General features: G+C 39.6%; 10 protein-coding genes across 17 annotated transcripts; 4 read left to right on the top strand and 6 right to left on the bottom strand.

Moving 5' to 3' along the window:
* Positions 1-15,840: 15,840 nt before the first annotated feature.
* LOC137183285 (potassium voltage-gated channel subfamily A member 1-like) lies at positions 15,841-20,493 on the bottom strand. The gene has a single exon (XM_067590221.1). The coding sequence runs from the start codon at positions 17,768-17,770 to the stop codon at positions 16,295-16,297; it is 1,476 nt and encodes a 491-aa protein (XP_067446322.1). The 5' UTR covers positions 17,771-20,493; the 3' UTR covers positions 15,841-16,294.
* A 122-nt stretch (positions 20,494-20,615) lies between these two features.
* On the bottom strand, positions 20,616-27,770 carry LOC137183286 (shaker-related potassium channel tsha2-like). The gene is made up of 2 exons (XM_067590222.1): positions 22,624-27,770; positions 20,616-21,180 (listed from the first exon to the last, which is right to left on the bottom strand). The coding sequence occupies exon 1, from the start codon at positions 24,091-24,093 to the stop codon at positions 22,657-22,659; it is 1,437 nt and encodes a 478-aa protein (XP_067446323.1). The 5' UTR covers positions 24,094-27,770; the 3' UTR covers positions 20,616-21,180; positions 22,624-22,656.
* Positions 27,771-44,046: 16,276 nt separating this feature from the next.
* ldhbb (lactate dehydrogenase Bb) lies at positions 44,047-108,669 on the top strand. Of its 3 annotated transcripts, none has more exons than XM_067590215.1 (8): positions 44,047-44,133; positions 104,310-104,446; positions 105,130-105,247; positions 105,512-105,685; positions 105,772-105,945; positions 106,046-106,163; positions 106,925-107,048; positions 108,170-108,669. In XM_067590215.1, the coding sequence occupies exons 1-8, from the start codon at positions 44,067-44,069 to the stop codon at positions 108,335-108,337; spliced, it is 1,080 nt and encodes a 359-aa protein (XP_067446316.1). In that variant the 5' UTR covers positions 44,047-44,066; the 3' UTR covers positions 108,338-108,669. The 3 variants fall into 3 exon arrangements, with proteins under 3 accessions (XP_067446316.1, XP_067446318.1, XP_067446317.1); XM_067590217.1 differs by lacking the exon at positions 44,047-44,133 and adding an exon at positions 101,791-102,215; XM_067590216.1 differs by lacking the exon at positions 44,047-44,133 and adding an exon at positions 102,235-103,932.
* Positions 44,783-54,050, bottom strand: LOC137183283 (galanin receptor 2b). The gene has a single exon (XM_067590218.1). The coding sequence runs from the start codon at positions 51,760-51,762 to the stop codon at positions 50,839-50,841; it is 924 nt and encodes a 307-aa protein (XP_067446319.1). The 5' UTR covers positions 51,763-54,050; the 3' UTR covers positions 44,783-50,838.
* LOC137183284 (parathyroid hormone-related protein-like) lies at positions 54,192-58,095 on the bottom strand. The gene is made up of 3 exons (XM_067590220.1): positions 56,594-58,095; positions 56,266-56,384; positions 54,192-55,622 (listed from the first exon to the last, which is right to left on the bottom strand). The coding sequence occupies exons 2-3, from the start codon at positions 56,367-56,369 to the stop codon at positions 55,211-55,213; spliced, it is 516 nt and encodes a 171-aa protein (XP_067446321.1). The 5' UTR covers positions 56,370-56,384; positions 56,594-58,095; the 3' UTR covers positions 54,192-55,210.
* On the top strand, positions 94,822-100,065 carry tmpob (thymopoietin b). The gene is made up of 6 exons (XM_067590214.1): positions 94,822-95,428; positions 96,164-96,281; positions 96,996-97,151; positions 97,302-97,411; positions 97,508-97,608; positions 98,050-100,065. Exons 1-6 carry the CDS (start codon positions 95,195-95,197, stop codon positions 98,432-98,434), a joined length of 1,104 nt encoding a protein of 367 aa, XP_067446315.1. The 5' UTR covers positions 94,822-95,194; the 3' UTR covers positions 98,435-100,065.
* Positions 108,670-109,709: 1,040 nt separating the features above from the next.
* Positions 109,710-115,365, bottom strand: LOC137183280 (spexin prohormone 1-like). Of its 4 annotated transcripts, none has more exons than XM_067590212.1 (8): positions 115,033-115,365; positions 113,016-113,706; positions 112,860-112,930; positions 111,531-111,605; positions 111,391-111,436; positions 111,238-111,297; positions 110,050-110,136; positions 109,710-109,944 (listed from the first exon to the last, which is right to left on the bottom strand). In XM_067590212.1, exons 4-8 carry the CDS (start codon positions 111,591-111,593, stop codon positions 109,886-109,888), a joined length of 315 nt encoding a protein of 104 aa, XP_067446313.1. In that variant the 5' UTR covers positions 111,594-111,605; positions 112,860-112,930; positions 113,016-113,706; positions 115,033-115,365; the 3' UTR covers positions 109,710-109,885. The 4 variants fall into 4 exon arrangements, with proteins under 4 accessions (XP_067446313.1, XP_067446310.1, XP_067446314.1 ...); XM_067590209.1 differs by having other exon boundaries at positions 113,016-113,161; XM_067590213.1 differs by having other exon boundaries at positions 112,860-112,927; positions 113,016-113,161.
* Positions 115,366-116,883: 1,518 nt separating this feature from the next.
* On the bottom strand, positions 116,884-121,277 carry golt1bb (golgi transport 1Bb). The gene is made up of 5 exons (XM_067590208.1): positions 121,121-121,277; positions 119,781-119,872; positions 119,486-119,664; positions 119,295-119,376; positions 116,884-117,052 (listed from the first exon to the last, which is right to left on the bottom strand). Exons 1-5 carry the CDS (start codon positions 121,143-121,145, stop codon positions 117,014-117,016), a joined length of 417 nt encoding a protein of 138 aa, XP_067446309.1. The 5' UTR covers positions 121,146-121,277; the 3' UTR covers positions 116,884-117,013.
* Positions 121,278-122,401: 1,124 nt separating this feature from the next.
* On the top strand, positions 122,402-127,942 carry slc35b4 (solute carrier family 35 member B4). Of its 2 annotated transcripts, XM_067590206.1 has the most exons (10): positions 122,402-122,703; positions 123,229-123,342; positions 123,435-123,537; positions 123,627-123,676; positions 123,765-123,846; positions 123,967-124,027; positions 124,390-124,499; positions 124,675-124,750; positions 125,204-125,279; positions 126,799-127,942. In XM_067590206.1, the coding sequence occupies exons 1-10, from the start codon at positions 122,627-122,629 to the stop codon at positions 127,046-127,048; spliced, it is 999 nt and encodes a 332-aa protein (XP_067446307.1). In that variant the 5' UTR covers positions 122,402-122,626; the 3' UTR covers positions 127,049-127,942. The 2 variants fall into 2 exon arrangements, with proteins under 2 accessions (XP_067446307.1, XP_067446308.1); XM_067590207.1 differs by lacking the exon at positions 122,402-122,703 and having other exon boundaries at positions 123,233-123,337.
* Positions 127,943-128,190: 248 nt separating this feature from the next.
* On the top strand, positions 128,191-135,875 carry LOC137183277 (uncharacterized). Of its 2 annotated transcripts, XM_067590204.1 has the most exons (9): positions 128,192-128,408; positions 130,194-131,700; positions 131,790-131,904; positions 133,031-133,211; positions 133,334-133,348; positions 133,575-133,658; positions 134,739-134,809; positions 134,968-135,103; positions 135,236-135,875. In XM_067590204.1, the coding sequence occupies exons 1-9, from the start codon at positions 128,331-128,333 to the stop codon at positions 135,257-135,259; spliced, it is 2,211 nt and encodes a 736-aa protein (XP_067446305.1). In that variant the 5' UTR covers positions 128,192-128,330; the 3' UTR covers positions 135,260-135,875. The 2 variants fall into 2 exon arrangements, with proteins under 2 accessions (XP_067446306.1, XP_067446305.1); XM_067590205.1 differs by lacking the exon at positions 133,334-133,348 and having other exon boundaries at positions 128,191-128,408.
* The last annotated feature ends 7,873 nt before the right edge of the window (positions 135,876-143,748 follow it).

The following is a 143,748-nucleotide window of genomic DNA, read 5'->3' as shown; positions in this document are numbered from 1 at the left end:
GAAGAGCGACTGTGTGACTCCTGGCCAAACCTTCCTGCCACAGCAGATCCACACCGACAACGATCTGTACAGATTTATACAAAATAATACAGCACACTTTTAAAATATTACAGGAAACCATCAAGGAAAGCTTGAGATGGAGATTATATTTTCTTAAAACAGACCTTTTCTGCTGTCAGACTGCTTAAAAATCACTTAAATTGCTTTACTGTTATTTTAATGAAATGTTACTGTAGCCTCACAGTGGATTTGGTTGGAGGCTACTCAATATTAAAAGAAACTATGTTAATGTTAGCACGCTGACATGCTGATGCTAATGTTTAGCATCTTAGTTAGCACATTAGCATACTAACATTTGCTAATTAGCAATAAACACAAAGTACAACAGAGGCTGATGAGGATGTCATTAGTTTTCTGTATGTTATTTCCCCACTAGAGCACTGCGCTCCGAAAAAGCAGGCTTACTGGTGGTTCCTACAGTCGCCAAAAGTAGAATGGGAAGCAGAGCCTTCAGCTATCAGGCTCCTCTCTTGTGGAACCATCCTCCAGGTTCGGTCTGGGGGGCAGACCCCCTCTCTACGTTTCAGAATAGGCTTAAAATGACTCACCTTGGACCAGCCCTTAGTTATGCTGTTATAGGCCTAGACTGCCAGGGGACTTCCATTCTTTTACCATTAATACATGTTACTAACTTAACTTGACTTCTTCCCCGGAGCTCTTTGCGCTCTCTCATCCGCAGGAAACCCCATGGACCATGCTGACGTGTTGGCGTCCTTCTTCTGTCCTTCTCCAGCTGTTGCTGTTTGTTGCTGCTAGTCATGTATCTATTGTTGTTGTTGCTGTTGCTGTAAAATTGAATTGAATTGAATTGTTATGTCATCAAGTATTGAACAAATTTGAATTTGGACCTGATGGTGGCGTTAAGGGATCACCAGAATTACTGCAGTTCATCCTGAGGGGAACATGAATGTTTGTACAAAAGTCAAGTAGATGCAGAAATAATTCACAGAATAACATCACATCGCTACTTAAACCAGAGCTCTGTAACAGTCAGTCCACACAGAGGCTCTGTTGGGGCCCCTGACCCCCCCTCCCGGCACCCAGCACCTGTACCTGCTCAGCAATCCATCTATGCTGAGAGGACTGACATCATCTCTACAGCCAATGTAATTTATCTTACCTAAACAGAAAAGTTTTTAAGTCATATCAGAAACCCAGCAGTTTAACTTCAAGCCTACATGTTTCAGTAAGGACGACAACCTGAACTTACATTTTGAGGTTATGTGGTTTTCATATGACAACGTTATGATGGTTGATGATACACACACACACACACACACACACACACACATATATATAGATATATAGTTTCCTGGCCCTGGTCTGGCTGCCTGCATGGGAAACCTGCAGGGACCGCTCTCAGCAGAAAGCACTCTCTCCATTTGTCAGCCTTTGACAGGCTCTCTCACCAGTGGAGACGCTGGCCCTGCCTGCAGCGCTGCATCCACTGCAAAAAATTACCATTTAAGAAGTTATTCAGTCTTATATTAAGCTATTAAAACGAGAACTAAACGATCAGTTATTTAGTTAATTAGTCAGCTGACGTAAAATTTATGTAAAACTACTTTGGTTGTCGTTAAAGTCGTTTTTGAAGAAAAAATGAAATCATTCTGTTTCCAGCTTCTACAATGTGAGAATTTGCCACCTTTCACTATTTTATGTTGTTAAATGTTTTGGGGGTTTGCACTGTTGGTTTGACCAAGCAAGACATTTGAAGACATCACCTTGAACTCTGGGAGATAACAAGAGGCTTTTTAAAGTTTTCTGATGTTTTCTGATTAATCAAAAAAAAAATCAGCACTCTAATCAATAATGAAAATATGTTAGTTAAGTTAGTTCCAGTCCTAGTCAAAGCGATGAAAACCATGATTGTAAAATGCCAATAGGACTCGATAATTCCACCTTTCTCCTGAGCTTTTACATTTTCTTGAGACAATTTTGGCAATTTTATGATGTAAGAAAAAAAGAAAAAAACACAACACTTAATTTACATGAACTTATTTCACCTTATTGGCACATATTACTTTTCCTTGCTCTCAAGATATTAATATTTAAAAGAGACTCAATACTAGATTGGATATTTTTTGCAGTGTGTACAACTCTCAACTGACCCACACGAGCCTTTACTGTAAATTCCACCAGCAGTCCAGTTAATGTGTCCTGGCCAGGAAAACTGACATGCTCCTCCATCATCGTACAATATGTAATGGCTCTGCTGTGTGAGCTTGATATGTAGAGCAACATGGACACATTTATGTCCAACACAGTGTCTCTGTCCTCTCCTCTAACCTCGGAGAAAATACATCAAATTCATGTTTTATTACATTTTTCTATTTCTGGCTGTTTGTCGAGGAGACCTGACTGCTCTCAATAGTTATCAATATTTAACCTGAACATCAAAGTGAAAGTGAGATCGAAACACTGCGTGCAACGTGACATGATAGCTTGAGATCTCTTTCCAAAAGCACCCTGATGCTGAGGTTTGTCAACAAATAAATAATAAATAAATATAAATGATGTCCTGATAAACAAATGAGACTGAACTATAAAGATGGCGGTAGACGGGTCTTTGTCGCTGGATTATAATTTGCAAAACTTTTGCAAAATACACATTCTTACACTTGAGAGAGTTGGAGGAAAAGATTGATACCACTCTATGTGCACACATATGCACGTTTCCTGGTCTATATTTACATTCTGGGCCCAGCATGGAGCCCCTCAGTTCAGCCTGGGCTTTTGATTTGCAGGGACCATTTTACATACACATTAACCTCAACTTTGACTATGTTTAGCATAGATATCTGACAGTATGTAAATAACAGAAAATCATAAAAAGCCTAATATGTCTCTTTAAATATGAAGCTGTGGGTTAGCTTAGCATGACAACCATAAACGAGGGAAAATAGTTTGTCTGCTCTGTCTGAAGGTAACAAAATCCATCTACCAACATTTCTAAAGTTTGCTAATTAACAAGTTATATCTTGTTTGTTTAATTCATATAAAAACAGAAATGTAAAAATGTAAATTTGTGGTTTTACCAGAATTTTGTGCGGGACTATTTCTTAGCTTTGGGGGTTGCTGTGATTTCCTGGAGTCACTGTGAGGTTGCAGACAACCAGAAGAGACTCCAGAAAGTCACTGCTCTTGGCACATAAACCCCCAGTAGTGAACTTTGGAGGTGCTGGTAGGCAGAATTTGTTACCATTGGACAGAGCCAGGCTAGCTGTTTCCCCCTGTTTCCAGTCTTTATGCTAAACTAAACCAACTGGCTGCTTGAAGTATAACGGACAGACATGAGTGTGATGTTGATCGCCCCTATCAGCAGGACTGATTGAAATGATTGAAAAACAAAGGTTGAGGTGTTGTTAGGGTTAGGAGAACATTGTGGTTTGGGTTAAAAATACTACTTTGTTAAGGTTTGGAGACCATCATCGTCATGGATACAATAATACAACTTGGTTACGGTTAGTGGATAATTGCTGTCATGGTTAACAAAAACAGAAGTTGACTGTCGGTAAGAAATGTGAAACGAACAACAGCCAAGTTTCATCATTTTTACGGGCTTGGGAGGACAGTCTCTGCTTTCCCACCAGTGAACCTGAAGGAACTAAACACCCTTTCCGTCATTAGCATGACCTTTGATGGTGGGTCAGACTCCAGCCAGCCTTTCACAAACAACGTTCTTCTGTTCATGTGTATCTCAGCAGCCCCCCCGGTGCACCAGGTGATATGCTTTTGTGGTTCTGTATTTTCTAGACTCCTCGATCACCGTGCTGTGATGTAATTGAAGCGGGAAGGTCACAGCGCCGGTTTCGTTGATGTTTTGAATTTTCTCCCCAGACAAGCACGCTGACACTGCACACCGGCCAGGAGGAGCTTGTAAACTGAGATCCACATTGCCTGATACCACAAGGACATATGCAGACTACGGCACTGATACAGATCCTTACCTTGTGGGTGAACAGATAGAAAGGAAAGGTTTAAGTAATCTCAAAATGCAGTCTTAAAATAAGTGAAACATCCCCTCCAGACATGTTTTAAGACATACAAATACTCTGCTGTGAATTATCATTTGTGTCTGATGTCTTTTTTCCATAAAAAAATCAATTAATTAGTTAGAAATCATTGAAATGACTCCTTCTGACTCGTTAAAAATCCAGAATCTATAAATGTATAAATGCAAATATTGTTCATTTCAAAAGTTTAACTGCTGGACTCAAGATGTCTCCTACTTCACTGTCAAGTCTATTCTCAGTGTTTGTGCACTGGACGCTTCAAGTTTCCAAATCACACTTGTGTAAGTTGAATACTGGACCAGGATTGGCTTCCAAACTAGTTGTGATGTCACAAGTCATGCTTGTAGATCCACGTCTTAAACTCGATATTTAAAGGTGAGCACAGAGAAACTTTCCTCCTCCAACAGACAAATGTGAAAATAGTCTTCTGGTGTCAAACTGCATTAACATCACTGTGCACAGTGACGCTCAACTTTCAAGTGAAGTAACAATAAACGAAATACAGTTTTTAGTGGAGGGAGACTTTAAAAATATCTGCCAACAGAGGGAGATCATGGATAAGTGGACGTATGGATGGATTGATCAGTTTACAGATGACGGTGGTGGAAGAAGTACTAATGTAAAAATACTCTGTTTATATGTATTCATTCAAAATTCTGCTTAAGTGAAGTACAGAAGTATTATCAGCAAAAAGTACTTCAAGTAGTCATAATGCAGAATGGCTTTTTCAGAGTGTTAAATATGTTTGATTAGTGGATTTTTATCACTGACATGTTCAAATGTAAGCAGCATTTTAACAGAGTTGATTGAGGTGAAGATCATTTTAACTACTGTATGAACAGTTGGGTAATTTAAAGACCCTGCACACTCACAGTATATATAGGCGTGCACAAAGTCAGCTTGATTGATATCTTTCTCACTTTACTGTTAGTTTTGTTGCGGGACAAATAAAAACTCTATCATTTGTATTAGTACATACTAAGCAGAGGTCTAATCAGTGTCTGTGTTGGTGCGCAGGGCCTTTAATCTATAATGATGCATCATTTTTTATAAGTTGATCGTATGTTTTGTATGTAAAATCAAAGTAACCAGCAACTAGTCTAAAATGTAGTGGAGCAGAAGTATAAAGTAGCATAAATAGTCTTGTATTTTACTCAAGTATTCCCATTTTATGCTCTTTTATACTTCTACTTATCTATATTTCAGAGGGTAATATTGTAGTTTTTACTCCACTACATTTATTTGACCACTACAGTTTCTGCTTATTTTGAAGATTGAGGTTTTATATACAGAATAAGTGATCATCTTATAAAATATAATGCTTTATATTAGATTTAACTACCCAATAATATATAATCCACTATAAATTGGCTTTACTTTACAGCCACAACATAAAATGCTGCACACACAGTAATACATCTGTAATAATAATCCAATAATATAATATCACACTGAATGACACTCTGCAGTCCTTCTACTTCTACTTTTGATACTTAAAATTCATTTTGCTAATACTTCTGATTTTGAACGCAGGACCTTCTTACAGTGGAGTAATATGCTTCATATTTTTCCACCAACTGTAAAGAGTAAATGTACTTCATTACTTTCTACCACTGACAAACAGACATATTGGAGCGTGTCTATACAGTCCGTGTACACCATCATACGTTATTCTTAGCACACTGTGATGGCAGATACTACACTACATGATGAGCAAACGTGTCTACGTCGATAGAAATTGGATAAACTAATACATAAAAAGATCAGTGGGTGATTCACGATGAACCGATTCCCTCTAATCCTGAACGCCACTTCCTTCTTTGGATTGTATCGTGTCAGCTGTATCACTACAGTGATGTAGGGCTGTCAGTGGCCCGAGGTAAAGAGGTACATTTAACTGGCCTGAGTTTCACAGAGACCATTTGTGGACTTCCACAAGGATGAGGAAATTATGGACGTGCCCTTAATTATTAAACAAGTGTGTCAGCAGCCCGGCCTGATGGAGGTAATGCAAAGAGGAAGTGGGCCAGAGAGAGGGCCTCGGGGATTGGGGGGGTTAAGAGAGGCTGGTGGGCTTGGACCTGGGGGGCGGGGTGGTGTGAGGCCCAAGGGCTTTGGCTCAATCATGGAAGATCCAATAATGCTGTCAAAGCTATTTTGCACATTGTTAACATTCAGAACCTACGTGAGGCCGTTAGAGGTGGACTACTGCGCAGGCATCTCACTGATTTGGTTTTACACAGCGGTAAAAACCGACACCAGAGGACACTTGTGATTTGATATAGAGCATATCATACGATACTGTGCATGCACAGCTGATTGAGCCACAATGAAAAGGCCCTTGAGAAACTTTTTGGATGACGTCAACAGGAATGGCATGGAGTTTTTGTACAAGGGATATGGGATGAGTGTCTGTCTTTAAAGAAATCAATCAGGGGAATATCAAGTGAGCCAGAGGCCTGACTCAGGCAAATCAACCATCCTTTGAGCGTGTGTGAGAAACAAATTGAAAGACAGAGAGGGAAGCGCACGCAGCCACAGTACATTTGTACGCAGACATGGCCACAAGCGCTGAACTGCCTGATAAAAACACATTTGCTGCCGGACAACTCCTCATTCAAAGAGATGTATGCAGGCAGTTGTAAGATAGACAGAAGAGCGAGGCGTTAAGCTCGATGGAGGCCTCCTGCACTGCTGACCGACAGCACCTCAATTAGTCCAACACACTGATCAGGGATTACCAGGGCAGTGGCTTAAACCACAGTTTCAATTACATGTTTCTCGTTTGCATGTGGAGTCTGTCACCTGGGTGCGAGCGTTGACCTGAGCGTTCAAGTAAACATCAATTACTGGAATTATGACTGGAAAGGAACGATACAGGGAAATTCAAACCATGAGGCCAATTACATTTAAGTTAAGAGGAAACTTAGATTTGCATGAAAGAAGATGGAAAAAGTAGTTTCATTATGAAAAACCTGAACTAATAACTCCATATATTACATTAGAAATTAATGTGTTTTGGAGTTTTGGCATCACCAAAAGTTTGTTGTTATTATCTATTCATTATTATTGTTATTTTTTGTATGTTGCTGTATTGGACTGTTTATATACTGTATATATATTGGACATATTATGTGTTTTGATTCTTTTTTCTTATCTAAATACTTGTGTTTGTCATAACACTCTTCTTCATATTGACAAAGATTGTTTTTTTTCCAGTTTGTTTTTTTCAAGATAACATTAAAAAGATAAGTATTCAAAAATCATTAATTAGTGAGAGTGAGTCAACCTCTTAAAGAATTAGTCTGGTAATATTCTTTATTTTTCTTATTTTCAACAAATCCCATGAAACACCAACAATGAACTGATGCTACTAACAAGAATTATCTGTGTAGCCAAAGCTTGATCCTTTGTGAGCTCCATTGTTGCCCAAAAACCATTAAAAACACATCAGTGAGCTGCACTCTTGTTTGGGAGACATGTGCCTTCATATCAAGGAACATGGCACTGTAGTTTATTTTTAGTCAATCCCGCACGCACCGTCCCGCTGCTGTAAACTCTCACTAGCAGAGCAAATCCGCAGCTGAAAATAGTCCCCAACAAATGCATTATTTACTCCTGTTTGAGTGACGTTTGCCAAAAAACTACAGTGCCCAGCTGCTTCTTTTTTTTTAAGATAATATATATTCAGGATGGAGGAAGGAAGATTTATGTCTTCAGTAGGACTGAATGGGCTTGGTGCTGAGTGAAACACATGGTGGGGAAGTTAGAAAGTATTGAGAGATGGAACACATTGTTCAATCTGGTGTTTTCATGGGATTTGTTGACATTATCAAAGACACAGAATATTGCCAGCCTCATCCTTTAAACCTCACTGAGCAGCCGGTCATGATAAACACTTCCTGTGCAGTCTAACATTGTTCAAACCCTCAGAGCTTTAATTTAAAGTTTAGTGGAGATCCCAAAGTTTCACAAGAGATGTAGGATATTTTTATTTGAAGGAAGTGTGTATCAATAACAAATTGTAGTCTTCGGTTTGGATATTTCACTCGGTGTAAACATCATAGCTTCAATGAAGAGTTGCAACAAGCCAGTACAGAACAATGTTTCCATCATATGAAAAACACACTCTGCCAATCCTTCTCCGTCTCTACGACGCAACGCAGAGCGAGCTGAAGAACTGCAGCTTGACGGATAACAGGCCTAAATAATGATAAATCCAATGTCAGCTGAGTAATAGCACCCAATACTTGAAAAAGCTGTGGTTTGGTAAGAAACAGTCTTGGACGGTTGACAGCACAACCACCTCTTCAGTGTCCGTGACCATCAGCTGTTAATGTGAGTCTTCTGAAGAAACACCTGCACTGCCGTTCTGTTTGAAACAAAGCAAACGCTGACATACACAAGCACTGCTCCTTGGGATGGATCTGAGGATTTGGAACAAACTGAATTGTCACGATTCCTTTGTCTCCTTACCTGTTGCCACCTCCCCAGTGGTTCTCTCTCTCTCTCCCTCCCTGTGTGTGTGTGATTGTGTGAGAGGAGACAGATGTGCAGAGCAGAGCACCACCAGCTGCAACCCGTTCCATGATCAAGACCTCTATTTATCCTCTGCCCTGCCAGACCCACACTGCCAGATCGTAGCCTCTGCTCAGTCAGTCTACGCTTTGAGACATTTCTCCTGCATTTATAAGTGCTGTTTTCCCTAGCATGACCCTGTTCCCTGTAGTCCTGTCCGTTCTGTCTCCAGTTCCTGTCTCCTGTCCTTCGTCTTGTCAGCCCTGCTCCCACAGATCCCGCTTCAGACTTGCGTGCCTCTGTCCCAAGCTCCCCTTACCTCAGCCTCAGCCCCATGTTCTCTGCTACCAACCTGAGCCTCCCCAGGCCTGCATCTCATCTTCCCCCCTCCCTTACCTTCTCCTACCGTGTCCCTGTCTCCTCGCCTCTGTGTGTCTGCACTTGGGTTCATCTGGTCCATCCCCACATAACATGAACTGTATTTATGATCATCTGCCATTGTCAATATCAGTCAAAATACACTTGTTTTGTTGTTTTTAGCAGACAGTTTAAGGTGAGACAGGGAGGAAACAAGGGGAGAAAAAGAAAATGGGGTATGACGATTTGGTGTTGCATCTAGTAGAATATTTAACACTAAGTCTTGCAGTTATGCCAGCTACTAACAGGCCACCAGTTTGCGCCATTGGTTGCCGACACATAAGCAAGCCTTACCTGAACCACGTTGAGTTCAAATTGTCTCCTGCAGTGTCGCCTCCCATGCAACAATGAGTCCTGGCCTGGGACATGGCAGTTATATATTCAGCTAACAGGATGCCCCAAAATATACTTGGGTTGGACACCCAAGTGTTCCTTTGTGAGGGAAAAGAAGATAATTTTTCTGACCTTAAAGCCTCTTAAGGGGACATAAAAGGATGAAAATGGATGTTAAGGGATTAAAAATACATGCTCACTCCGAATGCTAATGGAGGACGAGGAGAAAGTAAACACAAGCATGTAAACCGCTACCTGAGTCATGATTGGATCTATGAATAGCTCTGTGTGTGTGTGCATGTAGGTGTATAAGAGACATGAAACAACAAAAGAGAGAGAAAACTAATAGAAGCAGGTGTGATATCCCTCTCCTCCTCCTCCCCCTCCTCCTCCTCCTCCTCCTCCTCCTCCTCCTCCTCCTCTTCTTCTGTACGATGCCGTGTGCTATTACGGTCCAGTGGAGCTTCACAGCACTCAGGAGAGAGAGAGAGAGCGAGAGACAAAAACAGCAGACAGACACAGAGCGAGAGAGAGTGTATGAGAGTGTGTGTGTGTGTGTGTGTGCGAGAGGAGTGGGACCGGCGCCAGCTCACCCCACCCTTACTGTTGCCTGCAGAGTGAGGAGTGCTGCATTTCCTGAGGGCAATGCAGAGGACAAGGAAGAGGAGGCTCACTTCTGTTAAGGTCACCCAACACAGCAAACACAGAGCAGGACTGCAGACACTCAGAGCCTGCGGCGGACAGACTTGAGGGGGGACAGAGACACCGAGAGAGAGAGACCAGATGGACAGATAGACTCACCAGGATGCCTCTGCTGTCCAATGTTCTCTCCACGAATATTCAGCTTCACGCCATCACAGGACAGAAGTAGCAATGAATCATTTTCACACCCCAAAAACTGCGCCTACTTGTTCTGATTTCATAGCTGGATTATCCTTTTGACTTTTCCACGATTGGATGCGTTTGTTTGTTGGCTGTTTTAGGGTTTTTGCCCTCAACAGCTATTTAATTAAAAAAAGACCTTTTTCATTATGAGATTTCACTTGACACATCAAAATCATACTCTTGCAAACATGATGTGCTCCAGTAGGTTGAAACAGGATACAATTTAGGTAAATAGATGGCAAAATGTCAAACTTACTCTGACTCCTACATCTGAAACGATCTGTCGATTAGTCGAGCAACAGAAAATGAATAACCATTTATTCATTTTACTAATTTTACAAGCAATAAAAAACAAATTCCAGCCTCTCCAGTGTCAGGATTTGAAGCTTTTCTTTGTCTTATGTGACAGCAAACTGAATATCTTTGACCGTTTGAGGACAAAACAAGTTATTTGTTAAATGGGGCTTTAGGAAACTGTGATCAAGCCATTCATGATTAATCAAGCCAATAGTCGATACTTAAAATAATCATTAGCTGCAGACTTTACAACTTCATAATTGTCCAATGAATAAAGGCAGAGCACCTTAGTGTCACATGTTTTATGCATGTGTGCGTGTGTGAAAACAGGAGGAAGCAGAAAGTGACGGGAAGCTACTCAGGCCTCCGAGGTGTGTAACAACTCGCAGGGAATGACAGAGGTGAGCGTGTCTCTCCTGGGACCGGAGGATTAGTGTGGAACCATTACCTTAGCCCCGTGAATCACTGCTAATGGCTTCAGTGAGAGGGTAGTAGGATTGAGACCTTGAGTTCTGTATCACCGCACACTGCAGCATATTTCTCCTGTTACTACTGTAGAAAAAGGTCTGTGACAATTTAGTGTGCGAGATGCTTCGATTTACGTAGGATTTTCATGCAGATGTGTTCGTGTTCTGCCTTAAAAAGGAGCAAACACCAGCAGATCCTTAAAAATTTATTGAAGTTAATGTAAGATGAAATCATAAGTGATATAAGAAAGAAAATAAATACCCTTGCATAGATCACAGACCATGCCTTTGTCATCATCTGACAAACTGAACACATTGTAGCATAATCCTTGGTAAACACAACATGACAATGACGGCTGGATTCGAAAACACAATCAGAGTTTGGTTCGCTTTGTGGATGAAAAGAAGAGCAGAAGAGTTCAACAGTCCTTTTGCGTTTTGCTCCAAACCGGCCCAGCTTCCCCTACTTGCGTTTCAATGTGCATTCTTGACAGAAAAGACAAACTCATATCCATATCACACTTCTAACACAAGCAAGATCTTCTCATCGATAGTCACCTTTGGCGAGTGAGGTACACAATATCCCAACATGTGATCCTGTTTGTTTCCTGTTCCTCCTCAGCAGGCAGAAAGCAGTCCGTAATCAAGACCTTTAGCAAACAAGAACGCCTTAAAACCAATGTAGTACAGAGGAGGGAGGCCCTGTTTAGACATGACAGGCATGTTTCCCACAACACAGTATCACTACAGTCTAGACTGAGATAAGAATGGGCAAAGTGTCATTTGAAAGAGCGTTTCAGTCCTAGAATAGAGATAAAGTTTGAGAAACTAGCCCTTAATGTCCTTGCTCACATTCAGAGCCTATAGCAAGCAGAACCTGAACATCACGCACAGACGCCGGATACGGCTCAGATACCCAACGTCGTCTTTAGTGATGAGGTCAGCGCTAAGGTGCTTTTAAGAAATCCAGCAGAGGACACGTTTGACTTCTGAACAGGGCCTTACAGGAAGCCTTGGTGCAGATGAAAGCAAGGGTTTCTTTTTAAAATGATGCAACTGTATTATAGCTGATCCACAGTTTGAAAGGCAAAGCTCATGCAGTCTTCCATCGACCATGCAGTTTTTTGCGATCAGTAGGTTTCTGTAGAGATACATTATAGCAGTAGGTTCAGCAGTGGAAAAATGTGAACATGGTGTTTGAATGAATCCTGTTATATTTTTCTTCTTGAAACCAAAAAAGACAAACCTTATGTTTTTTTTTTTATAATAGTACACTTCTTGTCCATATCATTTAGTGTATAGCAATTGATCATAATACAGTAGTTTCATTATCATGGCTTGCCAGAGGAACATATTGTCTTTGATATTCCAGTATATGGCATGTTCTTCCTAAATCATTCATGTTACAGTGCCACCAAAGAATAAAGGAAAATAAAAAACACACATTAAAATTGTTTCTCATACAGTATGTAATTGCAATATATAGTGGTTAGTTTTCTCTATCTTATTGTAGCTAAATTGCATTTTGTTCTCGTGACATTTCGTGTTTTTTCTTATAGTTTAATTAGGTTAATGTGTTTGTTTGTTGTTTTTTTTTTTTTTTAGATCTTCTCACACGTGTTTGTTTGCTGAAGCATAACATCTGACAGGAAGCTGAACAAATGAATATGTGAAACAATTTAGGCACCTTCTCCGACTTTCTCTCACGCGGCTGATCAGTCCAGTGAACTGATCATAGATCCTCTCTAAGTGCATTATGGGCTGTTCCTTTGGGACTGTGTTATAGGTTCTCCTGAACCTTCGGCAGCCTTTGTTCTGACTGGAAAACAACTCCAGTCAGACCTGGTTGCCTAATGGGGACTGCCACTATAACAAAGCCTATATCTGGATTTTTCACGCATTTCTCTCAACAAAAAGTGAAGACAGATGTCGGCCTCTATCTTTTGACCCCACTGGACTTACAAAATCACAGAACAGAGGGTAAGAGGTTGGTACATAAACAGCCCTGTTGTGAACATCTGTCAAGTGATCGCAGTTTTTCTGACATTCAAAATAGATTTGTTTTCCTTTTTTTTTTTTTTTTTTTACAAAAAGCATCTAAGAAACAATTTATCTGTTATTCTATTGCTGTTAAGAATGCATGTTTTTGTCGGGTAAGTGAATGCATAGTAGCACCATCCATACATGCCCTCACAGCAAGAGTAGCAACAGCGCTGCTAATGTGAGGGGTATCATTTGTATTTTCTTCACCTCACGTTGAATTGTTTCATGCAGGACATGTTACACACATCACTACTTTCAAGCATCAGAAAGTAGACGAGAAACTCGTGACCGAAGCGAACAATTTCCTGATAGCTGCATTAATAAGACTACTATAATTTAATTTACATAGTATTATAATATATGTTATTGGGTGTTATTGGTGTCTTTCTGTACGAGAAACCTTATACAAGTTGAAGATCCCTGACACAAATGTGCATCTTTTTTGCTCTCATAATAATTTACTGACATCCAGCAAGGCTCTTGGATATTTACCTCGCCTGAGACAGACACTCTTCAGCGATACAGTACAAAGATCAGTTCCAAACAAAATGACAAACACTGCCCTAAACTAACCAACCAGCCACCAATAACAAAACTGTTAGAATCCAAAATGTCTTGTCCAAAACAAACTATTAACAAAGGCTTGCTTTCAGATAACGTGTGATGGTGTCACGACAACAATGGTAGTCCTGTACTAGCACCACAAAGGATAGCCATTGCACCAACAGAAACAACTATGACATTCAAGTAGCACTGCAGTGGAGCTTTTTTTTTTTTTTTTTTTTTTACAGGACCTTGTAAGGGGAATGCTAAACAATAAAAGAGCGTACATTACAGTACAAAATCTTACTATCATTTGGATTAATTCATCTCAATACTGAGTGTAAATTGATGTACAGTAGCTGGAGATTTTCAAGTAGTCGTTACAATTTGTCCCAACCTATCTGCAATTAGCCTGTCTGGAACAATATGCACTACTTATGAGCAAGCACAGTGAAAAAAAACATCTAACAGGCAAGAAATGGTTCAAGCAACAGAACAAAATGATTGTGCAAAAAGACGGGCTGCACTTTGCTGTGCATCGTAATGCCCAAGGATTGCAGTATGACAGATTCTTCAGTCTTCTACACATGTGTGTTTAAACACATTCAGGTGTGTTTCTGCGACACAACAGTTAGATACTGTTGTTTCAGAGAAACTAACATACAAAACAGTCACTCTCATCCAATTAGGAGAGTCAAGCAATCTTGACAAACTCTCTACAAATGAATGTTCTGATTGTGCGTAGCTTTAAGTGAAAAAAAAAAAAAAAAAAGGAGCGGGATTGTGGTACACTATTTGTCCTAAGTGCTTGTGTAAAGGCTATGCTTTGGGACTCTCACATTCAATATTGCATGACTGCAGTTTACACTTAAGGTTCCATTTTGCATTATGGTATAGGAAGCCCTGCATTGAAGCTTGCAGCTCTGCAGCAAGTTTGCAATGACCTCACTGAGGTAGAGACCCTGAAAGGATGCATGGTGCACAAACAAAACCAGACATAAATAAAATATGTTGAAAACCTATAAATATTCCCTTTTGATTCGGATTGGTAAACATGCAAAGTACATTACGTTGCTGCTTAAGGGCATAATTAAGTGCGTGACAGCATGAAAACTGGGTTGTGCATGAAAGCCATGGATCATCTTTTTCTTTTTTTTTCTTTTTTTGTCGACCACAATCACCTGCTGTTTCAACCTTGCTCATCTGGCTTATCGTCATCATTAACATCATAACCAACAGTGTATCAATACTAAAACAGAAGGTAAACCAGCTCTGCTCCACCTCACAAATCCCATCCTACTCAGAGGCACTTTCACTACTCCTGTTGGTGAAAGGGATAAAGGCACTAGCAACTAATGTCGGAATAATTCTCTGTAATGTGAAGTGAAATTTGGTATAGATCCTTTTCAGTGGATTCCAAATCAATAGGTACTAAAAATTTGAGGTGGAAATGGAAGCATGACTAATAATATGTTAACTTTTCTTGTTCAAAGAAGGTCCATGCACTGCACTATTGACGTAATATTGTAATCGGTGCTTATTATGATTATATGCATTTTTGATAATAATTACACAGTTTCTTTGACTACTTTTAAATTAGAAACTCTGCATCCTCAAGGTGGGTTTGGATATATTTGATCGCAATTCAGAAACATCCAGAATTTGATTTCCTTAGTTTCCCTGACAATAGGGCACTGCAGAGTGCCTGAATTGCAACAAGCTGTATTACTCACGTCATGCATTAAATATACCAGGATACAAAAGTACCTTAGTTGATAGACCATAATGCAGGTTACTTTTTTTCATGCTATGATCTCATTTATGTAATGTTCCCTTAAGATTTAACATTCAATTTCTATACTTCTAAATGATTAGCATTTCAAATTAAAAACTCATCCAGTGCACTCTGTATGAAAACAGATGAGAAGGGAGGGGGGATGGAGGCAGGTATCCAAAAGAACATCCTTTCCATTATGGGAGATATGTCTCATGCATGCCGATATCAAAATGGAAAGTCTCTAATCATGCTCGTGTGAAGCTCACTTTATCATTGTGCTGTGTTGCATCTAAAGGGCATGGCATTGAATCACTTGGTGATATCACAATTACAGCATCTGCTGGGAAAACAGCAGCATTGCGGATGTCCGTGAAGTGAGTAGATCACCATCTGTTTACATCCAAACAAGAGAGATCAGTCTTCCTCCTATAAGGTGCTTTGCTGAATAGTAGATCCTTTGTAGGGAGGAGGGGGGGAGAGTGGAGGGAAGGGCGGGGGGGGAGGGGGGAGGGTCACCTAACTTCTTGGCGCTTACCACTCGGCTGCAGATGCTTGCATGTCTCTGCAGACTTTTCCGGTGCACTGTGCAACTTGCTGAAATGTTATCTGTACTCCATGCATAAGATTTTAATTATCACGCCGTCACCTGATAAGACAGTGTGTGCTCTGCGTCCTCCAGGGAGCCATGTATATGCGTAATAATGGATGTTTTCTTTTTGATATACCTATATATTTGTAGGATCAGAAGAATTAATTATTCTATCTACCTGTCATGTACTCTAACAGCTTTGTTTTTTCTGTTTCCTTTCTATATAGTTGAGCATAGTTGTAGGCCTAATGCCGTAGAGCGCTTTGGGGAAGTAAATGAAGCATTCCTAACTGATGGTCTACTCCACATATGACAGTCCCATAGAGATCCCAAAGTTCCTAACTGGTGTCTAAACATCTGTAAGCAGCTTGCTTTTATTTACACAGTTTTGGTTGGCTATAGTGCAATTGCCAGTTCTGAGGTTTGCCTCCCTAAAGTTGTCGATGCTATTGTTTATGTCTCCATCAATCTCCATGTACTCTGACTTGCTGACGCTCGATGAACTACGGCGGCTGGAGTTGGTTTCAGAGGGGATGTTGGGATTGCTGACATTGAGCAGCTGGGCCTGCTCTTCACCTTCGGTCTCCCTGTGGTAGAAGTAGTTGAAGTTGGACACAATGACAGGCACTGGGAGTGCAATTGTCAACACTCCAGCAATGGCACACAGAGATCCTACAATCTTGCCTCCTATAGTGACCGGCACCATGTCCCCATAGCCCACAGTTGTCATAGACACAACAGCCCACCAAAATGCATCTGGGATGCTGCCAAAGTAGGATCCTTGCTCCTCTGCCTCAGCAAAGTAGACAGCGCTTGAGAACAAGATGACTCCAATGAACAGAAAGAAGATCAGCAATCCGAGCTCTCGCATGCTGGCCTTGAGGGTCTGCCCCAAAATCTGCAGTCCTTTGGAGTGTCGTGACAGCTTGAAGATCCTAAACACCCTGACCAGACGGATCACCCTGAGTATAGCCAGAGATGTTGCCTGCTCCCCAACTCCCTCGTTTTCCGGGTCTTCAGCCAGCTCTGTGCCAAGTGTAATGAAGTAGGGGATGATAGCCACTATGTCAATCGTGTTCATCATGTTCTTGAAGAAGGCCGGTTTGCTTGGGCACGCCAGAAAGCGCACTATCAACTCAAAGGAGAACCAAATTATACAGAGTGTCTCAATGACGAAGAAGGGGTCTGTGAGGATATTTGGCTTGTAATAAATAGTAGTGTTCCCCACTGTCACCATTCGACCTGCTGGGTCCTCTTTCAGCTGTGGTAAAGTCTCTAAACAAAATATGACTATTGAAATCAGGATCACCATCACAGACACTATGGCAATCCCTCTGGCGGTGCCTGAGCTTTCTGGGTGCTCAAAGAGGAGCCAAATCTGACGCTGGAACTCCTTCTCAGGTAAGGGGCGCTCTTCCTCCCTGATGAAACCCTCATCCTCACGGAACTTCTCCATGGCATCCACTCCCAGCTCGTAAAATTTAATTTCTTCCGAGAACATATCCAAAGGGACATTCACCGGTCTTCTCAGCCGACCCCCAGACTGGTAGTAATAGAGGATGGCATCGAAGCTGGGGCGATTTCTGTCGAAGAAATACTCATTTCTTAGAGGGTCAAAGTACCGCATCCGCTTTTTGGGGTTGCCAAGCAATGTCTCTGGAAACTGGGAGAGGGTTTTTAACTGCGTCTCAAACCGTAGACCGGCTATGTTGATGACAACCCGCTCGCAGCATTCGTGATCGTTGTGGTCTGGGGGGTAGGTGTCCTGAGGGTGGCCAGGTACAGCCGAGGTCTCGTCCATGTTATCTCCTGCTACTACGGTCATTTTGGGAGGAGGAGGAGGAGGAGGTCGCAGAGGAAGAGGAGGAGGAGTTGTGTTGGGATGTCGGTTAGTCTGACTGTGCAGGCATTCAGGTTCGGGGTAAATGTTCCACTCCTCAGCTTCCCACACCCCTTAAATTGTTGGAAACGTCCCCAGATACTGAGGGGCTGGTTGGCTGCTTTGCCTCAGTGCGGCTCCACTGCAGTTCTCGCTGACTTGACCATTGCTGCTCTCCAGTGCATCTGCTGCTGTTACTGCTGCCTCTGTCACCCAGTGAGAGAGAGTGAGAGAGATAGCGAGAGAGACAGAGGGAGAGGGAGAGAGAGAGAGAGAGAGAGAGAGAGAGAGAGAGAGAGAGAGAGAGAGAAAATAATGTGATCAAACAGCCGAGATATTTGCTGGCTCAGCATTTTCTGCAGTTTATTTATTTATTTACTTCTCTCAGCCTGCAATTAGTGCAACTATCCAGTAGTAAAGGTAAAATTATCCTAAAGGAGGAATTTCCATATATTTCTATGATATAGGCATTTAAAATCTCCATGTAGTACACATTAGTGAGTTTAAGGTGATTTTCTTGTACCTGATTGTATTTTCTACATTCCCTTAAAGATCATTTTGTCCATTTGCAAGGTTTTGAGGTATTTAATCTTCCATTTCTTTGTTACACTCCTATAATATTTTTATACAGATGTTTACTTGAATGTATTATAGAATTGCTTTGTCTATGTCTTAAAGGACCATGGCGTGATTTATCCAACGCCACTCTCACCAGCCTGAATTATGATGTGACGCATAACATATGATGGTCATATTATACCAACTGTCTTTACATGCATACAGCTTATGGGCCTGATGCGGGCAAAGATGCATTATACATCTGAGCAATAAGAACACAATACAGTACTAGTCGTTTATCTTTACATTAACAGCAGCTGTCGATACAAAAATATATATCATGACCGATATCTATTGTATAAGTCAGCAGTTTCGAGGCTTACCGTGGGTTGATCTTGAAAGGTCTTGAATGCGTCTTATCCTCGAGTAAAATCATCCAACAGCAGGGCACCAGTGGGTGTCATGTGGCAACTTTACATTGCACCTTCCAAAAAAAAAAGAGCCTAGAACCTTGGTGGGCTCTCCACCGTCCAAACTGTGTCCACACAGTCAAAGTGCCCCTCAAATAGGTTGAAACGTCTTCAGACGGTGAGGCAAGATGAGGTAAAACAAGATGAAAATCAGGTGACTCTAATGAGGAAAGCCTGGGATGGAAAAGGAGCGAATAGAGAGAATTGCAAAGCTGCGGCGTCGGTATTTGCTTGCGCGGCGGCACGGTGGTGTGAAGAGCTTACAGTATACCGCAGGAGAAAATCTTGCGCTGCAATTCAGGGGGGGAGATACATTAAGGGGCAATAAGCGAGCCCTTGACATTTCCAGACATCACTGCATCAGCAGAAATCTGCTGCTTTTTGCGAGTAGACAGGATGACGGGCAGAAATGTTTCAGCGCGGCTCGGAGGACAGAGGGAAGAAATATTTTTTTTAAAGAATGGACAGTTGAGAGACAGTCAGGTGCAGCGGCGAGGTCCCAGTGTTTTCTCAACAATGTCAAGCATGTTTTGCTGTGCATTTCACATGCAAGTGCAGGGGAGGTGAAGGAAAGGAGAGGGGAGGGGAGGAGAGGGGAGGGAGGGCAGCAGCAGCAGCAGGAGGAGGAGTTGGAGGGTTTCGACGCAATGCAGACCGGCTCTACTAAAGCACGCCGCCAGAAGTTCTCCATACACCACAAAAACAAGAGCGCTTGTGTGCCAGCACTGGTGCAATCAGACTGCAAAGAAGGACAGTCGGTAACAAAACCTGTAAAACACCGTGTAACATGGCTCCTAATTTATCATTTAGAAAGCTATCATTAGCAGGGGAGAGATTAAAACCATCACCTTTTTATTGTGTGTCAGGCACTCAAGGATTGAAGGATTACACGGCGATGGATGTATAAAGGATTGACACGCTCCATATCTGAGTTTATATGAGACTGAATTTGATTGTCTAGCATTTTACTTGTGAGAGATGGGAGGGTAAAAAAAAATCATCAGCATTGTGTTTGCAGCCCTTGGCTGTGAAACATCACATCAGGGGCGTTCGCATCCTGGCTGTGCAGGTCTCACGCCCAAGATCTGATACTTTATGACACCGACTAAGTTAGAACACCTCCTCAGTCTCCGCTCATGGCTCCGTTTGGCAGCAGAAGCAAAGCAGATGTGAGAAAGATGCAGTGAATTTTGCGTAACTTTGTGTTTGACTGACGCTCTGCAGAGGACGGTGGATCAGTTTCAGCACCACGGACAGCGCAGATGATTAATTCACCTCAGAAAACTACAAATCCCAAAAATAAACACGAGAACACACTCAAGTTGTTATCAGAGAATAATATCATAACAAATAAACACATAATCAGTCGTATTTTGGGGCATTTGAGGGCCTGTATATGTGGACGGTTTGGGGGCCTAAACACAGTGAGGGATTTCAGCTAAACTGACTCAAAACAACTGTTGTCTACTGAGTTTCTAAAAATACATTCAACTAAAAATAAGTAAAATAAATACGCCTGGATTTATCTATGTGGCATTTTATTAAGTTAATTGTCTTTGTGGCAAGACAGCCGATGTCTGGTTCTGCGCCTTTTCCCCATCATTCAGCACAAAAAGTTTGTAATGTAATTTATGGACAGTAATAAAATGTATTGAACTAATTAATGGGAATGGATTTGATTTTTTTTCAATAGAAATTACTCGCTATTTGGCCTTCTGTGAGTCTGATATCTATGTTGAAAGAATGAAAAATAACGAGTGATATGTTTTCTGATTCATAATTTATTTATTAAAAAAGGGATTAAGTTAAGTTCACATACATGTTTAAATTAGAAAAATAAATATTTTATTACATTTAAAATTCACAATGAGCTCATGTCATGCAGACATTACATAAGTAAATGTTCTGGGCTATGTTGTTATTGTTTACAGCGAGCTGCAAGGCAATCTGAGTGTTTATAACAACACAGAGGTAAATTGCGATTACAAGTTTTCATTATAGGCTGCACGAGAAAAGGTCAAATTCAGATTTACAAAAACGCAATATGTACACAAGGCTTTTTATACAAAGAAAGCGTGGTCATTTACAAAGCCTACACAAAAGAATGTTGTTTTCTTCTACTGATGATACACACAATGTTCATTCAGGCAGACTGAATCTTTTCCAGACGTTTCCATCATGAGGTCTCTGTAGGCTACAACACTGGCAGTACAAGAATCATCCACGACAAAAAAGTGTCCAATAATTTGGAGAGAAGAAGAGAATGCCACACTTGTATTTTTGTTGAGACTCTGAGGGAACAACGAACTTCACTTAATCGTCTGCCTCCTGCAAGTAAGCAGAAAACAAAACTCACTATGTTAACATTAGGAGGTGAGAGAAAGCAGTCAGGCATCTGGAGAGCTTAGTAAACCACCACAAGCATCCGGATACATACTGAGTCAAATAGCATGATCTCAGAGGCTTATGTCTAAATCAGTCAAGGTCAGCTGCAACAGTGCAAAGATACTCAAGCTTAAGTGTTAATATGGCACACTGGAGGTCCTGGGCACAAGTGATATCTGCAGGAATATCTATCATCCACAGAGTGGCGCTCAGAGCTCCCTTATTCTGACCAGATTCACATGGAAGCACATTATAAACTCCAAAGAAAAATAAAGTCAGAGATGTGTTCTCCTGTTGTTCATTATCATTCATCAACTTAATATTTCCATAATTGTGAGATAACAGCTTCGTTATTGTTAGAAAAAAAATCTAATAATAATGAGAAAAATATCCAGTGATGACGAGATAATTATCTTTTACTGATCTCGTTGTTATTAAACATGTAAACTCTTGACCATAGTATCCTGAGGGTTAGTTCCTCAGTAGAGACTACAATCTGCCAGTTCATACAGAGCCAAACAAACCACTATACGAGTGTTACTATTGGAAAAGGCAGCAGAGAGCTCCGGGCGTCGGGACTCTACACTTGCAAAATGTTGTGGTGTTTACGCACAAGGAAACAAAAATCTCAAATGCTTGAACACAGTATGATAACAGAGTCCGGCAGCTCTCCACAGTGCAGTGCACGCCTGGCACACACACGCAGACACACATTAGGCTGATATATGAACAAGTGTCTGACTTAACTCTAACGTGACAGAGAGATTATCTTCTCGTTTACGTGCCTGCGTCCGTGCGCTCCGCTGTGGGGAGGTGGTCGCCTTGTGCGTCATGGGCACTCTGACGCACGACCGAGCTCTCCTCTCCTACTTTATTCAAAGCTTTGGTTCTGTGAGAACTGGCAACGTGGTTTTCTCATGAATAGAAAGGCATGGTGTATTTTGAGCTGATCATTTCCGTGTGCGTAAACACACCACCCCTTCGTGTTTTTTTGTTTTTTCTTACAAAATATATTTGCCTTAACTGAGAAATTGAAGACAAGAAAACATCCCCAAAGTTATTTTTCCCAGGTTGTTGCAAAATTCCCTTCTAGATAGACATGTTTTAAGTAGTATTGCACTTTACTGAATCTTGTCAGCAGCCCCTGTATGAGAAGACCTGAGAGGTTGCAGCAGTGGGAGGAATGATTGTCTCCTGTCATCCAGCGAATTTAATTACAGTGAAATTAAGCCAATTTTGGTGGGGAACACATGGAACCCACTAAAGGCTCCAGCCTGAATCTCTGCGGGTCCAGGTTTGGGAACAGTTGTAGACAGCGTGCGTAAAACACCAGCAGCAACCAACAGGAAGAAGCCTGAACTGTACATCCACTGGAACATAACTCACCAGACATAAAACAGTTCTTCCATCGGTGCGTTTTTATACATCTGTCAGTTTCCCTGTGTATGTCTCCTGTGGGTTCATGTTTGAATGTGTCAAGGTTTCCAAATCGTCGTTATCCTGATAGGAATCAGTTTTGGAGAGTGACAGGTTACTTCTGGTTGAGTCACATTCACCAATGGAGGGCTGCGGTTGCTGTCCGCAAGTCACGTGTACGTACTGAACATTTTCCTCCTCCTCGTTCTCTCTGTGGTAGAAATAATTGAAATTGGAAACGATAACAGGGACAGGCAAAGCTATGGTCAGTACTCCAGCGATGGCGCACAAAGAGCCGACGAATTTACCCCCAATGGTGGAGGGACACATGTCTCCATATCCAACTGTTGTCATTGTCACCACAGCCCACCAAAACGCATCAGGTATGCTAGAAAATCCAGAGTCGGGGTCGTCTGCTTCTGCAAAATAGACTGAACTGGAGAATAAAACCACTCCAATGATTAGGAAGAAAATCAGCAATCCAAGCTCCCTGAGGCTAGCATGAAGCGTTTGGCCGAGAATCTGAAGACCCTTGGAGTGTCTGGAGAGTTTAAAAATCCTGAAAACACGCACCAGACGGATGACCCTCAGTATGGCCAGAGACGCAGCTTGTTGACTGCTGCCCTGATGCTCTGCGAGATCGAGACTCAGAGTTATGAAATAAGGAGCAATTGCCACAACATCGATCAGGTTCATGAGGTTTTTAAAGAAAGCTGGTTTGCTGGGACACGACAGAAACCTCATGGTGAATTCAAAAGAGAACCACACGACGCAAAGTGTCTCCACCATAAAAAACGGATCCGTGAACGGACTAAGCTCTAAGGCGTCAGAACTTCCATTGTGGTGATCGCCGAACCCTTCACTGACTTCTCTGAACTCGGGTAATGTCTCCAAGCAGAATATAACAATGGATATTAGAATAACCACAACTGACACAATGGCAATCATTCGTGCAGGTCCTGAACTCTCTGGATACTCAAACAGGAGCCATAACTGGCGTTGATACTCATTAGTAGGCATCGGGCGCTCCTCTTCCCTTGTCAACCCCTCGTCGTCTCGGAAAAGCTCTACGGCCTCTTCATCGATTTCATAGAACTTTATTTCTTCCAGGAAAATATCCACAGGTACACTTACGGGCCTCCGAAGCCTCCCTCCTGACTGGTAGTAATAAAGGATGGCATCAAAGCTCGGCCTGTTCCTGTCAAAGAAGTATTCATTTCTCAGCGGGTCAAAGAAGCGCATCCTTTTACGTGGATCTCCCAAAAGCGTGGTCGGGAAGCGAGAGAGGGTCTTTAATTGTGTCTCAAAACGCAGACCTGAGATGTTGATGACCACCCTCTCGCTGCACTCCTGCTCCGCCGGCTCCAATTCACCAGCATCTTCCAACAAAGGAGTAACGACCACCGTCTCGTCGTGGTTCTCCTGGGACACAACAGTCATCTTTTACCCCTCCGAGGGTAAATCCGTCACTCACCTCCTCGGTGTCTTCCTCTCGCCCTTTGCCTGTGCGTCCTCTCAACTCTATTTCTCATGCAGCCGCCCGAGATTCAGGCAGAGTCCCTTTATTTTTGCGCCCCAAGTCCCAAAGTTTACAAGTGTTTGCAATCCAAAATCGTTGTGCTGTTGTTGATTTACACGGTCCTTTTGTCAGATTAGTGCCTCTCAACTGTCAACTTTCAATGGTGCAGACAGATCTCCACTTGCATAAGCTATACCGATGGCTAGAGATGGATATCATATTCACACCATTTTAAACTCCAAAGCCCTCCCCAAGTTGGAAGACCAGATGACACTTGCTGCTGCTGCTGCTGCTGCTGTCCCTCTCACATTCACTCACTTCACCGCGGCAGCGCAGTGATTACCAAGTAAACATTTAGGCATGCAAATTTATTTTAATATTTTTTTTAAATATCCAACAACAAAGCCCTCAGTCTTGTTTTGTTCAGAGCAAAGTCTTTCAGCAAAGTTTTTCAGATCCAGAGTCCACATTGAAATTTAGTTTCTCACCCTGCAGGTCCCTCATTCATGAAATCATAGGGCTATTCTTGTCACAAGGGGATCCTCCAGGACCCGGCCCGTCTACTTTGGGTCCCATTCAGGAGTACAGGTGAAATTGACAAATAGATCTAACTTATTAAGCACGGTCAGGTTTTTCTGAGGCTACATATTAAAGGTGTCTTGAAATAAATAAAATGAAATAACCCGAATGCTTTGAAGCATGCAGCTTCGTATAACCAGGGGCCCTCCTAGACCCAGCCAATGGAAACTGCTGGCTTGACTGACACTTGAGTAGCCAGAGAGGATAGCGTCTTCAGGAAGCCACAGCCAAAATAACATTCACCGTTCATACCACTTAAAGGGCTCAATTGTACAACTTGGAACATGGGGACCCCCAGAAGACATGTGACCTCGCCTTGGGGTCACTGAGATACTGTGGTGTAAAAAAAAACAGCTGCAAGTACTTGCAGTCGTGTAGTGGCTCTAATTACCTCCTTATCAGATCCTACAAATCCTCTGCAGTCAGGATAAAACTGAAAGTGTTTTGTGCAACAAATTCAAGGGCTGCTTTCTTCTAAAACATTAGTGATAAACTTTCATTCTTCTTCTTAAACTCTTGAAAACAGAAAGAAAAAAAGATGTGGCCTGGGTGTACAGAGTGAAGTTATATGTACACCGCAGCATTGTGGTCTATTTATAGCTCAGTTTTTCTCCACTTTCATTGCCTTCATAAAGCTGTATCAGTTATCTCAGTCACTGCAGTTGTACACACAGGATCATAACAATAATAGCACAAAGGTGCTAATCAGTGTTGCCAAGACCAACCTGGACGGTTGGCATTATTACATAGATGTGGGCAAGCTTTAGCAGGTATAGCATGCCATCCCAAACTCTTATCTCCGACAGGTTAACAAGCACAAGGTCCCAGGGGAGCAACATTTTTTGGCCTTTCCATTACTGAACAAAGGATTGGATTTCAGAGTCAAATGTCAGTGTCAGGACACGGTGCCGCCTGCTGCTAATGTGTTAGCATTGAGTGTTCACCAAATGACTGTCTGGGTCAAGCCACGGTGTCAGGCCTTGAATGTATCCAAGGAAACAAACAATAACAAACAAGCTGAGGAATGTACACGTGACTCATAAATCGGACTCAAAGAAAAGTGTCAAAGAATCTAAGATGCATCGTCAGGATCTACAGTAGCCTCCATCTGTCACCTTTATTCATTCATATTTTCCTCCCACCTTTGTAGGTACAATAATCTTATCTGAGCACATCGTTCACATTATCGCTTTAGATGTTTTAAAGGACCAGTGTTTAGGATTTAGTGGCATCTAGTGTTGAGGTTGCAGATTGCAACCAACTGAATACCACCCACGCCACTTAGAAGTGTGTAGGAGAACCTACGGTGGCTGCAAAACTCGTGAATAACGTGAAAGGATCTCTCTAGAGCCAATGTTTGGTTTGTCTGTTGCTACTGTAGAAACATGGCGGTGCAACATGGCGGCCTCCATGGAAGAGTACCCACTCCCTATGTAGATATAAAGGGCTCATTCTGAGGTAACAAAAACACAGTGATTCTTATTTTCAGGTGATTATACACTAATTAAAACATACTTATGAATATTATATTCCATTTCTGCCAAGTCCGTTCGCCTAGATGCCACTAAATTCTATACACTGCACCTTTAATGGACAGTATAATAACAGATACTGTGTACTCGGTTGCCATGTGTGTGTTTATCTTGCAGTTGTGCCTTCTATAAAAATCCATAGGCCTACATTTAGATATGTACATATGCATGTACTTGCATAGCCTACTCAACAGTGACTGCATGTAATGAGACGCAGCCTGGGAGACACATGCCATAAAGCCTGCAGGGTGCATGAATGCTGACAGCGAGGAACCTCCCATCGTTATTAATGGCTCGACCTATGAATGCAGGAGACCCCCATGGTAACAAGATATTGTGGATGCACTCACACCAAGGAAAAACTTGTGCTTTCTTGTCATTCTTTAAAAAAAAAGAAATTCTCTCAACGTGAAAATCATCTGATCTCATTCTCGACTGACATCATGATTTAGTAATTGTGATAATATAATGATGATCAGTAAAAACAACTCATCTCTAATTGTCACAAAAGCAAAGTGAAAATGACTTAACAATGAGATAACTTCATGACTGATAACCATGATATCAAAATCAAAGTTGATTATAATATGAAAATAATTCTTAACTCAGCTTTTTAGCAGATATCCTTTTCAAACACAAACTTTATTTCTTAAAAGGAGCTGATATTTATTAACCTTTTTGATTAGTTGCACTGCATCTTCTGAAGCTCCTCTTTGTCTAAATATAGACAGCATGAGGTTTCTCCCTAACCCAGTAGACATTAGGTAATCACAGTAGCAACTTGTCAGTGACTCCCCTTGGCTTTCACCTCCCCCCGAACCCCCGGCCAAGTATTTACAAAGTGTGTGTGTGTATTTCTGTAAGTGTGTATCCGGCGAGGCTATTAGTGCGATTGGTGAATGAACGCATGTGCGTATCATGTTTGTGTGTGTGAGTGTGTGTTATAAATTGAAAGAAGAGTTTTTAGAAGGTCAGCCTCGCTAGTCAACAGCTCCTTCAGATTACATCGTTCTAGTGCCAACTACTCTGCTCGAAATGAAATAGGGGGCATTTGACCCAGTCTGACGTATGTGATGACAGCGTCTCAGACACTGGAATGAGTCTATAGAGGTAGAGCTATATGTGGGAGACCTCTGATTCAAGTCTAAAGACTGAAAATTCTTATTAAGGATCACTAGTAATTATTCCTATAACTTTTTAACAAAAGCAAAACTAAGGACAGAGATGGAAAGTTTCTCAGTATAAGCAGCGATTTAGTGATTTGCGGGTCAAAATATGTCTATACAGTAAGGTTAAAGTAGGGTTGCACAATGTGACATTATATACCATGAGACAATATAGATCTAAGTTGCGGTAACTGTCACTTTAATATCTCTGGGTGTGTCAGAACACTGGGAAATGTTGCAAATCACTGTTTTACTGTATGACAATGTTTACATGATATTGAATCAATATAATAAAGTTTCTGTCAGGAAAATGTACAAAATCATGACTGATATTGCAAAATTACATTTACCCTTACAGAGGTTTCTAACAATATTGCTTACCCTTAGTTGATGGGGACCAATTGTGCTCATTTCCAGCTCTATATTTTTATTCTGGGATTCAACTAGAATAGCTCTGCATGATTCACAATTAGAAAAACTCCTTATATATCTTATACTGGCCCTTTATGCAGCCACTTGTAGTATGAAGAACAATTTTCATACTACAAGTGTTGCTGGAGTTCTCATCTTTCTAGACTTCTTTCCCTTCTCCGTGCACCTTGGAAGCAGGTGAAGTTGTGCCAGAGACCCTCACTCTGCACCTTTATGCAGCCACTCAGTTCAGCCTCTGTCTCTTAACAGGCAGTCTAAGCTCCTGTCTCTTTAAGGCCCCCCTCCCAATGAGCTCACTCTGTTCTGATTGGCCAGCTTTCCCGAAGCCTTATCAGAGCCATATCAGAGTCATGTTAAGTTACCATTGATGCAAATGTAACCCTTGTTACGATGTAATAACAGAGCACAGGTAAGTAATAGTCAATAGTAATAATTGGACCAGTAACAGAAGACACTAAGCTTTTAAGAGCCAATATCTTGAACATCAATAATGACACAGACTACAATGGTTTGTATGTTTGTGGCCACTTGTTATTTCAAGCTGAAGGTCAACATGTAATACAACAGCTTTTTTTGGAAAGAACAATGTATGAAAAATAACAAACTAAAATAATAAAGCCGGCAAAATAAAACAGAAGATACCCTTTGTTCCCAAAGTTAGTCCTTATTGCGTTGGGGCCCTTTTTCCGACCAAATGTCAGTGTATCACTGTCTATTTTAGTCCTACCGCACGGTCCGTGAGAAAGGAGAAACCAAGGAACCCTGCACGCATCTCAGGTTCAATACCAGTGGTTCGATTCGGCTCGCCACCCAGTTCACACTGGGAATCTCTGGGTCTAGGGATCTGAAGCCTTGCAGGAGTCCAGCAGGAAGTACTGGCTGCGTCCCCTTTTTCTTTATGGTATCACCAAAAACCTGACCTAGAGACAGGCCAGATGAGATCCAAATATCTCATTACATTCATACTGTCTGCATAAATCATGTTCATTTTCTAATCTCCCATGAATTATTACCAATTAATAATAATATTTTGTATTAATTAGTTCAAAACATGTTCTCAAAAAGGTTTAGTTGTACAACAAAAATATATCTTAAGTTTCAAGTGTTCATTTGTAGTTGTGTAACTATAAATACATTCAAAGTGCTTCTTATAATCATGTTCAAATACACATTAATAACCATCTACAAATACTCAAAATTATGTGGTTACACAAGTAGCTGACAAAAGTACATTTCACAAAAATAAAATAACATACTGTGGAGTACCCCTTTAATTTGGTCAAAATTGCATCAAATGCAGTAAACATTAATAGTAACATGAGGCATTAAGGCTTAACGTGCTTAATTGTCTCTCCTTGCACCGGTAACAGTGAGAGATTGCACTAAATATTAACCTCTTTAATTACTATAAACATAAAATAAACATAAATTGCACGTAACACCAAATAATCATGCCAGCTAAGTGGCTAGGCTCAAGTTAACACGCTATTAGCATCGCAAAACACAGTCTCAGATAGAGCACTATTAGCACCTTTTAATGGCTATCAGCGCCAATTAACATAAATATCAGCTGCCTTACAGTCATCTTAACAGGTTTTATAGTGTTTTCACTCACCGCTGAGTCAAAGTATGAACGAGGTTTACAGCATTTCACCTCGGCAGACCCGCGAAAATCATCCGGCCTCTCACGCTGCTTTACAATCTTAAATGCAACAGTATGGCGGTCAGCAGCTGTTTAACATCATCTAGAATTAATATTACTTCGTTTAGAAGATCATTTTTAGTTCTTACCCAACGGATGGCAAAAGATTTTATTTTCTCTATGTCCCATCAGCACTCGAGGTAGCCAGCATAGGTTGTTTTTTAAAACAGGAAATTATAACAGGAAGCGGAACTGCAGCTGATCACCTGGGACTAGTGGGGTTCATTGATTTGTTATTTGGGGATCTTGTCATACTGAGCCCTTCACTGCTGCTTGGAAAATACAATGTCGGCTGTGTTTCTCCTTTTATGCACATAGTTTCACGATTTTAAACAACTTTCAACAGATGTAGTCATTTATATGAGTTATTTGAATGATATTTACTCCAAATGTTATTTTTATACCAACATTTTTTAAATAGTTCTTCGTATTATTATTTTCTTAATGTATATAATCACCCTAAATTAATTATTTGTTTGTTTCAAAATAAAATGAATTGTTTTCAAGGATTTTAACGACTTTTCAATGAATTATTAACTTCTCGATTAAGATGAATTATTTTAAAGGGATAATTCTAATATTACAGGGTGTCATTTTAAAGCCTGGGCTACACTCTCCCCTCCTGAACTCATGTACGTCCCTGTACATGGCAGTGATCAAATATGTTTTATCTGAGAGGGCAGGACAGGGGAATATAGGGAGTTTTCAGCTTCACTCAAAGCACCTGCTAGTGCTGTGGTCAGTCCATGAAAGAACGATTTAACCACTGTGACAAAGGGGTTTCCAAGTTCAGCATAATCAAGTCGCCTTGACGGTTGACGATTCCTCTCTGATCTTCTGACAGAGGTATCTGTTCCTGTTCGTCTCTCCGCGTCCTCTTTAGTCTCTGTCTCTATTTCATCCGACCCATCCTCTCCTTTCTCCTCTTCACTCTCTGACATGTCAGAGAGCACTGGAAGCTGTTCATTCCAGATGTCATCAACATTATCAGGTAAGTTTTCTTTTTCCCCAAGGCATACACTTTCGGGTTGGTCTGTTTCATGTATTTGTTCGGTTAGAATTACTCTTTCAGTTGATAGGTACTCAGTGTCACCCTGACGGCTGGTAGGTTTGTCAAGTGTCAGGAGACTGTCTGGTGTACATTCGGACATATCAGGTTGTTTGTCAATTTCGGGAGTGCAATCAGCATTCTGAGCATTCACTGGGCTCTCGACAGAACATACATCTGGAGGTTCAGTATGCTGTGTATCTTGTTCGTTAGACATAGGTGGATCAGGCGGTATTGGGCTCTCATGCACTGCAGGGACCTGAGCTTTTGGGGGTTGGTTGAAACAGTAGACTGGAATGAGCTCATCGTCCTCCTCCTCCGAGGAACGATCGGCATCTACAGCAGGATTTGCACGAGTTGCTGGTCTACGCTTTGCAGGCTGCTGAACAGGTTCAATGCTTTCCTCTGTAGGTAAGTATCCACATGGGAGGAGTAAGTCCCTATGCAGTGTCCTTAAAGGACCATCCTTGTTTTCGGGTTTAACCGTATAGACAGGAAGGGTGCCTGCTCTGCTCACCACTACATGGACAATCGACTCCCATTTGTCTGAGATCTTATGCTTCCCTCGGATGCGGACATTCCTGATCAGTACTCGGTCTCCAGCTTCCAAGTCTGAAGCAGTCACGCGCCTGTCAAACCGTGTTTTGTTCTTGTGTGCTGTCTTTGCAGCGTTATTCATGGCTATTTTGTAGCTTTCCTCGAGCCGTGACTTAAGGTTTTGCACATACTCGGAATGTGATGTGTGTTGGCTGCCACACACTGGTAATCCAAATGCCAGATCAATCGGCAGGCGAGGCTGGCGCCCGAACATTAATTCGTATGGTGTAAAACCTGTCACGTCATTCCTGGTGCAATTATAAGCGTGGACCAGGGGTTTTACAAAATCACGCCAACGAGACTTCTCTTGGTTCTGAAGGGTGCCTAGCATGTCTAGTAAGGTGCGATTAAATCGCTCAACAGGGTTGCCCCTAGGGTGGTATGGGGTTGTCCTTACTTTTTGTATGCCAGCCACTTGACAGAGCTCTTTTATCATGCGAGATTCAAAATCTGGCCCCTGGTCGCTATGTAGCTTTTCCGGCATGCCGTAGTGCACCATAAAGTTCTCCCACAGACACTTTGCCACTGTGCGTGCCTTCTGGTTAGGTGTAGGAATGGCAACCGCAAATTTGGTAAAGTGATCCGTGATCACAAGGATGTCTTTGGTCCCACTTTTATCAGGTTCAAGAGAGAGAAAGTCCATACAAAGGAGTTCAAGGGGCCTAGTGGTGTTAATATTGACCAAGGGCGCCGCTCTCTCAGGTGGTGCCTTCCTCCGCACGCATCTGCCACATGTCCTCACCTTCCTCTCCACATCCACAGCCATCCTCGGCCAGTAGAATCGGGACCTTACGAGATCCATTGTACGGTCCACTCCCATGTGACCCATATGGTCATGCAGGCTGGTCAGAACTGTGTCACGGAGCTCAGCTGGGAGCACAAGTTGGTAGGTTGTTTTGGGACCCTCTTGACGACATCTGTACAAGACATTATTCAAGAGCTCAAGGCGATTTAGCTCTCTGAGCAGGAGTGGGAGGTCAGGGAGTTGATTCCGCAAGGTGGGGGGTGGTGTGTCCCCATACTCGATTTGGGAAATGACATGCCTTATGCATTGGTCTGCCCGTTGTTTATCTATCAGCTCTGCTTCAGATAGATGGGGAATGACTGGTAATCCTCCGAATTGACCCTCTTGCTCATAGCTGTCGGGCACAGCATTAGCAGAGATGGCAAGACATTCAACTAGGGCAACATTATCAGCGCTACTTTCATCATCATTGACACTGTAGATAAACTGCCTTTCACAGATGGCTTGCACGACCGCTTGATCAACTGCGTCAATGTTTTCTGGATCAGAGAGGTGATCTCGGGTGAACTGGAGAATGCGTTCCCTCTCCTTCTGGGATTTGAGGTCATTCTCCAACTTTCCATGCGGCCTACGGGACAAGCCGTCCGCATCACCGTTCTGCTTTCCAGGCCGGTAAAGAAGTTTGAATGAGAATGTGGACAGTGCTGCCAGCCATCTATAGCTTGTCGCATCCAGTTTTGCTGAGGTCAGTATATAAGTCAGTGGGTTGTTATCAGTAACAACGGTGAAATGGTTACCATATAGGTAATCGCTGAACTTTTCAGTGACTGACCACTTCAGCGCTAAGAATTCTAATTTATGCGCTGGGTAGCGACTTTCACTACAGGACAGCCCTCTGCTCGCGTAGCCAATAACTCGGAGCTGACCCTCTTGCTCCTGATACAGGACAGCACCAAGCCCGGTGGTACTGGCGTCAGTGTGGAGCACATAGGGCTTCTGGGGATCCGCAAAACCCAGCACAGGTGCGGTGGTAAGTTTGCTAATGACGGTCTCGAATGCTTGCTGGCAAGCAGGGGACCATCGTTCCCCAAAGAGCTCCTTTGGATTATGGTACTGTTCTGATTTCTGTTTCATCTTCGCCTTCTTTTGAGAAGGTGGGTAACCCGAAGTTAGATCATGGAGGGGCTTCACGATACTGGAATAACCTTTAACAAACCTCCTATAGTACCCAGCAAACCCAAGGAAGGATCTTAATTCTTGCAAGTTCTGGGGAATTGGCCAAGTCTTAAGGGCAGAGATCTTCTCTGGATCGGTTTGTACTCCATTCCTGGACACCACATGGCCAAGGTAACGGACTGACGTCTGAAAGAAGACACACTTTTCCGGGGACAGTTTCAGACCAAACTCTTTGAGACGAGAGAGCACCTTTATCAACTTCTCCTCATGTTCCTCTAGGGTTCTGGAGAACACAATCAAGTCGTCGAGGAAGACCAACACATCCTTTAGATGCATGTCTCCCATGCACTTTTCCATTAATCTTTGAAATGTGCTCGGAGCATTCGTCACTCCCTGAGGCATGCGATTGAACTCCCAAAACCCGAGAGGGCACACAAAAGCAGTTTTTGGTTTGTCTGCCTCCTCAACCTCTATCTGATAGAACCCTGATTTTAAATCGAGGACAGAGAACCACTGGGAGCCATTGAGAGCACAGAACGTGTCCTCGAGTTTGGGGAGAGAATATGCATCCTTAATGGTCTGGAGATTGAGACGCCTGTAATCTATGCACAAGCGGACCTGGCCATTTTTTTTCCTGACCACCACAATTGGTGACGAGAATGGTGACTCCGACTCTCTGATGACTCCTGCATCAAGAAGCTCTTGGATGTGTTTCCGAACTGCTTCAAGGTCTTGTGGGTGGATTGGTCGAGGGCGCAGTTTGAAGGGAGTTTCATCTGAGAGCTTTATGTGATGCGTTACCTTATCTGTTCGGCCAAAGTCCGAGTCGTGTTGCGCAAACACGTCAGGCATGTTGTTGAGTTGCCGAGTGATGCGTTCTTTCCACTCAGGTGGGACTGGGGACTCGCCAAAGTTAAAGCTTAGAGCAGGCTTTTGAGAGAGCTTTGTCTCTGGTGACCCTTGGAGTGGCTCAGGTGCCTTGGCCACACTGTGCTCCTTTAACAATATGGTCTGGTAAGTACAGATCTGTGCTATTGTGCACTTTGCAGGAATGGCAATATCATGATCGGACTCATTACAGATCACAACTGGTAGCTTATTGGGCCGCCGCTGAGGAAGATCAATCAGGGCAGCTTTAACAAGCAAACCACCTGGCAAGGAGGATGAAGATGGATGTTCGATAAGAACGGACTTCTCGCTCTGGAATCCGTTCATTGGAGCAACTCCTTCCAGTACAACAGTTTCACCAGCTGGAATGATTTGGGAGCTCTTCCCATGTAGCCTCACTACACCGCAGGGCTCGATGTCGTTTGCCCGCTTGTGTCTCACCTCAAGTACTTTAAGGACTGCTCTGTAACCATGCGGGGTAGGCTGATGTGTCATTCCAGTTTTGGAATAGATGTCATAGAGCACATCAAGGGTATTAGTGCCTATAAGCACAAGGGGCTCTGTGACGGCTTCAAAGTCAGGTATGACTAGGGCAAGTGTGTTTACATCAACTGATGCCCCCACAAGTTCTTTTGGGAAAGTTACAGCCAACTCAACATAGCCCAAATAGGGGACGGACTGCCCCGCTGCTCCCTCTACCTCTAGGAGGTTGAATAATGGCTTGATCTCTTGCTCTGAAAGATGTTGTCTGTAGAACGACTGAGGAATGGTTGTTACTTGTGAACCTGTGTCAAGCAGGCAGTTGACTGCTTCGTCTTTTATGGTCACTCGAGCCGTACTCTTGGTGCCAACCAACCGCTTGGGAAGCCGGAAAGGTGGGTTTTGATACACATGTTCCAGGCTGGAACAGGATTGGGCTTTGACTCTTGCAGCTGGGGGTTTGTTTACATCTGGGGGACGTTGTTGACTCTCCTCAGCCCCTGTTTGTCCCGCAACAGGGCCTGTTACTCGTTTAAAGGCGGGCTGGGACCATTTTGTGTTTCCCACCTGTGCTGCTTTTCCTCAAACTGCTTCCTCTTTTCAGCTACTAAAGCTGGGTTTGCTGTGCTGGTGCAAGATGGAGCAATGTGTCCATCTTCCCCGCAGTTGAAGCAGTACCCGGGTTTGGGTTTGTTTGCCGGGTTCTTTTTGATCGGTTCTCGCATGTCTGTCTTGGCATCATCTGGCCCTGATACTCTACTCTGAAACTTCCCAGCTGCTCCCTTGTTGCCACCCCCCTTTGTCCTTTTCGATTGCATGAATGAGGTTAGTTGACTCTGTAGACTAACCACCTGTTTCCTCAAGTCCTCAATAGCACTGAGGCCGATCTCATGACTCTCCTCTGGCACACAGGCACATGCACCATGGAACTGCAACTGGGCTTTCTGCTTTGTAGCACCCATATGTTTTTTCATACGACTGGCTTTCGCTTGCTGTTTGTCTTCTTCAGAGCGTATCATTAGCAGGAGATCTGAAAATGAGGGTGGACTACTTTTCTTTTGTTCGAGTTGCAGGGTGTTGAGCAAGGCATTATCCCAACACCCCCTGCAGAACTGCTTAAGAAGGTGTCTGTCTACCTCCTCGTGTGCAACACCGCCCCTTTTTATCACAAGGTTTAAAACTAGCTGCAGCCGATGGAGGTAAGCGGAGGGCTTCTCACCCAGATCTTGGAGGGTGTTCAGGAATCGAGCGAAAAGTTCCTCCCCATCTTCCACAGTGCCAAAAGCTGAGTCTAGTAGCTGTAGATAGGCTGAAGGGGGTGACTCAGGCCGTAGCCCTTTGACAATATCAGCTGCGGGCGGGAGCAAGCTCTCAAAGATCTTTCTGGATATTTGCAGGGGGGACATGCTGGAATCAGTTTGGAGCAGTTCAATATGTGAGCGCCAAGTATCATAGTCGGTTTCATTATTAGGTCTGGGGGCCTTTCCAGAGAAAGAGCGGAGTCTCACTGGGGATTGCACTTGTGGGACAGCATCCTGTCTCCGTACGATATGCTCAACCACGACCTTCTGGACTTCAGGTGGATTCATATCACTTAACGAAAGGGATGGTAATCTCTTTTCATTTGTGAGTAGGGCAGAGTCAGTGGCACCTAAGCCATTATTGCTTGGTGATATATCTGAGAATGAGATGAGAGGCTGTTGCTCAGGGCCCAGAGGTGAAGGTATGAAGACAGTGGGCTCAGCAGGTATGGGGGGAGAGCCCTCAGCTCGGGGTTGCATAGCTTCAACATCTTCACCTATCTGAGACATCATTTCTTTCAGCACCTCACCATAATCTTTACCACTCTGCTTAGCCAGCTCCTTGAGCTCAGCCAGATATGTCTTGGTAACATTGCTGCCGATCTTAGTAGTGTACACACTGCTTAGTGTCTTTACTTCATAGGCAATGGGGGGATTGCTATGTACTGTGTACGTAAGCGGCAAGTGAGGTTCTAAGCCTTCCAAGGCTGAACCACTCGAGTACTCAACGATCAGGTTTTGGTAGAGTTCGTCTGATAGATCATCAACAACAAGGGATCTCTCAATTTTGCCATACTTCTTTAGATAGTCAATTACCTGTTCATCTTGATCAGCTATCTGTGTCAGACCATTAACAATAACTGCATTTGGGATTTTAACACCAGACCTTTGTACAAAGTCCATATTGGACATGATTTCAGTATTGATATTCAAATTAATTGGCTCCTGGCTGGCTCGCCAATTCTGTAACCCTTGTTACGATGTAATAACAGAGCACAGGTAAGTAATAGTCAATAGTAATAATTGGACCAGTAACAGAAGACACTAAGCTTTTAAGAGCCAATATCTTGAACATCAATAATGACACAGACTACAATGGTTTGTATGTTTGTGGCCACTTGTTATTTCAAGCTGAAGGTCAACATGTAATACAACAGCTTTTTTTGGAAAGAACAATGTATGAAAAATAACAAACTAAAATAATAAAGCCGGCAAAATAAAACAGAAGATACCCTTTGTTCCCAAAGTTAGTCCTTATTGCGTTGGGGCCCTTTTTCCGACCAAATGTCAGTGTATCACTGTCTATTTTAGTCCTACCGCACGGTCCGTGAGAAAGGAGAAACCAAGGAACCCTGCACGCATCTCAGGTTCAATACCAGTGGTTCGATTCGGCTCGCCACCCAGTTCACACTGGGAATCTCTGGGTCTAGGGATCTGAAGCCTTGCAGGAGTCCAGCAGGAAGTACTGGCTGCGTCCCCTTTTTCTTTATGGTATCACCAAAAACCTGACCTAGAGACAGGCCAGATGAGATCCAAATATCTCATTACATTCATACTGTCTGCATAAATCATGTTCATTTTCTAATCTCCCATGAATTATTACCAATTAATAATAATATTTTGTATTAATTAGTTCAAAACATGTTCTCAAAAAGGTTTAGTTGTACAACAAAAATATATCTTAAGTTTCAAGTGTTCATTTGTAGTTGTGTAACTATAAATACATTCAAAGTGCTTCTTATAATCATGTTCAAATACACATTAATAACCATCTACAAATACTCAAAATTATGTGGTTACACAAGTAGCTGACAAAAGTACATTTCACAAAAATAAAATAACATACTGTGGAGTACCCCTTTAATTTGGTCAAAATTGCATCAAATGCAGTAAACATTAATAGTAACATGAGGCATTAAGGCTTAACGTGCTTAATTGTCTCTCCTTGCACCGGTAACAGTGAGAGATTGCACTAAATATTAACCTCTTTAATTACTATAAACATAAAATAAACATAAATTGCACGTAACACCAAATAATCATGCCAGCTAAGTGGCTAGGCTCAAGTTAACACGCTATTAGCATCGCAAAACACAGTCTCAGATAGAGCACTATTAGCACCTTTTAATGGCTATCAGCGCCAATTAACATAAATATCAGCTGCCTTACAGTCATCTTAACAGGTTTTATAGTGTTTTCACTCACCGCTGAGTCAAAGTATGAACGAGGTTTACAGCATTTCACCTCGGCAGACCCGCGAAAATCATCCGGCCTCTCACGCTGCTTTACAATCTTAAATGCAACAGTATGGCGGTCAGCAGCTGTTTAACATCATCTAGAATTAATATTACTTCGTTTAGAAGATCATTTTTAGTTCTTACCCAACGGATGGCAAAAGATTTTATTTTCTCTATGTCCCATCAGCACTCGAGGTAGCCAGCATAGGTTGTTTTTTAAAACAGGAAATTATAACAGGAAGCGGAACTGCAGCTGATCACCTGGGACTAGTGGGGTTCATTGATTTGTTATTTGGGGATCTTGTCATACTGAGCCCTTCACTGCTGCTTGGAAAATACAATGTCGGCTGTGTTTCTCCTTTTATGCACATAGTTTCACGATTTTAAACAACTTTCAACAGATGTAGTCATTTATATGAGTTATTTGAATGATATTTACTCCAAATGTTATTTTTATACCAACATTTTTTAAATAGTTCTTCGTATTATTATTTTCTTAATGTATATAATCACCCTAAATTAATTATTTGTTTGTTTCAAAATAAAATGAATTGTTTTCAAGGATTTTAACGACTTTTCAATGAATTATTAACTTCTCGATTAAGATGAATTATTTTAAAGGGATAATTCTAATATTACAGGGTGTCATTTTAAAGCCTGGGCTACACAAACCTAACATTTCATGCTTTACTGCATCAAATTAAAAGCTTTTAAATGACTAAATAACAGGACACTTTTATTGTGAAGAATTTACAGCAAATGAAATGTGTTCCTCACTGAATTAGCAAAGCTTTGTTAGCGTTAAAAAACAGTTGAAACAACAACATATGGACATATTTGGAGCTATCAGTGGATTAGCAATAAATATTGCAGGGAGGAACAGTATAAGCAGAAACAGCCACAGTAATGATGATGTTTGATGAAGAGCTGCAGACGACCAGCACACCTCCAACAGGTAAACTATTTACTTTAGTAGTTTCCTACTGTGTAATGGAAAAAGACTCACAGTGCGCCAGCTCAACTTGAGTCATGGCTCTGTGTGACTACCCCCAAGACAGTGGAAAAACACCACAATGTTAGTGGAGTGGAGCAGTGAATACATTTTTAGATATCAAGGGTACCACAGACAACTAAAAAAAATCATTCACTTTTAAATTAATTTAGCACGGTTTTAATCCAGACACTATAGCCAGGCTGGTTTTAAATTGATCAATATCTAGATTTGACAGTTTAAAAAAAAAGATATTGATATCAGCCCACAGTAATTTTATTCATAAATGCATATCCTAAACAAACCTTTTTAATAGGGAGTTCATACATATGTTTTAAAGAACTAACACTGATGAGTACTGAGTGAGACATTTTGCAGTTGGAAAATAAACTTGGCAGTGCCCTCTGATCAACAAACTGATACTATCTCTAAATTAATTTAAACATTTTTGTGGCATTTTTGTACTTCAATTTCTTGTTACTTATTGGCCATCATTTTTTTTGATGCAATATACCTGCAATAAGCTAGTTTTAGCTGATACATCAGCCCTTGCCAATACATAGGTATAGCTCCACTAGACACTTGAGTCTTTTGACCTGAAAATGATCAACGGCATGCTTCTTGCTGTCCCTGTATGGGAATGTGACAATGGCTGTGCTAAGTCAATAACACACTGACAATAAGGCATCAGTATTAAACATATAGGATGAACCTTGTATGGATTACAGCATACATTTCAGCCTTCACTCATCAGCCATGTATATGTCTGAGATGTGAGGAGCGAGTGCAGCTGCATCTAATTAACTGTGTGAAAGTTTTTTGCCTAATAGAGCCTATGCTGTGTTTACGCCTTTCCTGTTACCGACTCTGCAATTGAGCAGAGCACACAGTCTCCTCACCCTGAGGTGTCTGGACCCAGGGTTTCCACTCTAGAAAGCGGATACCCCGGCCAAGCTCCTTGCCAGTTCATGGGTTTTGATAGCCACCAATTTTAGCCCGCTGTCATCTGAAGTTGATGTTCATGTTTTTGCTGATAGGTAACACGGCATGCAGCTAGATATGAAACCGGATACCTCAGATCCGGAGGGGCAGGGTTCCTTGGAATTACCTCTGCATGTCCCATCCCACACCTACCTCGGATTATCATTTCACTCCTTGATCAGGCCTTTCCCTTTTTTAGTAGACGGTGTTGTCCAAAATCCAGGCTGGGTGCGACTGCAGGGGGATCAGTTCACAAGAGAACCACACTTGGGTTATTAATCAAGGATGACTTCAAAGGGCTCAAAGTTTAACTTTTATTGGTAACACTGGCATTTGGTTTCACAGGCACCACCAGGCAACTGAGTTGTTACCAAGGGCTGCAACTAATGATTATTTTCATTATTAAATACTCTTCTGATTATTTTCTCGTTTAATTAATCAACCATTTCAAACACTATGAAATATATAACTATGAAATGTTATATATTTCAGTTTATAAGACAGTGATGTCTTTAAATTTCTTGATTTGTCCGACTAATGGTCTAATATGTTAATTTACTCAACTAACTGTCATATATGAAATGGGAAGTCAGCAAATCGTCTCATCTGTGAAGCTGGAACCATCAAATATTGAGCATTTCTGCTTGAAAATGACTGAAACAATTAATTGATATCAAAATAGTTGTCAATTAATTTTTATGAAGACCAACTTATCAATCAATCAACTAATCGTTGCAGCTCTAATTTCGTTCACACCACCCTTTAATAAGACTATATTTGCACGCAATTATGTCCTCAAGTGGTCACAATAACAGTGGGTTAATCAGATGGCTGGCCCTCCTGGATGGTGATGTTGCTTTTAAACATCCCAGCTAAGCTAAGAAGTGCTGTAAAGTACCAATTTCCACTGACACTTCTGGCTTTATTATCATATAAATTACCTTCTGTTCTAGAAATGGATTAGACAGATTTCCATGCTCTACCTTTCATCCTGACTGGTTTCTTTTCTTTACAAGCTGTTGAGGACATGACAATCAAATCATCAAAAATATTCCGCCTGTACAAATAATTTTAAGAATCATCTAAAGTAAGTGCAGGTTTTCCTTTTTCAGATTATTTTCTTTATACTGTAGGTAGAACCATATTTACACTTTCACTCACAAGGCCTCACTTGTTCAGGCGCTCAGAGGTTTACTCAGAGTATTTTTCATCTGCCATGTCCCTACATGTTACAGTGAGCTCTACAACGTAAACAGACCACTGAACTGTTATTTTAGGTCAGGCCGGGGCCAGCGCCGGCCATCTGGACTGCAAGTTGTTGCCATGTGTCTGATAGCATTTCTCAATCCATAGCTTCCTTGAAATCCTCTGACTTGTGCTTGCTCATTAATAAATCTTTCATTACTTGCTCATGTTTACAAGCAAGGCCAATCAAAAGCATGTGGGTTCCTCCCTGTATTTAGAATAAATTAATTGCTGCTGCTGCCGGGGACCTCTTCATTTTGCTGTGTTGCCATTGTGTATCTAACTTTGACAGTTATGTTTTTGAGCACCTCACGCAGCCACTGGTGAATTGGCTGATGACAGCTCATGCTGAGTTGATCTGATTGTGGAGGCCGCTGTTATCATAGTTGTCACAGCATCCATACATCAACTTTCTCCATCCACAAACTATTTTCATGCAACAGTTATCATCCATATGTATGGTGACTTCTAATGAGCCAGCTGTATTTTTCAGGTAAATAAACAGCAGGTAGATTTCTTTTCTGTTCTTTGGCTGATTCAGTATGGTAGTTTTCCCAATCATCCACCTGGGTCAGTTTACATAAGAAACATATATGAATATTATATACAGTATATACATATACCTAATGTGCTTAATATTGCATGCGCGCCATGTTTTTCCCTAGAGATAATGTGAATCTTATTTCAGCTATTGTACATACTGAACTAGGACTCTATGTTGTGTCCAAATTCAGGATTTATACTCTTGTTTATATGTGTATGTCTATATAGATGCTGTATTTTCAGCTTTCACCAGAGCTGTAATTGAATCCAGCTCAAAGAGCCACCGTCTGCCGTGGAACCTTAGAGACTCCTATAAATAAACAGGCAACACTCCTTCAACACTCGCCTATATGGCACATGGAATGATTAGCTCATGGCAAGAGCTCTCTGATCTTACAGCGTGTAGCCACAACTATTTTCTGTCAGCTACGTCTATAGCTTAACTTGTGGAGTGTGTCAGGAATGTGGTCTCTCAGGAATTCACAAAATTTAGTTAGCCTATATTGTACTGTACATTGGCTTTACACATGATCAGGCATTTTCCATTTGCCTCTCATTATTAGATCTCTCAATTGATATTTTAAAAACCCGTCTTAAGACCAATTTCATTTCTTCAGCCTTAAAATAGTCATCATGATGACATGGATGTCACACTCTGTTTTAATTTAATTTATTTATTTTCCCTCTATTAATTATTTTGTGCAATACAGTTGTATTTTATGATTTATATCCCATTTTTCTTTATTTTATTCTACACTTTTGTTAATTGTCCACTTGATCCTCATAACTCTGTCTCACTTTTCATTTGATTGTATTTCTCAGTCTCTGTAAAGGACTTTGGTCAATTTTTGTTGTTTTTAAATGTGCTCTATTTAACAAATTGACTTGACAAATTTGTTAATGAATGTTGCTGCCTGGTTGAATGAGGTTTCATTTGTGCGGCTTACGCTAACATTTGGATGTATTTTCTTATAATATTTGACAACATTGCCATGCCAATTCTTTGGATTAACTCCTAAAACTACCCATTTAGTTTAGATGCAATGAGCAACATTTGACTACTTGGGAAAGGTTCAAAGACTCAAATAATCACAGAAACAAAGCCCAGATATAGTTAGCTAGTATAGGACCATTAGCTTGTAAAGTTGCTATGGCTAACCATTAGCAAACAGTGGATAGAGCAACAGGAGCATCCCATTGGATTCATATTTACACCTGATGAATGTAAATCCAGTATTCACTCATCTTCTAGCTCTGGGTTCTGAGAAAAAAAAATTGATCATGTAGATGCTTGATTTTCTTCAACAGACACTTCGTCTCTGGCTGTTTTGTACTGGGAATGTGGTTTACACTCAGATTATGTGAATTTATTTGATATTAATGGCACATTATAATAAAACTAAACCTTGCACTCTGTGGGTTGGCCAACCACAACGAGGAGCTAAAGGTGGCTAAAACATGCTAAAAGAGGCCAACAGAGGTGCAATATTAGCAATCTGAACAGTGTGTCAACGTCCATTGTAACGGTCCATGACACTAACGGTTAATCGTTGGCCCTTTCAAATCCAGCAGATAACGGCTGCGGCGAGCTCGACCTGAATCAACAGGAGGAAAGGAGAGAGGAGAGACCAGAAGGTAAGCTACACCCGCCCCGTTATTCAAACTCGTAAGTTACTGTCCTCCTATTGAAAATTAAACCATTTTCTTCCTCGTATAACCTAACAATTCCTGTATTTGGTCACACAGACCACGCCATTTCTTTCCCCATTTTCCTTGAAAGGAACAGCGCCCCTCTGTCTGGATTGCAATGTGTGGTGGTTGCGCGGGGAAGTTACTCTCTAGGCGAAGTTGGCATCCTTTGAGTAGCACTTCATGCTACTGTGAAACTATAGTCACCTCTGGGGGGAAGCTTGGTCAAAATTGTCAAACTGTCAACTAATGAAACCAGAAGAAGGTGGCAGCTTAATTAAGATGAAACAACCGGGAGAGTTAGCAAGTTTTTCCATCAGCTAACAGCTAACGTTATGGCTTGTTTTTGTAAGATTGACGGTTGCTAACAGTTAAGCTAATTGCGATGATGTGTGAATTTCTGGATTTTGGGGAGAAATCGCCGCAGTCAGTAACTGATTGAGAATAGAAAGGAGACCTGGCTACTTCCAAACTGGACCTGCGAAAAACTTTGGTGGACAGAGCAGTTGGACTGAGTGAAAATATCAGTCGTGTCGTCTGTATTAATTGGAAGACGTCAGGTATGGTGGACACCTTTTCCGCCATGATGGACGACGGTCTAACGGTCGCTAAACTACTTCAAACACCAGGTGAGACAACACTCTTCTCACTCTCTGTCTACTTGCTCTAGTTAACATTACTGTGCAGTTGCTGATGTGCTTATGGTGACTAATGGGTAAAATGCAATGTAGTTACCTTGTTTGCCTGAATGTAGCTGTTTGTGTTTGAATATTTGTGTTTTAGTCATAATACATTCAGGGATGGATGGATAGTAATGTATTAATCCCAAAGGGAAATTAAAGTGTTGCAACAGCTGCTTGAGATTTAAAAACAACAACAAAACAACGAGGTAAGTAAAACAAACATACAACTAAAGGCTAAAATATATAAAATAACAAAGTCGACTGACTCATTCAAAAATATATATATATATAAAAAATAGAATAAATAAAAATAGAATAGAGACTAGCGATATAATCATAACTATAATATAGTATTTGATGAGTACACTGTTCAGTGATATTAATATGCTCTTATACACTGTACATTTGTTTAAGTCAGGTGGATATTGCTGTGGTAGTAAGGTGCATGATTCTCTATGGATGTTAGGATTAAGTATGCACTGAAACATGAACAATTACAAAAAGTATATACATATGTAACAGTATATACTGACTGTAATAGAAAGATGATATACAGATGAATCTGAAATGGATAATGTAATTCATAAAAGTCTAGGTGAGCAGTCTGTCTTCACTGCTAGAAGAGGAGTCTCCTCTCCCGACACAGAGGAGAGTCATTGTACAGACTGATGGCAGTTGGCAGGAATGACTCTCTGTAGCGTTCTTTGTCACTTTGAAGACATCTCTTACTGAAAGTGCTCCACCGTTGCCATGGAGTGGATGCGAGATGTTCTCCACGATGCTTACCAGTTTGTGCAGCATCCTCTTTTCCACAACCAGCTCCGGTGTATCCAGAGGTGTCCCCAGTACAGAGCCAGCCTTCCTGATCAGTTTGTTCAGTTTATTAGTGTCCCTGGCTCTGATGCTGCTGCCAACAGCAAATAGCAGCAAAGAATATTGCACTTGCTGCAACAGACTTTGTCATTGTGTGTTGTTCACACACAGAGACACTCAGCACCATGGACAGGGCCTGCCAGGGTTTTGGACATAATATGGAATTTCCCAATTTCACATTGTTTGAAGTTGTGAAGTCGCCTACCTGGTAGTGTGTGCTTTAGAGCTTCAATGATTAGTTTTTTAATCAATTAGTTGATCAACAGAAAATGAATGAACTATTTTTAAAATCGAATGATTGTTTTGGTCTTTCCTTTGTCATACGTGTTAGTAAACTAAATATCTTTGGATTTTTGGATCAGGCAAAATATGACATTTGAAGACATCACCATGAAATTATAAGGGGCATTTTTCACTACTTAAAAAAAAACTTTTTACAGACAAAATGATAAATCAAGAAAGTAATTAGCAGATTTATTGTTAATGGAAATAATTGTTAGCTGCTGCCCTAAAATGCCAAGCATTTGTGTTTAAAATTAGCTTCTCAAATGTGGTGATTTGATGATTTTCTTTGTTATACATACTGTATAATAAATTGAACATCTTTTGGCTTCGGACTGTTGGTTTGACACAACAAGAAATTTGAATACTTCATATTGGACTGTGGAAAATTATAGGCAGCATTTTCCACTATTTTCTAACATTTTATAGACATAACAAATCTAGAAAATAATCAATAATGAAAATAATCATTAGTTGCACTCTCAGTGTGATTGTCTGTAGTCTGTGCAGAGGTCTGGTAGTTGTTGGAAGTTGTGTTGTGCGATGTAATTAGCTTCAGTAAGTAACTTTATAAGAAGTATTGCATGTAGGCTATTTTATATCCCGTGGATTGAGGGGTGTGTAAGTCATGTATTTGATACATGCATTGATGGTTTTGATCTTTAAATTTAATCTGTGAATGACGGTTATGTGGGTCGGTATATTACATTCTGCTACCTGTACTTCATATCCAACAGCATAAGAAGCTGGATAAGCAACATTATGTAAGTCATGTATCTTTATGATATGTGCATTTTGATTTAAACATAAATCTTATTTCTAAATGTCATCACGCAGCTGAAAAAATCTAATATGTGGTTTGTGTATGACACAAACTTCAAATGTAAAAATGTTGTACATGTCACAGTTTTTTAGCCTTTTTAGAGGACATGTCTCACATTTTTCCCAAGCAACACCACTGCTGATCAGTGGTCTGAATAATAATAAGTAGTTCTACTTACAGTCCCTTTACCCCTTCATTAGCTTCATATTGTATATATGGCCATACTTTACAGTATGTTATAGTGTTAGACAGACATTGTCCATGGCTCAAGAACATAGATTCATACACCCACATAGAAACATCCATATACATCGACAAATATAAACACATATACATAGTTAGAGCTGCAACAATTAGTCAATTTGTCATTTGACAGGAGATTAATCTGCAACAATTATAAGTAATTTTCAAACAAAAAAATGCCAAACATTCACGGTTCAGGGCTCTTAGTTTGAGAATTTGCTGTTTTTCTTGGTCTTACATTACTGTACATTTTATATTTGGGGGTTTTGTACTACTTGGTTGGACAAAATAACAGATTTGAGGACGTCACCTTAGACTTCAGGATGTTAGGATGTGCCTTTTTTTTTTCTTTTTTTTTTTACCATTTTCTGATGTTTAATTGACCAAATGATCAATTGTGAAAATAATTGTCAGATTAATTGATAATAAAATAACTATTAGTTGCAAGTTACAAGTAGATAGACTGTCATCATTATGCTGTTGTGCTCAGAGTTGCCATTGCAAAGGGATGAGATTCTCACCATAATAACCGCAACAAGCTCTTGTTTGTATCCAGATGGGACACTAGTTTGATGGAGCTTTAAGTTTTGCTAATTCACTACATTACACACATTTCCACTGTTATCTCAGACATTGTAGGAGAATGAAATAGTAACTGCAAAGATCATAACAGAGGGATGTAGTTGTACTACAAATGTATGTAAATGGATAATGCTTATCTTTAATGATAAATTGGATTTAAGAAACAAAAAACACACTTGATAGCACCTTCAGCTAGAGCCAACATAAGTCTGTAAAACTCATATATTTAGTCTTTTCGTTGAGTAAGTGTGTCATTAAGATGTACGAGTATTCTTTAAACACACTCCATATCAGACACTCTGACTTATCTAATATTACATGATAATGATGAATAAGAGAGTGTGGTGGCTGCCGTCTTTATAAATTTAGATCTGTTCTGGAAAGGCTGCTTCATGTAGTAGATGCATAGTGACCAGGTCAGGGAGTTTTAAGTGACAGAGAAATTGAATTACATTGGCAGCAGCTCCAGAGAAGATGTTCTGGAAATAGGCCGTCCAGTCATTCTAGAAATTGTTTAATTGTGTTCTTTGCCGGGTTTTCATGACTCAGAGGTATTGCTGGCACACACTGAAGTTGTGTCAATTTAATAAAACTCTCCCAGGGAACATCTGACTCGACAAACTTTGAGGAAGTGCAAGCCCCCCAAAAAACAGAATATTTGTATTTGCAGTTCAGCAGATGGCATCAGAGATGATAAAAAATTACCACCACCCTCAAATTCCCTCCACATGAATCAGAACAAGTGTTGTGCAAAATTGAAAGTCAGTCGATAGACAAGATTTGATAGAATGAAGACTCAGATGTTGATTGTTTTATTGTCACTGTTATAAAAGAAGCCAGTTTGGGCCTGTCGTTTGGTCATAAAACTAAGCACCTGTTTTTCTCAAAGTTAGATATCCAGCGATCTTTGAAAAACCCAGAAGGTTTTCACACAACTCTTACAGCTGTTCTGAAGGTACTTATGTTCTAACCATCTAGATGAAAGAATACTGGCCACTGAACAATAAAAACTATTTTTAACCCGTTACCCATTTCCTATCCAAGTAGCTGGAGATGATATCTCACCGCAGCCTCTTTCAGAAAGAGGTAGCATGTTGTATGACATTTAGGAAAAAGCATGGATGTGGACTCTGTAATGTCACAGGTTTCTGAATATTTTGAAGGCACCAACAACAGTGGTGGACTGTAGCTGATAGGCTGAGATGCCTTTCTATCAGGCAAACATACACCAAAACAAACTTCTTTTAAAGCCCAAAGATAGGAAAAAAAATCAAGCTGGTGGAGCCCCCGCCTCTCATTTCTAACAATCTAATTTTCAACAGGATCACAGACAATGAGAGAAAGGTAGCACAGAGAGCAAGGGTCAAAATAAATGAGCTGTGATCTAATAGAGGCGGAAAATCACAGCACTGTAATCTGGATGGGTAGAAGTGCCTGAGCACGTGTTCTTTATTGCTCCACCATATCCAAAATGCTGATGGGCTACAGATGACCGATCTGTACGAGTCAGGCCAGCTGCCCTTGCTGTACGCTAAAGAGAAGGCCAAAAGTCAGGGGGTGAGCTGACAGAGGGAGGGGCAGGTTGTCTCCTATTACTGCATGGGCCGCCAGAACTCAGGCAGCCTTGTTATTCCCTTTCCCAATCCCTCTGCTTTCTATATAACCATGACACCTGCTACACAGCCCTGTGCGCACTCCTCACCACTCCAAACTTTAGGTCTGTAGCTGTGTGAGGAAAAACTAGGAACTCAGGTGTTTGTTTAATGTGGTGTGTTTGGTGCTGGTGAGCAAAAAGAAGCATGAAGTTGTGTTTCAGTGGGCTTTTTTTAATGTTTGACTTAGTAATAAATATGTGATTAACCCCACAGTTAATAGCAGACCTGACACTTCCAGTACAGCCAAAATATCCTTTTATAGCTGAAAAATTATTGAGCTAAATTTTGCTGTAAAGATCTTAAACTGCACTTGCAAAATATAAGTAAAAGATACAAGTAAAAGAAAGCAACAACGCCTGTATTTACAAGAAATTATGCATAGCCCAGCACAAGTGTGTTTAAAAGAAATATATCTGTACAAACTCATGGTCCTGAATTACAGTGAAAATTCACACATTACAGTTACAGCTCATGCAGTACAATTATTAATGTTTCTGGTGATCTTTCACCATTTCTTTACTTTGCATACATGCAAATTGTTGCTGGATGATGTCAGGCTCAGGCAGAATTACAATCATGCAATACAGCTGATCAGTTCATTGTCTACTTTTTAAGATAACAATGTTTATCATATATAAAACGTACAATAATAAACTGAAACTTGCACTTAATTGTAACCACACTGTTGGACATCAGAACTGTATCATTCTGTCCAGAGCCATGTTTTGCCTCAGAGTTGTTGAGACGTCACTTTTGATGTCTCAATTAAACTGGGTAAAGATGAAAGGCTGCAACTTACCCCATGGTTTTTCATTACTGGTGGATCATATAGTCCACATTTAATGGCCATCCTTTGCCAACGCCTAACAAGCTCCCAGAGTGATTTGTTGCTGTTTGGAAGAATAGACGCCCTGTGAAGTCATATGAGAAGGGGGGTTTGTTTTGTGTGTTTTTTGTGTTGTGTTTGTGCTAAGATTTTCCAAGATGATCAACCATGGCAACACAGCTCCATTAAGTTCCTTAATAGTGCATCAATATTATTAAATCTTGGCATGAATTCACAATAAAACAAATAGAGACCAACTGTGAACTCTAGCGAAATATGTAATTACACCCATGTCTTTATTACAGTAAATTAGGACTACATCATATAGGCCTTCTATCCTGTAGCAAAGATGTATAATCACAAAATAATTAAATAACTACATATATGTTCCTGTCATTGTGTCCCAAGATTAGTCTACATGTCCTGTACAGGAAATGTCCAGGAAGTGGTGACTCTGGGGGAAGAGACTGATTGACCATTCACAAAAGGATACAAGACACACCTTAGATTGTATGCACCACTAACCAACTACAGAGCAAATATTTGGCATGGGACTACTGCATCGTGAGAGATTTTTTTAAAACTTGCTTTCTTTCATGTTAAATTATTGAGATTCAATATATCTTTTTTCTTACTAAACAGCATATGCGGTATATTAAGTTACAACTGTCTGAGGAGACTCAGTAGGACATTTCTTTTGTGGTTTGCAAAGATGGTGTTCAACCAGTTTTCAAAAGACACACAAATACTACTAAAAATGTTCCATAACTTTTTATCAGACTTGTTATTCTCCTTTCATGTCACGTACAAAAAAGTTACCTTTTTTCAAGTAGGCCTACCTTTTTTCAGTTTTCATCTGGAACAAAAAAGAAAAAATCACTGATAAGCAGCTGCCCTAGAATTACATCAAGCTCTTTGTAAATTACTGTAAAAAACAACAAAATGACATTATTAAGGAGACCATAACAATGTACAGTAACAGGATAATTGCGATAGGTTTACATAGTCCGAATATAAATAAAGATGTAGCTGTTACCCTGTTATGTTTCCTTAAAAAAAATCATTCAGATGCTACAATTTTTAGGATTACTTCTGCTTTATGTATTGAATAGTGAATGACTTGAAAAAAACTTACTGTAGTTGAGCCTGGAAACAAAATCCTAAACTGTAATTTTCATGTATTCTTATCTGTACATTTATACCTCAAATATGTAAGAGAAGTTTAAAAGTAATTGAAATTAATCACAAAAAACAAATATCCACATATTGTTCACAAAATAAGTTGATTTGTATAAACAGTAAATGTAAAAAAAAAAAAAAAAAAGTCCCCCTTAATTTCACCAACTGCTCAAACAAATCAACTGAATCTAAAAGCTGTCTGTGGTGACGCTGATGACCTGCGGCTGCACTCTGTTCCTGTTGCAGCTGAAGAGCCAGGCTGCCCTCCTGTGGCGATAGCGCTTGGACAGCAGCACATAGAGCACCGGGTTGACACAGGGGTGCAGGTACTGGAGCACAGTGCAAATAAAGTAGAACATCTCCCAAGCCTGTCCGTGTTGGTACAGTCCCAGGTACACACACAGCTCCAGCACGTAACCAGGCAGCCAACACACTGAGAAGGTAGCAGCAGCCAAGAATACCATGACAGAGGCTCGGCGGGTGTTCCTGGCACTAGAAACGGACATTACAGGGCTCTTGTGGAGAAAAAGAGCGAGGCGGACATAGTTGAAGGCGATGACCAGCATTGGAACAAAATAGTAAAGTACAAACTGGCTTAGGATCACTTGGTAATGATGCTCATGAATGGTTGGAAGGCAGAAGCTGAAGTTTACCAGGCTTGGGCCCAAGCTCTCTTTGGTGGCAAAAATTCGCAGCGGCAGGCTGATGAAGAAGCTGAGGGCCCAGACCAGGACAAACATGAGGATGACCAGGTCCATTGTGGGCGGCTGGTATGGGTTGGTGATGATCATGGCGCGGGTCACAGACACAGCACACAGTGAGTAGGTGCTGGCTGCCAAGCTGAAGGCTAACAGGAACTGATAGACCTTGCAGGAGGTGTTACCCAGAGGCCAGGAGTGGCTGACAGCGGAGTGCAGGGTGAAGGGGATGAGCAGGAGGGTGAGGAAGTCGGCCAGTGTCATACTGAGTAGGAGGATGTCGAGGCGGTTCTTACGCAACGTATTGTACTTTGCGAACAAAGAGAAGACCAGAAGGTTGGCACAGAGTCCAATGCCCAGGATCACCCCACAGGTGCAGGCAAAGATCAGCCCATAGGTGTTGGGAACAGCCATATTATCATCGACTTGGCATCACCTTTCAAATAAAATGTATATAATTTTTTTCATCATTTATGATTTTTTAATGAAAGCCGAAAGTTACAAATCATGTCTCTAAATGTTTTGTTGCAAGCTTGACCAAAATACATTTTGAGTTAATCAAAATGTTAATCAAACTTCAAAGGCTTTTGTAAACCCACAGAGATATAAAATATATAACTTCCCCCAAAACATATGTATATAATGTTATATTGCCATAATGAGAGGCACAGAGTTTTTACATGCAGCAGCAAAATGGCTTTCCACTTACAAACAAAATATTTTGAGACATAACAGACAGCTGATCTTAACTTAATTTCTACGGATAGTGTAGTTAACAGTTAGGTGTTTGTCTTATCACAGTTTATAACATTTTAAAATTGTGACAGATGCAACAACTATCCATAATTTTGACATACTCACCATTGTCATTCCTCAAAGCAGAATCTTGTAGCTCATGTCTATGAGTGAACTATCCTCATAATATAAACTGGAGTATTCTCTTTTAACGGTGTCCATCCTATTAAACTGGACTGAAGACGGGAGAGATGGCAGCCTCTCAGGACTCATTACAAAGTGTGATTGCTGAATGTGGACGGAAGAAAAGCAAACATCACCTGGGTCAAATTGATTCTGGATGACTAGGTTTAAAGAGAAACGGCCTCAGACCAGCTGCTGAGAGAACAGTGATCCACTGTACATGCTTGTTTTGTTATTATTATTATTATTTTTATAGGATGTGTGTATTTTTTGTTTATTTTTTGGTTACTTCCATTTTTAGTAACAGCAGCACCTGACTTCAACAATTCTTTAACTTTCTGATGTGATCTGTGTGTTTTCTATATTAGCTATTTGAATAAATCGAAATAACTAATGGGCTCAAGCTTCATTGCTGTTTTTTAAAAGCTTGTACTGACCTTTCCTGACCTTTTACAGCTCCAACCATTAGTTGATTAATCAATTAGTTGATAAACAGATAACAAACTATTTTGATAATTAATGAATCAAACAATGAATCATGGTCCCAGCCTATAAAATTGGATAAGTGGCTTTCATCGTCTAACATTGCAGTAAATTTAATTTCTTTGGGTTTTGGACTGTTGGTTGGACAAAACAAGACATGAAGAGATCTTGAAAACTGACGTGTATTTTTGGCTCTTTACTCCGCCAAACAAGTAATCAATTAATCACAATATAATGATTTTAGCCCCCACTGTTTTTGTTCATACTGTGTGAGTTCTGTTTAAAAATCAGCACCTTAACTACTGTACACTTTTCAAAAGACCAGTCCATTGATTACGTTCTGTGTTCCTCCCCTTCTCTGGAGATATTAATGTCTCTCTCCATTGTTTGATTGATTTCTTCTGTGTTAGCTGCAGGCTCCTGACGACGGCTTTATCAGGCTTTCCACAGCATTTATGACTCTGTGTCAGCTAATGGCCTACAGTGTACACTGCTGCTCTTAGCACAGGATATAGCTGACGCTGATGCATTTGCTATCCCCTCCATTACCAGTGTTTGTGCCGTTCAGTCAGCGGCTGTTAAAAATGCCACATGTTCTCAAGTGGGACATTAACAGCTTCACTGTGTGTCTGTCCGTGCCGAAAAGTCAACAAAAACATTGATGTTTTTTGTTTTTCCAAACCCATACCAAACCTGTTTAGACCCAAATATTATACTTAATTAAGCAGAAAAGCCATCCTCCACAGATACAGCAAGGTCAAAGGTCGCAATTAAATACTGTACAAATAAACAGCCCTGAAACAAAAAGAGATTCAAAGACTTAGTAGAAGTAGTTGATTAATCGATTAGTCGATCGACAGAAAATTAATTGTCAACAATTTGTATAATCGATTGACTGATTGAATCCATTTTCAACCAAACATTTTCCTGTTTCCAGCTTTTCAAATGTGAGAATTTGGTGATTTTCTTTGTCTTGTATGACAGAACTACAAAACAAGTAAATTTGAAGATGTGACTTTGGGCTGTTGGAAATTTTTCACCAATCTCTGGCATTTTATTGACTAACAATTAATCGCCTAATCGTGAAAGTAATTGATGATGAAAACAATAGTTAGTTGCAGCCCTATAGTCTACTCCATATAGATACAATAGGTATCTGATTATGTTGCAGAATAATCTCGTTTGTAATCACTCTGTTGTGATGCAAGAAATAAAACCAGCATTCAGTGTGTTACCAACATACCTGTTTTGGATCAAGGAGGGCTGAGGGGTTCCATTTAGCTCCACCTGAAACCACCAACACTTGAAATACACATGTATGCTCTCATGGGACAGTGACAAGTTTCGGACTTGTCATTAGGGCTCCAACAAACAATTATTTTTTTCGTTTTTATTTCAATTGATTGATTGTTTGGTCTAAAAAATGTCAGGAAAAAAGTTTTAAAAAGGCCACCACAGTTTTCTAAAGCCTGTGGTGATGTCTTCAAATGTTCTGTTTTGTCTGACCCACAGTCCAAAATCCAAAGATATTCAATTTAATATCATATAAGACAAAAAAGAGCAGCAAATGCTCTTATTTGAGAAACTTGAAGTAAGTAAGTTTGGCATGTTTGAGAACAAAGACACCATGAATCAAAAATGTTTCTAATGGCTACATTTTTAATGTTTGATTAACTGGAAACATGTACAGTATGCTCTCAGTGCAAGTGAAGAACATTAAATGAATCTGACAGCCCCCGACTCGGGCTTGTTCTATAAAAATAAACTATAATGTAAGATGATGAGAGTGGGTTTGATGAAGCATCCAATAAGTTACAAGTCCATGAGGGATCTAAGGTGGGAAGAGAAAGCAGGACCATCAAAAAGAAACATCAATTTAAAACTCAACCACAAAAGAACATGTACAGGATATAACTAAAGTGCATTATGGAATTTAGTCAGCAGCACCACGATACATTCACAAAATAAATATACACTTTCAAAATGAAATAAATTATGGCAGAACAGTTCGAGCAGATGTATTCATTGAACAGTTTGTCATGACTGTAAGTCTGTAAAAGGTCAACGCATAAAGAGCCAAACAAAAGTTGACCACACAGCCCCAATTTTTGTGAAGTTATTATATTCAGACAATAAATATTTCCTCCTAAGCTGTATGTGTGCACACAGCCTGTTAAAGATGACACCATATGGCACTGTTTTGAAGTAAATCAGGGTTACAGAGGCGTACAGATTTTCCAAATAAATATGGACCTAAGGGGATGTTATGATGATAGTTCATGAAACTCCAGGAATTATGAGATTGTCATAAAACACAAAAATACAAACAAAGCAAAATTATCATACAAGCACAGCCCCGTGGCCGTAATATGAGGTGACTGAGTCAGCCATGTTTTGAGTCCCTCAGACCTCAGTCTAGTTGAGCCTGTGTCAGTGTCTTAGCACAGCACCTCGCTGGTTATTATCTCAGCCATGGTACTGCGTCTTTCGTAGCTCCTTTTGTTGTGATCGACCGTGCCCGCCTCCGTTTCTTGTCGCTCTCTCTACGCCGGCCTAGCCTCACCTTTTTTTTCCTCTTGGTGGCCACCTTTAGTGGCTGGTCCTTATAAGCCAGAGCCTTGTTGGTCTCCTGCGGCAGGTTAGGGCCCTCTCTGTCCATCCTGAACCTGTCAGGGAGGTTCTTAGTGGCCCCTGGGGGCTTCTGGTGTAGAGCATTCCCACTGAAGCTTGGGGTTCTGCTTTGCGGAGGTGGAGCTCGCTCATCAGCTGTGTGCACCTCGTCCAGCAGCTCCTGCAGCCACAAGCGACGCTTGAACTCCTGCAAGGAGCGGCCCTTGTCGTGCATCAGCTGGGCGTGGCTCACTGACCTCCTCCTAAAAGCAGGAGAGTGAAGTCAAATAAATGTGTTGTAGAAACAGACAGAAAGTGGTATAAAAGATTAATTTTGTGATTAGATACTAGCATCTTACAACTGCATTATGCATTAGGAGAGCAGTCAGAGAACCAAATTCACTTTTCTCTTTGTCTGTCAGAAATCCGTTTAATTTATTTTATACAGTCAGATTTCTCCTGGATAGTTAAACAACTTAATATTTTATGACTTAGCACCAACAAAACTTCAAATGTTTCTTTTTTGTTTGACTATTTTTGTAATTTCATGTTATACCACAGTGTCAAGTTTATATGTGAAACAGTTACAGACGTGTTGGCAGCTGAAATTGAAGTTCAGGCTCCAGGAAACCTCAGTGCAGTAGGTGGCAGCATAAACAAGTTTCTGAGAGTCATCACTGATCTGAGCTCAAGTCCTCAAAAACCCACAAAGTGGGAAAACCTCCTGTACCTTAATTTTATCTGTGCAGGTAAACTCTGGTTGTCTTTTCTAGATATAAATAAGTCCAGTATTTCAACTATTTTTCTTTCTCATGTTTAACTATTTTCTAGTCTCTCCTTTTTTAAGTTAAAAATTGCACAACTTCAGGATCCATTTCTTATAATTAATATAAAAAAATAACTCACATTCTGCTACTAAGTGCATCAACTGGCCTCCCATAAAGAGTCACTGGGGAGCACAGCAAAAACACAGCCAGACTCCACTGGTGAAGCATGGCTATAGAGCACATCCTTGAGCCTAAGATCTGAAGAACACAAGAAATATTATTGTATTAGTCACTGCAGTTACTGAATTAAGATTTTGATCTACAAATTAATGCTAAACTCTTCATTTGCTGTTCAACAGTTTATGACACTAGCAGTGCAGTTGAAAAATGACACATTTCCTGTGAACGTGAGATCTCTCAGCCGGCATAAACAGTTCATCAAAAATAAAGAAGAAGCAGAGACTTACATGTTATGAATTTTTACAGTGAAAATCCACAAAAAGGTCAGTCTGGAAGCTCTTAAGAGATGATCCTGTTGCAAAAATTATTTAAAAAATTACTCTGCCAAATACAGTTTGGCCAGTTACAAACTTTTGTCCAGATCCATTGGTGTGAAGGCAGCCTGGGGAAATCCCCTGCGAGTCTGCTCCATTCATTTGCCTCCCAACAGTGTGTGTTGAGCTATTTATTTCTCCCCAGTGTCCCAATTAAAAGAGAGATAAAGATAGAAAGAGCAGCAGCAGCAGCCCATCAGCTGCAGAGCTGCCACTCCACTCCAGCCTGCAGTGATCTCATGGAGAGTAACGCTGAAGCATCATCTCTGGTGGCCGGAGTCGGAGAGGAGAGCTGAGAGGGGTTTTCAGTCCAGCACTGTGAGTGAGCCTGTGTGAGTCAGTCTGAGAGAGGCACAGAGAGAAACTCAAACTCCTCTTTGGGTGAAGATGCAGGCGCTACCTTAGCCCCTACCCATTAAGTCCAGTCCTAGCACCCTCCCCTCCTCTCCCTCTCCCTACCTCCCCCCACCCTTCACACACACCTGCTGTGATAAGGAGGTGGCGCCCATGCAACATCCAGACCACCACACAACAAAGAGGATACTGAGGACAAGCTTAGGAAGAACTATGTTTTTAACCAATTTTAAATTCCATTAACTGTACTTTAAGTCCACCACTAATTCCATCATAAAGAGGTCAGAAATGACAGGTGTCCACCAATGGAGGTAATCATGTGTTACCAAGCGGAGAGCGTATAAGGGGAGGGGCAGGTTTACTCCAAAGTAAACAGCTAGGCCTAACCACTTTCCCGGGGGAGAATGACCATAACCTCAGAGAAACCCAACCCACAGCCTCTCACTGCAGACCATTCAATTCACCTCCACTCTGCCTCAGCAAACCAGCTCACCACCGAATGGTTACAGTGGGCTCTGAGGTATCTCTGAAATCCAGCTAATAAGGAAAGTGGAGAGCTTTGTATTGAGGCAGCTGTATACAATCCTAGGATGTGTGTGGAGCATGAAACCCAATCTAAAGCATTTGGTCACATTTGCACTTTTACAGAAATGTAATGAATACATTAAGGTACAGCAGTCTGATGTAAGAAGGAGCTATGTAGCTAAAACTGCATGTATTTTTGGAGTCACAATGATTGACAGAGCTCTGTATGCCCAAGTGTAGTAGTATATGCCACTAGGGCTGTGTGATAATTCAATATTATCGCTTTTTGACTTTTAGCAGAACAATATCGAGATGATGTGATCACACCATGTTATTGTTCTATGAATGTTTGTCGTCCAAGTTAATGTTTTAAGATATGATTTAAAACTTACATGTTTTACTGACATGTTTGGTTTCATGCAGTGCATACACGATTCATTGTTTTGAACTTCAGTTTTATCATTTTAAATAGAATTTCCATTCTGTTTCCATATCATGACATTGTGATAAGGTTGATATATTGAACATATGATTTTAATGTGGCTGTAGAAGGCTTTTTTAATTTGTAGTTGAATGAATCCATATTGTTTATGATTAGTTTATGAATAAAAAAGTAGTAATACTGGCAATTGGGCACTTTTTCTTTATTAGGATTTTGGTTGTGATGACATTTAAACAAACACAGGATTCAGTGATTTTAATAAAACTTCTAATGAGTTCTTAGTAGCACTTCAGCATACAAGAGTGTACACGATAAGAACTAAATACTAGTAACATTGTTGTGATCATTCATTCACCAGTGGGCTGGAAATCACCAAAGATTGATAATTAACTGATCAGTCATTTTTAAATGATGATGTTGCAAATGAAGATGTGAAAATAAAATAAATCTGTAAATAGTTTAAACACGGCCAAGTCCACAGCATGCTAGAAGCCCTGTGAAGCTGTATTTAGGTGTTGCTTTACGCTAAATGCTAACATGCTGATGTTTAACAGGTGTCATGTTCACCATGTCCGACATCTTAGTTTAGCGTGTTAGCATGCTTTGTTTCATGCAGATATTTGTTCATAAACCAAAGTATTGGAGCAATTGCATATTTGACCTGATGGTGGCGATGGATTACAAGAGGTTTTTCAAGTCCTTACAGTTCATCCTGAGGGGAACATGATTGTCTCAACCATATTTCAAGACTGTGAATATCTGTTTAAAAAAAATGCTCCATCAAGTGAATGTGGAGATATTTAACTTGTATAAGGGGAAACTTTGGCCTGCTGGTGGCGCCAGATGAAGGATTACCAAAGTCAGTTGGATTCATCCTCTGGGGACCATGAATCTCTGTACAGAATTTCATGGCAATCCATCTAATACTGCTCGACCAACAGTCAGACTGAGGGCGTTTTCAAACCTATAGTTTGTTTGCTCTGGTCCAAATCAGTGGATGAGTTGTTAACTTGGTGTGTTTTCCCTTTGGTTCAGTTTGTTTTCACACTGAGAAAAATCAAAGCGAACCAAAATGCGTCACTACAAGCTGCACGAGAACGTTCATTCCACTCATTGTCAGATGTATCTGGGGAGGGAACAAGAAAATAACCAGAGGAAGAAGGTCCTTAAGAAGTTCTTCTGGCCAAATGCAATGTTCTTCATTGCACTAGTCCAGGTCGGACCTCAATTAATCCTCCAGCTAGCTTCTAGCAGCTATTTATTTTGCTCATCTGCATCCCAGTATGCAAAGCACACCCGGCTGCGGGAGCTGTTTAGCTCAAACTTGCAGAGTACGCCTGGTAGTTGGGTCGGATCGAGGTCAGATCACGTTCCCACCACAAACAAACCACTCCAGAGTTTGTTTGGGACCAGACTGAGACCACATCCTCCAAACGAATCGCACCAAGGAGGAAAACGAACCAGAGTCCGATTCAACCGGACTAAACAGCACAGGTCTGAAAATAACCAGAGAGACAGACTGACATTGCCATCCATAAAAACGTGTGTCCTTTGCAAAATTAACTGCAGTCTGACAATGTTTGATCTTATACATGTTGCATGAACTGAAGACCCTTAACTCTGCATGATCCTCTTCCTGTGAAACTTTACGATCCTGAATCATACAGTTGGAAAATTCTGTCCACAACATTCCTGTTACATTATGAACATGGACTCAAATTAAAGATACCAATTATTATGAAAATGGATACTATGTGTAATCAGGGTTCATGTGAGTCCCTCAGTTGTGGTTGATGTCCGTGTAGGTCTGACAGCAGATTGTTCTCAACCCAGTTAAATGTTCCTGTGATTGATTTCAGGGTCATGACCCCTCAGTACAGGGTGTGCAGATAGCTGGTGCATTTGTATGGAAATGTTTTCTTTGTCCAAAACTCCTCTTTATTATCTTTACCATCACCTTCATCTCTTCTGATCCATCAGACCTTATTTGCTGGTTGTTAAATTTCAGTTTTTCAAGGTCTTGAGACTTTTGAATCTTCTGAATTAGCACTATTTCTAAGTTTTATTCTAACTTTCATCCCAGTGGAACAAAATGGAGTAAAAGCTAAATCCAGTATTTCATTATGCGGCTCAGAAGCATGTCTGCTATTTGCCTGCGAACTATTCTAGATTATATCATTATAAACATTATGAACCAGCACATTTTCACATTAAACTCACTTGTTTTGAGCATTCATCAGGTTGTGTGTGTTCTCACTGTGTTGTAATAATCATTGTTTTAGCAATGACTAAAAGTAATCATTAAAACAGATAAATGGAGGTTACGTCCATTATAACGTAGCTAAATACAGAACACTGTGTCATACTCTGCCTGTTCTCAGGGAGTAATTGTTTAAATTGTTTGCGTGATTATGATGAATAAGGTCCATTCAAAATCATGAGTCATTTATTTGGGTACCGTACCTACATGCACTGTTTTAGTGGGACGGAATAACTTGCATTTCTCCTCATGAATAAGACCCATAAATTATTTTTGTGAACATTGGTATTAGTAGAATCACTTCAGGCTAGACTGTAGACCAGTTGGTGGTAAATTACTTAATAGAGGGCTCAGTATTTTACAAGCAGTAATGATTCAATTCAGCAAGGGGTCCAGAAGGGGTTTGGGGCTGGGACAAATATATGGCAGACCCCCCTGCTGTCTCCAAAACTCAGCTTTCTTCTGTTTCCAACGAGTCTGCCCCAAACTTCCAACACTTTAACATTTGGTAGGGAAAAAATACCTCATTTGATTCCATTCTGCAAAGACTTTACCTGCAAAAAAATATGAAAAAAATCCCATTTCCTGGCAGACGGCAGCATGTGGAACGGGAGCCAGGAAAGCTGCTTTTGATTCATGCTAAATTGCACTCTCAACACAGAACAGTATTCCTGTCCGTTTTTCATCCTTTTCACACTGCACCTACTTCACATTCACACATACAGAAGGTATACACACCCACCACAGTTTCAAAGAATTTGTACCCTCCTGTTCCAAGCAGCTAGCTCATACACACTCTGCACAGAGAAACACCCTCATTTCATGTATAAATTCAGAGGTCAGCATCTATTTTTGGATGTGTTGTACCCATTCCCTGAATTGGCCCACCCTATTATGTCATAAATCCTGGCCTTGCTTCCAGCAACAGTTCCTGCTTTTGTTGTGGAGTTACATTCAGACTCAGTATGTACTTGGCATGTACATTACGATTCTGTCCGTGCCAGGAAGTCAGTGGTAATTCCCATACAACTCACACACTGACTTTGTCAGCATCCTCTGTTCATGCTTTAAGTGAAATTTGAACATTACAGCAAAGTGAAAAGTGAAGACATGTACACTGAAAACATGCAATACCTGTTTTTAGAAAAATAAATTCAGCACAGTTTCTGTTGGACAAACTTATACAATAACTGAAATGTCATCTGTAACCATATATTCAGCTGCAAAGAACAGAATCAAAGGTTTTACAGTGTATTTGATAATGGTCCCTTTATGATGCAGTCAGAGCTTTGATCACTTGGCCGTTTGTTCACATGGGAACTTCAGGTTTGTTATCCTGGAAAACCTCACTTGAAAAATGACTTTTGCAGAGTTACTTTTCCTTCTTTATGGTTTTTTAACGGTGAGTTATGGGGCGCTTCAGTTAGTTTATCTGAGGCATGCTTTATAATGTCGTATTGTGGGCAGTTGGAGGAGTTTTCTGTTAATCATTCACACCTACCAATCATAACTGTCGTCCCTGGAATGCTCTTTATTCCTCTCTACCTTCTTCTGGTTCAGCTATTTTCAACAGCTCTGCTACTGAGGCAGCGTTTTGCTCATGAAAGCTCAGGAGATGCAATTTAAAATTGATGCACTCTGTTTTCTTTTCGGTTGGTGGTTTATTGGTGCTTAAAATGTGTCACATATGTGGTTACATTAATTCAAGACATTCAATGACATGAAATCAGCTTTCTGGGGATAAAAATTACTTTGGCATACAGTAGAGATGTGCAGAACATTTAGCTTTAATTATATTGCAGTTGAAATGCTGTGAGTGCTGACTTTGTTTAAATCGTGATTTATTTGGTTACATGGAAAACTCTGAAATGTATTGTCTAATCTTTCCATGAAATTTCTGCCAGTATGTGAGAGCAAAGCCACAGTTTTGTATGTGCTGAGCCTGAAAAAGAGTTGTTTAGTGTATTGTTTTTTTCTCTGTGGGGTGAAGCAGACCTGTGTTTGCTATTGCAACTTGTTGAAAATATATATTCCTGGCATTTTCAGGCATCGTGTGACCAAACTTCTGTGCTTTCGACAGCTGATCTAACTCCATCTGCTGAGTAAGAAAAAAAGGTAGTAAGCCGACCATGATTCAAGATTTTTTTATTATTAAATGGACAACAACATATTGTCCATTTAATAATAAAACAATTAAATTAATGGAAAATATATGAAATTATTTGAATTGTTAAATATAGTTGTGATTCCATGTTTAACTTTTTTTATAGTGACTTGGATTAAATGTATAAACTTTGCACTGGTATTGCTATGGGTGACACTGACTCAAAAGAAATGTAGCATCCATTAGAGCTTGACTGACAAATTTGCCAGGATGATGCTGTATATTGGCCGCTATGAGCCTACGGCAGATAAATCGGTATCTGCATATATGTCGTACAAAAAGTAATAGTAAAAGTAAGAAATTGCAGTACAGTTTAGGTGGTTTAGATGTGTCTCCATTACACAGTTTGTCCTCCAGAGAGCGCTGAAAAATTTATTTTTCAGCAGTAAAACAACAGTACATATCTTGGTAACAATTATCAAAAATCTGTTTTTTATTGGTTTATGTGAGCGTATCATTCCAAAAAAAAATCATACCAAAATCAATCTATGTCATAAGTGTAGCAGCTACAGCATCCAGAGCTTGAAAATTAAATGATCAAATTTTCGGAAAAGGCTACCAGTAAAGATGTTGAAGTGATGAAGCTCATATCTATTGAGAGAAAATATTTCTCACAAATCTATGTTTAATATAATATTTCACATCTTCAGATGCAATATATTACATTACATGTATGTAATACATGTAAATACATGTAAATTTACAGGTTTTAAGTTTATGCTTCTAATAACAAATGCAGACTTTTAGATTCTGAGCTAAAATGCATAGTGGACAGTTTAGTCAGGATGTCAGAAAAGGGTCACTGCTCCACACTTTAAGAGGCGTACATCCTGAACATTACCTAATTCCTGCTCAGGGTTAACAAAACATGGCCTCCTCTGTCACGCATTTATTTGATCTGAAAGTAGCTGCAAGATTTGTCTGTTTCTGTTTCTACTGCATGATATATGATCATCCTCCTCAGGTAGCGCTTTGGGGCTGATTCCTTATTTACAACTAGATTTTTTTTTTTTATGTTAACCATAAATGTCAAGCTCCTGGAGACAGTGAGTCGGGGAGGTCCTACCAGGACAAAAGCATGTTGTCCAGACTCAGTCTAGAGCACAGGTACATTAAATCATTATTTTTCAGACAGGAAATATCTGCCATTGGACATTTTGCCCGTAAAATGTATTTCTAAGATGAAATGATTCCTGCTTGGCAGAGCTTTACTCTCATCTTAGCTGGAGTGTATTAACACTGATCTATTCACTGTGAGAGCTTGTTTCTAGTGAAAACCTTAAATGTTGTCCGTCTTATGATTAAACCGTGTATTTGATCATGTCCTAGATGTGATTCAGAGTGATTCAAAAAGCAGAAAAACAAGTCCAAGTCCAAGAGTCTTTGACCTGGCCTTATGAGGTGCCCACCACATTAGCATTTCTCTCTTGGCAGATGTGGATGGTGGGGTGTGTGACTGTGGCTGGCCTCTCTGCAGTGGCCCTGTGCTGCAGGCTCTAGGGAAGGGGGAGGGGGCTCCTTATTCGCCCCCCCCAAACCCAAACCACAAGCTGCCCGATGTCTGATGCCCCCCTCTCACTCTGCTGACCTCGGAGGCAGACCCCAGGCCAGCTGGACGCAGCCTGAAACCCCACACAGTCACCACATAGCCACCACCAATGGCCGCCACCTTTCTGCCCCTGACCTATCACCCAAAACATTACCATAAACTTCTGCCCGGCTGCCAAGCAACACACACAGCAGAGCTTACAGTCCGACTCTGCAGTGTTTGTCCATGTAAAGATAGCTCTGTCTGAGCTGGAGGAGAGGGGTAAGCGTTTGGTTATGATGGCATTTTACACGCGACATAAAACCTACTGTGGTGTTTTATGTTTTGTGGTTTGTGGTGATGCCGTGGCATTGCCTGTGGAACAGACTTTCTGCCCGCTGCAACAACTACTGTGCAGTATTTGAGGCTGATGAAAAATGTGTCCGTCAGTGGGAAACCGTTTGAAACATGCCACAAGTCTGCGTGCTCCACGTCTTTTACTCGCCTGACAAATCGTGCCGTTTTCGCATTGCCTCAGCCTCGGTGAAAATTGAAGAATCAATAGAGGTCTGATTGAGAAGACCACACACACATGGTGTTACGGTAATGACGGGTTGAGTCTGTTTGTTTGCATAAGTGAAGAGCAGGCTCAAATCGTTAATGAGTGCTTTGCGTCCAGCGTGTAACCACAGCTAAGCCAGTGGGTCAACAAGGTTGGCCAGACTAACCACTGTGTGTGTGTGTGTGTGTGTGTGTGTGTGTGTGTGTGTGTGTGTGTGTGTGTGTGTGTATGTGTCAGAGAAAGAGAGGGAGAGTGAGGGGCTGTGTGTACATGTTTCTGCATGTCCTTGAAAAATAAAGAAAGTTAACATGCAGAAACTGAAGTGATATTATCAGAATTTGTCAGACTTCCCTTGTTTTCCTTTGCGTGTCTTAATTTGCTCTTACATCATCTATAAGCCCACTCTGTAATGTTTCTATATTTAACAGCAATCTATATTTACTTGTGCACTGACACACAGATACAGTTTTGTTTTCACAGTGAAAAAAAATTTCTGTGAGACATTTCAGTGAATATTTAAACACTGAAAAAAAGGCTTCACTTGAAATTTCCAAATCGTTATAATGCACGGCGTGAGCCAAGTGCACTTCACCGACTCAAAGCTGATCCATTTACTGTAAATGAGCTTGTCTCTGTTGGTTTCCTGACCAATTACTGTACAGTGAACTTAGGTCCTGTATTTATTTATCCATAGGTTATTTTAAATGGACTGCACTCAATGCAGAGGCCTTGTTGAGCGGTCTTGTCCTCCCAGCCTTCTCTGGGACATGCTAGCAGTGCTTGGCAGACAGACGCGGATGCTGAAGGCAGCCTCTGGACAGCTTTATCCTGCGTCGAGCGAGGCCACCCGCTTCGTGCTCACCAGGGCACAGTGACTGGCACGGCGCTCTTCGACCTCAGTTTTCACCTCTCAATTTTCTGCTTCTCCGAGAGAACTGGAGAACACTGTACACTTTCTAAAGTTCTGTGACCGTGAAAGGATATCAAGGCCAACCAGAGAATATGAAGACTGAAAATAAGCATGTATAGCTTTAAAAAAAAAAAAAAAAAACACTATAATGAGGGAATAATTAAGTGAATTATATACATTAAATCTGAGTGGTGTGTAATTTGATTGATAGACTGAAAATTTTTTCTTATTATTGATAAAATTATATTTATTAATTCTGTACACACATCTGCATGTCTGTCGGTCCTGGGAGAGTGATCCTTCTCTGTTGCTCTTCCTGAGGTTTCTTCCATTTTTCCCTCCATTAAAGGGGATTTTTTTGGGGGGGGGAGTTTTTCCTTATTCAAATTGAGGGTCTTAGGACAGAGGATGATGTATTGCTGTACAAATTTTATAGCCCCTTGTGGTTTGTGATACTGGGCTAAATATAAACTGACTTGACCTGATTAATGATTAAATATGATTCATTTAAGATTGAAGCTGAAACAATTAGTCAATTAGATTAATCAGCAACTATTTTGATAATCAATTAATTGTTTAAACATACATCTGAAAAGATGAGGTAACAGTTTACAATTAGTAATGCAGTTTACAGGACTATTTGCTGATTAAAACTTTATACAATAATTGACATTATTGTCAACAAAATCATATAGTGCGGATGTCTTTATTTCAATACCTAATCCATTTTCCCGTTTTCTGTTAAACTCATCTTCTTAAACTCTTAGAGAATGAGTCATTTTTTCCATCACAAATATTTCCTGTCCTATTTCTAACCACTGTCTATGTCTGGGTGGGTCCATTTCAAGCCAGTTTCTTATAATGGCCTTCCTGCCAGCTGTGAGTAGAATCTTAACCAAAAAATTATCTTCCTTCAGCATGACTTTAGTTATATTGCCCAGGTATAAAATGGAACATTCTTGGAGTTTTATGTCCTAATACCTCATTCAATACTGAATTCACCCTGTCACAAAATGGCTCTATTTTTTGGGTAACTTCAGAAGATGCATCTGTATGGCCACACTGACTCCAGCATGTTTGTTGCCTTAGAAGTTGTTTGCTTTTTATATTTGGTGTAATAAACAGACAACTTATATTTTTCCAATTAAATACTCTCCATTTATGTGAATTTGTGGACATTTGTAGTGTTTCATGAATATGGTGCCATTCTTCTTCTGAAATCGTGATGTTCAATTCCTTTTCCTACTTTAATTTTACATAAAATGTAGTTTTAGCTTGACATTCTATTAGACTATGATGAAGTTTAGAAATAATCCTCAATGTTTTTTGATGATATGCATTGACCATCATTTCTACCACTGGATTCTTTGCTTCTGGTGCCTCCCTTTTTACTTTTTTGTTGAACTATTCTCTCAATTGAAGATATCTAAACAAGTCTTGATTCTTAAGTGCAAATCTGTCCTTCATATCTTGAAAACTTCTTAGGTCTTCGGTTTTCAGTAACAGAACAAAATGCAGTCATTCCTGTTTTCATCCACTCTTTAAATGTTGAATTATACATCCCTGGTTTAAATTCACTATTCAAAGCTATCCATGTTAACACTTTCTGTCCTTTTTTAAAATTTAAGTTGTCTGGTAAGAGTGAACCACGTTTCTAATGTAAATATTGTTATTGGATTGATCATACTCATATGTCCAGGGAGTGCTTTTTCTCCCAAGAGTGTTTAGATGTGGTAGCCAGGGATATACGTCTCAGTCTCTTTCCATCTAGCTATAAAACTATCATCACATCAATTAATTAGTGGTCGAAGTTGGCCTGCATAGAAATATATCTTAAAATTTGGAAGTGCCATTCCACCTTTATCCTTTGGCAACTGGAGTGTAGTGTATAGTTCTCTGACTTTTGTCCCTCCCCAAAAAAATATAGATATTAATTTATCCCACTCTGTGAATTGTTTTGGTTGTACAGTGCCTCTATTGGCAGGGATTGAAATAAAAACAATAGCCTTGGCAAAATGTTCATTTTCACCACATTTATCTCACTGCTGAAATCCATTGGGTATGTACAACATTGGTAAAGGTCTTGTTATATACACTCCCAGGTATTTGATTAATTTTGAATCCCATTTAATATTATACTTTTGATTGATCTCTTCTGAAGGCGTATAATTGAATAGGATAATTAAAATTTTTGAAATACTCAATTTATATCTTGCATAGTAATTAAATTTCTCTATGATCCCCATCAACTTTGAAAAAGAGGCGTCGACCTCCATGAGATATATCATCACGTCATCCGCGAAAAGGCCAATTCTTTGTTCCCTGTCCCCTATAGCTACTCCCCTAAGTTCCCTATCTTGCCGGATCACTTGGGCTAATGGTTCAATATAAATAGCAAGACAACATCTCTTCCTAACACAAATCTCTCAGATAAGGAACAGTTCACCTTTAGCCTTGCAGTCGGTTGGTGGTAAATTGTTTTGATACACTGAATTGAAACTTCAATAAAGCCAAATCTTTCTAGTATTTTGATATAAAAATTCCCATTTAACCCTGTTAAAGGTCTTTCTTATCAAGGCTGCACATGTACTTTCCTTTTGAATCTTGTGTATTATATGTAGAGTTCTTCTAATATTAGGCTCTAGAAATCCTGCATTGTAGCCATAAAGAAGATCCATCATTGATTTTTTACACTGAACCAAACAAAGTCGGCTTAATGCCACCCCTGCATGTGCTTTTACATAGCATGCCGGCGTTCCAGATTTAGAGGCGGATTCAGATCCTGTCAGCCCCCGTTCCAACATGCCAGCTGTCCTTTTTACACAGTCATCTATCCAGCTCTGTGACTACCTCTGTAGCCGAGCTATTGGCGGAGGAACTCTGCCCCCCCAATCCGTGTCCATACCTTTTATACAGAACAGCGAGGCGGTATAAAGACACTGCATTCCCGCCTTGAACAGGCTGTTTCAAAGGGGTTATTGTCTTTTGTTTGTCAGCCTATTGTTAACCCAGTCTGGTCTTCATCAAATAAATCTGGCATGAATGTTTCAAATCGTTTGGAAATAACTGAAGTATGTTATTTATAGTCCATGTTTAGAATTGATATCGCTCTGTAGTTATTACAATTTTCCTTGTCTTTGTTCTCTTTGGGGATTACTGTTATGATCGCCTTTTTCCATGACGGGGGTTGCCTTCTTTTATAATCCAGTTAAAGGTTCTTAGAAGAAGTGGGTTGAGTTCACTCTGAAATAGTCAAGTCAATTTTATTTATATAGCGCCAAAACAATAACACCTTTCATACAGAGCAGGTCAAGACCATACTCTTAAGAAATAGTTTGTACCATTCTCAAGGGAAACCACTGCCTTGGGCCTTGTTTGTCTTTAACCTGCCAGTTGCCTTCTCCATCTCCCCCAGTGATTGTCTTAGTTTGTCTCTTTCCAATACATGGTAGATCTAGTGTCCTCAAAAAAATCCTCATTGATTCCACATTTACTGTAGAGGTTTGTGTATATAATTCTTTATAATACTCCTGGAAGATATATTCTATTTCTTTTGGCTCACTCTTCAATTTGTGTGTACAGGGGTCTTTAATTTTATGAACGGTGTTGTGAGTCTGTTGTGTACGTAGCCTTCGGGCAAGTAATTTAGTGGATTTAGGGCCCAGCTCGTAATACGCCTGTTTTATAACTCTTGGTTTTTTCTCTACCTCTTGACCCAATATCTCATCCATTTGTCCCCTCAAATCTTGTATTTGTTTATGAATCTTCTGGTCCTTGATATTTTTGTACTTTTGCTCTAAATCCTTCAGATCTAATATCAACTTATTACATATTTCCATTCTGGTCTTCTTGATATGTGTTGTCCTAGCTATTAAAGAGCGAGGGGCAGAGAAGTGACGGTGGATGCGAGCGGAGCAGAGGAAAAGGTCAGTAGTAAGTTGTCAGTCTGGCAGTAAATGTACAGTACAGACTACAGTGTGTCAATTAATAAATGCTAAAAAGTCACGTCTGTTGTTTCCCCAAATGCTGGAAAAGTAAAGGGGGTTAGCTCTAAAGTTAGCAACAATGGGCTAGCTAACCTGAAGACACAAAACAGAGAAATACAGAACAGAGAAATGTGTGGCTGCCGAGTTTACTGTGCACTCTGTCCCGTTACACCCCCCGTGCGCAAGCAAGACTAATCGATTAGTTGAAGATCATGTACGATTTTAGTCAACCAAAATTTTCTTTGGTTGACTACAGCCCTACTGTGTCCTTCCTTCTACTGTCTATTTGAATTGTTAAGTACATCGGCCATGCAAGTCTGCAATCTGTTACCATATAACAGTCTCCTTTCTGCATTAAAAATAGTCTATTCTAGAGTAAACTGAGTGTGGTATTGAGTAGTGTGTATAGTCTCATTCTAGAGGATGAAAATTCCTCCAGACATCAACAAAACCAATTCCTTCACAGGTAAAGTTAAGTAGTTTTGTTAACTGGTTCGTTTTCTTCTTTTTGCTTGTATCTAGATTGTGATTCAATACCACATTCAGATCTCCTCCACAGATAGAAATTCCTTCTGCTTTCATTTCAATATTATCAAATAGGGATTTGAAAAAATGTTTATCACTATTGCGGGGTGCGTATTTTTGTAAAGAAATCTTTTCAGTTTTTCATGCTGTCGCTGTGATAAAAGGCTTTCTTGTAGAAAAGCAATGTGCATCTTTTCTTTTTTCAATTGTGTTTGTTTGGTTTGTGGACTCCCGTTTTGAAGCCTCAAGTTTGCATTTTGACTGTCGCCATCTTGGACTTTTGGAGCCAGAAGTGACCATATTTGGATGAGAGGGCGAAGCTGACCCTAGCTGCTAGCTTGGTTAGCACAGTGCATTTACAGTCTATGGTTAACTGTGATAATGCTAATGCTATTTTTTGCAAGCAAAACACTTAAGGCTTAAAACCATTAAAACAAAATGAGCTTACCAGGAAAAACTGAATATCTGATACTTTAGAGGGTCTTTTAGTACAGCCAAACACTGAACAAGACTTTTTTTAGGCAACCAAAATGTTACAATTAACTTTCATGAACTGAAAACATACTGAAATAGCGACGGCTATGCCTATGCCTATGCTCTGTGAATCTAGGCTTATGCCATGGTCACGTTACGTAACCAATGTTTTTACTGTGGTACCGACTTACGTGTGGCGGCACCCATCTGTCGCCCACCCACTTATAGCTAATTTTCCTGGTGGCGGAAATGAGTCTCTCCGTTGTAGCTCTTGCATAGCTTTCCTTGCATTGTTGTAGGTTTGGGGTCAGCTGTCCCAGTGAATACACATCTTAGTGAATGGTCTTTAGAAGTGGATACCTTCCTCTTATAGAACGTTTTTAACGTTTTTGTATGCCTTATGTTATTGTACTACAGCTGTAGAATAGTCATGGTCGAAAGACAGCATTCGTTGTCCAAGTTGAATGTTTTGCCTTTTTGAGAACCATCTCTTTAACATTATACTGGAAAAAGTTGACAACGACGGATCTCGGAGGTGAGCTGGGGCTTGGTTTGTGCGCCAGGGCTCTGTGGGCTTGTTGAATCTGTAGATCTGTCATTTCAAGGAATAACATTTCACTTCTGGGCAGTTTCTCCAGGTACTGAGCTGCCTTCTGCACCCTCCGGTACTCCATATATCCGCAGGTTATTTCTTCTGGATCTGGACTCCAGATCGTTCAGTTTGTCGACAAATGTCTTCTGTTCTTTCAGTGTTTGTTGGAGTGCGTTGTTTGCAGCTGCACTCCATGTTTTCCAGCTTCTCAATTCGAATGGCGGCTTCTTCGAATTTTTAATTTTGGTTTTGTATTGCTTGTGTGTTCGCCGTTAACTGTTAATTCATTTCTTGTTTAAATTCAGCCAGGTCTTTCATATCCCGCTTGAATTCCTCTTTGAATGATGTGAACTCTGCTTTTAATTCTGTTCTCAGGTTGCTGATTTGTGTACTTAGGCTTTTCAGTCCCATTTGAAAGGCCTCTGTTGTCTCGTCTCCGCCATCATTTTTCTTTTTGTCTTCGTTCATGTTGCTTTGAGTCAGTCCTTCTTTTTCCTGCTTTTCTTGCTGTCTTTGCTTTGGCTCCCCAATTCATACTTTAGTCAGTTAAAACTTCAACACTCGTTTATTTTAAATTGGGGGAGGGTATTTGTCCGATTGTTGGGAGCTCTCAGTCTAGCCAGCAGCCATCTCACATGGTTTCCTACCCTAAGTCATTTTTTCAAACAAAAATGTCAAACATTTGATCATGTGATGGCTCCAGCTTCTCACTATTGAAGATTGGCTGCTTTTCTTTGTCTTATGTGTTTTGGACCGTTGGACGGACAAAACAAGCAATTTGAAGACATTATTTTTGGATTAAGGAAATAGTGAGGGGTTTTTTAAAAAAACATTTTCTGACATTTTATAGACCAAACAATTAATCAGTTAATTGAGAAAATAATCATTGCTAGATTAATTGATAACAAAAATAATTGTCACACTCAAGATTTATAGGAAAGAAAGTTTGTTGTTGCACACTTTGAATAAATCCTCATACAAGACAATTCTAAAGACAAGATAAGACATCATATGACATGAAACTGGGTCAGAGCAGGAGCAATTTAGGCTATACAAAGGAAAACACAGGGTAAAAAAACACAGGTTTTATTGAAGTATGTGGTCTTGTTTAGTAGGACTCTCTTCATAAAAGGAACTATTAAATCTGCAATATTTAAAGATGGGATTTGTTGGTTTGTTGAAGACACTTTCCAGTAGGATTATAAAGTTAAAATTGTCAAATGTGGTGAACAGTAACGTCATGTACTCCAAATGTGTGTCTCCAAATACAGACAGACATTTAAAATTACATAAGATTAGTCATCCAAGTGTTTCTTTGTGTGAGCTTGTATGGTGAAACACATTAAATGAGACCAGCACTAAAAGAAAAAATATGAGAGAGGACACTGGATACAATGTTTATTTCTCTTCAAAACTCACTCACCTACAGATCAACTAGTTAACCACCTTTTCCAGTAATGAACAGGGGCCATGTCCCCTATTGCTGCATAATAATTAATGTCTCAGATAGCCTTGGACTCTTCTCTATAAACAGATGTTTTTGGATTTCTTTTGCTCACTGATATAGCTGAATCTGAAAATAAATACACTGAAATGTCTCACTGATGAACAGACATGGAAGGAAAACAAAAAAAACACTGTAACTAATCAAAATCAGGCAAAACCAAAAATATAAAACCAAAAATAAAATGATGTTTTCTTTAAATTTATTATTCTCTCTAGTCTCTTTTGTGGATGAAAGTCTGACAGTAAAGTGATGCATAAATAGTTGAGTTTCACATATAATTGTAGCTTATTGAAGCTTTATTTACACTTGTAAAACCGTAAAAAAGAGATCCAGCAGACCACAGTTTGAATCATCTGGCAGCCTGTTCAAGAACATGTGAATGTAGACAACATGCATGTACAGTGATGAGCAAAAGTTTTAGGCACTAAAAGTAAAGTGAGAACGCTTTCAAAAATGATGACATGAATGGTTTTAGTTTGTCAATTAACTTCATACAAAGTTCAGTAAACAGAAGAAACCTAAATCAAATCAATGTTTTGTGTAACAATAGCAGCAGTTTTCCTCAGTCCACCTGCACACAGTTTTTAAAGGTACTTGGCAGGTCGGTTGTTCGAAGCATCTTGGAGAACTTGCCACAGTTCTTCTGTGGATTTAAGCATCTCAGTTGTTTGTCTCTTCATGTAATCACAGACTGACTTAATGATGTTGAGATCAGGACTCTGTGGGGGCCACATCATCTTTTGCATCTTTTCCTTGTTCTTGTTTTCGCTGAAGATAATTCTTTATGACTCTGGCTGTATGTTTGGGGTCGTTGTGATGCTGCAGAATGAATTTGGGGCTGATCAGACGCCTCCATGATGTTGTTGCATAATGGATTCGAATCTAAACATCTAAAGGGCCTAAAACTTTTCCACAATGCTGTAGGTCAAATGTTTTGACCATGGAGCTGAGAAAACTACACTGAGCCTGTGACACCATTATGATCAGTTTGGGATGAAGCCTATTTCAACACAGGCTACAACATTTAATTTAAGGATCATTCCTATAAATTTGAAAGCAATGTTCCCTTTGTTTTCAGAAGTGCTCTGATCTTGACCTTTGGTTGATGAAACTTGCTCTGTAATTCTATATTTTTCAGAATGGTTTGTACTGGGAAAAATATCCCCACCCAATGAGCAAAAACTCTAAAATAACTTTTTCTTTCATAAAGTGAAAACACGTGCTCAGCCTTGATGATGTAAACGTTCAAATGTGTTAATTCACTAATGAACAGTGAGTCCATTAGACATTCGATTACATACTCTGGGCAGGAGATAAATCAACACTGACTGTAATTCAAACATGGGCTCTGGCCAGGCGGCTTGTTTTCTGTCCGACTGTGGTTTTCCAACAGTCTAAATCCATGAAGCGGATTTGCTCACAACAGCCAACATATTTCTCCAATCTGCATCCCCTTGTAAAGCAAAGGAAGGAAGGCAGAGCTCACAAGTGTTTGTTTAGTGCTGCACTCGGTCTCACAACCCCATAACATAAGGCCGGGCTTTCATTGCCTCTCCACTGCAAAAGGGAATTAGCTTTTAAAAGTTTGTTTTGTAAGAGTTGTAAATAAAGCGGCTCTGATTCAGACCCCAGATCCCCTTTCTCTCAGATGGGGTATGACTTGTGTGGGTGGCTTTGGAAATACTGAGGCATGCTGAATATGTTTATGTTACACTGTCCCCAAGGAGAGTTGAGCTTTGTGGTGCAGGATGGATTACAGAGGGGGGAAAGAGATGTTGTAGACCTTTAAAGTTCAGTGTTAATGGTGGGAGTGAAGTGGCTGTGTAGGTGTGATGTGTTCATTTCACAGGTCGCTGGCGTTTCTGTCCACGTCCATGAAGGGGAAGGGGAATTCCCACATCAGCCAAAAATAATGGTGTTCTTGATAGATTTAGATATACAGACTTTAAAGCATGACTACTTGTATGTGAAAGGGATTGCTCAAAGTGATGAACCGATAGAGAACTATCACCAACCCTGCAGTTTCCGTCAGTTCTTCTGAACATTTTAGCATCTTTCAGCTCATTGTTTTGGTTTTCTGGCTCGTTTCTTTACTGTTTTGGTTCAGTCTCGTCACTCTCATTGACCTGTTTTCAACCACAGAAGGCAAAGGAGTTCTGATAAACTCTCTGTACATCACCTGCCCAGCATCAAACAGCAAAGTTAATGACCAGCTGGTGAACACAATGAAGCATCCAGCAGCTTATATATTCATACAGAGAAACTAATCAGAAATTAAGGACATTTTACTAAAATCATCACATAATCAGCAATAAAACATCTTGTTTGTTTAATGTACAATAGTCCGGCATATAAATACCCGTGAAACCACAACGTCTTGTTTTTACACTTAGATTTTTTTGTACGGGTTAAATCAATGATATGGAACGTGTTAATTATTAGTTCATTAGAGAGCTGCAGATGTGCTGGTAGGAGGATTTTGTTACAGTTGGACAGAGCCAGGCTAGTTGTGTACCCATGTTTCCAGTCTTTGTGCTAAGCTACGATAACTGGCTGCTAGCTGTAGTTTAATATTTAACAGATAGATATGAAAGTGGTATCAATCTTATTATCCAACTCTGGGCAAAAAAAAGCATATTTCCCCAAATTAAAGAGTTTGGGGAGACTAAAATAGAGCTAAAAGAAGAGTGGAATTTGGACTTAAATTCACCAGGAGGCCAAAAACATGAATGCTAATGTGTCTCACTATTTTCTTAATGTGTAAATAGGCAAGTGTTTGCTAACATGTTTGCTATATCAACTTTATATAATGATAATATGCCAGCTCGTTGCTCTGCCCCCAAGTGGCCAAAAGAATCAATTAGTTTAAGTATTTTTATGAAACAAAGGCCAGAAAAGAAAAAAATCACAGAGGGGGCGGGGGTTAAAAACAGTAAAAGATGTCGATAGATTTATTGTAACACCTCCACAGCTGTAGATATCTGTTCCCAATCAGTACTTTTCGTGTAAGAGCACACCACCTCCTCTACAGTAATGAACCACAGCGAGAGCAGGCCTGTGCTGTTTGGATGGGAGCGTGTGTGTGTGTGTGTGTGTGTATGTGTGTGTGTGTGTGTGTGGGCGGGCATGCCTGAGGTTGCTGAGCCTCGGCCTTCTCCTCAACATTAATAAGGACTTCCTTCCTACCAGACAGAGTCAAACACCTGATCACTTACCAAGGAGGACATGCCCACGCATCCCTCAGAGCTGGCAGCTCGCAGGCTCTAATAAGGATCGGCCTGTGTTCTTTAGCTGCCCATCAATCAAAATGTTCACATGCCGGACATCCATACACAAATCATGTTTTCTCTCCGTACTCCACCCCTTATGTGTGAGAGCGTGTTTGTGTGTAAGTTTAGAGTTAGATATCATGGGTGGCGACCATATCCAGGGAGACAGAGCACGAAATAATCCCCCTCATACACACACCACTTCAAAAATTACAACTTTTTCTCCAATGGCAATAAAGTTTGGCTTCTTTAAAAATGTGGAGCCAAGATACACTAGGTGAAATGTGCATTTTTATGATGTGCATAACCTCTTATTTTTCCTCTTTAAATATCAGGTTTTTGAAATGGTTTTTATGTAATTGAATTAGAGTAACTAGTCACAACTGACTCAATAACACATCGACAGAGTTTTCAGCCAAGATGCTGTCAAAAAAAAACACTTGGCCAACACAATGGACAAGATGCTGAACAGAAGATGCTCTTGATTACTGACTTATGAGGTCTTTCCTGAGATATCCTAATCAAATTATCACTTGATATGAAATTAGGGGTATGTGATATCTGAACTGAATGGGCTGCATATGTTGGCTGTCATGAATCTGGCTGTGTTCAGATTAGTGTTACATGGTTCATATTCTGTCAGCATACTGTACCTCCCAGGAACACGATGTTTCAGCCAGTCAGATTTTACTAAAAATGTTTAGCAGGGAATAAAATAGCCTTCAACTTAATTGAAACCTGCTGCTCTTTATTCCCTCAACCACAGAGTTTATCACAGTAAAGCTCAGCATAAGTTTATGATTCAAAAATGTTTTTACAGACTTTGTTAAATTGTTTTAACATCCAGTATCATCTGGTCTTTGAGTTCTGTACGCAACAAAATCATATCAGTAGTTGCAGTACTCACAGTTACTGTGATAATTATGTTCTTCTGCTGAAAAACAGACCGGCTGTGATAGAATAGTTTGTTTTGGTTACCACTGGACATATCAAATTTAAGATACTTTGGCTTCCTAATATCCTGCTATAATCACCAATACATCAGTGTTTCCAATGTTAACTTGCCTTTCTCCACAAAACAAAAGGGTGGTGTTAATTTGAGGTCACAAACTACTTTACTTGAGTATTTCCTTTTTTTTTTGCAAAGTGGCATCTTATCTATGGTTATTTTGGTGACATACTGCAGAAGCCTCAAGCCTTCATTTAGCTTTTGCTTACAGCTCAGTTGATGCAGTGATGGTTGCCTCAGTTGTGGGGCATTGGTTGTTTACGATCTCTTACATGTATAGAAAAAAAAAAACACTTAACATCCTGTAAAGCAAAAATCACAAAGAGTATACGTTACATAATGATCATATTTGAATGTGTAATTAGCACACTCGAGGCAAATAATTACCTCTCTATCAGCTCTTAATTCAGAGATTGTTGTGTTTGTTTTTTGTCATTTTATTTAGTGGTGCTGAGTGGTTGTTTGCTGTGAATATTGTGTTAATGACATCTGAGTATCTGTTGTTTATGTAGCGCAGTAGCGCAAAAAAACATGCTTTCTGTTTCCTATCAAAGACTTTTCTAAATTTGGTGAACACATTATCATATCAAAATGTCATGGAGTAGAGTTTCAAAGCCATATTAGGCTTAATTTTGACGTAAAACATTTTTTTATCATGGGGCAACCATCAGGGCATTTGAAGCATAAATAATTGAGTTTTAGGGTTGGTGGTTCGATCCCCTGCTCCTCTTTATGTACATGTCAAAGTGTCTGTAAGCAAGACACTTAAGGCTAAACTGTGTAGAGAACAAAATGTCACCTTAAAAAAAAGCATCTGCAAAATTAATGCAATGTAATTATCTTAAATCTGAAAATGGAGTTGTGTTTAGAAAAAGCATTCAGCACCAGAGTTTCCCCGACCATTGCCTTGGAGGGGCAGCCCCCCCCTGCAAATAACAAATGTAATTTATACTAGCAGGATAGCGGGAGCACGATAGGCTCACAGGTGACAGGCTTGCACCAAAACCTAACATTAATATTTATTTACCAAATTTATGTGCACTCGTTTCATTTCAGTTCAGTGTAGAGAAATACACCGATATGAACAACCACCTTACTGCGCACATCTGTGACGACACTGTCGACACCACGTTTCTGTATCCATGACACGCCCACCCCGCAACAACACTAGTAGTTTCAGGAACTGAAAAAAATCCTGGGGGAAACACTGAGTACCTTTAAACAGACTGGTGTGTGCTCTTCTCCGTATACAAGCAAGGATAAATCAAACATTACAGCTAAACAAACTTTCCTAACTTTCTCCAGTGAGTGACCTCTCTGTCCACAGAAACCTAGGCTCACCAACATTACATTACATCTTTTGTCCATCTCATCACTTCAGAAAGCATCACAGACTATAAGAATGTCACATGATTTGTGAGGTCTGAATTTAAAATTATTCCCTTTGGCTGCCTTGGATAATCATGTTTGTCCCAGGTTTGGTTCCTGCTCCTCTGTGTTTGAGCTGAAACAAACACATTATCAAACACAAACAAAACAAATCTTTATCGAACTCCATTTCCATAATGCAGGTTCTTTTTCAATATCCCTCTGTGCCGGTTTTCCACAGTACAAGTCTGAACAAATTCAAGCCCCAGCTATTCTACAGTGCTAAGGTTCTCAGCTCTGTTTGATTAGGGCAACACACAGGAGGTCCACTGCCACGGTGTTTTCTTTACCTGGGCCCATAACTCTTAAAAACACACAAACACTTGGGTTGTAAATGACCTGTTCATCACACAGTGACAGCAGAGGTGATTCTGGACTCTTGGTGGGCCAGGTGTGCAGATCAGGACAGCTGTGGCGTGCCAAGACCTGTTGGCATGGCGACGCGGGACCATGGAAAGTTCTGGAATCTGTCGCTGCTGGCAGGCCGAGCTCCTGAGCGGGACTGGTGTTGGCTTTGCCTCCAACTGTTTCTTTACAGACATGCTGAACGCCAGCAACAGCCAGGGGCCAAGATCAGCCCAGCGAGTCTGGCCACACGCAGGCCACTTACACACACACACACACACACACACACACATATATATATATATATATATATATATATACACCCACACACAGTTACACAAGCACACACAAACAAACATACAAGCATTTTCTGCAATCAGCCTGTGTTTGTCAGAGCAACAAAATGCAACAAACCCAAACATATTTTCACACATCTCTGCTTTCCCCATATGTCCAGATTCTTTAATCATCATTATTTAAAGGGCCGGTACTGTGGAAAACAAAAAAGAGCTTTGGGATGGATTAGGATGATGATGGCAGCCCTCCTGTGCTGTTAAATTACTCGATTCTATCACCTCGGTGTTTTTAAGATATTTCAAATTTTGAAATTTGTGGCTCAAGAGCTAGCGGTGTTGAGGCTGAATCTGATACTATGTTACACCAGACAGTCAAATCAATGCTAGGAAGCTGTAGCATGAGCCCACCGCTGCCCGGCGCTATGCTGAGTGCGTTCGTACATCAGAGTTTGCACTGCAGCTGGACGAAAGCAGCCATTGCTCTAGGTGAAGAACGGAACTTGCGTTATTCCTATTCACAGTATTCCCATTGGATGGGGATAAAAGTGGGGGCCACACCTCCAGCCAATCGGAGTAGGTAATCACTAATGCCAATTTTATGTAAAAAGCTTCCAAAATAGCCTGCTGGAGGACAGAGGGGAATCTGGGCTGTAAGGAAAGATGGGTTTAGAGAAATCTAACCAACTTTTGGTGAATAAAATGTCACCGATATGTTTAAAATAGATTCAGTATTCATTGAAATTTGTCAAAAAAGGCCATAAAACTAAATCTTCAATGTGTAAATATATTTTTTATGTACAGTTTGCACTTGTTTTATTTGTCATGCATCACTTTTTTGGTCTATTTTCATATTGTAAATATTCTAAATTATATCTATTTGTTTTGTCTCTATAATCTAAATTTGTTTGATCAACTCTACTTTTTGCCATCCTCCCAGGTTATACGACAGTCTCCCTCTTATGGTCAGATCGGTAAACTCTGAAGTGTTTTAAATCTCATCTCAAGCCCTCTGAAATACATTTTATCGATGGTGCTTCTCCTTATTCTCCTTCATCTTTGATTTAAATATTTGTTTTGCTCACTTACCTACTTGCTTTTCCTGTTTTTTATGTTTCCTTGCTGTGTGATGTCTGTAATCAGACTGCAGTGCTGTTCATTCATTTTCATTTAATCACTGAAAAAAATCTGAGATCTGAGCAGTGATTCAGAGATGTGGAACCAGTCTTGGTGTTTGTTGTTATAGTAATCTAATCTTATCTATGATCACACAATGCTTCTTTGTGTTAACCCGATTAAAAAACAACAATAATAAACACATCAGTAGCTTGAAATCACACATATAAACAGCATGTCAATCAACTTTGCAGCACTGAAGCCTTTCTGGGACAAATACGTTACAGATGTTGCTTTTCTTTCTATGGCAAAATATACAAAATATACCATTCCAGTTCTTAACTAATTATAAAGTGACAATGTATTACACAGTACTGTAATGTTCCCACTTTGGCTAAGCACTATCAGTGGTGCTTGAAACCTTGATTGAGTAACCTTTGAAGGGGGTGTCAGTGAATAATCGCTCTGTTGAAACGGCTCCACCACAGAAAAATAAACTTGCCATCTTTTGTTTTCTTTGTGTGGTTGACGGTAATTCATTGAGTAAAGTAAAATGGGAGAGAATTCTTTTGAGGCTTTTGTTTGCTAATTCATTACGTTCTCGAGACCTGGGAAAGTGGCTGCGGAAATTAAAATTTATTGAAATCTATTTCAGTGGTAAAGTTGGCTGTATTTCTTGGAGAGTCAAGCCCGTTTTTAAACTCGCACAGTGAGTTTTGGTCAATGAGGAGGTGAACTGCTTTTATGGCTGTGCTTGGAGGGAGGAATGTGTAGGTTTGTGGCCAGTAGAAACCTGCAGCTATAGAGGAACTGGTTGTAATGGCACGCTGGAAACATGGTATAGAACGATCAGCAGACTTTCATGTTTGAAATGAAAACATTGTGATTCTCATTCCTGCAGGTGTGCGGCCAAAAAGTGGATAACTGAGCATCACGTTGACTGCCAATTTAAGTACATAATTGAGTATGACACTATAAAAAAGTGTCAATCAAAAGCATCAGTGATACATATCTGGTTTTGATGTTGGTACTTTAGGATCAAAGAATGAAGGCTTAACTTTATATTAAACATTTTGCATCGACATTCAAGAATCTTATAGGGAGAAATCCATTGTAAATGAGGAAAAAGTACCAATTTCTTCACTAAGAGCCACATCGATAGTCCATAAGGGCCTGAAGCTACAATACAGGTTGTAGTAAAATGATGCAACATCTATGGTCTTTCAACTGGAAAAATGTACTTTGTCTCTTAGTTTTACTATCTTATCACTATGACTATTCCTATTTTTCCAAATAAAACCAACAGCAAAATCTTGGAAATAAAGGACGGACTGAAGGAAGTAGAATTCAGAAAGCGAAAGTTTAAAACAAGCGTATGTTGTGCTGAGCAGTGGCCACTGTGACTAACGGTAAATACTAATGATATATGCTAAAAGGTTGTGTAACAGTAGCACAAGTTAAGAAAAGTTAAAAAAAAAAAAAATAATAAACTGACTCAGTAATGTCCATTGCACAGAAATATCTATCTACAGGTTGCTAACATAAGCCACCATAAGCTACTGGTCATACCACACCAATAAAGACTGTGGCAGAAGAACCACATAGTGAGTTTGTTTAATTGTTAAGTTTAATTGCTCATAAATTCAACTCTTCACTCAAGAGAGAAATACTGGGTTATATCTGATTTTAAAAGTTACATATACAGGCATGCTGATCATTACACTAGAAAAATGCTGTAAATCACAACAGTTTACAAAACAACTCCTGGAAAGCTTTCAGGAGCATAGATGGATAAATGGATGGATACTCCTCTAATTGTTGTTTGAAGTTATTTGCTTGCAGAAATGTAAAAAAAAAATCCTGGTTAAAAAAAAATGCTGCTGTCTATGTGTTGCTTTCAGCATTTTTAAAACTACCACTGGAGAGCACCAAAGATTGTAATGTTGAAACTCTACACATAGTGCTTTTAATCCATAAGAGCCTGAATTTTTACTGATGACGGACTCAGACTTACATTGTGTTCATAGTATACTATCATCTGCCGTAACCAATGAGTAGCAAGTGTTGTATCCATCCCACTGAAGTCAACACAAAAGCTACAGGAGTGGTTGCCAGCAAGAGTTAACTTAATTGTTTTTCATCAAACAAATATATAAATTTTGAGATTTTGAGTTATTATTTCTTCAAGTTGACTTAAAACAACCTGTACAGCTACGTCGATTTCATTCATACTTGTTGCCAACTTTTCTCTGGTGAAAGAAGATGACATCACCATCCTTAATTCCACCTGCAAAGCTTTGATTGGCTTTGTTGTAGGGCTGCAACTAATGATTATTTTCATTATTAATAAATCTGTATATTATTTTTTCAATTAGTTGATTGGTCCAAAAAATGGTGAAAAATGTTTCCCAAAGCCCAAAGGTGATGTCCTCAAATGTCTTGTTTTGTCCTGACCAACAGTCCATAAAATATATAGAAAATATTCACATTTTAGAAGCTGTAAAAAATGACTCAAAACTATTAATTGTTATCAAAATAGTTGGCAATTAATTGAATAGTTGGCAATTGACTAATCATTGCAGCTCTACTTCATTGTTTTCCAACAGGGGAATGAGCCGATAAGCACAATCAGACGTGTTTGAATCGTTGGAAAAATCGCAATTCAGGGTTTGAAAGGTCACAAAATAAGACCTATCAAAAGGAAATGTGTTGTCTCATAATGGTGACTTCCTCTGGTATTCTGGTGCTTTTCTCCTATGTGTTGTGTCACCGTCGAGTTATAAGTGTGCAAAGTTTCACTTAAAGCTCTGTCCATGGTCCAGCGGCTCGATAGCCTGCTGAGATGAAGTATGACCTGACTGACTGAAAGACTTCCTCCTCTCTGTCCCCTCTCACCGGGCACAGAGTGGGTGGATATGGTTAGCAGCAGTCATAACAAGCATTTTTCAAAATGAGCTTCATCTGATGACAAGCTGGGACATATTGAATGCCCGACAGTGTTTTCCATTCCAAGTCTCTGATGTTGCTGTCCAACAAAGACTTTGCTCTGTAAATGTGTAGAGGGAGGAAACAGAAAAAGAATGTTTTTGGAAGATGGAGAAGACATCATTCAGGAAAGCAATGTTTTTAGCATCTTACACACAGCTGGACATACACGGCTTCCTCAGGCTGTTACAAAGATTTTCACTGAACACCCCAAATCATTATGTTGTCACTTCAGTTTTAGTCTCACATATGGCATTATATGTCTTAATGCATGTGGTTACTGCTACTTATTGCTTTACCAGAGTGTCCATCAACTTGCAAAGCTTCACCAATAAACTAATTTCCATTTACTGTCTGCCGCTGATGTTATAAGTACATCTTAGCTTTCCAATACCGTGGCGACTGCCAGCATGCATCCAACCCACCCAGCTGGTCTCATTTTGACACCTGAGGTTGCCATCTTGTAAGTCAGAAAAAGTAAGAGCTATAGAAAGGTGACAACAGTTTTCCCTCCTAGTTTACCTCCCTGCACCACACTGAGTCTGACAAGCTGCTGAAAAATAGGACTGGGTCACATTTCAGCCTCAAAAGAATGTGCAGGGGCTGTGAGTAACCCTGTGGTCTGCTTCGGCATGTTTGGTCTGGCTCTTCATAATATCATGTAGTGTGCCATTGAGCACCGAGGGCATGAACACCAAAGAGAAGTGCTGAGGGCGTTCCTACTTTAGACCAAAATCGACGCCAAAAACCTAATAGTAGCACTGTAATCAGTCTTCCCCCTAATATTAGCACCATGGCTTTTTTCTCCAGGGTGGCGGTTGGTGTGTTTGGCTCAGTGCATCCTCTTTGACCTTAAATTCAGTCCTGTGGCTTTATAAAGCACCTCTTGGCATCATCAGCAGTCAGCAAATTAATAAAATGCTGCTTTTACCTCATATATGATATTTACCTGAACGTTACACAGAAGATAATGATACCAATGATTAAAAAAAAAAAAAAAAAAAAAACCATCCTCAATTACAATACTAATCCTTCTTAAAAACAGAAAAGATTACTGAATTGATCCATTATTCTTCGCAGCGTGTCAAATGTATTAACTTCTTGAGCTTTTTTTTTTTCGCCATATGTTTTTATCATTGAACTCCGCTCAGGAAGTCTCATGGAACCGGTTTCTCTTTTATCAAAACCAGAGGTGCTGATGATGGCGGGCTAAAGCACGCACTGAGAAAGGTCCAGTTACACAGAGAAATAAATGACATGTCCCAAAAGGAATTGGACATGAACTTAAAGATAACTCGGTCAATGCACTTCAAATCATAGTTGATATTCAATATCACCCCTACTGGCAATTGTTGCACCTCCTATACGGCAGGGTTGCTTTCCACTGTTGCACCTGTGCTGAATTAGCAGGAAAACTCATATCCTCACCCTAAAGAGAAGAGCATGTCAATTAAACTAGAAGCAGATCCCTGCTCAATCAAGCCACCCAGTAGGCGCTCTCACTGTGAATTAAAATTAAAATTGATATCCCCAGCAAGGCCAGTATTTTTTGTTCTGCCACTAAATGTCGGTGATTTATCATTCAAACATCCTAGGGTTTTGTGTAGGTACTTTTGGACCTCAGGTTCAGTGGGTTTGATGCTTGGCCAGGGACAATATCGAATCCATGCCAAGAGTCCAAGCTGTGAACGCTTGTCTGAGAGTTACCGTAAATCCTTCTGCTCGCACCACTAAGAAGCTCAGAAAGCCACAGCCCTGCTATTTGCCACCCCTGTGGTCCTTACAGGTAGCCACTGAGACTCCCCAAATTATGATTTCAATGTATAGGGGAGCAACACAAGAACAGAGCTCAATGGATAAAGGCCTACCTGTTGCCCCTTATTTTCCTCAGTGGATAAGGACTGCGGCTGTCAGTTTCCTCTGTGTTGATTAATCTGGCACTTTATTGGATATGATCCTGATGATTAATGGCATATTATCCTGGAAAGGTTGGCCCTCTGATAAAACATTCAGGTTTCTGATATTTCCAGGCTCAACTTGATATTTCTGGCTGTTAGTCCTTAACATGCTAAACTTTTGAATGTGATAAATACATGATTTCTTCTGTTTGATTAACCATTTACGCAGAGCAGACCATTGAAACATTATATCCGATGTTGTCACTTAAATCTGACCTATGTCAATTATACAGATTATACATTTTGCCTTGCAAAGAAATACACTCAGATACATACATGAGCACAAACAAATGTGTTATTTTAACATGGAAGACGCTCACTCTTTAGAGCAGTTTAAGTGTAATGATTATTTATTTACTTTTTTACCTTAATTAATAAAATTTTAATTTTTCATATTTTAAACAATTCACTGATAATGGTCAAATGATCTTCAAGTGGGTCGTGGATTATTGTAAGAGATCCTCTATCCTGATTTCACCCACCTTGAGAATCCATTAGGTGTAAAAACAATGAATTAGCATAACGTCTGTAAGGATGATAATGTTCTTAATTTAGACATATTTTCCAGGTGGAAAATAGTTGGTCAGAGGGGTCTAGGCATGAAGTCCAACACTGCCCCCACCAGGAGTTCCCAGCAGGGTTCTGGGATCACACATCAAGGTCTGTCGCTGGCCCTCGACCCCTGCCCAGGCCTCTGTGACGGGGAGGGGCGAAGATTGAGTGGGCCGGAGGAGACAACACACCATAGCTGTGTGCAACTGCACAGTGAGTCCTTTCGCTCGTTGCCATGCTGTAGCTGACCGCAGGATTGCAGTGTTTATTTAAGAGCCGGTGCATAAGAGAAAGGCGGACCACCGGCAGTCACCACCCGCCGGGCCCTGGGCAGGACCTGGGGCTCATCTTTGTTGAAAATGGCTCTGGAACCTGCCACCTCCCACCGGGCTGGCCTATATTTAGCAACAAACTGAAAAACCTCTTCATTCTTAAAAAGCTGTTTAGGTTTCCATTGAGAAGGGGGTTCAGAGGAGGACGGGTGGTGATGCTGCACTCCTGTAGTCTGAGGGGTGCTTCTTTTTGGCCTGGACTCACCTGTAATGTACCAGACATTTATGTTAACAGCTTACCTCGGATGGAAACAGTCTATCTCCAAAGGACAGCCAGGTGATGTATTAAAATAAGAAGACAGTTCCTTGGAAACCCAATTGCCAAGTGATATGAACAGTATATGAAAAATCCCTTGAAAACATTAACATGTTTATCAATGCACATAAATCTTTACCTTGTTTTAATTTTAAATTAACTTTTGATCTTTTGAGATCCTTTCTAATTAATATGGAAATTGGCTATTAATTCTGTCGTCTGAAAAAGATGTGAAGCCTAATACGATGACCGACATGCATAAAGACTCAATCCAGACCAACAACCACAAAAAAATAATGAAAAGGGTAGAAAAAAATTGCACTTTTTTGTGTAAAATCATCAATTCGCAGTGAATGAGTGAGGAAAAATAACCCACAAACTGAATTTACAAACAACCTTTAAAAGTTCAGCCCCAACCCGTGTTGAATAGTTAATACTTCTTTCATGTTGAAGGAAACCAGTGATTCAGAAATAAAAAGCTAATAATGAGATAGACAGAATTTTATCCAGCTGTATCTAGTTATCAGCATATTAGATCTATGTTTCTCAGACATATTCTTAAAGCATCTGGTGAAGTATTTTACTAAAATCAAGGCGTTTTGCTTCATTTGCTCTAGAAACTGGGTTGCATGTTTCTGTCCTAATGGCGTTTTGCTGACTCTGTATTTTTCTGTTTGTATGCTGTTCTTCTCTTCCCACTTCTCAACGTCTCACTGAACTCGAGAGGAGGGCAAATCCAAGACAGGACATGCGTGTTACATGTTTTCATTTGCCCTTATATATGCCTGAATAGTGAAACAATCCCTCTTTTCATGCCCATGGTTTCATTCAGTGGGTGGCGAGAGCACCACTATGATTGGGGATGAGGGAGCTGGGTGATTTTTTCCAAGGTGAGCACCTCATGGGAGATGACTGTTCGCTGCCATTAGTTTAAGTGCAGGAGTGTCAGTTAACCCGACACTGGCACCAGGAATACTTAATGCCAGATGGAGGGAGCTGTCCTTGAAGTCTTAACAAGCAGGCGCAGAGAAACAAGCCTTTATTCAGTGTGAGAGAACATAGAAAAAATTGATAACTTAGCAAGGTTACCACAAAGTGTACGTTAAATCCCACATAGGAAAGGGAGGGATAAAGGAGATTGAACGGGGTTGGGAGGGGCAAAAGTCCAAAGTGGATAAAAACACAGTTTAGATGTTGCTGACTGTAATTTTTTATTGCGTTCAAAATACGCAGGAATATAAAACAAAGCAGTGGTTGTCACGCTAAAGGGTCCAGCTGCTTAAGAGGTGTCAAATTATTGTACCTCAGCTGGATACATCGGTGTTGGAAGCCAGGGGGTGAGAAAAGAGCCAAACCCAGCAGACTTTGGCACATTTGTCCTTTACCGCTGGCACGGATGAGCCACGCTGTGAGGCTTCAGAACATCGATAGGCCCCCGGTGTTTTACTACCCAAAACTATGAGCTGTTACAAGAGCCGAACCATCAAGACTACCTCCTGGAAGGACAGTAAACATAACGACAAGTGCTTTTTCCACATGGTGCACCTCCTAGTCCTCTTACCAAATAGTTCTGATTTAGGTCAAGAGAAGTCCATTCAGGCAGCACAAGGCCAAAAAGTTTCAATTTCCAGGAGTGCAAAAATAAGATCATATCAGCTGAAGTACCAGGTTTTTAGGAATGTGTCCTGGCTGCAGTAGGCACAGAGCTGAGAGCTATTACTTGAAATAACTTGACACTAGAAAGACCCCAAAACGACCGGTAAGGAAATTACAAACACAGTCATGTCAGTCTACAGAGGCACCTCACACAAAGGTCCCCCAAGAGGTCTCTTGTTGTCAGCTTTGATAAAATCCACTCCCTTTTCTTTTTTGGTACCTAACTGAAAATTGAGCTTGAGTCCTGCCAACGATTGCAATAAAATGCTGAATGCACTGAGCTGTTGGCATGTTCCCTGATCTGGCACTTGCACCTACGAGTGCTGCTGAGTCTCTGTTGATTGTCTATTCCTCATTCATTAGGTCCAGTTAATGCTGACGCTCCCGAATCGGTGACTTGCTTGAGTGAAGGGTCTGTGAGCTCAGAGCCCAGGTATCCGGGGAAGAGAGGAAACAGTTAAGGGGCATGGCGGTGTCACAACTGACACATCACAGGAGGCTTTTGAGAAGTCTTTGGCTCTTCCCATACTGGTCCGGTACCAGTGTTCAGCCATGCGGACAGAAAGACTAAGCAGAGGCAGGTCTGTTGAGAGCTTCGGCCAAGTTAAGCACGGAAATATTTCTTTCCTGTTAACTCAAGAGTCTGGCAGTCACCTGTGTGAGGTTGCCCTCTCTGTCCGTCGCGAGCCACCGACCATTCACTTCAGCTGTGAGAGGCATGTAAAAAGAGTCTTACCTGGTGATGAACCATGAATAAAGTCAAATGTGCGGTCTGAAATCTCACAAATAAGATGTTTTAATAGCATCATTGTCTGTAAACTATGAAAAATGTCACTTTGCTGGTTGCGTGGGCTGAAAGAAGTTCCCGTAATTGTTGAAGTTTAGAGTTACAGTGAGTTCCTGAAGGCCCTGTCATGGGGGAGCCAGGTCTGTGTTTGGGGACAGCGGATATATTTCTGTTTGGGCAGAGTTGGTGATTGTGTTTGGTGCACAGTAGCCAAAGTAAATTTACTCAAGTACTGTACATTAGTACAGCAACATAATGAACGTATCTCACTAATATAAAGTCATCTTTTAGGTACTAACTGGATCTTTTTCTTGTTTTAACAACATATTGTATAGAAGTTTCTTGATATAACAACTTATCAACTTATCATGTTATAATGAGAAATGTTTGTTTTAATGAGATATGTTAATTTTGTGAGATAATGGGAAATGTTTGCAATATAAAAAGATAAAGTAGTATGTTGTTATTACAAGAAAAGATTCTTGTTAAAACAGAGTAATTAAGTAATAACAAGGAAAAGTATGTTATTATAACAAGAAACTGAGCTTTTTTTTTAAATTTCCTGGAGTCTCTGCTGGTTGACTGTCAGTTGCTCATAGCCAAGAAAAAACCCAGCACATACCACCCCTTAGAACAGCAAATTGTCATTTTTATATTTTGGCTTTTATATGGATTGAACATACAAGGTTTAATGTGTTAATTAGTGATCTTTATAGGTGCTGGTAGGCGGATTTTGGTACCCCTGGACAGAGGAAAGGGTAACTGTTTCCCCATTTCCAGTCTTTATGCTAAGCTAAGCTAACCGGCTGCTGGCTTTAGTCTCATATTTAACAGACAAAGATGATCTAACTCTTTAACAGAAACCATATAAGTAGGTGACACCATTTCCCATTTGTATGCAGTATATAAATATTTAATACATGGTTTATAACACTAACATGGTAAAAACTAAAACTAATGTACACTATTTGTCAACAATCATAACTTCTCCTGTGAAGACATATTTTATTTTATTATTACAACTGTGTTTATTTATAACTGTTTATTTTCAGTTATCTGCTTATATACAAGCACTCAGGTGTCCACAGGATAACTTATAGTTGCTGTCAAATGCATTAATAAACACTTATAACTGCTAACAGCTACATTATAGTGTAAACATTATAAACCATTTATAAACTGTTTATATAATGCTTATAAATGCTAAATGGCAGTGAAGCTCATTCGCAGGGCATCTGGAGTGGTCACTAACAGCTACTGCAGAAGAGGTACTTTCAGTTGCTCTAACAGATCAAATTTGTGTTGATCCTTTCATGTCAATGCATTACATGTTGAGGAGATGGATGGCCAACATTAAGTTTTCCCCCCAAATGATCCAACATGGCGTCCCATGGGTGCCTCAGTGGAGCCTTAATAGGAATTCTTCATTCACTACATGAAAGTTCACACACAGTAATGTTTGCTTTAAGTTCAGTGAGGACATGAGCAAGTGTGTGTCTGTATTCAATGGCCAAATAAAACGGGAAAGGCCCAAATCATAATAGTATTGCAAATATATGGAGGAGTACTTATGATACAAACAGGCAGAAGGCCAAATGGGCATCAACAAGGGCCAGAGAGGGAGTCTCATTTTTCCTTCTGACAGAAATGTCTACAACTAAGTGTGTGTCCTTTAAGTAGAGTTTGGATTGTCAACAGATGAAAATATACTGTGTGAGCACTACTAGATGGCTGTTCCTAGGCCAGGACACACAAATCTCAACTCCTGTGAAATACACGGCTCCCACTGCCCGCATCCTACCCTCCTTTTTGCACAGGAAACTGCACAGGATTTGATCTTAATTAGTTTGGCAGTGAGCTATAACATCCTTGGAGGATTAGAGATTGTTGTGATAGATTAGTGCAGGAAAGTGTACTAATTTTTTTAAAGTGTTGCATTGTATCGCATATAAAAGGCTCTGATAAAATTCTTAAATGTGCATTTTGTTTAAAAGAATGTAATTTACAGAAAGAAACAGAATTTACATCAAACTTTTTGCTTTTTATGTAAACCTGGACCAAGCAACAGATGTGTGCCAATGAGGTGACTGGGCTGTGATGATACGCTGAAATTTTCATAACTTTGATTAATTTCACAAGTATGTCTTTTGTTGTGTCAGTGGAATTGGATCAGACGTTCTCTGGGTGGTAAAGGTTGACTTTTCCTAAGCTACTCCTGTGGTTGGCTCAATTGGGATTTAGAAATGCTTAAAATCCAAGATAAACTGAACCAAAGAGTCTGTGTTCAACATTTTTCTAAGTGATCAGAAATCCACTTTTAGCACATGGTTGTTTTAGTTTGTATTCTTTTGAGATTTTCCCTCTTTTCTCTTTAATAATTAAATTATCAACACAGCTTTTTTGATGTAATTGCACACATGACTTTATATATTTTATATTGTTTCTGCCAGATGTTTCATTTGTTCTTGCGTTTTGTTTTGCAAATCATCTGTCAAGAAGTGTCGTCGATTATACTGACTAGTAGGCATCAGGCGGAGCGATTCCATTTTAAATGAACTCGTTCTGAAAATGTGAATGTTGACGATTAAAGAGTGAGCTTTGATCATTTTTCAGAGGCCATGACTGTTATGCTTAAAGAGGCGCACTCTATGATTCTTGGCCCATGCCTTATTTTCTGTATAAATTACATACAAAGAAAGCTTAAGAGGTGTTTCTCAAGGGCTCAACATTTTTTACACTTACACTACATTGGCAAATCCACTATGGAAAAGCTGAACTATACTTCAAGTGCCATGTTTAGTGTGGTTTGGAGCTGAGGTGGGGATCAATTGCTTGGTTTCTGCAGCAGCATCCCAGAAAGCCCCCGTGGGGCGGGTCTGAAGGACAGGTGGGGAGCCACACTGCCACCTCAAACCACTGTCCCCGCGGTAGGAGGGGGAGGCCCTCACCACAGAGTTATAAACCAGCATGCCCAGATACCCAAGACAGGTAGGCAGTGGTGAGACACTGCCATGTCTGTGTATGAGGGTGTAGTGCGAGTGTGTAGAGCTGCATTACTGATGAATCTGTTTAATGTTTTTTAAATTAATTGTTTAGTCTACAAAATGTTGGAAAATACTGAAAAATTAACCTGGTTCCAGACTTCTGAATTGCTGCCCATATTTCATATTTGGTCAGCAATTCTTTAAGGTGAAATGAATTGGTAATTTAGTCTGATCATCAAGCTACCGAAAAATATCCATCACAGTTTCCCACAGCCCAAGTTGACATCTTTAAATGTCTTCTTTCGTCCGCCCAATAGTCCGAAACCCAATAATACTATAATAATGAAAATCAAAGGCAGCAAACCCTCAAATTGGAGAAGCTGAACCAGCTGTGTGTGTGTTATGGGGAACTGAGAGAAAGTGATTACTGTGTCACCTTTTGTCCTTTTTCTTTTATGCTTTCCTGTTTGTTTATTTAGATCCCCATCAAAAGTTTGAGACCACATTGAAAATCTCTCATATTTTCTCATAAACCTGGAAATAATCAGAAAGTTTGAGGATTCAGAAACATGTAAAAACACAAGCCATAATGACATGTAAAATGAAGAAGAAATAGAAAAGATTCTACACTCTTAGGTCACCAATCAAATTTAAGCAAATTTGTGGTCTTAACCAACTTAACTCCTTTGTACAAAAGGTCAGATTTGTTCAAGTTGTGTCCCTTCCATTGAAGTGTTCAAATGACACTCAGGTGGATTTGATCTACTCATCAGAGGCTCGTTAAGTAACTCAACCTGCAGCCAGTGTTCACCTGTTATAAATATGGCTGTGCCTCAAGATTCCAGCAGATCATTGATTACTTAGTAGCATTGTGATAGTGGAAAACATGGCATCAGAACTAAGTGAAAGTGTCAGATCTCAAAGTATTATTCTAAGAAAAGATTGGCTTTTTCAGTATCAAATCATGGCTAGACTAAAGGTTTCTAAAGGGCAGTGCATGGAACTCTAAAACACTTTGCAGAAACTAGATCAGTTGCATCTAAAGCACGATCAGGCAAACCAAAAATGACCACACCATCAGAAGATCAATATATGAAGCTTAGTTCCCTGAGAGATAGAAAATCAACTTCATCACAGATACAGAGTTTGCTAAATAACGCAAGACTCCAATTAGCAAAAGTACTGTCAAAAGAAGGCCTGTAGCAGGAGTAGCAGTTTCTAAACCACTTCTCAGGAGGGGAAGCAAGGCCAAGAGATACCAGCATTTCATAGTGGATGACTGGGAAAAAAAAGTCCTATTTACCAATGAATCCATGTTTGAGATGTATGGCAGTAACAGAAGGGTCTATGTAGGGGACGAACAGGAAAGAGATGATACCACAGGGTATCAAACCGAGAGTGAAACATGATGGTGGGAATATTCAAGTCTGGGGGTGTTTTGCCTACTCTGGAGAAGTACTTCTCCATTCTTCAGAGACATGTTGTACCCTCTGGTTTGTATCTTTGTGGAGAAGGATTCATACTGCAGCAGGATAATGACCCCAAACACATCTCAAAGCTTTGCAAAAACTACTTGAAGACCAAAGCAGACCAAGGAGTCCTGACTGTCAAGGACTTCCCTCCACGGTCACCTGACCTCAACCCCATTGAACATTTATAGGGACACTTGAAGGCTGAGAAAGCCAATCATTTATTTAGTGGCATCACAAGAAGTTCTTTGGAACAGTCAGATCATGCTGGGATAACCGGGGTCATCAGGTTTTGCACAAACTTGTGGAGTCCATGGCAGCTCGAGTGCAGGCTGTCATTAAAGCAAAAGGAGGACATACCAAATACTGAGATATTCTGAAAATCATGTCCATTTTTCAAAGATTCAACTTTTCACTCAAATTGTTAAGCTGCTATTATCATTTATAATGAAAAAAATTAGCATTATAAGTCTTTGAAACGTCTGTGCTTTATAACATTAAAGGACGGATTCACAATTTTTCAGCTGTCTTAAAACAATAGTCAGATGGCCAAATGAACACTGAAATAAGCTTTTCTTGCCATAATCATTCCTCCTGTTTGTACTGGCCATTAGAGGATCCCTTAATAATACACTTAAAATGTAAGTGATGGGCGCCAAAATCCACAGTCCACCTTCTGTGCAAACATGTATTTAAAAGTTTATCTGAAGCTGAGATGAAGCTTCAAATTAGTCAAAATCAAGTAGATATCTTTCAACCTTACAGTCTTTTTATTGCCAGAGTCCCTCTTTTTTGTTACTATACTTCCACTACAGCTCAACAAGGAAACACTGTGTGAGGAAACATTAGGGGGGAGTTTTATGATAAGACTGTAAATGTGGCAGATATCCACTTGATATGACTAACTCAGACTGTTGAAGCCTCATATAAGCTTCAGATAAACATTTAAATGACTATGGACACACTGTGGATTTTGGCCCCCATCACTTACATTGAAAGCATATTTGAAGGGGATCATTAAATAGCCAGTATGAAAAGGAGGAATAATTACAGCAAGGAAAACCTCTTTCATTGTTCATATGGGCACCTGACTGTTATTTTAAGACAGACTTGAAAAATTGTGAACCTATCCTTTAAGACACGTTTGTTTTCTTTGTCTTTCTCTTGATTTAATGTGGGGTTTTTACACTTCTCTTTGTTTTATATGTTGCCCTCATTGTCTCTTTTATCCTTCCTCTTTCCCATTTTCCTCTTCCTGTAAAGCACTTTTGATTCTTCTCTGTTTTACAACATTAAATTAAGTTTGCTTGCTGGCTTGATATTGAACAAAATGAAACCTCAAATAATCCTAATCTGTGGTTATTTTGAATAATGTGGCTCATGCTGCCCTCTTCTGTTACCAAGGCAGATTTCATCTAATCGTCTCTTTACGATATTATGTAATGTGAAAACCCTCAGTGACACTGTTTATTACTACTGACTGCTAACTGTTAACCATCAGATTGAATGAATGCGATAAACACGTTTATGAGGCTGAAACCGCAACTGAGGCCTATAAACGCTGGTAGACAATCAGTGCCATTAAATCGCCATTAAAATTGTTCTCTGATCACTTAACGCGACTCGAATTAACCCTTTAAACTCGCATTTGTCTACTTAATGAAACAATGCGGCGAATAACGTCTGTGAATTGAAACAATTGTGTAAATATCGTCGGCAGGATGGATGTAAAGCCGTTATCTAAAACACACAGCCTGCGGTTTCTTTGTGGCAGCGGCCTGCGAATGTGCCATTCATAGCCAGCCAATCAGAGCGCAGCTTACTGAGGCGTTCCGTCCCATCACGAGGCAGCTTATTGTTTTGTCCCTGTCGCGACCGCGGACAGACAGAAGCAAGTGGACCGGTTTGAAGCTAAGCTAATTCAGTCAATTTACATCTTGTTAATTTAGATTTTTACTCTGGTTACGTTTGCAGCGAACGCGTTTATCTGTTGGCGAAAAATCGCAGCTACGTGTAAATATTTTGGCGGTGAGGCTAAAAGGCAGAACCGGACATTTATTCAGGTAAACCGCTTCTCTCCTGCTAGCTCAGTCGGCAGCGGGTTAGGCGCCAGTCCCGTCTGACAACAGCGCGATTCGCTCACGTTTCCCGGTGTTGTTGTTATTTCGTAGCTGCTGAGCGAACGAGCTGGTTTCCGTTAACTGGAAACGGTGAAATAAAAGAAGAAGAAGAAAAAAAAGTTAAGGATGGCAGAATTTCTCGAAGATCCGTCGGTTCTCACGAAAGATAAGCTGAAGAATGAGCTCACGGCGAACAATGTGCAGCTTCCGAGCGGAGAGCATAAAAAAGAAGTTTATGTGCAGCTGTATCTGAAGAATTTAACCATACTGAACAACAAGAGGAGTCCACCTACAGACACCTTCTCCAGCGATGAAGAGTTACCTGCTCCCGTTGTTTCCAACAAAAGTCGATCTGGAAGGGTAAGTTTTTGTTTTCTTCTTTAAAAGAATAGGTTCACAATTTTTTTAATGTGTCTTAAAACAACAGTCAGGTGTCTATATGAACACTATAAAGAGGTTTTCCTCACTGTAATCATTCATTCTGTTCATATGTGTTATTAAAATATCCCCTTAAAATGTGCTTTCGATTTAAGTGATGGGAGGGCAAAATCCATAGGGCGTCCACAGTTCTTTAAAAGCTTATCTGAAGCTTATGTGAGGTTTCAGCAGTCTGAATTAGTCATAACATGTGGATATCTGCCACATTTACCGTCATATCATAAAATGCACTCTTAATGTTTCCAGAGAATGTTTACCTGTTGAGCTGTAACGTAATAAAAAGGAGAACTTTGGCACCAAAAAGACCATAACATTAAAAGTTATCTACTTAATCTGACTAATTTGGAGGGCTGAAGCCCAATTAGCTTCAGATAAACTTTTAAATACAGTTTTGCTCAGAAGGAGGACTGTGGATTTTGTCCCCCATCACTTACATAATAAGTGCATTATGAGGAAATCTTCTAATGGTCAGTATGCATGTTTCAATGTAAATTTGGGCACCTGACTATTGTTTTAAGGCGGACTTGAAACAAGTCTTAATTGGTTTTCACTTGCAGCTACTGTGTGGTATAATGTAATTACTTGTTTTTCTTGTGTATAATGACCGTGACTCATTCATCTCACTAAATGAAATCTTTAATTGTATTGTTTCTGCAGAAAGCTACCAAAAAGACAGACAAGCCTCGCACAGAAGAAGTAGAGGTGACAGATCTCACTGATGATGATTTAAAACAACAGCTGGCAAAGCACGGTGTGGACTCTGGACCCATTGTGGGTAAGTTCCTGGAGTCTGATGTCTCAGACATCCATGATAAAAATATCGTCACGTAGCTTTCCAACAAAGTGAAGTATGAAATTATTCAAAGCTATACAAAATTAGTTCAGAAATATATTGTTTATTGGCTTTATTAAATCACGTACACCTTACAAAAGCAAAGAAAAAAGTAATTCACATTTAAAAAATCATATATTTCAACCAGTTTATCAAATTAAGCTGCTAATATCTGGTCATATTTGAACCAGTTGTAACTGAAGTAATATATTTGGCAATTTCTTTACTTCTAAAGTGGTTTGAACTACAGTACGACTGACTGTATTTTTGAGAGCGATATAGATTTTAAAAAAAGTAGTTTTATTTATATGTTGATTATTATTAAATAGATACATAACATAAATACACATCTTTCAAAATAATCCCTAAAAAATGTTTTAAATAGTTGTGACCACCATATGTGCTTGATGTGGTAAACACTGGTCAGGTCCTAGTTTGGGTCTTCAAACTAGCTTTTAGATTTAAAAAAAAAAAACAAAAAGAACATATTTGCAAATATTCGCTGAAGCAGCAGCACATGTATCAGAGTAGCCTTGTTTAAAATAAGATTTTATCAAACTGCATATATTCAAGTAAAACGTATGAATCCTGCTGAAGTGAAACTACCTGGTTTTTTATGTCATTTAACTTTTTCACTCCTTTCTCTCCTCTATTTAGCCTCAACTCGAAAGTTGTATGAGAAGAAGCTGCAGAAGCTTTTGGATCAACCTGCTGCTGAACCTGAAGCTCCTACAGACGTCACAACTCTCCCCAAAGCAGACAGCAACCAGAATGGAAACACAAACTCTGACCAGTACAGTGACAAGGAAGATGGTGAGCTCTTTTGAAATTGAACTCAACTTGCCTTAGACAAATAACAGTGTAATTAATAATCAGTATGTCATAAAACTAGTCATATTGGAAAAACACTGATAACTCAGATGATATCACCTCAACGCTGCCTGTGTTTTCTGTTTGCTCCAGAGGAGATCGCTGCCCCTGAACCAGAACCAGTTCCTGTGGTAGAGAAGCCTGTGCGGAGCAGAGGGAAAACTCCAGTCACCGTGAGGACCAGCAGCAGACGACAAACCAAGGTGAGGCGTACTTTTGACATTTCCAAGCCCAGCGATAGTATTACATAAATCGTTTGCATGAACGTCTTTCTTTTTTTTTTTTAATTACACTGACAGGTGGTCGAGGAAATCGTTACCGAAGAGACCCCGAAGAAGGCCAGCGAGAGCGTGGTTGAAGATATCCTTGCCAATGAAATCAGCACACCGACAGGCATCAGGTAACGACTGATCATGAGTTTGCGAGCTTATATTTGTCATTTTGTTGATGTTCACACACAGAATAGTTCTTGACTTTGGACATATTAATTCAACACTTATTTATTTATTATTTTATCTTATCTTAACTCAAGGTACATTTACTAGCTTTCAACCACAATTCACATTCTTCACAATTCACGTGGATGTAGTTTGCTCAGTTGTCACATCTGAGGCCAAAGATCGGTGTCAGTACAACACCGCTCCCCACTATGTGAAGTATCTGGGTTGGACTTTGGTGTTGGATGTGACTCACCATGACAACTGAGCAAACTTCATCCACCGAAGGTCATAAGATGCAGTAGAAAGCTCTACAAAAAGGTAGTAATTGGACCTAAAGGGTTTTTTTTAATTGTTTTTGTGAAGTTTGCCTAAAAGTTAAATTTTGTTGTTTCTCTGATCAGCGCAACCTGCAGACGTCCAATCCGAGGGGCGGCTGGTCGACCTGTGAAACCAAGTGAATACTGGCTGGATGAGTCCCTCGTGCAGCCGAGCATCCACACCGAGAACCGTTCTTACTCCGAGTCTTTGTCCAGAGGTGGCAGCGCAGTCTCTCTGAGCAAAGCACCGGCCCGACGAGGCTTCCTGTCCGTGTTGCTCAAGCTCCTGCTCCTTGTTGTGGTGTGCGGCTCGCTCTACTACGCCTACCAGAACCTGGACGCCAATCAGATCGACAACCTTAAAGGCCTCGTAGACACCGTCGTCGTCCCTCTTCAGGGCGTTGTGAACAACGCAGCCAACTACCTGGGCATCAGTAGCAGCAGTGCTACTGAGGGCGCCGCCAAGTAAAGACGCTCAGCAGTCCCTCGTCATGCCCAAGCCACCTCCCTGCCGCCACAGCACTCCACAACTCAAGCAGTAAACTTGGCTCGCCTCTTCTTTTTTCTTACATGGTCGGACAAAGGACACAGATTTAATTAGGAACGATAAACTTGCTCCTCTCCAGGTTCCAGCTATACCTCCCGCCACAAGAGGGAGGTATAATCAAACAGTAGCTTCTGGATAATACTGTTAATGTGGCAGTCAGAAGAGACTCATTTTAACGTTGATTTTAATCTGTGACTTGTTTGTTGTCTTTGTGTGTATTTAACCCTCGTATGTAGAAACGAGTGCAGAATGGAGAGGCCAGTTTATCCAAGCATGGTTGTAGTTTTTGAAAGTCATACTGTAGTTTCTAACGCCGTGTGCCAGGTGTTTTTCTGATGGTGAAGTGCCTGGACACTGTTAGTGATTAGTGCCCTCCCGTTTTTAAAGCACAAAGCAGCACTACCATTAATACCAGAATGTCTACATGTGTTTCTGTATCATTTTCACAATTTGCTCCGTAGCTATAGAGGTAGGTAGAGTGATTTCCTAATTTCTATGGTGCTCAGGTCGATTCAGCTCAAACTTTTTTAATGTGGTCTGTGCTGGGAGGAAGACACTCGGTGTAATCAGGTCACGTCACTGCATGAAGAAAACCAGCCAACATTCATGTTTAGGTTTAAAAAAAAGACAAAACTTTTTTTTTTTTTAGTGGCTGATCGCTGCTTGATTATGGCTAAAATGATGATTCTGGTCACTCTTGCTCAGTATTGTAAATCATGATTTTCGCTGTTCATGGATTGATGAAGAAAAATTTACTGTATTTTTGGCATCTTGTATCAATATCTTCATTGTTTACAAAGAAAATTCTAAATGAAAAAGCTTGTTTTAGTATTGATGATCTACCATTTATCTGACAAGTACTCATCGAGGAAGCTAAAATTGCAGCGTATGATCATAGATTATTGATTTTCCAGCTCTGCCGGTGTGTCCATTTGAGTTTACATTCTTTGGATTTTAGTGCTCTATTGTGCTTTTTTTTTTTTTTTTTTGTCTTATGTTTTTATTAGATTTCTGATCCTTCAGTCCTCTGTGCAGGACTGGCTTTTGCAGTGCACCCACATAGCCCACCTCATTGACTGCATGTGTCCACACATGGCAGATCCGCATAGAAGACGCACGGAGAAAGTAAATCCTAATGGGACAGTTAATCCATTTGAGCTACTCTCCTCAGAACTTCTGCCTGTGCAAATTACCACATTGAAGACACTGTAGGTTTCTCTAAAAGGGGTTTCTTTACCCGCTGGGAGCAAGTATGCTTTCACTGCAGGTGATGTTGGGGGTGGGAAAATTTCTTTGTTTCAATTTTGATATTTTTCTAAAGTGATGTGTTTTATAGCAAATTTAAAGGTAACATTTGAAAGCAATATGTAATACATGCAAGTGATACTGTATCTTAATCTGAATCTTACTGATTTTAACATAAGTGATTCATCATCAGGCAGCTCTCCCACAATGGACAGAAACAATAAGGGTTATGTGGGTAAGGATTTTTAATCTGTTTATTTATGATATGTAGGCAGTGTATCATAAAATAAACCTGGTTGATACCAGAATTTTTTTCTTCGTCTTCTGTTAACATTGACTGAGTATTTTTAAAGGACCACACCAGTGGTTCTGCATATTTTTACCAATTTGCAATGATCCATACTTTAACCAACTTTTCAAAAAGATTTACATTAACTAACAGGATGATAAGACATATAACCTGCTTTACAGGTAGTTGTCATAGTGAACATCTTGTATCAGTTCAATCATCTTTATGCAGCAATCCTGTAGAAACATATTAAAGTGGACATGATGTTAGCGTTAACTGTGAGACATTACGTACCCGTCTCAAGCAAAAAAGGTTGATTCTTTTAACACCATAAACTGAATAGAAAACAACAGCAGGAAGGAAAAACGTTTGAATGTGGTAAAATGTACATGATTTTGCAAAATGTAGCAAAAGGCTAATTGTGAACCATAACTGGACACAAAATATTAAAGAAGACACCATAACGTAGTTTATGTAAAGACACTTACCATAATGGTCCTGGAAGGTGGGACTCTCAAACTGGATCGCTTTCAGTTGGGACGTAAAAATCCAGTGAATTGGTAGCATGACTTAAGCGAAAATTGGCAATATCAAAGTTAATTGAATGCAACTTTACGTTACGAGAAAAGACATTAAAACGAATGTTGGTAACGTTACCAGCAGGTAGCTAATAATATAACCGTTATAAATGCTAACGTTACGTTAACGGTAGCTGGCCAGTCGTTGAAGAAAGCTGATGCTAGTGTTACTTGAGTTGTTGAAGATGCTTAAAAAGAGTATTAAATTAACATTTTCCCACCAAGCTACTTTACCTCCAAATATCATGCCCAGACCGGACAAACCAAACACTGGCTCTTGCACCGCTGGTTCTCCTACACGCTTGGAAGGGGAGGTGTATTCCTTTGGTTGCAATCTGCAACCTCATTGCTAGATGCCATTAAATCCTGCACACTGGTCCTTTAAAATACAACACGCTAAAGATTAAACCAAAAAGCCAAAAGGCTTTTGACGTCTTACAAAAAGCAGTGTGTAGTCGGGGTCACATTTCAGATGTCTATGAGTTGTTAACAGCTCCACTAAATTGTGATTTTTCCCTCTAAACTTCTCACATGGTTTCATTTCAATAAATGTTCAAATGATCCAATATTTCACCAAAAATCAAAGATTAGAGAAAAAATCAGATGTCACATAACAAACCAGCTGCAGGGAGACACCAGACAAGATTCAGACACCTTCACCTGCACAAGGCAGTCACATTTAAGACCGATGTCAGTCTTGTATTTGAACATTTAATTGGCTATTAGTCAGCCAGACATGTTGTCTTGAGGGAAAAATCACTATTTAGTGGAGCTGTTCACAACTCATAGACATCTGAAATGTGGCCCCGACTGCACACTGCTTTTTGTGAGACGACAAAACCCAAAAAGGTTGCAAACCACTGGCGTCATTTCTAACAATGTGTTTTATTTTTAACAGCTTGTTTTATTATCCATTGTGTCAAATCTTCATCTGAAAAGTAACTAAAGCTGTCAGATAAATGGAGTGGAGTAGAAAGTACAATATTCCCCTCTGAAATGTAGTGGAGTGGAATTATGAAGTAGCATGAAGTAATGTACAAGCACCTTAAAATTGTATTTACGTGCAGTACTTGAGTAAATGTACTCAGTTACTTTCCACCACTGCTCAGTTCACTACTTTTAACAAACCTTCTGTTCAAAACTCTTCCCTTGACAGTTCAACCACTGCAGTGAAGCTTACATTTACATGTAGATCTAGATGAAGTGTGAGGCTTTTTAGACTACATTAAATAAATTATAGATAATTTCATACTTTGATTTATATTCCTAATATGAACAATGTATCTCAACCATTTAAATGCCGTCGGTGGGTCCTTTGGAGCATCTTTCTGTTCTTTTTTTATTGAACAGGAGATCTGTGTTGTTGTGAACATTGTACCAGCTGACCGAGGTGACCGTTGGAGGGCCAAACTGAGACTTTGTAGGGGATGATGGAGAGGCTTAGTCAATTAAATCCAGAAGGCTGCAGGCTGACAGCACAGCAGGAAGAGTAGCAGGTACACAGCACAGCAAACCAAGGGTGAGTCTTACTGTAGAGTTGGAGAAAGGACAAGGAGTTACTCTCAACGCAGTTGGACCCGCAAGACAACAGGTGAACAGCCATTGTTTTCACATTGTGTAGAATTGAGATATCTGCTGGAGGCTCTCAGGTTTAGACTCATGTGGATTTCTCTGCTTTATGCTGCACATGTCTAACTGCAGGGAAAGTTATGCTGTCCAACTGTTACATTGTTTTCATCACTGGATGTTCACTGACAGAAACACCATCTGGATCACTGGCAGGACAAGTCACATTGTTTTTTTTTCCCTTTTTAAAAGAACAACAATGTGTTTATTAAAGATTAATTCATTAATAACATAGTTATTCAGATAGAGCATGTATAGGTTGTTTTTTTTTCTGGAGGGGGCAGCAAGCTTTGTGTTTCATTAAACAATTAACAAGAAAAAGTTAAATGATATTACGTTTTCAATACATGACCATCAAAAGTTCTCATTTTTAGGAAGTACATTGTCCCCGTAGTATAGCAGTCATACTGACATCAACTTTTCATATTTTTTTTAATGTGTACAGTTTTAAAATGTTTAATGTGCGGCTTCATCAGCAAATACACCAGCGATACTACCCTCACTTATATAATTACCTGTAAACTGTATTTCATTCAGTTTAATGTCTTTATTTGTCCACTACGATGGTCTGTGTTCAAGTTCAACCTTTCTCAGTCACCTACAAACATTTGGCAGGTCATTACACAGCTGTTTGCATAAAAAGGAGATAATCTGAAGATGTTTTTGTTGCTTGATCACACCAGTACAAACAGTGCATTTATTGAGTGTTATTAAGAGTCATGAAAACTACTACCTTGCAGACTAAGATACCTCATGAACCGCTTGCGTTTACATGTGTGAAGTGCGCATCGCTTTCTCTTGGTAATCCAGTTTCACTCGGGATTAATGAATGGACAGTTTAAACCACTTTCAATGGGAATTTATTCTCAGTGCCTCATACCTCCTGCAGAGATTAGACGGTCTGGGAGAGACGTGTAGTTTATGCAGATGTCTTGGATCACAGTAACTTGCTTTACTGTTATTATGTTTGCAATCTTGTACAAGCCTCAGTGTCTGATGTGTTACAGTACTGACAATGTGCAGCATATAATATAAATAATTTCTAAATGTTTAATGTACCTAACCTTCAGTGGCTACTAAAGCCTAAATAATCCAGATTCTAATTCTGCTTATCATTATTTAACAATGATAATATTATGGCTGTAATTTGTAGGTTAATTAATTATATTGTGCTTATGTCACAGAGATAATTTATTTAACATTTATTAAATATTCCTTAGAGTGAATAAGAGTTAATTTGTTATTGTTCTTTCGACACATCCTATTAGACACAAGGTTAACGTTCATCTGTAGTGCAGGTGCAGCAGATGGAGGCAGCGTTAAAGGATTACACTAACTCCTTTAACAGTCTGCAGTCAGTCAGTCAAGTTTGGCATCCGATTATACCGCTCCGTCCTCCATAAGGGAGAGAGGAGGGTGGAGGGAGAGGAGAGGAGAGGAGAGCAGCTCTGCGCGGCTCACGGCTCCCCAGTCTGGCCCTGAGTCACATGTGCTCTGTGCTACCGCTGCAGCTGACCGGATCCCTGCCTCGACTGGATTGCATAAACCAGTGACTGTGGGAGGTGTTGTGGATGCAGGGCGCACGTAGCTCTGTAGAAACACACCTTAGGTATCACTTCAGTTTGCCATGCTGATTACATGGTGGTATTTATACCTCGCAGCTCGGAGCATCGCCAAACAATGCAAGTATTGCTGCTGTTTTTGTGTGTGGCTGCATGTCTTTTTCAAGGTGAACTCTGCAGAGGGGAAAATGTTTGGGACTCAGCTCAGTCAGGGTGGTTTCTTTTTTCTTTTTTTTTCTTGTAATGGATCTAGATGTCAAAGAAGTCATGCTGCCATTAGTGCTGCTGAGATAAACGTCAGGCTTAATTTGTAATCCCTCTACACAGAATATAACATACTATGTCCTGAATGCAGTATTTATGAAGAACGCTGGATTCAGAACTGTTTCCCTCAAATCTGTGTAAAAATGTTTATTACTTGTCAACATTTTCCTGACAAGAACCACTTTTCTCTTCTTTTCTTTTCTTCCCTTCTTTCTCCCATTTACACTCTTCAGCACTGAAAATGGCCTCAATCCTGCAGAAGCTGATCACCCCGCTGTTCAGCGGTCCTCCTGAGCCCCCCAGGAATAAAGTGACAGTGGTGGGTGTGGGACAGGTTGGCATGGCCTGTGCTGTCAGCATCTTGCTCAGGGTAAGAGCCCCACTGGGCTTTTTTTTTTTACTGCGATTTAGATTACCATCCCACCTGCTGGTGTCTCAGGATGGGGTAATACCTCTGTGCAGGACTGACACCGGATTACTGATCTCTTGGTGTCTGATCTGGGTGTTATCCTGTCGACTGTCCTTGTTAAAGTGCTGTGACAATGGCAGGAAAATGTTAATTGTCTGCTGCCATTTTATACTCTAGCAGTCCAGCCTGGTTTCTATCATTTAACTGAAACTGGGCAGCAGTATATACAGTAGTAATAGTAGTAATATCACAGAGTGACAATGACTAAATCCCTTTATCAGTGAACTAACATCATTGTAATTAATATACTGTCAGAGCAGAGCAATGCTTGGACAGTGGGTAAATATAGCAGTTAGGTTGTAATCAAGTGTAATTATTTCTTGTTAATCAGAGTTGAGTTTGAGTAGTTAAATACGATAATTTCAATCAGTGGTAACAGTGAAAATGATCAGTTAAAGTGCTAGTAAGAGGCCATATTGCAACAGTGGGTCGGGTAAATTTCCTGAGAACAAACAACCACCAGAGTCTCTCTAATTAAGTTATTTCAGTGTTAACACAATTGCAAAAAACAACTACTGTGCTTTGTGCACCGTGAGATGAAGCAGTGTGTTGTTGGGATGGTCTGACCTCCCCGATGTGTGCAGGAGCTGGCTGATGAGCTGGCCCTGGTGGACGTGATGGAGGACAAGCTGAAAGGAGAGATGATGGACCTGCAGCACGGAAGCCTCTTCCTCAAAACTCCCAAAATAGTTGCAGACAAAGGCAAGTATCCCAGACGTGCCAAGAAAACAGCAGAAATCAATTTTAGTTTTGATAAACACAGTTCAGGTATTTGCAGGCTGCAGCTAAGTGACAAACACTTTAAATCTTTTGGAGCATTAAAAAATAAACTGTATTCTTTCCAGCTCAGCTCAGCTTTTATTCACTGATTATCTTAAGATACATGTTGGATGGGAGTCTGAAAAAGTGAGGACAGAGCTTTTGGCTGTGCAACCATTATAATAATAAGTCCCTCGTCTCTCTCAGACTACTCTATTACGGCTAACTCCCGCATTGTGGTGGTGACCGCTGGAGTCCGTCAGCAGGAGGGAGAGAGCAGGCTGAACCTGGTCCAGAGAAACGTCAACATCTTTAAGCACATCGTCCCCCAGATCGTCAGATACAGCCCCGACTGCATCATCATCGTGGTGTCCAACCCAGGTACTCTGACTAGGCTTTGATCTGTCTTTTCTGTCACACACACACAGTTTTCATCTTTTAGTAACGCCAACAAAACTCTTCAATAGTCGATGTGCTGACTTATGTAACCTGGAAACTGAGCGGCCTTCCCAAGCACCGCGTCATCGGCAGCGGCACCAACTTGGACTCTGCACGCTTCCGCTTCCTGATGGCCGACAAACTGGGGATCCACCCCAGCAGCTTCAACGGTTGGATCCTGGGAGAACACGGAGACACCAGCGGTGAGGAAAAAGACAATATCAACAATCTGTTATTGGCATGTGCTAGTTAGTCTGTGATATGTAAAGTTTATGAGCAAGAAGATGACTGTGTGGTTTTTAGTGCCTGTGTGGAGCGGAACCAACGTGGCTGGAGTCAACCTGCAGACATTAAACCCGGACATCGGCACAGACTCCGACGATGAGAACTGGAAGGAGACTCACAAGATGGTGGTGAACAGGTGGGTCAGAGTTCACTTGATCTGCTGCTAATTTGCTCAACTTTAATTTGACTGACTAGTAAAATGTTTTGAGGTGTGATGTTTTCCGCTCTGATAATAATTACGACAAAATACTGACATGGTAGATATTGTGTTTCACTATTCTCATGTCAAATTTTGTTGATAATCTGTCACATTATAATTTTCAATGTGTATAATTTTCAGTATCTTTTTTTGTGGAGATTATAGGATTGTACTCCAGTAAAACATAAAAATAATTTGTAATTTTGAATAATTATTGTCACACATGAATATTGAGACAATGTAATAATTACATCCATATTCATTTAAGTTATGTTGTCGTCTCCTACACGAACTAGTTTTGCGTTGGTGTGAAAACAGGACAATGTTTTCATGTAAATTACGCTGTAAAAAGTGAAGTCATCTTATTTTCAAGGACGAGACATAAACGTCATTATGCATTCAACGCTGTTTCTCTCCGTCTGACTTTCAGACCGTCTCAACTGTCACTCCCCTCTTTCTGTCGTCTCTCTCATCAGTGCAGACAACAAAAGCAGCAGTCATGAGGGAAAATATGCTTCTAAGAGTGCTTTTGTGTTTTATAAGTGTATTTTTAGCGCCTGACATCTTTGCTGTATAACTATCCGAATCAATTAAAATGAATACTTCAAAACATGAAGCAGTCTAACAGCTGGTGCCACAGATCAAACTTGTTTTGTTGTTGTTGTTGTTGTCATAAGTTGTGTATCTGTGTCTCTTAGTGCCTATGAGGTGATCAGACTGAAGGGTTACACCAACTGGGCCATCGGTCTGAGTGTAGCTGATCTGACAGAGAGCCTCATGAGGAATATGAACAGGATCCATCCTGTTTCCACCATGGTGGAGGTGAACTTTACGCACACAAAGATTCATTTTTATTTCCATTTCACACACAAACAGAGACTGAAACATTCTACATGTCCAGTTTATACATAAAACAAATGATAACTTTGCTGTAAAATCTATGTTGTCATGTAACATCATCTATAAAAGTTTAATACAGCGAACTTAAGTACTTTAATATGAATTTTAAGCACAGATATTATTTTTTTAAATTACTGCAAGAAGTACCAGAAAGGATGTTTTATAAGAAGCATAAATTAGAAGTTTTTATGCTCATTGAGCTGTCACAGTCAACGTTTGAATTTGTAAGGCAAAACCTGAAACTGATCATGATTGAATCAGATTTAACTATAATTTTGAATGTGTTTACTACTTTTTTAATTTTACGTATAAATTCCAATTGTAGTTTTACTTATACAATCCCCCTTTTCTGAAATCAGACTGAGCTCTCATTGACAAACCTTCACTTTAATGATCACATGACCAGTCGGTGGAATTTGTTTTCAGTGCAGCAGCGTTGCATCTACAGAGACATCAACATAACATTACTAATGTTTATTTTCTTCATGAATTAATATGCCTAATATTTTTTCAATTAATTGATGAATCGTTTTGTCTATAGAATGTCAGAAAATAGTGAAATATGCTAATTTTATTTCCATGGTGACATTTTCAAACCAAGATATTCAGTTTGACATCATGTATGACACAGAAAAGCATCAAATCCTCACATTTGAGTAGCTGCAACCAGCAAATATTTGGCATTTCTGTGATTATTTGATTATCAAAATAATTGCCAATTAACTCTCTGTCAATCAATTAATTGACTAATCGTTATCACATAAAGTCAGGATCAAGGATCTTGTGATCACTGGGTGATACATACAAAACATGAGGTGACAACTAAAGTAAATTATAATCAGATTTAATTTCAAGCCTGTGCAGTCAATTACTAATTTTGGCTTGCAAATAAATATTTTTTCGTTATTCATTTCCAAATATGAGCTTAAAAATGTTTGCAGTTTACATCCTCGCTCTTTGCAGACACTAATCTCTTTCACCGATGTGCACGTGTTCAACCTACATGTTCTCATACTGACCGTACAGGTGTGTTTGATCCACAGGGCATGTACGGGATCAGTGACGAGGTCTACCTGAGTCTGCCCTGTGTGCTCAACAGCGGGGGCGTGGCCAGCGTCGTCAACATGACCCTGACAGATGAAGAGGTGGCCCAGTTGCAGGCCAGTGCCAACACACTGTGGGACATCCAGAAGGACCTGCAGGATGTCTAAATGACCAGCAGGGGGCAACGTAGCTGCACCGTCCTGGCTGCTCATCGCCTCCAGTAAAAATCACACTGCAGTCAGTAAATACCAGACAGCTCCCACCTTCCACACCGTCAACCCACCACCCTCTGTAGATACTGGGGGGGGGGCAGGGTTGATCCCATCAAATGTAGCTGTAGGTGTCAGTTTGTACTTTTCTGCTTGCTGGAGACAAAATGTGACATCAGCTGAGTGAAATGCTGCACTGACTCATTTGTCCTCGACTGTGTTCAGTCTGTGTTCACCGTGTCACTCGTGTCGCTTTGGCGTGCAATAAAGCAAGTTTGTTTGTGCTTTAACAGGCAGTTTGTGTGCTCAGTTATTCAGTGGTAAAGAAGAAAATCTACACACATTAACTTCAAAACTGTAGTAAATATGTGAACTTACATCAGTTTTTGCTCAAGATGAGCAGCAGAGACACAAATGTACCAGAGATTTAATCTAAACATAATTCATAGTGACGTAAGTGAACATTAGTGTGATGAGTCTTATTCTGGTTTTGATCATATTCAGATTATGATGTTTACATGAAACATAGAAAAACACGTTTATTCATAATCCTGTTTACATGTTTCTGACATTATTCAGGTTTCTGATCATGAAAACTTAACAAATTCAAAGACAATAAAAGCTTAATTTTCTGATTCACAACATTTTTCTCAAACAGAAGCTCTGAGAATTATTAATTTACACCAGCAGATAAAGTGAGGACTGTGAGAAGTGGTTGAAATCCCCAGAAAAAGCTAGTAAGTGGACCTTGAGTTAAGATTCCTGATGAAAGCCTCAGTTCAAGTCTTGATGCTCTGATTTCCAGCTCTTGTCTTTTCTGTATTTGATCATTTAAATGACATAATGTTAATTCTTTGTAACAATGGATTTTCCTTTATTGACTATAACTATGAATCTGTCATCTCTAGTCAATGAAATACAACTTGTTTTTACAGAAAATTCTTACTTTAGGAGCATTTAGTAGTATTTATTGTGTAATCCATATTATAAATGTCAGTCTAGAAAACAGGATTAAATCCTGTTCTGCACGTTTTAATGTGGGTGAAACTAAACCGCACCACCTAAAGTGAGTCAGATCAAGGTCTGGACTCTTCTACATCTCTGTTGGTGACCTCTGTTCGACCCAGACGTGACTGGTTCAAGCTGCCATTTCAAATCAGAGTCAGTGGGCCGCCTCTCAGTGACCCCGGTGTAGACAGAGTGATGATGTATGATTGAATGGTGTTTAGCATGGTGTTAATCACTGTGTGGTGTGAACGACTAAATTGTTGCCTGGAGCAGATTGTGTTTTTAATCGCTTAACAAGTTTTACAGCTGTGGGAGCAATAAGTTGAACACATGGCTCAGAGTTTATTTAAACAATCACAGCTCGAGAACTTTAGTTATGTAGCACATTGCATCACAACTCAGTGTGCTTTACATGAAAATATAAACAAGCAACACGTATAGAAGAATATAATAAAATGCAATAACAGCAATTAAAATGACCGATAAACAGGTTCACAATCACAAATAAGTCAAATTCACCTCTTGTTCGTCTGGATAAAAACCTGGATCGTCTCCATCTGAGGAAGAAAATAACCAAAAATGAATCAGAAACAGAAAATTAATCCTAAAAGTGCTCAGATGTTGGTCAGCTGAAGTGTTGCAGGGTTTTGGGGTTTTTTTACCTTCTTCCACAGCTCGCTGGAGAAGCTCCAGAAGAAAAGATGAAGCCAAAGACATTACGGGTCCATGGCTGCTCTGGTTGTGAGTCACTGCAGAGAAGCAGAGAAAAGACATTTGAAAACACAAAACTGCACAACTAAGACTATAAAGAAACAAAATACAAACATGAAGCATCATGAAGAGACATGTACATATAATTATGCTTCTCTCTTTTTTATCTAGTTTTGGACTAAGATGGAAGTCATTAGATCCTCTAGAGGTGGAATAAACTAACTCACCTCTACAAGCATTTAATTTTGTGACAAATTACGAGTCATAACGGCTCTCAGGCTCGTTTTATAAAGAGGTTTTAACTGTAAGAGAGTTTTTTTACTACTTTGCACCTGATAAATATAATTAATTACAGAGTATTTTCATCTCATCCTACCGCTGGACTTTAAACTTCAAACCTTGAGTGTATTTAATATGTGATTGTTTCTGATGCTGTGTGTACTTTTGTTACACTTGTTTTTTGCTTGTTTTGGTTTCTCTCACAAAAGAGACCTTGATCTCCTAGATTACCTGATTAAATAAAGGTTATATAAATTGTCATTAATGGCTTTAATAATGATCAAATAATGTGCAAATATTTTATAGATCTGTCATAAACCATAAATAACCATGTTGTGATAAATCTGTCTTGCTGGTGTGCCATTAATAGTGAAGTCATTAATAAATTCAAGTTGAAACCCGAACAACAGGATTGAAAGTCAAATTAAAGAAAAGTTATCAAGTCAATTCTGCATTTATGAATGTACTTAAATATGGTAATAAACCATCAAATTTGCAACATATTACACATTAAATCATTATGAGTTTTTCACTTTCCAATAAATCATGAGCAAAAGTGAATAAATCATCTGCAATTATGAATAAAAATAAGACAGAAAAGACAGAAGTTGTTCTTATAATGGTTTATAATTGATCTTTAAAGCATCAGTTAATGTTTTTTTTATAATAAAGTTATTAGTTACAACTTATATATATTGCTTTTAGGAGCTAAATATAAAACAACACCACTACCTACATAACTATTTGTCTTTGAATTAGTGACTTTTTGCCTTACAGTGAGACAGACATTGAATTTATTTTATTTTTATAATTATATAGTTATATATTAGTCTGCACTGTATCACATATGTTACACTCACCTATATGTAAAGTGTCTCCTTCTTCTCTGGTGTTGCGCTCCAACACTGAATGATGTTTCTCTGTAAAACATCAAAATTTACACATCATTTATTTATAAATCTGATGAAGCAGCTCAGAATTCAATAGTTTACATTTGTTCTGCAGATTCTTACGTGCGCCTTTTAGGTATAAGATGGCTTGTGGAGTCCAGTTTCTCCGCTGAAAGGTGGTGACAAAGACACCGATTACATTTCTAAATACTATAATTAAAGTCAACTTCAACATGCAGTGATTTTGTTTGGATTTCACCCACCTGTGGAGCGCTCCAGCAGTGAGAAACCAGCGTCACAGCAAACATCATGACTATCAGAGCCATTGTCCTTTAACTCTGAAAAGACATTTAATTACAACCAGAATTAATAGTGTTACTAATAAACAGAGTAGATTTTTTTCCATATTTTGTATTGAGGATGTGGGTATTAACAATTAAAATAAAAATAAACACTAAAAGGGCTTGTCTTTCTTGTTATATATTGTATATATAATAATATTAACAGTTAGTTTTAAATAATGAAATTATAATACATTTAATTTGTACCTTGCTCTTCATTTGTAGTGAAACTCACAGTGCTACAGCATTAAAAATACACAAAATAAAGAAACTAATACAGGTTAAGATGAAAAAGCCTGAATATAAACGTTTCAGGCCTTTTTTTAAAAGAGTCTATCATCATGATTTTATTCTTTTTATCTGCTAATATACAGTGAAGAGGTGGAGGATGTCACGTCTAATCAAGGCAGTGGTGGAATGTTACTAAGTATATTTACTCAAGTAGTTTACTTAAGTACAGATTTGAGGTACTTGGACTTTACTTGAGTATTTCCATTTTATTCTGCTTTAAACTTTATACTTCCACTACATGTATTTGACAGCTTTAGTTACTTTTCAGATGAAGGTTTTACATAAAATAATTTATTTTAATATTCTAACTGGTGTTTAAATTGCTGTATAAATAAAGTGTATTATTGTTATTTAAAAAAAAAACATGATACACTTATATAATATGATGCAGTACTATTACTATTAATCTACCCAAAGTATCTAAATTTGGCTCCACATTGATGAACATTAAAATACTCCTATATGTATTTGTGGCTGATAAAAACAAACAACATAATATGCTGTAATAATATAACACTCAAAAAGAAGCCAGTCTGCATAATGAGTACTTTTACTTTTGATACTTTAAGTACAAATTGCTGATTATACTTCTGTACTCAAGACTTCAGGACTTTTACTTGTATTGGAGTATTTTTAGACTACAATATTCCTACTTGTACTTTAGTAAAGGATCTGAATACTTCTTCCACCACTGAATCAAGGTGGCCGCTTCATTTCTCCAAAGTATTTGTTTTCAAAACATGTGCATATATACCAACATTTAATACATTGAGTTTTATTGAATACATCAAATCTTTAATTATAGCAGACCCAAATACAATCTCAAAGGGAATTAAGAATGTAATTAAACTCTGATTCCCCAGATATTTTCATAAAAGTTAAATGATGCAGATACAACTACTACAACTACTACTACTACTACTACTATTAATAATAATAATAACAATAATAATATCTTACCAGTACTTGTGTTGTCCTGCTGTCTGCAGCTTTGTGTTTCAGTGTTTGCTTTGTGCACTCCTCTGTCACTGCTGTCACATTATATTAAAAACTCAAAGATAATCACATCATTAAACAGCCTCGGTGATCAGGGAGGATGATGGGTAATTTACTTACGTCACGCGTAATGTTTCAATTGACAGGAGTGACAGGTGATGTTAAAACCGTCACTGCTCGTTAGTCACACACACGAGGGAGACGATCAAACTTTGAAGAGTCTCATTAGCAGCAGAGTCTCTTCACAGGTTCATCACATGACGTCACTGGTGATGTTTTTCATGAATGAGACGTGAAGGTGCGTTATTCAGTGATGTTGGAGGGATTAAATGTAACTATTCTGTAGACACATTACCTATTAAACTAGCTAATTTCCACAAACAGGCACTTTTAGCATGGACCTTGGCCTATAAGCACAATTTCTCTCCACACAGATATTACATATGGAACAACATATTCAGTTTAAACATAAAACTCTGTTTATCCAGAAATGGTTTCACAACAATATTATTCAAGTTCAGCAACTGTTAAATAAAGATGGGTTATTATTGTCTTATGGTGAATTTCTGAAGAATTACCTGTTACACCAAAAGAATATGCATTGGTATTTGACACTATTCCAAAAGTTGCTTTACAGGTTTTGAAAAATTCTCATGATGATACAACTCAGTCATCAGACTGGAAAACGAATATATTCACTGGGGATTTAGATGTCCTTAAGAAAAAATGTAATAATAAACAAATCCGGAATATCCTTTTAGAGAACAATATTCCCCCTATGCAAATGTTCTGGTCTTCTATTTATGGTGACCTGAATTGGAAAAAAGCATGGAGAATATCAGACAAATGTTGTATTACCAATAAAATGAAAGAGGTGTCATTTAAAATTTTACATAGAATATATCCTGTAAAGCATGTTCTGGAAAGGTTTAAACTGAATATTAATTATTCTTGTGATTTCTGTGGTCTAAACAAAGAAACAATTTTTCACTTATTTTTCCATTGTATGTATTCCAAAATATTTTGGAATGATATCCAAATTTTCTATCTAGAAAAACAGGTCAAATGGTCATGCTTTCTGGCAGTGATATCTTCATTTATTTTAAAAATAATTCAATGGACAAAAATGTTAGCTTTTTAATCCAACTGTTTATGATTTTTGGCAAATTCCACATACATAAAATGAAATGGACCAATAGAAAACCAAGCTTTACCTTATTTCTAATTGATATTAGCCTCTATTATAACTCTATAGTCAAGATGACAAATAGACAAGCAGCAAAGACCCAAACAATATTTGAAACATATAAAATTATCGACTGTATCACTTAATTATTAAACTGTGCCCCTTGATTTATTTGTTTACTTCCCTATGTATTATTTTGCTTTTAGTGAATATAAAGGCTTCTTGCACAATCCCTTTTCCAAATGCTTTTTAATGTCATAACTGAATTCCCTGGCACTGTTTCCTCTTTTTGTTCTGTAAACTTGTTTGTTACTGTTGATTGAATTTGACTGATATCAATAAAGTGTTTGTTTAAAAAAAAAAAAAAAAAAAAAAGACGTGAAGGTGCGACAACATGTCAGAGATTGTGCAGGTGATTGAGTAAAGTTCAATGTGGGTGAACGAGTTTCTATTAAAAGCTGCACCTGACTTTATAAAACTGAGTTAGCTACATAAACGATATGTTTTCCTCTTTTTCGGTACACTAGGAGGTGTTTATTTGTGTTCATTGAAAACACAAACTGTGAACTTGTTGTCAGTTGTTATTTTTTGCTCGACATTTTGTGAAATAAAGCTAATTGTCTTTCTTGCTCAGCGTTCGATGGTTGCCTGGCAACGTCACCATGATGATGACACGTAAAATCACAAACAACAATTTTCACACTTCAATTCTTGTAATAATTAAACAAATGTGGTTTAACTTGTTAATTAATAAGCTTTGGAGTCAAGCTAACTGTTCCCTTCTCCTTCTTTATGCTAAGCTAAGCTAACTAGCTGTAACCTCATTTAACACATACGTATGAGTGGTGACAGTGACAAAGTTGAAATTAATAAGAATAATGAATTATTAATAAGATTTATGAATTAGTTATATTTAAATGGAGTAGGCCTAGTTATATTTCTTCACATTACCAGAGCTGCCAACTAACACGTTGGGACATGCAGGTGGTTTCTTGACTTAATCCAGGACGTTAGATGGTCTACAAATGTCGGAAATTTGTTTTAAATTGCAATTTTTTTTCCAACGGAGGACAGTATCTCTGTCTTTCCAAGTTTGCTCCCGCATTCTAAAACATAACCAGGCGCCTATGCACATACATATTCACATGCATAGCCTACATACTAAACACACAAGTATAAATAAGGTGTTACGTTCAGTCATCTCAGACATTTCCAGGCAAGAACTGAGACAATCAGACGCCCTTTGATAAATAGGTCACTAATACCCTAAAGCAATGGCTGTTTGTACATGTTTGGGTGGCGTATTATATATCTCTTCTAACCAAAGTGCTTTACAACGTTTCTCTCATTCACCCATTCAAACACAGACACACACCTGGTCTAACCATCAGGATACGTTTGAGGATCGGTGTCTTGTCCACAAAGACTTCGATGTGGAGTACCAGTACACCAATGTAAAAATACTCCATTAAAAGTAAAGCTCTTGCATGAAAAATCCAACCTAAGTAAAAGTATACAAGTATTAGCAGTAAAATGTACTTAAAGTATTGAAATAAAAGTACTAATTTCATCCCTTTGGCTGATATATTATTATATATGACATCATTAGATTATTAATAGTGAAGCATCAGTGTTAGAGCAGCATGTTACTGTTGTAGCTGCTGGAGGTGGAGATAGTTTCAACTACTTTATATACAGTTAGCTAGTTTAGTCCAGTGGTTCCCAACCTGAGGGTCGGGCCCCTCCAAAGGGTCACCAGATAAATCTGAGGGGTCGTGAGATGATTGATGGGAGAGGAAAGAAGAAAAAACAAAGTTCTGATACACAAATCTGTTTTCAGTTTTTTGGACTTTTTCTCTGATCTTTGATTTTTGGTGAAATATTAAATCAGTTGAACATTTATTGAAATGAAACCATGTGAGAAGTTTTGAGGGAAAAATCACTATTTGGTGCAGCTGTTGACAACTCATAGACATCTGAAATGTGACCCAGACTACACACTGCTTTTTGTAAGACGTCAAAAGGCAAAAAGGTTGGAAACCACTGGTTTCATCTTAAAAATGTGTTGTATTTTTAACAGCTTGTTATATTATCTACTGTGTCAAATCTTCATCTGAAAAGTAACTAAAGCTGTCAAATAAATGTAGTGGAGTAGAAAATACAATATTTCCATCTGAAATGTAGTGGAGTGGAAGTATAAAGCAGCATGAAATAGAAATACTCAAGTAAAGTACAAGTACCTCAAAGTTGTTCTTTAGGTATAGTATTTGAGTAAATGTACTTAGTTACTTCCCACCACTGGCTTTAACTACTGGATGACCCGCTCTAACTCCTGAACCACAAACATAAAACTGTTTTAGCTGCAGTAAAAAATATGAAACAAATTTATAAAAGACACACTTTATTTCAAGTATGTACTTACAAAAGTTACAGTAACGTATTTCCATCACGAGCTCAGTAAGCCTCGTTTTCCCACAACAGTTCAGGTTTCTTTGCCCACGTAACATTTAGCTCAACCTTATTTATTTTCCATGTACAAAATCCCAGTAACACTTCATAGAGGAACCCAAAAAAAAAAAAAACTCTCAGTGACTGTTCAGGCACACAATCTGGAGGACTGGATGCTGTATAAAGGGCTCCTGCTGCTTGGCTGAGTTGATCCAGTGGTCCCAAGTTATTATTAGTCCATAAATATCAGACGGGAATGATACGAAAAGGGAGACTCAAGCCTTTAAAATAAAAAGTTCTGTGGTGACGTTGTCCAGTGGCAGTCAGACACAAAACTGATGTCCACAGATTGTGTCTTATGTGCAGAAAAAAAAAAAAAGTTTGTATTCACAGTTCTGGAGTGGCAATGACCAAAAGATACAGTCAGTATTAAGAAGCTTTGATAAATACTGAAATCCTCCTCTCATACAAAAACAGCCGGCTGTTATACCATGTTGTTGCTCTCGCCAATTTTATCCACCAGCTGAAAGAGAACAAGAACAATCCAGAGTTATTCATACATAACAGTTTTGATATTTTGTAATGAATCAGATGAAAACACGCATTTATTACATTTAAATGCATTTAACATCATTTAACTTCATTATAACTGTGCTGAATAACTTTAATACAGTACACCACAAAGACCAGAGTGCTACACTGGAGGAAATCCTCTCAGATATCTGATCTCGGACACTGACAGTCTTCAGAAACTGACAAAGACTTCACAGACGACACACAAGCACAAAATCCCACAAGGTCTTGTTCAGTAGAACAGAGGCTCTGTGTTTAGTCGAGACAAAGTGCAGACATTGCACAATAAGACTGTCAGCTTTCACATTTCAGCAAAAGCGTTTTCATCATCTTTTGTAGACTATTTTTCCAAATATTTATAAAGACCATATTGATTTGACAAAATTATCTAAACACACAGTTTCAGCAGCATTATCAGTAGATCAAGTTTGCTGCAATCTCCATCTGGATTTGCTGTAAGCTCTGGAAAAAGACAGTTGAGTTCCCTGACTTATGATTATTTTGTCAAAATACTATTTCTGAGGACAAGAACCACACAGGTATTTGTGGTATTTTTTGAGCCATTCAGCCAAAAATTGTATTATTTGCAGTACAGTCCACCATTTTCAGAAGCTCATTAATATTTTTTTTTATTATTATTTTCTACTTTCTAGGCAGAACCTTGTCAAGATCAACATGTAGTGACTTGAAAGTTGCTTGCGATCAGTAATCTATCACAGTATTCCTTCTATTGCTGTTTTTGGTGCTTTCCAGTGCTTGAACATCAATTTTACACATCAAAATCTGTTTACTCCTGCATGTGTGGAAAAAAAGGTGTATAAAGCATTTTGTCGCTCCAGAGGGAGCTGTGCACAAAGTCCGATAAACTGCCTCAAGTGATGTCACAGCGGTTCAGGCTGAAGACTGAGTTTGAAAATGAAAACAACTGGCACTCTGGAGTTAGACAGAAGTGACATTACCAGACCTCTGCAGCCTGCTCCTCTTCTCTGTTTGAGGCTAGTGGCTCAAAGCTACATAAGCCGCCACTAGCATAATCGGAATAATCAGAAAAATGAGTTCCCGACTGGGAAAATTCACATGAACAACCACTCAGAACAAGAACTCGGAAAGTTTGGGAAAATTTTGGTACACGATTTGCCAAAAGTTGATGTCATTTACGCAGAAACAGGGTGGACGAAAGAAACTTTTCACTAATTCACGTATTGCTTATCAATTTTTTGCTCACATGTAATTTGAAACATGGTATTAGGTTGTCTGGTAGTTATTTTTTAGCATTAACCCTGATAATAGGTCAGGTAAAGCTATATTTTATGGTTTTATGGAATGTATTGGTGCATCTCTGTAGCATCCATGTTGTTTCCACATTATGACTTAAAAGCTCACAAACACACTGAAGTCACACTGACTTCCCAACTCGGGAAATGGGACCATCTGAGGAGCACGTGAATGCAACAAATGCTCACGAAATCTCTGACTGAACTGTTGGTTGTCACGTTGCATTGTGGGTAATGTAGGCGCCAGGTTTTGACATGGAGTAAAAAACGACGATATCTCTGGTTTATCTGCATTTACCTTTTTAAAACTTTCCATCATGAGTCCGACAGTGTTACAGGAGTACAAAGCTAATGTCAAGTCACAATCCACATTTTTCTTTTGCCTACGTCCATCTTAACAGAGCTCACTCACTTTCTGACAACAGCTTGGGAATTCAGTGCTTGTTGGTATCAAACTGTGTGTGTGTGTGTGTGTTACCACAAAACAAAAATGTTGACAGAAAAAAATAAAGCTTAAACAAGTTTAAAGTCTCCAATAGTTTAAAGGGACGTTCAGTTTGTGGTTCATTGATCTAGAGCTGCAACGATTAGTTGAACAATATGTCAATCATTTTTTAAGAAAACAATTCCAACATCTGGTTCCAGCTTCTTAAATGTGAATATTTTCTGGTTTCTTTACTTTTCTATGACAGTAAACTGAATATCTTTGGGTTGTGGACTGTTGGTCGGGACAGAACAAGACTTTTGAAGTTTCATCTTGGGCTTTGAGAAACAATGATAACAATAACATTTTTCACCATTTTCTGACATTTTAAAGCTCCAACAACTAAGCGATTAATCGAGAAAATAATCAACAGATTAATCGATAATGAGAAGAACCGTTAGTTGCAGCCCTACATTGATCGCCATGATACTTACGGTACTGATCCCCGGTAAGCTGAGTAAAGACCCGAGCACAGGTACTCGTCTGATGAAGCCTACAGCCACCGGGAAGAATCCTCTGTTGATGAGAGAGCGAGATGTGAGACCCAAAAAATTTACATGAATCCAGGATAATAACAGATGTGACAATATGTCAATAACAGGGATTATTTTCTGTTTGAGCTGACCTGAATAAGAGGAAGAAACCATAGATCTCCAGAACAACTCCTATGATCGGCCAGCCAATCAGAACCACAAACACTCCTCCCAGGAAGAAGCTGGTGGCTTTTGCTTTATGTCTCTGGAAGAAAAATCTGAACGTCCGCTCCAAGCCGATGACGAAGGACAAACCCGAGACGAACAGAATCTGTATAAAAAGCACAGATGCACAAAACAATCACAAGTCTGACATCTTTCTGATGAGACTGGATGAGAGAAATGTTTGACTGACACACAGTGTGGCGGCATTACTGATCAACTCACGTTTCCAATGGCGAGGAGAGCTTTATCAAAAAACAGCATCATCCCGAAGAAGAGGAAGAAGACGCCGAAGCCTGTCAGCCCCATGCCGATTTCTGTCAATTTTAAGGAAACAATGGAGATGTTATTGTTGGCCATGTGGCTACATCACTATTATTAAGATGAAACTTTAATTTCCATGAAGATAGTGAGCAGCTACAGACCCTGATAGTGTACGACAGAAAGCACAGATTAAAATACTGGGGTCATCTATACACCCAAAAATGAGTTTTACACTGCAGAATATTAATAAGAAAAAGTGCCAGGGTAAAGGTGTTAAAAAGGCACGGCAAAATTATAGTTTCCTCACAATTTCATGAGGGAAAAAAAAGAAATAAGAGCAGGACCACATGAGGAAAAATACCTTCAATATTCAGTATATGTGCAACATATGAGCACAAAAGACTCACTCGTTAATGAGTCAAATACTCAAAAACCAAATTTAAAACCGAAACAAGTACAATTAATGGATTGACAGAAAACTAATCATTAACAATTTTGGTAATCCATTAATAGCTGAATCAAGCAAAAAATACTAAATATTTGCAGTTTTCAACTTCTCAAATGTGAGAATTTGATGCTTTTCTCTTTTAACTAAGTGTTAAATCAAATATCTTTGGGTTTTGGACTGTTGATCGGACAAAATAGGCAATCTGAATATTGGACTCTGGAAACTTTCATTTTCAGTTTCTCTCTCTCTCTTTTGACAGTTTATACACCAATCATTATATTGTTTAATCGATAATAAAACTAATTATCAGGTGCAGCCTTAAATTACAGTGTTTAGTGAAATGTTGTGGTGTTTTGCACCTCTGGGCCACCATACTAAACAATTTAATTAGCTATAATTTATTCATTCAATCAATTACTGGTTTCAATCATTTAGTAAAAATGCTAATACTGACACTTACTTACATAGTGAGTATTAATTATATAAAACAGTTTAAAATAATCATGATAACTTGTGAGAGGCATCATCATTTTTGGATTGCATTTTCTGCATTTTACATACAAGTTAAATTAACTATTACATTAATTAAAACAAAATGATACCGTAGCAAATCAATTGTAATAAAAAATAATAATTAGTTGCAGCTTTAAAATATATATTAATGACAGGACGTGTTATGTGAAAATATTAAAAAATTAACGTTAATTTTGCACTTTCTCCTGCTGCGTGACGTCACGGCGCTCTCAGCCAATGGCGTTTGAGCTGCTAACCTCATACATTCAGCTAAACCGGGTTTCACAGCAAAAACGCCACAAAGACAAAAGAACAGCGGAGAAACACGGACGCGTCTTACTTTGTGAGTCCGTGAGTGAAATCATTGTGGCGGCAGCAGGAGGAGGAATCTTCTCTCACGAAGCTCCCGACGAGTCAAACACACAGATTTGAACTAAACTGTTGATACTAACAGACGCAGCGGTGAAGACGAAGCTAGCGGTTTGCTACGTCACGTCTTCCGCAGCCACGCACACACGTTCCCTGACGAAGATCGTCTCTGTTTGCAGTTTTGGTGCAACCAGTGATGATGTTTCTGCTCCTTAAAATCAAATCTGTAAATGTCGGACAGTACAGACACTAACAGACAGATTAATTGATAATTAGAATAATAATTAGTTGCAAGTTATGAGTATTGTGTATTGTTTACTAATGCATTAGAGTACAGGCATTATTTTATTCATATGTGCTTACCTTATGTTTTGTATCTTATGTAAAACCTTAATCACAAAAGTAATAAACAATCGTAGCTGTCAGATAAAAGTAGTAGAGAAACCGCTGAGAGGATTTAATGCTTTTCTCTGTCTTACTTGATAGTAAACTCAATTTCTTTGGGTTTTGGACTGTTGGTCAGACAGAACAAAACATCTGGAGGCATCACCTTTGACTCTTGGAAATTGTAACAGTCATTTTTCACAATTTTCTAACATTTTATAGTCCAAACAATTAATCCATAATGAAAATAATCATTGGTTGCAGCCCTAGTCAAAGGTAAATGGATACATTTGATAACATTGTATGGCTTTAAAAACATTGTTATACATTGGATGCCATTAAATAACCTCCATCTATTTGTTGGCCTACTTCTGTCATTCAAGGTCCCAGGGTGATCAGTGTATATAATTTCCCATGTGTAATTAAAATATCTGGGGCCTTATTGAAGAAGCTAGTTCACTGAGTTGTCCGGAAAACTGGTAAAACCACAGTAAAATGCCCTCAAATTTGCAACATGGACTGATAAAATAAAAAACTTGTTAACCACTAAAACAGTTTTCAGGACAGGCCTCTGCTGCTCAGAAGGAGCCACATGCTGTATATATCCATAGTAGTTCCTGGTGTACAGATATCCGGGCAGAGTGAGAGCTCTTCACTTTTAAATTCAGATGCTAATGTCTGCGCATGCGCGACTAAATATATTTGCGTGTCACTACTGCGCAGAGATTGCGCCGTTAACTCATTATTTTAGGCTTTCTAATAATCATTTTTTAGATATTTCACAAATATGTATTCTCAGTATTATTCACAACTCAATATCTGTATTTAACGTTACATGTTGAAACAGAAATAGAGAAGATTAACCTCACTGCGTACCTTTTTTCCGTGATGTCAGAGGTGAACTACAACTCCCATGAGCCCCTGTGATCAGGAAGGAGTGCGATCTCAGATTCAGACGTGTTCAACTGAAACAGGAGTTTGTGTTGAAGCTGAAGACCTCCGACTGAACACAAACTGCTAATTATTTTTTTGCCAAAATGCGTTTATCGGAGTGACACGTTTCCCAGCAGGTTTTCTTCAGCAGTAAACCAACATGGGTCCTTTTGCTGCCATTGTTCTGGTTTTTGTCGGCTGCTGCAGCAATGTGGTGTCTCTGGAGCTGCTTGTAAGGTCAGTCACAAACTTACATTGTTAATGGTCATAAAAGTTACCTAAACTCTGACCTATTTTTGATTTATTGACCCTCCTGCATGAGTTTTTATGACTGTAGCACTAAAACTAATCCCTGAGTGATACTGTGTGTTGTAACATGTTTTTATTGGTGGAAAGCAACCATTAGATTTCATATTATTGATATTAAATAGCTTTTTAACGGTCTTACTCCAATACATTTTAAAATCAGCAATTCTACTAATTCTATATGTTAAAAGATATCATTAAAGTGTTTTTCTTAGCTGTTTTTTTTTGTTGAAAGTCTGAATCAAATTTATTTGGAAATAATAAGGAAAAGATTCAGGTTGAAAAAGATTTGTTCAGAAAGCAGAACAACATAAAGTACAAGATGGATCGAGTTCTGACGGGAAAGAAAAGATGAACTGGCGACGCTGGAGAAGCCTTTCATTGTTTCAGTTTCGCTGTCAGTACAACTCACATCTACACTGGTAAATGTCTCTCATCTGTTGTTTTGTTCTGCAGAGAGTTCCCAGGATGTGGCAACATCGTCACCTTCGCCCAGTTTGTGTTCATCGCACTGGAAGGCTTCATCTTTGAAACAAACTTTGGGAGGAAGAAACCAGCAATCCCTGTAAGGTAAAAAAAAGAGAAAACTTCTTGCTTCAGTAGATAAGTAGGACTGATTCTGAACCCAACATCTTATATCTCTCTTTTTTTTTCTTCTCCAGCAACTACGTGATCATGGTGACGATGTTCTTCACTTGCAGCGTGATAAACAACTACGCTCTCAATTTCAACATCGCCATGCCGCTACACATGATCTTCAGATCTGTGAGAACTGATGCTTTTTATCTTCACTGTTGAATGTTTCTCATAATCACTGACCTCAGTGGTTGACCAGCTTTCTTGTGTCTCTGCAGGGATCGCTAATCGCTAACATGATCCTGGGCATCATCATCCTGAAGAAAAGGTATCCACAAACTCACAACGCCTCCTTCTGTCACACCAAACATTTTCCCGCCTGCAGTTTTTTTGCATCTCACCTTCTCTCCCTGCAGGTATTCAGCAAGCAAATATCTGTCTATAGCTCTAATTTCAGCCGGCATCTTCATCTGCACCATCATGTCCGCCAGACAAGTGGTGAGTCGTCTGCAGATCGAGTTGCAGTTTGTACACATTGTTCTTGGTTGTCAGGTAATTACAACAGTGTGTTGTTGTAATATTTTTGTCACGCAATCATTTGTGGTTTTGTTTCTGCAGAATGTCGCCACTGAAGGATCAGAAGAACAAGGCTTTTATGCCTTCATGCACTGGCTTATAGGTGAGTTACAGACAGGCGGATATTAAAAAGTAGAAAATGGTAGAAAAAGCAGATACTTAGTTGTTGCAGCAGCAACATAGCATAGAATTGCAATGACTTGTTGTCATTTTGATTCAGCATTTTTATTTTATTGTGCTGCCTTTAGTGTTTCGTGTTTTTTTTGTTGTTGTTGTTTCTTAGGATCATTTTAACTCATATAAAGTGTGTTTGAGTACATTGAAAAGTGCTACCAATAGAATGTATTATTGTGTATTTTTCTCTGTCTTCAGCGTAGGATTTACCATGATAAAGTGAGCAATCATCAATACAAACATGCTGTTGTGTAACTGATTTTTTTTTAATGTGGTTTTCTGTTCGTTCAGGTATCGCCATGTTGACGTTTGCTCTGCTGATGTCTGCGAGGATGGGTATTTTCCAGGAGACGCTGTACAAGGAGTATGGAAAACACTCCAAAGAGGCTCTTTTTTATAATGTGAGTTCTCTTCTGGGGAAATTCAAGCCTCATTTAAGTCATGAAAGGTTCTCACTTGAGAATAACTCATTGCTCATACAGCTACTGTTGTGTTTTTTTTCAGGGAACTGTTCAATTAAAAGTTTTATATTCCCTGAATGTAAGTTGATTAACACAGATAACTTGTTTTTTACAGCACTGCCTGCCTCTGCCGGGCTTCCTGCTGCTCGCCACAGACATCTACAACCACTGTGTCCACTTCAGTCAGAGCAGTGAGTTTCATCCACCGACTTTTATTCACAGCAGATATTTCGTCATACTTGGAAAGGTGCAGGTGTAATTAATAACATTAATGATGGTTTAAAAGGAACAAAAACATCATAAACAATATTAGCTTTAACTGTGTTTTTCCTGCTACGAACAGTCAAAATGTGCGCTGTGAAAAAGGGTTACATCCATCCAGAGCGCTGTTTCATAAAGAAAAACTTCTTCTCAGGAGATTCAGTGTCATAAAGAAGCTTTTAATAAATCTGACCTAAGATCTGTGGTCTTAAACCACATCTGATCTTGTCTGATCACATCAGCTCTGAGTTGGTTTCATGAAATCCTGGTTCCGTTTTTGGGCTCCTTTATAAACACCCCTCAGGAAAGGTAGTGGTTGGAAAGTTGATGTTTTGTGACTTTGTGTCTTTAATCACAGATAAATAAATATCTTCTCTTTGCAGCCCCTGTAGTCATTCCCGTGATCGGAGCGACCATGCCGATAATGTGGCTCTACCTGCTGATCAACGTCATCACACAGTATCCTGTCAAAAAACAAACTGACTTGTATTTATCTATGTACTTTAACTTTTTACAGTGGTTCACAATATACGGTAATCTAAAGGGTCACAATATCATTGAGAGAATAAGAAGAAAAAACTATTTTTTCATACACCATCATAATTTTTTCTAATCTTTGCTTTTTTCTAATGAGTAGACAGTATAAGTTGTAGCTGTTTGGGCATCATAGTTATGCCCAGGGCTTTGTTGTAACACACTTTATCACACTACTACACTACCACTACCAACTGAAGTGTGCCTGAAGGATCCAGTATCAAAAGTTAGTATTGAATACTTGCTCAGGTTCTGAAGAGCAACAAATATCAGTGGCTTCGCGTCAATCACAGTTAGTCTTGTTTACTTGTTCTTTGATCAGATGCTGTATTCACTGACCTAATACTTTAAGATTATAAAGTATTTTATTGAGTGTTTTATTCGGGGCAAAGTCCTTGCAAAGCTGCTTGTGTGAAAGGTTAGGTTCACAACCTGTCCTGAAACAGAAAGTCCGGTGCCAAACGAACACTGACACACGTTTTTCATGCTGTAATCATTCCTCCTGTTCATACATTAAGAGATCCCTTCTTAATGCACTTTGACTGTAAGTGATGGGGGACAAAATCCACAGTCCTCCTCCTGTGCAAAAATGTATTTAAAAGTTTACTTGAAGCTAATTAAAGGCTTCAGCTGTCTGTTTCAACATTACAGTCTTTATTGTGCTAAACTCCCTCTTTCTGTTTCTATACTTCCTCTGCAGCTGAACAGCAAAACTGACCGTCGAGACACAAAGATAATGGAAACGTGGCAGATATTCACTTTATATGACAAACTCAGACGGCTGAAGCCTCATATAAGCTTCAGATAAACTTTTAAACAAAGACTGTGGATTTTGTCCCTCATCACTTACATGATGAGCGTTTTCTGAGGGGATCCTCTGATGGTCAGCATGAAGAGGAGGAATAATTAAAATGATTTCAAACACAAATACATTTAAACTGTTAATGTAGTTAAATATAGTTTAGTATATAGTTTGTTTAATCTAAAGGAAAAAGGGGGTCAAATAGAAAAACATGTTTATATGCCTCTAACAAAGGAACTATAATCTGTCATACTAATATACAAGTATTGAAAATGTAACTCTGGTATCATATTGACACCAGTATGAAAAAATATCACACAGTACCCAACTTGAGCCTCAAGCCAAAAAAGGTTGGGAGCTATTAATCAATCGTATATAAAGTCACAAATTGTTCATTTGTTTATTATGTCAAGTGAACAATATTGTATTTATTTATTTTCTATGTAGCCACATCCTACTACTCACTAAAAAGTAAATCTCTTTACATCAAATACAAACCATCACATGACGAAATCAACAAACAGACCAAGCAAAATAACGTCTGGCAGCAGTCTAGGAGATAAAGTTCATTGAAAAATACTGGGGGGGCTTTTTTTTTCAGATTCTCATAGTCTTGTTGCTGACTTTAACCCGCTCCCTCAGGTACGTGTGCATCCGCGGCGTGTTCATCCTGACCACAGAGTGCGCCTCGCTGACGGTCACTCTGGTGGTGACCCTGAGAAAGTTCCTCAGCCTCATTTTCTCCATCCTTTACTTCCGGAACCCCTTCACGGCGTGGCACTGGGTGGGCACGGCAGTAGTCTTCCTGGGCACGCTGCTGTACACGGAGGTGTGGAGCAGCGTGCAGGCGGCTCTGCGTCGACCCGACGACAAGGAGAAGAAGGCAGAGTGAAGGATGCAGGAATGGAAGAAGATCACTGTGTCGGTCATGGACTTAAGAGATTTGTTTTTGGTCGACTATCATGCAGCGATTTTTATACTGACACGTCTTTTAGTTTTCATATTTGATCGTATATAATATTATTAGATTAGACCCCTCACACACACAAACACACACATACACAAGTTAGAGATAAAGCTGGCATATAATATATTTTTTTATTATCAACAAATCCCATGAAAAGACCAAAACAGCTGTGCTTCAGTCCGTCTCTCAGGACTTTCTGACTTCACCAGCCTGTGATGTAAATCCTTAAAAATAGCAAATACAGCTGAGCACTGTAGTTTTTAGCAAATGTTACTCAAACAGTCGTAAATTGTGTGTGTGTTTTTTTTTATTTTCAGCCGCGGATTTAAAGCACTACTGAGTATTTACAACAGCAGGACATAATGTGGCATTGACTCAAAATAAACTACAGAGCCCACGTTAGGGTTTTTTTTTTTTTTGTCCTTTCATGGGATTTGTCTCTAATAAGAAAAATAAATATACACCAACCTTGTCCTCTAACATTAGTACCTCATTAGGATTCATATATGCAGAATCATGGTGCAACTCTCTTTTGTTTGTTTTTGTTCTTTTCAGTATTTATTTTTTAGAAGTGAACAACTGATTTTCTCTGTATTAACTCTCATTTTAACATCAGTAGCATTACACACGACACAATACTGTGATGTTAAATGGACAAACATACATTAAACATTGATTAAAGAGCAGCTGCAATCAGGATCTTTGAGATACAGACTGAGGTAATTTATCATGTAGTATCGCTGTATTTTTTTAAAAATTCATGTTTCCTTGTCAGATTGTCTCAGGTGTTTTGTTCAGTACAATAAATCTTTACACTCACTGCTCTGTTTATTTATGACAACATGGTTACAAATAGAGATGATTGAGAGTTCATAGCTGCAAAGTCATGCATCTTAATTAATTTATCATAACAAAAAGTGCATGTTTTTGTAGTAGAATTGATTTTTAGTTTGTTTTTATCAGTGCTTTAGGTTGGGACACAATGTTCTCTTACAGCTCACTGTGTTTAAGGCGAACCGACCAATCCAGTGAAGAGTTGTTGAACCACGTTTGCTGCTCGTCCAATAGCAGCTGCTGTTGTTGTCTCAGCTGTGGGAAGGGCAGATTGTTGCAGCTGTGTGGAGCTGATCTCAATGAGCACACATCCACGCTGTGGATTAAATAATTTCAGTAAGAGTCCTGATAGAAACCTGTGCAGCGGCTGCAGATGGGGGGAAACAGCCCGAGTCACTTCTCTCATGAGGATGGAGAAGGCGGAGGAGTCACTTTTGTGAAGGGCATTCGGGTGAGTGAAAGCACAGGGAAACTTTAGAGGCAACATTAGAACTCAAGGGTCCTAGAAACTATTTAAAGTAAATGTTTCTGCAGACTGTTTCTGCAGAGATGCACTGTGAGATTTAACATTAAGATCTGCGACGCAGAAATGTTCATTTTTTATTTGCATCTCTGGCCGATTTTTCATTAAATTCACTTTGTATGGAGTCGACCTCATGTTTGTTGTTGCTGTGCATGAAGTCTGTGACTCTTTGCCTGCTTCAACCTGCAGGCCTGGTGAGCTGCAGGGTTAAAGCTAAAAATAGAGCCTGTTGGGATCACACAGACATATGGACCATATAGAAAAAAAAATCAATAATATCATGATTATAACTGCAGTTTAGTTTTTTCTCAAACAGTAAAAAGCAAATTAATTATTACAATTCTGTTAATTAAAGCTATTAACTAGTTTGTAGTGATTATAGGCAATAATGACCTTTATCAACAATTTTATGCAACACCAAGAAAACCCAAATAACCAAAAACATCAGCGTTTCCTTTTCCCAACAAGTTTTAAACTAAAAATTAAATCACAAAATGATAAAATATTGTCAACATGATGAAAAGACTTTCATGTTGTTTCTTGATTTTGATACACAAAATTATCAATTTATCTTAACATGTGAAACTGTTAAAGCCAATTTGTTATGATTATGGAATAATTATGAACAGTATAATTACAAAAACACAGTGAGGTCATGAATTATATGTAATGATGTTGAGAAAACACTTGATCTCAGTAGAAAACAATGATGTCCAAGAAATGGGCACAGTGCCAAGAATATCTGACTAATAATTAATAACTTGACCTCTAATGTTGAACTGTTAAACTGTGAGTTGTCTTTAAAATACTGAAGTTAAAAATGATATAATAGCAAAATATTCTTTCTCAGCTGTGGAAAGAAGACGATGGAAGCGAGCGATATGGTCTGTATGTTTGAGTGGGAAAGACTGAAATTCCCAGTTTGGTAGTTTTTGTTTCTTTGTAGAGTCAGAGGGGCCAGAAAGAGCCTTTAAAGTCAGAAATCACAACAGAGAGCGAAGTAATTATTAACCTTTGGTACTTATTAACCTCTTGGTCAAGATTATATGGCAGAAAAAAATCAGACTTACTGCTTGTTTTTTAAAATATTCAGATGAGATAATTCACTTTACAATGAACCCATGACGCTGTTATTTCATCTGTTAATTCATCCAAACGAGAGCTCGTCTTCTACATAATGATGTCAAAGACTTTTTTTGTTTTGTATGTGTGTTCATGTCATGTCTTGCAAAAAAAATCACACTGTAGTTGTTGTGTTTTGCCAAAGCCTTCAATATTATGAGACAAATTCTCCTCAGGGTTGGTAACGTAGAGCAGTATTATACTTCTTATTAATAAGTGTTTACAATCTAGAAAGGATCATTCGTTAGGAGTCAATAAGATGATTCAAACAGAGTCAAAGAGGAGCAGATAAACCATTCAAATGTGACCCAAAATAAAAAGAAATACAGGAAGGAACGACATGCACGACAAACTTAACAAAAAGAAGAGAAGACACCAAACATGCAATAAACTATCAAACCAAATGAGGCTGCAAAAACAGGACTGGCAGTTCAAATACCTCCTGAAAACATATCAGTAACCACAATTAAATCAACTTGAGGCTGCACCTGCTGAACCCGAGAGATACACTAACAGTCAGCTGATTGTTTCCAGCAGCAGGAGAATGAAACTAACAATAAATGTTTCTCTTATTTCCGTCGGTTTGATCAGCTGTCGGACCGAGTCATCAACCGGATGAGAGAAGGTTCAAAAGTCGCCAGTCCCTCTCAGAATGGATGTCCTTTTCACTCACATGAAACAGAAACACCAACTCCGGTTCCTGCCCCCTCCGTTGAACACCTTTTACCTCTCCTGACACCTCCACCTCCTGCTCTTGATGAAGCCCCATCCACACCACCATCAGTGGATCCTCCTCCTGTAAAACTCGTCCCTCCTCCTCCTGTAAAGTTTCACTCCCTTCCTCCTCCCTCTGTGGAGCCTGCAGCCTCGCCTCCACCCGTAGAGCCAAAATCTCCACCTCTCAGCGAGCCTGTTGTCTCAGCCCCACCTCCACCCAAACTGGAAGCCCCTCTGGAGTCTGTAGCTTCGCCTCCACCTGTAGAGCCAACAACTCCCCTTCTAAGCGATCCTGTTGTCTCACCTCCGCCTCCACCTCCATCTCAATCCCAACTAGAAGCACCTGTGGAGTCTGCTTCCTTGCCTCCACCTGCAGAACCAAAAATTCCACCTCTAATGGAGCCTGTTGTCTCAGCCCCACCTCCACCCAAACTAGAGGCACCTGTGGAGCCTGAAACTCTTCCTCCAATTCCTCCTCCTGCTGTGGAGCCAATAGTCCTGCCTCCTGTTGAATCCTTTGCACCACCTCATGTAGAGCTAGAAACTCCATCTACACCACCGGTAGCAGACTACAGCGTTGATCCTGTCATTCTACCTCCACCTGTAGAGCCAGTCGCAGCAGCTGCAGCTCCATCTGAACCTTTAGCTTCAGCTTTGCCGTCTGAACTTGTGACACAAACTCCTCCAACTACTATTGAACCTGCTGCTGCTGTTGCTCCATCTGTTGAACCTCTTGAATCTGTCGTGCTGTCAACCCCACCTGTGGAAACGGTTCAGCCTGCGCCCCCTGTTGACCCCATAACTCCACCCTGCCCTGTTGAAGCTCTTGAATTGACTCCACCTGTGGAAACGGTTCAGCCTGCGCCCGCTATTGACCCCATAACTCCACCCTGCCCTGTTGAAGCTCTTGAATTGACTCCACCTGTGGAAACGGTTCAGCCTGCACCCGCTCTTGACCCAATAACTCCACCCTGCCCTGTTGAAGCTGTAGTTTTACCTCCTCCAGTGGAGACAACTCCTGTTGAGCCTGCAGTCTCATCTGCTCCAGCTGAAGAAGTGCCTCCACTTGTGGTTCCAGCTGTTGATTCACCACCTCCATGTGAGCTGGCTCCACCTCCACCTCCTCCCGAGCCTGTGGCAGCACCACCCTCTCCTCCACCAGAGCCCATGTTTGAGGAGCCCTCCATACCATGTTGTCAGTCTGTGTCTCTGGCTGTCGTACCAGCTGATGCACCTATAAGTGAACCCCCTGTAGAGCCCCTTGCCCCCCCTCCACCTGATCCAGCTCCACCTGCTGAGGAGCCCACCATGATCCCGTCTCTGCCCCCTGTTGTTGACGACGAAGTGCCTGTCGTCACCCCAGTGCCTCCACCCGCAGCAGGTGAGCTTTTTGTTTCCTCGTCAACAAGACGTGTGTTTCATGATTCAGCAAAATCTGCTTTTTCACAAATGTTTTGTGTTCACACACAGCCTCGCCCGTTTCTCCTGAAGTGGTCGAGGAGGAGTTGAGGGAGAAGATCAAAGAGGAGATGCAGAGAAGTCTGGAGGAGGAGATCAGCCAGAGGAGGCAGGAGCTGCAGCGACAGTAAGGACGGAGAACTGTGAAAGTTGTGATCACTGAGTTTGACTCTGTTGAGTGTCTGTGTGTGATAAGAAGAACTGTAGAACTCAAATCAACCCGAACGAAAGATTTATAACCAAAATGCACTTTAAACAACATAAAACAAATATATTCCAAATAGAAAACAGAAAAAGCAGAGGAGCTAAAAAAGGGAGGTGGGCAGTACAAATGATGGTGAGGTGCAGTGCATGAAGGAAAGTGGATGATACTGGATGCTAAAAAGCCCCTTTCAGACATGCACTTCATAACGTGAATGTGATACAATTTAACATGTTAGTCTCATGTCTGAATAAGCTGCAGAGCCACTTTTATGTGAAGGTTTTAGGTTTATTGATGATACTCTATGATATATCATAAAATACAACATATCAGACTCTGTCAGGTGTAGAGAGATAAAGTCCTGGACTTATTTCCATTGTTGTCCCAGATGTTTTCACAGTCCATCAACCATTTAACAAAACTGAGACCTTCATTAACGCTTTTTTATGTTACAACAGTAGTCTCACCAGGTTGGACCTGCCGTAAGACTTCACATAGTGTTAAGTTGTTGAGAAGATTCTTCACATATCAGATCAGTCTATTAAATACATTTTCCCTCTTTCAGCCAAGATAAAAATAAACTTAATAATCCGAGCAGCACTCTCTTCCCTTTTGATTTTCATTCATGCCGACTTCTTGGATGAAATTGTGAATATCCAGCATGCAGCGGAAAAACAAGAGTCCCAACTTAATGTCTTGTCATTTTATGTGTTTTGTCGAAAATTACAAAACAGGCAGTGAAGAAACTTCTAATAAATAATGAAATTGATTGAAAATTTATTAGAGGATTCATTGTGAGAAGGCAGAGAGTCATGTCTGAATGAAGCTGTAAGTAACATGTCGGTAGATGACGCCTACAAAAAGCCATCACATCACGGTTTGATGAAGTCAGCAATGTTACGTATTCCACAGCTGAAAACGGCTTGTTTTATAAATATTACAACTTACAAGCATTAAAGTATAAAGTATGAATGGGGAATGAAAACACTGTATGAACTTAATGAATGATACATCATGGGATAAAATGTGATCTGTTCCTACATTCGTGAAGTCTGGAGGAGATGAGGACCCAGGCTCTAGAAGAGGCCAGAGCAGCAGCTCAGGCTCAGGTGGACGAGCGGGTGAAGAAGACGCTGGAGGCGGAGAAGGTGGCGTACATGGAGAGTCTGACGGACTCCATCATGAAGGAGCGCATGAAGACAGAAGACGAGAAGCTCATGGTGCAGCTTTATGTAAGCACAAGAAGAAATGCCTGAGCTGTAAATGTGTGTGAGGATCTCTCTTGTAAATGTGTAAATTGTTCTTGTCTCTTATTGTGACTCTTTTTCTCTCTTATCCTGCCATCTTGTTTCAGTGGATGGAGCTGAAGGTAAGACGGGAGAGAATTCATATATGCATGACTCAATCTTTCACTTTCACTCTGCTCTAACCAGCTGCTGCACAGCTGTGTTTTACTCATCATTTTTCTTTGAGGATGTGGGGAGTTGGTGTCACCAATAAAAAAAAAAAATGTAAAAAAAAATGTAGTATTGTTATAAAAATACTGTTTTTATTAGAGGATTGCTGATAATTATAAACATTTTGGACTCACGCAGGCTCATCAACTGGAAATGAAAGAGAAGGAGCTGAAGAAACGAGATGCTCTCTACAAGGAACACATTGCAAAACTTGAAGCAAAGGTAAGAAAGATACTTTTTTTTTTTTTTTTAGCTGCATTGATCAATTTTTGGCTACTAAAACATTCACTGTGACCCAGAAATAAGAGGAAATAGACTCACAGATATACAAGTTAGCAAAAGTGTGTCTACTTTGACAACAGAGACAAATCTAAATTAACTGAAAGTTATGGAGAGAAATTAATCTCAAAGTGTTACATGATCTACAAATAAAAACAAGATTTACAAATGCGTCTGACAATTTATGGTTCACAAATGCATCATCGGATCCACAAACAGATCAGACCAAATAATTTGAACAAATGTAACAATTTACAAATAAAAATATTGCAACTATATATATTCAACTTCAGGTTCATAGATCTGATAAAATTTGCTATAATATTCCTGTGCATAAAAATATCTAAAAGTATTTGAAGTTCTTTTTGCATTTATTTACAGATAGTTAAACATGTTTCACCTGACACATGTGGATTGAGTTATATTTTTGTGTTAAGTTTTGAGACCCTTTTCACGTTCTCTGATCTACAAACATGCTGTATTTAAGTGCTGGTGTAAAACTCAGGCGTTTGTCTTTCAGCACTTTCATGGTCGTCACCTTATGATAAGACAATAATTAAGTATTTTTACATGCAATATTCTGCTGTCAAAATATATATAGCTAGCATTTTCAGGTTGTGTACTGGATTATGCATTTGTGAACAACATAAATTACCCACAAATGATTATACACATTTGTAAATGTTTTTATTTGTCGATCATGTAAAACACATTTGTCAGCATTACTGGAGATAACTTCTCTCCGTAATAAGCTGCTGTACATGTAACTCACCTCAATATTTCTTTATAAATGACAGTATTAAGGACTCGGTACTCTTAACACGTACAACAAATTTGCACTTTATTTCCTGTACAGCCACACCTCTTATATTCTCTCTGTGTAATGTGTGAGCCACATCAAAGACAGCTCACCATTGCCTTGCGAGTCAAAAAACATCTCGTGCTGATGATGCAGCCGTGATATTTTATTTGACAGTAATGTGTGATTACTGTGTGTGATGATGTGTTTTAATCCTTTGACAGTGTACTGAGTTCTACAAAGTGACTGCTGACAGCTTCCAGAAGGGCAAAGAGGAGACACACAACCGTTTTGCGTGAGTCAAAATCACGTTTTTTTGTATAAATACTGTATCTATAAATGTACTTTGGTTCAATGTTGTACAAGCATTTTTACAACTTTTGCATTCAGAGAGTTATTGACTATTAAACCAACATAATTTTGTCTTTGTATGTCCCATGTCGTCTCTCTCAGACGTTTCAATATCCAGCCAGTGTGCGGAGACTTGCAGAGTCAGATCTTAAAATGCTACAAGGACAACACAGGAAAGACTCTGTCCTGCTCGGGTATCGCCTCCGCCTACATGCAGTGTGTGGACAACGCCAAGAAAGTACGACTCAACATAGAAAACAGTTTCTTTTTTTCTCTCCTTTTGGAACATCTAGAATGATTTATAATCTAAATTACTCACTTTTACTCATTATAATAATATTTTATCCCAACTTCTTCTCTCCATCTACAGGATAAATTGATCACGGGAGGTTAATAACACTGATGAGGACAACATCTGTCAGCTATGATGAAGATGATGGCCAAATTCAACAAACAGACGAGTTACAGAAGTCGGAGACACGATAGAATCTTCTTCAGCCTTTTCATGTATCTGGAAGAAGTGTTTCTACCCCCAGACTGACCTGTCAGGTGTTCGGCCAGTAATCTGGTGTGATGGTGGCGTCACAAAACTACTTTAGCTTTAAATAGAGCGACACTCCATGGTTGCAATATCTGGTTCTTGGGATCATCTTAAAGCCGATTGTGCCAATACTACAATAATAACAGATGGATCAAATCTTTTTCTTGTCTTTAGAAATGTAAACAAGAGATCAGAAGATTTAAGTTTGTCATACTTTAGGTGTGAATTCAGGTGAATGAGATCTTGTATGTGTGCCTTGTAGTTATGGAAATTAATTATCAGAGTGCAGTTGCATGAAGTGACTATTAAATGAGCAGAGTGTGAAGTAACACGGGTGTGTTTTAGGTTATTGTTCTGTATATAAATGATTTCAGGGAGTTTTCATCTTTCAACTTGTCTTCCTCAACGTCTGGTGCATGTAAAAAAAATGTAAATGGGACTCAATAAATTTTGCTGTGCAACCACATAATTGCTTTTTTTTTAATTTGAGAAAAATGCTGCCCTCTAGTGGATTCACATTAAAGGATGGGCTCACAATTTTTCAAGTCATGCCACAAATGATGAGTTACAGAAAGCCTCCACATGTAGGAACATTAGAGGATATTTTAGTGATTTTCTGGAACATTTGTTTCGTCTTGTAAAACCAATGTGATGTCGTACAGCGAGGTAAATTATCCTCTCTTTAAAAGTTAACACAGGCAAAGCACAAGCTGTATTTCTCAGCGGTGTTTCTGATGTAGCAGCAGAGATTTCTCATGACCTAAAAATTGTCTTAAATGTAAGTTAGAAGTAGTTTAGAGTAGTAGAGGAGCACAAACCTTCATAGCTATGTTTTTTAATTGATTGGTCATGAGGAATAACAGTTTTTGCCTACTATTTCAATTTCATTTAAGCATTTGCAAGAATGTTGTGAAACTTCTTTTTTTGCCTTTGTGATTTTATTTTCACAAACTTTCCTCGTATCTTTACTGTCTGCACTTGTCAATCTGATTTAATCCTCATATATTAATTCCCTATTTATAAATCGTGAATCTATTAGGTTGTATGTAAAGAGAACAGGAAGATAAGTTTTTTTTAAAAAATCACATATATTTTTGCAGAATAACATCACTCAGTAAAATGGAAGGACTTTTTAAATCTGGTTGGCTCTTCCTCCTCTGAGCATACATGGGATTAATCATGTGATTCTTAAAGGTTACTTTTTACACGTTGCTATAAGTAGGAGTGATGCTGCATTGACGTCATATCAGAGTTATTGTAATTGCAAATTTCCGACTTGTTAATAGCATTCACATCAACATCGAAGGGATAATTATGACTGGGAAGCTTGGATATATCAAACCGGACACTTAATGTGCAAGTGCCTGAAAACTAAACAAACACAGACGCCTCACATCAGCCAAAAATCATCAGTCAGTGTCATTAAAACCAAATTTAATAGATATGCTGTTATAATGTCAATACACAGTGTTTTAATCCTCCAACCCTGTAACCATGCAGCTGTCTTGAAAATGTGAACACTTGCCTCACAAGTCACTGATGTGGAAATCTTTATCATCTCTCCCATCCATCCTACAGTATATGATGTGAATGCAGCATAAGTCATTTGATAAATATTTATTATTCTTCACACTCAGCTTCAAGTACCTCTAAGCTGAATCTTTAGAGCAGTTTTAAGTGTAATTCTTTGATGTTGGGCCCTGACCATCGTTGTCTAGCACACAGTTTTCCAGCCACAGCAGGAGCTCTACATCAAACACAGCACTGATAAGATGAGATTCACCAGTAGAGGGCCCTCTACCTGCAGCTCCAGGCTGCTGTTCATGACCTTTACTTCATCTGTAATTCACTAGACAGGAAGGATGGGATTCCCTGCTGTTAGAGCCCCTTGTTCATCTTTCCTCGAGTTCAGTGGCTGATCTTTTTCCATTTTCCCTGTAAGGAGTCTTGACAGCAGCAACACAAAGGTGTGAATGTTTAGTTTACTGAGATGCTCTGTGCGTGTGTCTGTGTGTGTCTGTAGAAAATCAACGGTATCCAATTTCAGTGTCTTTCAGCTCCTAAATTTGGTGAAAACCACAATGCAGCTAAATGGAGGACTTGCGTGCTGAGTGTTGACATGTGATGTCTGTTTGTCTGAGTTTAGGTACAACATTTCCTGCATATTTTGAAGAGGAAGTGAGCGTTTGCATGTATGTGGTTGCAGACTATAAAGAGCTGGGTGAAAGCTTCAGTTTTGCCAATTTACATGTTAAATTAAAGGGTTATATGCTCATCATTTGGTTTGAGAGACGTCCAATGAGACTTTATGAAACATATTTTAAAATGCCAGAAAATCTTAATACTGTGCTTCTGAAAATATGACATTTTAGAGGAAGTTCTGAACATTTCACCTTCTCTTTTTCAGCCTTCCTACATGAAGTCATCTAGCTCAGTTTGACCTTGCACCACTTGTATTTGGTAGTTTGTCAAAGCCTCCATTTTACAAATCCAATTTACATTATCATATATTATAATAGCTTTGTTTCATGTCCACGCCTTGAGGGAGGACTTGTACAGACAGTGATGGATTGAGGCAGACGTTAAAAGTGTTTGTTTTACCATTACAGCCTCATCCACTCAACTGCACATGAAAAGCCAGGAGTGTAAAACAGAAGTGAAGCTGTGGTCTGCAGACCAGACCTGACGTCAAGTTCTTTCATTATCCACAGAGGAAGCAGCAGCCAGCTCACCAGTGTTTATCTGTGGCTTTATGCACAAGAGTGGTGAGTGTTAAACATTATGTAATTGCATTTGAGAACACCCTTTTGAAAATAGCACTGGTCCGCATGTACATGGTTTTGTGTGAGTTTGATCTGTTTTTTTCTGATCTAATGGCGTCTGAACATATCCTGCAACACAATGCAAATGGTAAAATTGTCCCTTGTATGCTCTATTTTTCTCTACTTCTGCAAAAATACACTAACTGTAGTGTAGAGTAAGTGTGCAACAGTGGAAACAGGTAGCTAGCGAGCTGTGATATTAGTCACATTGTACCTCATGCCAGGAAGAAACAATATATCACCAGTGAAAGAAATACATTAAAACAGCAATAATTGAATTGTTTATTTATTTAGGTACTTGAGGGCAACATAACAAGTAGTAAAACAAGCTCCGTCTGCCAAACTTGCTGGAGAGGGAACGCTCAGCGGGTTTATCATGGCTCTTTTGCTGAAAACAACACTTATGAGAGATTTGAGAGTGAATCAAAACAGTAAAGTTGTGGGTTGTAAAACCAAAAAAAAGAGATGAAAAACACTCAAAAGCTTTCTAAAGGTGAAGGGAGCTGCAGAGTCGGTCGTCTCTATATATAATATTCTAGATGTGACTTCCTTTATGTTACACATCCTGCAGTCGTTTCACCTATTGTAAATATAGAAATGTTGATTAGAGCAGCTTTTAATGCCTCATAGGAAGTAAAACTCAGTAATGAATGAAGGAAACATACACAGAGAGGTATGGGTAGAAGGGTAAAGGGTAAAAGGAAACAAAGTAAACACCTCCGAGGAAGGCTTTATGCCAAAACACGTCAGTTGATTTGTCAGCCCATTGATTGGCAATAAATTCATCTAAATGACACATGAGGGGATTCTCTCTCTACTGTGCAGTGCCGCCTTTTTTCCTGACTTTGTTCTGAAGAACATAAACTGCTTTCTCTAAAGGCAGGCCGAACCACCAGACCACCAGACTGAATTTGCAGGAGAAGTGCACCTGTTTCCTCTTATATAACTGCTTTAGATATTAGATATTGTTTAGATTTAAGATATCGTTATTCTGAAGTCTGGATTTCAGAATGCATTTTTACACAAAATGAGGACTTTGGATTTTGCTCCCCATCTTTTCCGTTGGAGTCATGTTAGGAAGGGCTCACATCAGGACAGGAGGAATAATAACATTTTCTCAAATAGTGGCTGTTTCATAATAGGTACATCTGGGGTGAAAACACTCAGATATTTCTATGTTTGAAATGTTAGCAGTGCACATCTTTCCGCAAGATGTTTAAGCCTGTTGAGCAGGAAAAAAAGAAAGTAATTGTAGCATTTATAATACGTAGAGTTCTCTGAAGGACACACGTACTTGGATTGGGAAGGTTAGTACAGCGAGTGAATAGATGTAAGTTCAACAGAGTGTCTTTAGGGCAAAATAAAATAAAAACAGCAGAAAAGGATGAGGGTGTGTGTTTGTTTCAGTTTCATCCCACAGAGAGAAGACCATGACTGTAACCTCAGCAGCCACTCAGAGTAGTCAGAAATACCACAAAATAACTCACATTACGCTCACATGAAAGCTACTGGTTTACATATTGTCTTCACCAGAATCACATCATACAAATGTAAGGACACATTGCTCATTTGAAGAGAAACTATTCATCTCTTTAGCTGTTGGCGTGGGAGGTTTGTGTATACGGCTTTTTGCTGAAACAAACAAAACAATACTGTAAAGCTGCACAGTTTTCATGTATATTTAATTAATCAGAGCTGTTGCTGCTGAAATGTTTTGTTATATATATCATTATAAAGACCCAAAATCTTCACAGTATCACCTGTATATACTGTACGTGGGTTATGGTTATACTGTATGAGGGTTCAGATCTCTGGCTCCTTTTGAAAGGCATTGAGTTTGCTTGTTATGCAATCCTGTCCTTTCTTTGGTGGTGCTATAGTGATTGTTACCAAGGACGTGTCTAAAGCCTGCAGACTACTCGAGTAGGATTGTTACATAACGCTGCTTGTCTTTTTGTGTTTTCTCTTGTCGCCTTGCCCGCTGAACTCGAGGGAGAGTATGACGTCTGATGGGATATTACTTTACCAGTCCCACATGGCCCAAGTCATGCAACCAGATAGATACAGAAATATACTGCTGCAACCTTGCAACAGTACCTTTTTATTTTGCAACTTAATATTTATTTATAATATTTATATATATATTTTTCATATTTATAATATTTATATTTATTTACATACAGTTTACTTACTTATTGAGTTGTTTTTTTAACATACATTATAGATAACACATCCATTTTTCTTCAAAACATATGGAGTAGGAATAAAGATGCCTCCCTTACTCTCTCTCCTTACACCTTTCTGTCATCAACTCATCTCCACCTGTTCAATCATCCAGTCATTGTTCACCCACCCTGTCAGTCCTCACCTTCCCCCCAACCAAGTCCCTCCCACCACCCCGCGCCCCCCGTCCATAAATTTCCATGTCTCCAGTCTATTCATAAAGTAGTAATATTTGAATAAAATATCATCCTGTTAATGGTTGATATCACTCGTATATCTGTCAGTTCAACATGAAGCTACAGCCAGCAGCTGGTTGGCTTAGCTTAGCATAAAGATTGGGAACCATGAGAAACAGCTAGCATGGCTCTGTACAAAAGTAACAAAATCTTCCCACCAGCACCTCTAAAGCTAATGACACATCATATCTGCTTTGCTTAGTCTGTTCAAAAAGTTTAAAAACAGCAATTTGTGGTTTTACAGGGGGTTTTATGTGCTGAAAACCACTCGTTACTGATTAGTCACTTTCTTGCCGAGAGTTAGATGAGAATCCTGATACCACTCTCATGTGTGTACGCTAATTATGAAGCTACAGACGGCAGCTGGTTAGGTTAGCTTAGCATTAAGACAGGAAACAAGGGGAAAAAACGTGTGCGTGAACTGTAAAAACAAGTACAAAAACAAAACACTGTGGTGTTATGACATTGTTGGCCTGGTGCAGTGACTTCCTGCAGTCTCAACTTGATGCTTAGCAATGCAGCCAAGAAACAGTCCAGCACATAACGCTCAATAAAACCACAACTTGTCCTTTTTATACTTTAGTTTTCATACCAGTTAAGAAAATGAGATATAATGTATTGATTAGTGAGCTTTAGAGGTTCTGGCGTGCAGATTTTCCAACAAGTCCGCTAGATTAAACGACCAAATAAATTTTTTGAACATGTGCACACCAGAACATCTCATAGAAGTGTTTTTTAATCTGGCGCCTCTATCTGCAATAATCGACAGGACATCGTAATTTATCTGTGCTTTCCAAAACTGTAACAAAATGATCACTTTGTTAAAGAGAGGGTTGACACTTTTTCAAGTCTGTCTTAAAACAACTGTCAGGTGTCCATATGAACATTGAAAGAGGTTTTCCTTGCTGTAATCATTCCTTCTGTTCATACTGGCCGTTAAATAGATCCCCTTCAAAGTGATGGAGGCCAAAATCCACAGCGGGTCCACACAGTCATTTTGTGCAAAAATGCATTTAAAAGTTTATCTGAAGTTACCTCAGAAAGTGTTTCCCTGTTGAGCTGCGGTGGAAGTAAAGTAACAAAAAGAGGGACTTTGGCAGTGAAAAGACTGTAATGTTGAAAGATATCTACTTGATTTGACTAATTTGGACGGCTGAAGCTTCATATTACCTTCAGATAAAGATCATTTTAAATATTTGCACAGAAGGAGGCCTGTGGGTTTTGGCCTCCATCACTTACACTGTAACTGCAGTATGAAGTAATCTTCTAATGGTCATTATGAACAGGAGGAGTTATTACAACAAGGAAAAATATTTCAATGTTCACTTGGACCCCTGACCATTGTTTTAAGACGGACTTGAAAAACCTGTAAGGTTAGAGGAACATGTGGTGTGGGTTAAAGTTACTACTTCCCTAATGTTAGGCGACCTTTGTTTGTCACAGCTACAATAATAACCACAAGGTTAAGACTGGGGGACCATTGTAGCTACGGTTTTTAAAAAAATGTCTGGACTCGTCATTGGAATCAGGAAACAAACAGCGGTCCACTGCTGCATTATAACGTCCATCGACCACCTCCTCCTCTGAATGTAGAAATTTATCTAAATATATAGATGTCATCTGTACTGTACCACTGCTCCCAGTCATAATTATTACAGCTGCTAGATGACATCTGTCACTCAAACGTAACTACATGTTGTTTCTACGACCTATTGTGTTGTTTTTCTTGGGAGGACAGTCTCAGATTTTGCCACCTTCACACAGAGCCAGACTAGCTGTTAACCCCTGTTTCCAGTCTTTATGCTAAACTACGCTAATCAGCTGCTGGCTGTAGCTTAATGTTTAACTGACAGATATAAGAGTGGTATCAACCTTCTCATCTAACTCTCACCAAGAAAATAAATAAGGGTATTTCCCAAAATGTCAAAATATTGCATTAATGCTTAGAGTCTTTTACTTCTGCTTCATGTTCTCCAGACAAATACAAACAAAAACAGCCTCTAATCACGCTATCTTGATGTAGCTCTCTGTCAGGAGCAGACTGTGAAGTACAACTGAGCACTTGACAGTTCAGCAGGCTGGGTCATGGCAGCTAAATCTGCACTCAAACGGTCTAGATATAGCACATGTCTGTGAGCTGGTTGTCAGAGTTACACAAACAGAAGACTGAGGAGAAGCAGAGAGAGAGAGAGCGTATCAGAGTGAAGTGAGGAGAGATATTTTCACTCTCAGAGTCTTCATACACAAGTTGTCCTCGGCAGCTGTGGAGGATTAGGATGGTCAGGATGTTGGGAAGCGGGTGGAGGATGCCTGTGGCACCGCAGACATTCAGAGAGGCATTCCTTGCAATGTTGCGGCTGCTGATTCACACACAGCTGGGAGGAAAGTGAAAGAGTGGCAGGTGCACACACCGCTGTAGGAAGACGTTAGATGATTGACAACTGGATCAAAGTGTGGACAATGTTGTAGTGATGATGAGAAGGAGATCAGGGCGAGGGGTGAGAACGTTGATGGGACGCCTCGCAGCCACTTTCTTTGGCATCTTCAGGATGGACATGAATGTAAGAGAGAGAGCGACTCATTGTGTGGTCAGCTGACTCACCATATAGGAGCGGATACTGGGAAGGAAGCACGTGCTGGTTGGCGGGGGCTGGGGCCGGGGCGTTTGTGAGTAGTGTACTATGTGTTTGGTCTTCGACAGAGGCACAATTATTCCATTTCCTGTCACACCAGAGGAATGCAGGGTGAGATTCCTGCTCTGTGAGTCGTGCCCTCTCACCTGCCATCACCATACGGATACTGTTTCATCCGTGCCTTTCCCCACAGCCGGGGGAATTTCCCAGTTTGTGCGGTTGCACGCATGGAGGAAGTTACAGAGTTTGTATAAGCCGTGTTGTTCTGATTATAATGGGATACTTCAAGTTGTGGCTAGTTACACCAAACTACAGTTTTGCTCATTTAATCTGGCCGTAAATGAGGGAAACCAAAGAAAAATACTGTTGTGTGGTGTTTTCACAGCATTATAGACTTTCAGATATGAGCAATGGAGGGAAATAAATCA

Source organism: Thunnus thynnus, chromosome 5 (genome assembly GCF_963924715.1).
Source record: "Thunnus thynnus chromosome 5, fThuThy2.1, whole genome shotgun sequence".
Taxonomy (NCBI): Eukaryota; Metazoa; Chordata; class Actinopteri; order Scombriformes; family Scombridae; genus Thunnus; species Thunnus thynnus.
Note: the sequence above shows the minus strand (reverse complement) of the source record. Positions and strands in the feature narration are given on the sequence as shown.

Bases quoted from the DNA above. Each gene is read 5' to 3' on its own strand.
- ldhbb (XM_067590215.1), top strand. From the start codon at position 44,067: ATGGTGGACACCTTTTCCGCCATGATGGACGACGGTCTAACGGTCGCT. The intron at 104,447-105,129 runs GTAAGAGCCCCA...CGATGTGTGCAG, and splicing joins CTGTCAGCATCTTGCTCAGG to GAGCTGGCTGATGAGCTGGC. The intron at 105,248-105,511 runs GCAAGTATCCCA...CGTCTCTCTCAG, and splicing joins CAAAATAGTTGCAGACAAAG to ACTACTCTATTACGGCTAAC.
- LOC137183280 (XM_067590212.1), bottom strand. From the start codon at position 111,593: ATGGCTCTGATAGTCATGATGTTTGCTGTGACGCTGGTTTCTCACTGC. The intron at 111,437-111,530 runs GTGGGTGAAATC...ACCACCTTTCAG, and splicing joins ACTGCTGGAGCGCTCCACAG to CGGAGAAACTGGACTCCACA. The intron at 109,945-110,049 runs GTAAAAAAACCC...TTTCTTCCTCAG, and splicing joins CCAGCGAGCTGTGGAAGAAG to ATGGAGACGATCCAGGTTTT.
- slc35b4 (XM_067590206.1), top strand. From the start codon at position 122,627: ATGGGTCCTTTTGCTGCCATTGTTCTGGTTTTTGTCGGCTGCTGCAGC. The intron at 123,343-123,434 runs GTAAAAAAAAGA...TTTCTTCTCCAG, and splicing joins AAACCAGCAATCCCTGTAAG to CAACTACGTGATCATGGTGA. The intron at 123,677-123,764 runs GTATCCACAAAC...CTCTCCCTGCAG, and splicing joins ATCATCATCCTGAAGAAAAG to GTATTCAGCAAGCAAATATC.
- LOC137183283 (XM_067590218.1), bottom strand. From the start codon at position 51,762: ATGGCTGTTCCCAACACCTATGGGCTGATCTTTGCCTGCACCTGTGGG.
- LOC137183285 (XM_067590221.1), bottom strand. From the start codon at position 17,770: ATGACCGTAGTAGCAGGAGATAACATGGACGAGACCTCGGCTGTACCT.
- LOC137183284 (XM_067590220.1), bottom strand. From the start codon at position 56,369: ATGTGCTCTATAGCCATGCTTCACCAGTGGAGTCTGGCTGTGTTTTTG. The intron at 55,623-56,265 runs GTGAGTTATTTT...TCCTGCTTTTAG, and splicing joins GATGCACTTAGTAGCAGAAT to GAGGAGGTCAGTGAGCCACG.
- tmpob (XM_067590214.1), top strand. From the start codon at position 95,195: ATGGCAGAATTTCTCGAAGATCCGTCGGTTCTCACGAAAGATAAGCTG. The intron at 95,429-96,163 runs GTAAGTTTTTGT...TTGTTTCTGCAG, and splicing joins ACAAAAGTCGATCTGGAAGG to AAAGCTACCAAAAAGACAGA. The intron at 97,412-97,507 runs GTGAGGCGTACT...TTACACTGACAG, and splicing joins GCAGCAGACGACAAACCAAG to GTGGTCGAGGAAATCGTTAC.
- golt1bb (XM_067590208.1), bottom strand. From the start codon at position 121,145: ATGATTTCACTCACGGACTCACAAA. The intron at 119,873-121,120 runs GTAAGACGCGTC...TAAAATTGACAG, and splicing joins TTCACTCACGGACTCACAAA to AAATCGGCATGGGGCTGACA. The intron at 119,377-119,485 runs GTCAGCTCAAAC...TCTCATCAACAG, and splicing joins GGTTTCTTCCTCTTATTCAG to AGGATTCTTCCCGGTGGCTG.
- LOC137183286 (XM_067590222.1), bottom strand. From the start codon at position 24,093: ATGACTGTTGTGTCCCAGGAGAACCACGACGAGACGGTGGTCGTTACT.
- LOC137183277 (XM_067590204.1), top strand. From the start codon at position 128,331: ATGGGGGGAAACAGCCCGAGTCACTTCTCTCATGAGGATGGAGAAGGC. The intron at 131,701-131,789 runs GTGAGCTTTTTG...GTTCACACACAG, and splicing joins AGTGCCTCCACCCGCAGCAG to CCTCGCCCGTTTCTCCTGAA. The intron at 134,810-134,967 runs GTGAGTCAAAAT...CGTCTCTCTCAG, and splicing joins GAGACACACAACCGTTTTGC to ACGTTTCAATATCCAGCCAG.